Here is a 144,179-nt window from a genome sequence, read left to right as displayed (position 1 = left end):
ATTTTGTCCATAGCGTACCATAAGAAATCCCACTCCACCCTGTCAAATGCTTTTGCGGCATCAAGAGACAGGATGGAGTGGTTCTTGTCATGGTCTTACCTTCTTGCTGTTCTCCTTCGTTTGACATGTGCTGGCGGCCATCTTGGTTTCTGGGTTTCTTGTAGCCTCCCACCCTGCGGCTTCTCCTTCCCACTGGGAGGAGCTGGATGCCTAGCTCATATATATAGGAGGTCTGTGGCTTCAGTTCCTTGCTTGGTCCTCCTGTGTTCACATGCTTCTAAGACTGCTGCTGCTTCTGGTTCCTGATCCTGGCTTCGTCTGACTACCCTGCTGGTTCCTGATCCAGGCTTCGTCTGACTACCCTGCTGGTTCCTGATCCAGGCTTCGTCTGACTACCCTTCTGGTTCCTGACCTCTGGCTTCGCAAGACCCTGCTTCGGTTTAGCCATCCATTTGGACTTTTGCCTTACAGCTTGATTTTCAATAAAGCCTTCTTATTTCCACTTATCTCTTGTTGTACGTCTGGTTCATGGTTCCATGACAGAAAATAAGGTTTCTATCTCACAGATATAAAAAAAATCATAAATGGATGAAATATTGTATTCAGGTTTATTAGCGAGGTGAAATGGTGTCAAGATACTGGGGTTGTACTGAATTTGAAAGTAATTTACAAATATGTAAAAAAATCTTCCCTCTCTTATGATCACAGGCTGATTCAATTTAAAATATTACACCGATTGTATTATACCCCCGCTACCCTAGCTAAGATATATAAAAACCTAAAATATAGTTGCTGGAAGTGTATGACAGAACGGGCAGATTTCATACATATGATCTGAACATATCCACAGATCATGAGTTTCTGGAGTAGAGTGTATGAGGAACTCTCTAGTAGATCGGCCACTAGACCTACTTTCGATGTTCCCTTTGCTATCCTGGGCACTAAAATCACAGAAATACAGTGGCAAATATGGGGGAACTGCTCAAACCCCAAACACTGTAGCGTGTTTCTCATTGAGGAGCACTCCCACCGCATGTGGACCGCAGCAAACGACCATCCCCAGCAAAAAATGCGTACAATGGAGGATGCCGGCGCGGTCCACATGCACCACAAAAGCATGATGGACTCCGATGTGTTCCTGACAGGAATATATTGGCAAAAGTCTCAGCTTTTAATATCTGCTTGTATGACTAGCTAGTATAGTCAGTGGCATATCCGATTGGTGCATTTTTTTCTGTGATTTATATAATTATATTTTCATCCGCACAATGCTCCGTTTTGTGTAGGATGCTTTTGTGGTGCATGTGGACCGTGCCGGCATCCTCCATTGTACGCATTTTTTTGCTGGGGATGGCTGTTTGCTTCGGTCCACATGCGGTGGGACTGCTCCCCCAATGAGAAACACGCTACAGTGTTTGGGGTTTGACCAGTTCCCCCATATTTGCCACTATATTTCTGTGATTTTGTTTTATATGTATTGAATGTGCCTTTACCTGGCATTTAAACATTCTTCTGCACCTGGTAACCTCCATCACACTGTCTGATATGGGTGTGACTTGCAGTCTTGCTTTATTCACATTGCATTAGTTGTCCTGCTCTGCGGTTGTGTGGAAGCTTGGCTGTGAGCTGGATTTCATCACCTTCAGACATAGTTAGCGTAGTGGTGCCATGCTGAGAGACCGTGACGTGGTGCATGATGGGCTCCCATGTGTTCCTGACAGGAATATATTGGCAAAAGTCTCAGCTTTTAATATCTGCTTGTATGACTAGCTAGTATAGTCAGTGGCACATCCATTTGGTGCATTTTTTTCTGTGATTTATATCCTGGGCACTACCCCACAGTTGAAAGAGATAACTGGCAAAGTTAATAAATTCTGGCTTAAGACTCTCCTCTTGGCCAGAGTAGTCATAGTGCGGAAATGGGGATCAGAGTCCCAACCGGACTTTGAGGAATGGAAAAACCTGGTTATGAGAGTAAAAAGATTTGAAAAAATTACAGGACAGAGCTCGTGGAAAATAAAGGAATGGGAACAAATTTGGTCATTTTGGCCATAGTCAGGATAGGGTCCCAGGAAAAACATTCGGGAGCTAGGACTTATCGTTGCTGGTACATGTTAAGTTGATATATATCAGGACAAACAAGAGGCTGGTGCCCCCGGCTCTCCTGGGCAGCTACCGAGATACAGGGACATCAAGGGTGGATGGGGGGTGCGGTGCATTCCAGGGCGGGTAGGGATGAAATATTGGAGGCAAGCCCTGGGGGTTCTCCGATGTTATAGCTAAAAATGCATATAATACACTGAGCAATTTGATATTGTGTAAGAATTTCCAATTTTGCAAATATACCATATTGCAAGTATCCCCCCTGGAATGTAAATACCTTGTTGATGTATTTATTGAATAAAAATGTATTTAAATATAAAAAATACAAAACAAGTTGGGAGCTCAGAAGTATGCTGCTGGTGAGTCATTTGTCTTCTGCTCCTCCAAGCTATCAGATTACAAAGGGAGGAAACTGATTCTCTCCCTGAAGTTCTGTATACCAGCCACTGCACATATGTGCTGCAGTAAATGTGTGTGAGCTGGGTGTGGAGAAGACCGGCCCAGCATCAGTCCACGGAGGGGAGGTGGGGGGATTGTTTGGTCACTAAACACTGCCATATTTACTTTATTATGCTACCTCCCAGGTTCTCTTCCTGCTTCACAAACTCTGCCCCCGAGCTGTGTAGGTTAATATTTATGTATTTATTTTATGCAGTTATATAGCACTACTATATTCCGCAGTGTTTTACAGACATTAGCATCACACTGTCCCCCATGGGGATATCAGTATGTCCTTGGAGTGTGGATGGAAACCAGAATACTCGGAAGAAACCCACGTAAACTTGGGGAAAACATGCAAACTCCATGCAGATGTTGTCGTTGGTTGGATTGAAACCTAGGAACCCAGCGCTGCAAGGCACTAATGCTAACCACTGAGCCAATGTGCTGCCCATAAGTAAATGCTTTTGTCACATACTCACCTGTCCAGGCTTCTATGGAAAACCTGGTCACTCTGCCAGTGTGTCACCAGCTTCGCTCTGTCGCTGCGGTAATCAGACCTGCTGACAGTGGTGCTGGTATTTAACCCCTTAAAGACCAGGCCAATTTTCATTTTTTTATGTTTCCTCTCCACCTTCCAATAGCCATAACTTTTTTATTTTTCTGTTCACATAGCCATATAAGGGGTAATGTTTTGCGGGACAAGATGCATTTTTTAATGCCACCCTTTATTTTATCATGTCTTGTATTGGAAAATGGGAAAAAACTTGTATTATCAGTAGCTGATTGTATGTCAGTGTCTTTTGATCTATTAAGGACTTATGCAAATTGTGCCTCTAGATGCCAACCAGTCTGCAAAGAGGCGAAACACTCCACATTCTCAGAGGAAACTCCATTTAGCACTGGTTTGCTACGTACAAGCCATATGGGCATACTAATGAAGACCTGGAAGAGAACACTAAAAATGCAGGACAACTCCAGACTGTCAGCTGCTAACCCAGCAGGTGGTCTAAGCCATTTAGCAGGTGGATGAAATCATATCATAAGCCATGACTCCAACCTCATAACAGCCACATCCTCAGAACCCCAGTAATTCTGGAAGTCATAACTCGATCATATTTGGTGTCTGTATGACCAGGACGAGGCAACTCAGATTATGGGAACTTACCTGTACCCGCAGTCGACGTCATACGGCGAGAAATCACGTGATTCATATTGCCACATCGGTCAGCCATTTGGGAAAACCTGAATAATATCAGACGGCCCAGAAGGCTGGACCGAAAAGGAGGGAGGTTCCATCACAGCCTACCCCTCCGTTTAGGGGGGATAAAAATGGGTGGTTGGGAACAGTTAAAGGGGTTGTCTCACTTCAGCATGTGGCATTTATCATGTAGAGAAAGTTCATACAAGCCACTTACTAATGTACTGTGATTGTCCTTATTGCTTCCTTTGCTGGCTGGATTCATTTTTCCATCACATTATACACAGCTTGTTTTCATGATTATGACCACCCTGCAATCTATCAGCAGTGGTCGTGTTTGGACACTGAAGTGTCGGCCTCTCTGGTGGCCGGGACCGTAGAAGCAAACATAGACTAGTGCTTTTTCCTACAGTGTGCAAGCACGACCACCACTGCTGGATTGCAGGAAGGTCGTAACCATGGAAATGAGCAATGTGTAATGTGATGGAAAAATGTATCCAGACAGCAAAGGAAGCAATATGTACAATCACAATACATTAGTATGGGGCTTGTATTAACTTTCTCTACATGATAAATGCTATTTGGTGAAGTGAGACAATCCCCTTAATGGTCAGCCATTTGGGGATCCACATTGTTTGGAGTGACTGCCCGTATCTTCAGCTGTCCCCACAGCCAGAATATAACTGTTTACTGCATTGTTATTATATGTATATTTTTGTTTGTATCTTTTATAATAAATAATAAAATACCCAAAAATGTCTTCTCTATTTGTTGCTACTATTGATACTCTGGTATGGATGTATCAGTATATTAGTTATTTACGCAAACTCAATTAGTAACAAATATTTATAGCCTTCAGCTATCTTCTAAGTGTACTGAGATTCAGTCGTTATCTATTTCTTATATCATTTATTATTATTAGGATAGTTTTTTTACATCCTCTTATTCACTTAGTTTCAATTTGCTTTCTCAGTGAAACAGCGTGTTACTCTGATAGGATGGTTTGTTACACCAAATTATTACCTTAGTTTCAAGCTCCTAACCCCTGAAGACGCCACATATGTGGTGAAACATGTCTGGGGAGCTTGGCTGTTTTTTTTAATTCAAAAAGTTGTTGTTAGATCAGGAGAACGATCTGCAGGCGTCTCTCTACTATTTGATTTAGGCCTCTTGCACACAGCCGTGTGTCCCCCATGGCTGTACTGCGGCCCGCATACGGCGGGTCCGCAATACACGAGATACTGGCCGCGAGCATTGCGCATCACGGATACGGACCCATTCACTTGAATGGGTCCGCAAATCCGGAGATGCAAAATGGAAGCACAGAACGGAACCCTACAGAAGCACTATGGAGTGAATGGGGTCGTGATCCGCATGCGGCACGGGCACAGGCAGCACACAGGATTGCAATAATAATTTGAGGATACTCAGGGAATGGATTAGTTCTTTTAGAACAAGTTGAATTAGAAGTAGTAAGCTTCTATATGGAGATAGCAAATTGATACTAAGTGAATAGTATGGTGCGACAAACCATCCTATCAGAGTAACACGCTGTTACACTGAGAAAGCAAATTGAAACTACTTGAATAAGAGGATGTAAAAAACAACTATCCTAATAATAATAAATGATATTGGAAAAAGATAATTACTGAATCTCAGTACACTTAGAAGATAGCAGCAGGCTATAAATATTTGCTACTAATTAAGTTTGACAGCAAACTAAGCTGTAGAAACCAGTGTCAGGCAGCTTCTGCCAAGGCCAATAAGATAATGGGTTGCATCAGAAGGGGCATAGATGCCCGTGATGAGAACATAGTCCTACTACTTTATAAATCACTAGTCAGACCACACATGGAGTACTGTGTACAGTTCTGAGCTCCTGTGAACAAGGCAGACATAGCAGAGCTGGAGAAGGTCCAGAGGAGGGCAACTAAAGTAATAACTGGAATGGGGGGACTACAGTACCCTGAAAGATTATCAACATTAGGGTTATTCATTTTTTTTAAAAAGGCGACTGAGAGGAGATCTAATTACTATGTATAAATATATCAGCGGTCAGTACAGAGATCTATCCCATCATCTATTCATTCCCAGGACGGTGACTGTGACGAGGGGACATCCTCTGCGTCTGGAGGAAAGAAGGTTTGTACACAAACATAGAAGAGGATTCTTTACGGTAAGAGCAGTGAGACTATGGAACTCTCTGCCCGAGGAGGTGGTGATGGGGAGTACAATAAAGGAATTCAAGAGGGGCCTGGATGTATTTCTGAAGTGTAATAATATTACAGGCTATAGCTACTAGAGAGGGGTCGTTGATCCAGGGAGTTATTTTGATTGCCGGATGGGAGTTGGAAAGGAATTTTTTTTTCTCCCTAAAATGAAGAAAATTGGCTTCTACCTCACAGGTTTTTGTTTTGCCTTCCTCTTGATCAACTTGCAGGATAACAGTCCAAACTGTATGGACAAATGTCTTTTTCAGCTTTACAACTTTACAAACCATATTACTATGTTGTTATGTTAAAACTACAACTCCCAGCATGTACAGACTGCTACTGTAGGTTCACTTTTTCTTCTCCTCCATACAAAGCTCTACCCCTCATCACAGATCATACACCATATCTTCCCTTTCGTCCTAACCAGCAGCACAAGTGGGGTATTCGCCCCTGTGAAGCTGGTCAGGACAGGCGGAATTTTTGCTGAATAAAATTCTGCATCTCTAGTAATTAATTAATTAATTAACTCCCCCCTCCTTATATAGGACGCCCTCACACAGGGCTAGTTGCTTTTATTTTGTCCTGTGTGTTGGTCTGACAGGCTAGACTCTATTCTGAGTCTCTCCCTCAGTAGTTGGGGGAGAAATTTGCTGAATTTCTGCTTTTATTTTGTCTTAATGTTACAATTTTCTTTTACAGGTCTCCTGCCTGGCTGGGAGCGTAAGTATGGAGACGGTCTGGCTGCAGGTAGCCGGTAAGTTCAGACAGGGTGTACTCAGTAAGCGGAGCTGTGAGCTCCCTCCCCCCTGTCTCCTCTCCGCTCCGCTCCTGCGCTCCCCTCCTACCTCCTCTGTAATCTGCGGCCGGCCCTGAGATCGGTTCTCAGCTCCGGTGTATCGGACGCGAGACCGGAAGTGCGTCATTGTCACTTCCGGTCCGCAAAAAAAAAAAAAAATCGCCGCCGCGATAAAAATTTGCGCGAATTAGCGCAAATTAGCGCGAATTAGCGCGAATTAGCTGATGGTGCTTGTGGAGGAGGGGGGAGGAGCGAATTCGATTAAGTTGTTAATAAAACTTCGTTTTTTATTAATGGGTCCCTCAGTGGGGAGCCTGGAGATTTTTGGGGCAGGAGCTGTTGCTCCTCCTCCCCCTGGCCCTCCCCTTCCTGCTATATAAGGCCAGGCTGCTGGCAGGGTCAGTGTTGCACTCAGTTCCTGTGTGCAGCTGACCTTGACGTTTGCTGATCCAGTGCTAAGGCCGTGAGAGTACCTACTCTGATCAGAAGGTTCTAGGTTGTTCAGAATTCTTAGAGTCATGACGTCACCATCTCAAGGTAAGATTGACGTCTGCGCTTGACCCCCTGGGCGCGTTGAAACCAGCTTTAATAGTGCCTACTTCTTTTCTAGGAAAAGTCACCCACAAGCAGAAGCACCTGGCTTGTTCCAGTTGTGGCACCCCGTTACCCGACAGCTACGAGTTTCATCGTTGTCCAGGCTGCCGCCCTAGGCCAGCCAATCCTGAGCCGACGGTTGTTGAAATGTTTTCCTGGATGAAGGAGTTCTTGGACACCTCCGTCGCGGAGATCAAGGGGGCGGTCTCCAACAAGAGACCCAGGCAGGCCTCGCCTGGGCCTGTTCCTATGTCAGAAGACGTGATCTCGCTTGGCGAGAATTCTTCCTCTGAGGAAGAGGAGTCGGTCTTTTCTTTTCCGGCGGAGAAGACACAAAGATTACTGCGCTCCATCAGGTCAAGGGACCAGGATGTTGAGCATGGGGAAGCTCCACACTCCACCGCTAGGGGGCCAAGGGCCTTCAAAGTGGACGAGTCGCTTAAAAAACTAATGGCGACCGAATGGAAACATCCAGAAAAGGGACCGGTCTTAACCAAGAGGTTTAAGCTGATGTTCCCCCTACAGGACGGGGACTCCCTGGATTGGGTCCCTCCGCCTAAGGTGGATATGGCGATAGCCAAGCTTTCTAAAAGAACTTTGGTACCTTCCGATGACGGGAGTAACCTGAAGGATCCCCTGGATAGACGCGCAGAATGTTCGCTTAGGCGCAACTATGCTGCGGCGTCCGCCTCTGCCTCTGTGGCCATAGCCGGTACCGAGGTGTCTGAGTTCATTCGCGCCCGTACGCTGAAGATCCAGGCAGACATAGACTCGGGAATCGCCAGAGATGACATCCTGGATCAATTCAAGACCCTTCTATTAGGCATTGATTTTTTAGCGGATGCGTCTCAGCAGCAGCTAAGGCTTGCTGCCAAGTCAATGGCTTTGTCTGCTGCCAGCAGACGGCCCTTATGGCTGAAGCCCTGGGTAGCGGACAACATGTCAAAATTTAATTTGTGCTCCCTCCCTTACGAGCCTGGCAGGTTGTTCGGCTCCGAGCTAGACCGCCTCATGGAGAGTCTAGCAGACAAGAAGGGAAAGTCACTCCCTCAGCAATCCTTTCGAGGACGTGGGAGAGGCAGAGGGGGGAGATTCCAAGGAAGAGAGAGGAACCAGAGACGTTCCGAAATTAACAGGAGAGGTAGAGGTCGCGGTCGCGGGAACCGCAGGGCTGAGCAATGACTCTCGGCAGCCCGTCACCTCCCCGTCCCCACCCCCCTCACTCCCACACGAATCTCCCTGCCTGAATCCTCCAGTAGGAGGTCGTTTATTTTTGTTCAGAAATTTTTGGGAGAAAATAATTCCAGATCCTTGGGTGCTGCAGGTCATCAGCACCGGTTACAGGATCGATTTCAGTTCCCAACCTCAAGAGAGGTTCGTCCTCACAGGACGTCTAACACCCAGCAGACAACTGATCCTGGAAGACTCTGTACTCCAGTACATTGTCAAAGGGGCCTTAGAGGAGGTTCCTCCTCAAGAGCTCGGTCAGGGAGTGTATTCTCCCATCTTTCTCGTTCCAAAGCCGCCAGGAGACTGGCGCATGATTATCGATCTGCGTTACCTAAATCGTTTTATCAGAAAGAAGCGTTTCCGGATGGAAACCATTCGCTCAGTCCTCAACATCCTGAACCCGGCAGACGTGATGGTGACGATAGATCTGAAGGATGCTTACCTTCATGTTCCTATCTGTCCGGCCCACAGGAAATTTCTCAGAGTTGCTGTCTGCATAAAGGAGGTAGTGAAGCACTACCAGTTTGCTGTGTTGCCCTTTGGCATCTCCTCTGCTCCACACACCTTCACAAAGGTTGTGGCTCCTGTGGTCGCCCACTTAAGGCTCCTCGGCTTAGAGGTCGTCCCTTATTTAGACGACTGGCTTTTAAAAGCCGCGTCCGCAGGCATCTTACAAGCCCAGCTTCAACAAGCTCTCCACACTCTGCAGAACCTAGGGTGGCTCGTGAATTGGGACAAATCAGAGCTGGTCCCCTCTACTACAAGGCGGTTTCTGGGGTTTGTGATAGATTCACAACTAATGACCCTATATCTATCTCCTCAGAGGAGAGACAAAGTAATAAGGGCTGCAGAGTTTCTCCTACCCCCCAGGCGGGTGTCTATTCGGGTTCTAATGAGGATGATAGGCCACATGTCAGCGTCTGCAGAGGCAGTACCTTGGGCCTTGTGGCATCTTCGGCCACTACAAGAGGAAGTCTTAGCGGTTTGGAATCGCAAACCCAGAGACCTAGATCGGAACCACTCCCTGTCTGCAGAAGTCCGTTCCTCCCTCAGGTGGTGGAAGAACCTAGTGGATGGAATGCCTCTAACCCAACCTACTTGGGTGATCCTGACCACGGACGCCTCCCTTCTGGGCTGGGGAGCCCATCTGGGACGCAATACAGTTCAGAATACCTGGAAGCCTCAGGAGAGACTCCTGTCGTCCAATCTGAGGGAGCTAAGGGCGGTGAGGTTAGCCCTCAATCACTTCTCACCTCTCATTCAGGGTCAAGCCGTGAGAGTACGGACCGACAACACGACTGTGGTGGCTTATTTAAACAGACAGGGAGGTACGAGATCCCGGACCCTCCTGAGGGAGGTGGGATTGATTTTATCTTGGGCAGAGAGCAATCTATCTCATCTAGTGGCAGCTCACATCAGAGAGGATCTCAATATAGTAGCAGATCGCCTAAGTCGGGGCCTTCCGGTACCAGGAGAATGGTCCCTGAACGACAACATCTTCTCCAGGATAGTCCAACGCTGGGGGACTCCAGAGATCGATTTGATGGCAACCCGTCTGAACGCCAAAGTAAGCAAATTCTGCTCCTTGTACAAGGAGGACAATCCGGTAGCGATAGATGCTCTGTCCATAACATGGAGGTTCAGGCTGGCCTATGTATTCCCTCCAATTTCCATGATACCAAGGGTATTGATGAAGATCAAGCAAGACCAGACCTCAGTGATAGCCATCATCCCATTCTGGCCGAAGAGGTCTTGGTTCACCCAGCTCATGCAGATGAGTCAGGGCAATTATTGGAGACTTCCCCTAATACAGGACCTTGTGTATCAGGACACAGGTCCCTGTCTAGATCTGAGGAGGCTCAGTCTGACAGCCTGGAGACTGACCGGTCCCTTCTAGAAGCTAGAGGGCTTTCGGTGGAGGTCCTGAGAACAATCTCTCACTCCAGAGCGGATTCTACGAATCAGAAATATTCCCGCATATTCAAGATATTTATGCGATGGTGCACGGATAGAGAGGTAGTTTCCTCAGATCCTCCTCTCTCTGAGATTCTTCAATTCCTGCAAGATGGTCTAGACAAGGGTCTAAGCCCATCTACATTGAGAGCTCACGTCGCTGCCTTGTCAGCATGCCTTGGTAAGCCAATTTCTCAGGACCCCCTAATTAAGAGGTTCCTTAAGGGTGCTCAGAGGCTTAGGCCCAGCATCCAGAGACCAATCCCTGAGTGGGAGCTGCCAGTGGTCCTAAGGGGGTTGTGCTCCCCCCCCCTTAGAGCCTTTGGAACAGGTAGACTTAAAGTACCTTTCCCTCAAGGTTACCTTTCTCTTGGCCATAACATCAGCCAAGAGGGTTGGGGAGCTCCAGGCTCTGGGGGCAGCGGAACCATACTTAAGTTTTCTGCAGGACAAGGTCCTGTTAAGATTTCTGCCTACCTTTTTACCAAAGGTTCCTTCGTTTGCGAACACCAACCAGACGATAACACTGCCGGTGTTGTCTCCTACCTCTAACTCTCCTGAGGAGGAGAGATTACTTTCCTTGGACATCCCAAGAGTCCTTAGAATTTATTTGAATAGAACGGAAGAGTTCAGGAGATCAGAAAATCTGCTGATCTCTTATTCGGGGGAACAATAAAGGGCTCAAGGTTTCCAAGCCCACCTTGAGCAGATGGATTAAGGACGCTATTAAGCTGGCTTTTACGTCCCAAGACTTACCACCGCCATCTTTCTTATCTGCCCATTCTACAAGGGCAGTTTCTACATCATATGCGGAAAGGAAGCTAATCCCCTTAGAGCAAATTTGTGCGGCTGCCTCGTGGAGCACGCAAAACACCTTTATTGCCCATTACCGCCTAGAGAATAGGCGTTCTGAGGGAACAGCCTTTGGACGGTCCGTGGGATTATTAGCTACTTAGTGCTAGTCCTTTGCCCTCCCAAGATTTGTGTGAGGTTCCTTGCTACTTCCCCACTTGTGCTGCTGGTTAGGACGAAAGGGAAGCGTCAATTTTGACGTAAATTTGTTTTCCCTTAGTCCTAACAGCAGCACACAAATATCCCTCCCTCTACGCTGTTATGTTTACTTGTTAAAAAAGCAACTAGCCCTGTGTGAGGGCGTCCTATATAAGGAGGGGGGAGTTAATTAATTAATTAATTACTAGAGATGCAGAATTCAGCAAAAATTCCGCCTGTCCTGACCAGCTTCACAGGGGCGAATACCCCACTTGTGCTGCTGTTAGGACTAAGGGAAAACAAATTTACGTCAAAATTGACGCTTCTCCTCGCCACCGGCACAGCTCACATGTTGCTGATGTCATCACAGTCCTTCAGCTCTTTCAGTGCAGCAGATACAGGGGAGGTCTCGGTGGGTAGTCACTGTTCTTGTTCCTTCAGTCAGTCTGCGGCTGCGCGTGTGATCGGATAGTGTAATGCTGCGGTCTGAGCGCATCTAGTTACAGAAAAGGAGGACTGATGTCAGACATCCAGCCTAAAACCAGATCACCCTAATTGAAAGTGGTCATTAAGTGCTGTCTGTGTAAACTGATGGTTTAACATGTAAATTGAATCAGGTTGGTCTGTGATTGTGTTCAGTGTTTCTGTTTTTTCCATCAGGATTGCATCCATTTTTCATACCCATGAATTAAAACTAAAGTATAATACATATAAAGTATCAACCATCAACCATCAACCATCAGTGAAAAACGAGCTGCATCCAGGTGCCGCCCGTGTGTTGTCAAATTTTCTTCAGTGACCTATTGATTTGAATGGACACCAGTTGCTATGTGAAAAATGATAGATAGAACCTGCTGGGATTTTTCCTTAACAGACAGATGGTCAGCCAAAAACAATGTGCTAGGTGCATATAATCCATTGAAATCAATGGATCAGGGTTCAGTCCAGATGCTGTCTGCCGAAAAAACGGACTGCATGGAAAACTGTGCAAGTAGCCTTAGGTGACATCACTTTCCAGAAATTAGGCTTTTCAACAGTTCTCTGCACATACTTAGCAAGGCAGAACTGTCACAATTCTCTGAGAGTAGAGGAGTTGCACAGTTAGGGTGGGTTCACACTAGCATTAGGGATTCCGTTATGGGTTTCCATTATAATACCGGAATACCCAGACAGAATGCAAAATGGAAGCCTTTTAAAGGCTTCCGTTTTGTATTCCGTCATATTACAAGTCTATAGGCAGAAGAACGGATCCGTCCTTCCGTCTTATGGATTCCGTTATTTTCCATTATAATCATGTTATAGCAGAAAGCCATAACGGAATCCCTAACGCTAGTGTGAACTCACCCTTATCAGTATATTCTAACTGATAAGAAGCTCTGCTTGTAAGAGGGAGTTTAGGCTCATGTCTGCTCTGTAGATTACACAGCCTATGCCTCTGGCCCTAGCTGATCCTCATCAACAATGAATGAGATTTCCAAATCCAGTTCTGCAAGCTTTGCTGTCTTTGCTCCAAATGCTGTCATGTAATGGAAAAAGCACAGTGTTTGGTTTAAAAAAATCCAACAGAGTAGCTTGTCTGCATAGTGTGTATAACAGCTGTTACCTATGGCACCGAGCTGCAGTGCACTGGGGGCAATATTCTATCAATCTATCTAATTTATCCATCCATCAGCCTATCTTCTAACTACCTACAGCGGTGCTTAAAAGTTTGCAGACCATTTAAAATTTTCTATATTTCTGCATAAATTTTACCTAAAACGACATCAAATAGCACGCAAGTCCTAAAAGTAGATAAAGATAACCAAATCAAACAAATGAGTAGAAACATTAGGATTGCTCATTTATTTATTGAGGGAAATGATCCAATATCACTCAGCCTGTGAGTGAGTATGGGAACCTTTGCTTCAGTGTCTGCTCTGAGCCCTTGTGCAGCAATAATTGCATCAACACATTTCCAGTAACTGTTGATTAGTCCTGCACATTGGCTTTGAGGAATTTTAGCCCATTACTTCATACAAAACTGCTTCAACTCTGCTATGTTGGTGGGTTTCCTCCCATGAACTACTTGCTTTATGTACTTCCACAACATTTCTATTGGATTGGTGTCAGGACTTTGACTTGGCCAATTTAAAATGACTACTCCTGCATTAGTATTGCCCGATTTCCAAACACCACACAACAATAAATGACATAAGATAAACTTCATCTTTATTAATCATAACATCATAAAACATGTACAAATAATTTAAAATGGACATAAACCCACACATAAACAAGGTGCAACAGTGACTAAAGAAATAAGTTAGTTACCAATACAGCCAAAAACTATATACAATACCCATCCGATCATTATCCACCCCCAAAGTAGTATAATCTCAGGCAGCATTGTGAAAATGTAAAAAATACACATGAGTAAAGGCAAATACCAACCACTAATGGCACCCTTCTCCCCAAAGCTGTTTCGCAGTCACTTCTTCAGAGGGATTGACCTCATATCTATTACACCTACAATATATATGCATACAGACCAATCCCAAACTTCTACTCCTCGGATACTGTTTACACGAATTATAACCTTGAGGGAACCACCTTTTCTATAGGAAAGTGTGGCATGGAGATACCATCGGAGTGTTAGGCCTACAATGGCGCCACAGTGTCTAGGGCGGAGACATGCATCCCACAGATCAGAAAGAATCCCGAAACAAGAGCAAATGTGCAGTATTGAAAGGAACAACCACGTATGACTTCAAAATATAACATAGGCTAAAACAATTCCTACAATACAATCTATAAAATAGAGTTATATTACCAGATCCATAGTAGAATATTAAAGGGGTTATCCAACTCTTAAAGTGTCTCCCTACAATGCCTGGGCCCCTATTATAGATCATACTTACCCCGCTCCCCGGGACATCTGGTGATGGGGGGGAGCAGCCAATAGCAGGCCGCAGCAGTGACCAGACCTCTTTACAGGACTAGGCTTGTTCCAGGTAGTACTCCAGGTAGGGAAGGGGGGGTGGGGGTTGTTCATTCCCTTTGCTCTGTTTTGCTAGGAATTGTGGACTTTTATGCAGTTTGCAATGCTGAAAAAGATGTATGTCTTTTTTCAGACTTGCAAACTATAACTATGATTTTTTTTTCTTAGGCTACTTTCACACTAGCGTTCATAGGTCCATTCGTGAGCTCCGTTTGAAGGAGCTCACGAGCGGACCCGAACGCCTCCGTCCAGCCCTGATGCAGTCTGAATGGAGCGGATCCGCTCAGACTGCATCAGTCTGGCGGCGTTCAGCCTCCGCTCCGCTCGCCTCCGCACGGACAGGCGGACAGCTGAACGCTGCTTGCAGCTTTCAGCTGTCCGCCTGGCCGTGCGGAGGCGTGCGGATCCGTTCAGACTTACAATGTAAGTCAATGGGAACGGATCCGCTTGAAGATGTCACCATATGGCTCAATCTTCAAGCGGATCCGTCCCCCATTGACTTTACATTGAAAGTCTGAACGGATCCGCTCAGGCTACTTGCGCACTTGCGAAATTTTTCTAAGTTATTAATGCAGACGGATCCGTACTGAACGGAGCCTCCGTCTGCATTAATATGATCGGATCCGTTCAGAACGGATCCGATCAAGCGCAAGTGTGAAAGTAGCCTTACAAAGTAATGATTATTTGTGGCACTTTCCATCTTTCTGGCAGGAGAAGAATACTTAAAATCTTTGCTGGAGAGGTTGTTCCAGGAGTATGCTCCTGACAATGCGGCTTATGCAGGTAACACATCCTTATATTGGGATATGGCAAAAGAGGTCATTGGGGGTCAGCTAATCTCCTACCTACATGGCCCATGGCAGGGTCCTCTACCCCTCTGTACAAGTCTGTTAATAGTTTCTTGTATTTTTATCTTTGTGTAACCCCCATCTGGCTGTACAGCGCCATGGAATTAACTTACAGCTGATACTCTGCTGCTATGCCCGAAATCAGTGCTGGCACCAATCTTGGCCGTTTAACCTCATAGAAGCCGTGGTCAGTAGCCGCCCACAGCATCCATGGGGTTGAGAGGGAGGGAGCCTCCTCTCTCTTCCATCAGGCCGATGGTTGTCATGGCAATCGGGCGCCTTACAAAGGTGTCCAGGCTGCCATGTACCGAACGGAGCTGAGGCGAAACGCGGGTCGAGGTTCCTATCCTGACCTGTGCTGCTGTCTTCACCCCCCATCATGTCTTGCGGTATACATTGATTTGACTATGACTTTTTGCTGGGCACATTTTACCCTTTACTATATGGTCTACTCTCTGAGGGACTAACTCTCCCTCTTGTCTCTAGAATCAGCCTCTGCTGTATTCCTGTCTCTGACTAGGGTTTCTATCCTCTCTGCTACCCATATGGAGATTTTATTCTAGAGCTGTGTCCCTTCTGACAGTTATGTATTTAGGTGATGATTTCATGTCCTGTACTGAGCTATAGAAGCATTATTATTATTGCTTCTAAGTGACTGGATTATCCTTATACATATTATCTGTATACCTGACATGTTTTACATCTCTCGGTGGGTGACAGCGGTATAGGCCAGTGGATTGTGGCATGTGCCTTTCTGCTGGTTCTCTTCCCTGTTATCTTTATTATTTTTTATGTATATCATGATATGTTATATATTTATTACAATAAAATGAATTATATTTTTTGATTATATTTGGGCATTTTTTGTTGTTTGCGTGTCGACTAACAACATTGTAGGTTTATATTGGTTTCCAATTCTTTGCCCAGACTTATAGCTTTGTATATTGAGGCCTTTTTTTCTTGGTTCTATATTGCCATGTAATGAAGGCTGATCAGACCCTGAGAGTCTGTAAGTGTAGCACTGGCTATACAGTACATTGCAATAGATGACTATTGCAATGCACTGTTTATCCATCAGGCCCACTAGATCTTCAAGATCCAAATAGGTCTTGATAACAAAAAAGAAAAAAAGGTTAAAAACTGTAAAAATAAAATGAAAATTGTCTTTTTTCAAATCCGTTCATTTATATTTAAAAATAAAAAATACACATAATTGGTATCGCCGCATCTGTAATGACCTGATCTATAAAGGTTTCATGTTACTTATCCTGCGCGGTGAACGCCATAGAAAAATTTATGTAAAAAAACAATGACGGAATTGCTGTTTTTGTCACCTCACCTCCACAAAAAAAATAACAAGTGATCAAAAAGACATATGTAACCCAAAATTATAATGATAATAATGGTAATAAAAACTACAGCCCATCCTGCAAAAAACAAGCCCCTACACAGCTACATTGGTGAAAAAATAAAAATGTTATGGACTTTAGTATAGGGCAATGCAAAATATAATTTATTTTTAACACAAAAGGGATTTTATACTGAAAAAGTAGTAAAACATAATAAAACTATATACATTTTGTATCGCCATAACCATATCAACCCACAGAATAAAATAATCATATAACATTTACCACAAGAGGAACACCATACAAAATAAAATTTAAAAAACACTGACGCAATTGCTATTTTTACCCACTTCACCTCCACAAAAAATGTTATAAAAAGTGATCAAAAAGACATATATATAATAAAAACTACAGCCCATCCTGCAAAAAACAAGCCCCCACAACAGCTACATTGGTGAAAAAATAAAAATGTTATGGATAGTATATGGCGATGCAAAATATCATTTATTTTTAACACAAAAGGGATTTTATGCTGAAAAAGTACTAAAACTATATTAAAAAATATATATAAATTTTGTATCGCCATAACAGTATCAACCCACAGAATAAAATTATCATATATTTACAGCAGGAGAAACCCTATAAAAAATAAAAAACATTGACACAATTGCCATTTTACCCAATCCACCGCCACAATTTTTTTTAATAAAAAGTGATCATAAAGACTTGTGTAGCCCAAAATGATACCAATAAAAACTGCAGCCCATCCTGCCAGGTGTTACTGGCGAAACGACGTCGGGAGGAGGCGGCTGAGGGTTCCACATGCATTCTTGGGTAGTTATTTACTCATCCTTTTCACGCATAGATCTGTTTATGCCTTATTTAGGATTTTTATGTCTGATGGCTTCTATTATCTTACTGGCCTGCTTGTGTGTGGCTTCTCTCTGCAATCTATATACCCTTGTGTGTTGACCCCTCAGCCTCCTCTAGGGTTGTTTTTTCCTCACTGAAGGTTTCCCCCTTCCTTGCTGCTGTTTTTACTAAGTATATTTTTATATATGTTAAATTAATGTATGTTAAATAGAGACCCTTTCATGTTTATATATACATGTGTTCGGTGCTAATTTTTGGTGTGTTTAACTATTTTATGAAGTATGTCTTAAAAGCAGAGAAATTCTAATTTTTCCAAGTGTTATGCAAATTTAAGATTTTATGCATAAATGTTAAACGTATCAACTCAAACTCAAATTTACCACTAACATGAAGTATGATGTGTCACAAGAAAACATTCTCAGAATGGCTGGATAAGTAAAAGCTTCCAAAGTTATTACCAGATAAACTGACACATGTCAGATTTGAAAAATGGGGCTCCGGCATTTGGTCCAAACTGGCTGTCGCTTGAATGGGTTAACAGTGCTTTAAAATAAATAATAATACCTTGTTCATAGCTAATACCTCCTTATAGATGTCTCCAACTACACAAACATCAAGATTATGAAATCTGGTACAAACTATGGGAATCTTTTCACAGATCGCAGCTGGAGGCTGGTTCAGTAACAAGTTAGACAGGCTATTATCTCTTTTGGTGAAAGACTCTTCTCACATCTCTAAACTCACAGACGCCATAGGCATTATTCAATCGGCGTAACCGGTTTGGCTTTGGGCTAAACATTAAGGGCAATATTCGCCCTTTAACCCCTACACAGGGGTATGGTAATCGCTGCAGGGAAGCAACCAGACCACTACCTTCTGGGATAGTACAGGTGTAGTTGGTAGCTAACCCACAAAAGGTCAGGGACTCTGGTGCAAGTACAAGAAGCTCAGGTATTCCAGTGAAAGAAGGTAGATATCCAGCACTGAGATAAAATCTTTATTTAAATTAATATAAAGATACATCTCCTCAGTATATGCAGTAATGCCACCAATGCATTTCAATCATGACTAAGATCTTTCATATCGAAATGCGTTGGAGGCGTTACCGCATATCCTGTGGAGATGTATCTTTTATAATAATTAAAATAAAGATTGAAGATTTTATTTCAGTGCTGGACATCTACCTTCTTTCACTGGATTGCTTGCGGACTGGACCGGGTCCTTGCACGAGAAGTTGTCCTATCAGTGCTGGCGTGATCTTGCTACTCTCAGCACACAGTTAATGCAGACACAGCAAAGACTTGGGTGCCGAGTGGTGATGAAACACACACAAGGTAGGCTATGGACTAGACTTGGGCATACACAGGTTAGACAGACTTGGTTAACTTAAACATGAACCAAACTAGACTAGATCGAACAACTTTGTTGGTCATTAGGGAACCTAAGCTCAGGAACTCTTTAACTGGAGAGGGAACCTCAAATACTCAGGCACCCCCAGCCATTGGATTAGGAATTACATACACTAGCCCTTTAAGAGGCTGAAGGTGAGCATGTGTGCACGTACAGCAACTAGATCAATAAATAGGGATATCTCTAGATCCATGCAGGGTTGCCAACGATCCAGAAATTTCTGGATAATCCAGAAAAATAGGGGACTTTTTTCTTATGTCCATGAAAAGATAGATGTGTCAACAAATAGATAAGAGTTAGAGTTACTTCAGCAAGTTATTTTGGTGGTAATTACTATTATTTTACAGTTCACAGTTAATACGAGTGATAGGTTTTTATTACTATAATAAATAAATAATATGCTATTACTTATAATCCTTATCATTTATTATGGTTTTCCAATTTGTCCATAAAAATGGTGGATGTCCATGATTTTTGGATAGGTTGTACAGAGAAAAGAAAGATTAAGGTTAGCCCTGTAACCTGAGGTACAGGGCTGGTTCTAGCTTTGCTTAAAAGAGTAGAAGAAACTCCAGCACAAAAAGAACTTGTGCAGTACAATTGGTGTTTATGGATAGGCGGCTGTGTAAATCGGCACGTTTCAGCCTTTGTCAAACTGGTGCCGCTTGGAGATGCAGATGGAAGGTAAGAAGATGCAAGGTGCACTCTGGTCAGTAAGTGTGCATTAGCACTAGAGAAAATGTTTTCTGGCCATATTTCATTCCATTTCATACCACATCACCAGCCCCTCACGTCTCATCCATCACATTCTACTCTACTCTAATCCCCTGACATTTATTAGCCATGTCTCCTGACCACAGATGCTCCGTTCATCTGCATATACAGCCCCTTCCTCTATTCATTCAGGCAGCCAGCTTTATTCCTGCCCTCCCTCCTCCACATAACAGGGCCTGACATGCCGACTCCTCTGCCCTAGCTCTCCTGACCAGGGTTGCCAACCAGAATTTTTTTTTCGGAATAACTTGTCCCAAAATCATGGACAGCCAACATTCTTTTATGGACAAATTGGAAAACCATTATAAATGATAAAGATTATAAGTTATACCTGTCTATAGCAATAACAATAAGACGTCATTAACCAGCATTTACTGGGAGCTAAAAAAAAATGATAATTGACACCAAAATAGCATAGTCAAGAACCACCAGTCTAAAAAAAAAATCACTGAAACCTAATTTTTTTTTTCACAGACACAGAAAAAAGTTGCCTATTTTCACAGACACTTCTGGACGGTTGGCAACCCCGCTCCTGACCCTTCCTGCACTGTGACAGCACCCGACGCAGGCCACAGCAGACACGCCCATTCCTCTGCCTCGACTCTCCCTGTGACAGCACCTGAGCGTGCCATAGTAAACATGCCTACTCCCCTGCCCTGGGTTCTCCCGCACTTACCCTGCATGGAGACAGAGCTCAGTGCGGACGTCTAACATATGTGCAAGAGCACTCATACCATTCCACAGTGAGTCATGGCACTCAAATTACCACGGCGCATGCGCAGTCCCTTAGGCTGGCTGGCTTTAAATAGGATGCCACACAGGGGTGCACCTAGCCTTTCTGATGCCCAAGGTGAAAACTAAAACCATCCCTCCCCGTGCCAATTTCTTAACCTAACCCATTTGCCACAATGAAAGTGCTCATTGCCCTTGGCCTTTCCGCTGTACCCCTCTGCCCCTACCTGGTGCTGCCTGAGACAGCCTCACCTGGCCTCATTGGTGGTGCACCTCTGATGCCACACCATGCTTCCATGGTGCATTCTCTCTAGTGCTGATGCACACTTACTGACCAGATGTGCATTTGCATCTACAAGCAGCAGCAGTTTGACAATGGCCTCGTAGGCCGAAATGTCCCAATATACACATCCGCTGATCAATAAACACCAATAGTACTACACAAGTTCTTTTTGTGCTGGAGTTTCTTCTACTTTACACTAACGGGGTGGGAACCCTATTCCAAGCACACCAAGCGAAGTGCCACAAGGTCATAAAGCATTTGTTTGAAAGAGATTGTCATGTACTATATTATGCCAATTTCGGTGTTGGACTGGCCCTCCAGAGTACCAGAGGATACCCTGGTGGGCACAGACTGATACCATAGTGGGCCTCAAAGGTACAGGAGAGAGAAAAAGATTTGGAGTCAATAACTTACCACTAGGGTCTATTTAATTGAATAAAAACCTATTAGACTTTAGTGATGATATAGGGATTTGGTCCGGAGAATTTCCTCTGGTGATTTACATTTTTTTAATTAATCATAGGACAAACCTATTAGGGTACCTGCACAAGGTGCAGATTTGTATTCAAAAAATCCACTTGAAAATTGGTTGAAAAACATAAAAAAAAAACACTATCCACACTATTTATCTCAGTTTTTGTGTAGGTTTTGGTGCCCATTTTCTATGTATGTTAACAACCTCATTGAAGTCTATGGAGAAAACCACAATACACCAACCGAACAAACAACTGACATGTGGATTTTATTTCAACACATATAAAAAAAATCATGCATCCACATTGTGTGTAGGTACCACAAATATTATGGCCTGCCATATTTTTAAAAGGTTAAAATGTTTAAACAAGTTTCTGCGTTCATTCCTGATAAAGAATGGGCAGGTGGGGGTTGGGGAGCAGGGAAAGGTCTGTTTAAACCCATAAAGAGGACTTGGAACCTCACCTGATGGCATGTTTTACTTGTATCTCCCATGTTAGGCTACTTTCACGCAGGGATCCGCAAAAACGCTTCAGTTCCTGATAATACAACCATCTGCAACCGTTATGAACGGATCCGGTTGTATTGTCTTTAAAATAGCAATGACGTATCCAGCATGAACACCATTGAAAGTCAATGGGGGACAGATCTGTTTTCTATTGTGTTCGAGAAAACGGATCCGTTACTATTGACTTGCATTGTGTGTCATGCAGTTTTGCTCCGCATCCCATGCATCCCGGTCTGGGAACGCAACCAAATAGAATGAAATGCATTTTGGAGCATTCCGTTCTGTTCAGTTCAGTTTTGTCCCCATTGCCAATTAATTGGGACAAAATGGAAGTGTTTTTCTCCGATATTGATATCCGGCAGAGTAATTATTAAGTAATTTTTATTTTATCCCTGTCTTCTCTATGGGGAGCCCTGCTGTCTCCCGAAGCTGCACGATTAGCATGCATCTGCTATCTCTGCAAGGACGTTTAGAAATGTCCGTGCAGAGATATGTGTAGACAGCCCAGATGTATATAGTCAATGGGCGAGCAGTAAACGGTTAATGTCACAGCTAGTTTTGGCCATAATTACACAGCCCAATTTTTAAGCCTGACTTGAGCCAGTTCATGCGGTAATATCTTTAGAATGCCTTTACCTGTTCATACGATTCTGCGATTTTTCATGATACATATGTTATGTTAATGACAAGTTTAGAAATGACACGTACCCCGTACATGGTCATGAACAGCTCTTTGGGCACACAACAGGGCTCAAAAGGGAAAAAGTGCCTTAACTGTTAAAAATTTTGTCAATGGAGCTATGTGAGAATTTGTTTTTTTGCTTCATAGGCTATAGTTTTTATTGGTACTATTTTGAGATGCATATAACAATTTCATTGCTTTTTGTCTAACTGCTTTTGATTGCTTTTTTGTGACTTGAAGGAAAACAGCTATTCTGTCAGTAATAGTTTATTTTTTTATTTTTTATGCATTCACTGCAAGGTTGCAACTTTCCAGGAATGTCTGAATACTCCACAAAAGTAGGGGACTTTAGAGGAGTCTGTGATTTTTATTAGGCTGGTGTTACTTGAGCAAGTTACTTTGGTGTAATTACTATTATTTTACAGTTCCGAGTTAATACTGGTAATGGGTTTTTATTAGTATGTTCAGCTATATCAATAATTGTGGTTTTCCAGTTTGTGTTTGTGCATTCTGTGTTGCACTGTAGTATTTGGTTCTGCCTGGACAGTATGTTGTGCCACAGTATGGTATTGCTGTCTAATTGTGTTGCCCTGCCTTCTGTCAGTTTGGGCATGCCTACAACATAGGGCCACTTTTGAACTATTTATCTATTCCTTCGCAATATTTGAAGCTAACATATTAGATATAAATATTTACTATAGATACTTTTTTTTTCCGATTTTCCTAAATGGTTGATGCAAATGAAAATCTGTATAATTTTCAAGTCAGAGTATAAATCAAATATTATTGAACAAACCTCCCAATGATAACAGTATTTTTTCTCACAAATCAAAAAAGTCAAAATTCACGTTTCAAATTATTATGCACAACAGAGTTTCCAAACATTTTAGAGGTTGTAAAGAACTAAAAATGGTCATTTGTTAAATTTTCAGCATTAAAGGGGTTGTCCCACGAAACTAATTCAACAGTTTTAAAACCAGCTTCTGGATATGAATTCTTTTGCAATTGCATTTAATAAAAAAATTTGCATAACCACTGAGTTATTCAATAAAATGTATCTGTATAGCGCCTCCTGCTATTTTTTTTTCCTCTTATTTCTTTGTCCTGCTCATTGACATGGCCGCACATGCTCAGTTTCATCCTTTAACTGCCTCCTGAGTTGTGATAGGTGGAGCATGGACACACCCCCTGAGCTGCAGCAGAAAAGACACTCCCCTTGGAGATGTCAGCTTGTTATAAATCTAGCAGAGCAATGATTGTGGAGATCTCTGGACCCATGTGAGGTACAGGGCTGGTTCTAGCTTTGTTAGAGAGAAATTATCATGTACTATATGATGTCTGATTTTCATTTTTTACATTAGTCATGGGATAAGCCCTTTAAAAGGTCACTCTTACTATAATCAAAAGCTATTTAAATCAAATCACCTTTACAGTTTTTGTAGAGTCTCTAGTTGAATTTCTTTGCAGGATGTCAGAATAGCCTCCCAGAGCTGCTCTTTTGATGTGAACTGCCTCCCACCCTCATAGATCTTTTGCTTGAGGATGCTCCAAAGGTTTTCATACCTTCTCCAAGGCATTGCACTATATGACGCTTTTCAGCAGCAGAGAGATTCTTTTTGGACCATCCTTCTTAAAGGGTTTCTACCACTTCAGTTTGACCAAATTAGCTTTCAGACACTAGCGATCTGCTAGGGTCTGATCTCCATAACCATGCAATTCTTAGACCTTTGTGTGGAGCCGTTTCATTAAAAAACTAACTTTTATTCCTATGCAAATGAGCCTCTAGGTGCTATGGGGGCGTCTTTTCAGCACCTAGAGGCTCGGTCTACTCACACTGTATGCCCGCCCATCTCGTCTTGAATGCCTGCCTCCATCACAGCCGTCGGACGAATTCTCGCGCCTGCGCCGTTCACTTCTGTCATCGGCGCAGGTGCAGTGAGTAAATGATACGCTCCTGGTGCCGGATTCCTCACTGCGCCTGCGCCGACTACGTCACAGTGAGGAAGCCGGCATCAGGAGAGCGGCCTTCACTCACTGCGCCTGTGCCGAAGACAGAAGTGAACGGTGCAGGCGCGTGAATTCGTCTGACGGCTGTGATGGAGGCAGGCATTCAAGACGAGATGGGCGGGCATACAGTGTGAGTAGACCGAGCCTCTAGGTGCTGAAAAGACGCCCCCATAGCACCTAGAGGCTCATTTGCATAGGAATAAAAGTTAGTTTTTTAATGAAACGGCTCCACACAAAGGTCTAAGAATTGCATGGTTATGGAGATCAGACACTAGCAGATCGCTAGTGTCTGAAAGCTAATTTGGTCAAACTGAAGTGGTAGAAACCCTTTAAGTAGTTTTCCTTTAATTGGCCTCACCTGGCAAACTAATTATCACAGGTGTTTGAGACTTATTTCAGTTATCCAAAGAGCCCGGAGACACAATACCATCCATGAGTTTAATTGAAAAACAAAAAAATTACATCTTTATGACAATTAAATCTAATTGGCACAATAATTTGGAACATGGTATATTTTCTTTTCATACATGCACAGATTTTCTAAATAAAGTAAGATATACTGTAGGTCAAATTAACATCTTACTATTGCTAAAAATATTAATAATATTTGTGCAATTCTAAAAAAAAGTTTACATGATGTGGATTTAGTAATTTCCCTGTCTGACAGTTATATTTGCTTTATAGGTTCTGAATATTATGAATTCTATGATGATTACCCTTCACTGTTTATGAAGCCTGCAAGAGCACATATACATAGCCACAGTATATAACATCTTATCTTTGAACATATCGAAAGAATGTAGTTTGTAACCACAGAAGTGGAAACAGTGCTATAACCATGACGACCATGGTTACAGAATAGTATGTAGGAGGGGAGAGAACAACAAAGAGTAATAGGGAATAAGGAAAGAAGGCTGCATTTACTATAGCCCTGTGATTTAGAGATGGGAGCTTATAATGTTTATGTATTGCCATTTTAACAATTTTCAGTTGACCATTGACATGCAATGTTTATGGTGATCCTTACAGTTCTGAAAGCACTACAGTCCCAAGCTGAATGCACATTTGCTAGGGTACCTAGGTAATACCCACTCAAGCTAAAACTCGGAATAAAGCCTCATGCACATAGCAATGCTGTGTCTGTATACAGAGGCGCACCGCCAATGAGGCGAGGTGAGGCGATTGCCGCAGGAGGCACCACCTATTGACAAGTGGGGGAGGGGGGTGGCAGAAGGGCCATGGGCAATGAGCGCTTCTGTTGTGGAAGCGTTTATCTCTCACTATTCCACTGTATCGCCACCCTCAAAACTGCGATACAATTAAATGCTGTGGCAGGGCACGGAAGACATATTTACCTGTCCCTCCGTTCTCTCAGGCCTAGTGCCTGTAGCTTTTTATAGGCAAATGCAGTTACTGTGATGACATCATCATCATCACTCCTTTTGAGATGGGCAGCATACAGCTCAGGGCATAGTACAGAAGAGGCCTGTGTCCTGCACCACATACTGACAGCCGCATGGTGGTAAGTATTTGGGTTTGTTATTTTTCTTTGGCAGCATGGTGTTGGGCCATTATGGGGGGCATTATTATAACTAGGGGGAGCACTATGAAGACATTGGTTCTACATGGCACACTAAAAAGGGACAGTTTTGTACACATAAGGAGGCATTTTTTGTACTAGCACACATTATAAGGGGGCATTTTTGTACTGGCAAACGGAAGGTTGCTTTTTTATACTGGTACACATTATAAGAGGCATTACAGGGGCATTGGTTCCACTGGGGGTATTTTCTGTACTGACACATGTTAGAAGTGTACATTTTTGTTCTGGCACACATTTGGCACTGTTAACACTAAGTGCACTGTGTGCTAATAATTATTGAAAAGGGCAGGATGGTGGAAAATTAGGAAACTAAGATATCTGTGTGCAGAGACAAAAGATGGCTGAAAGAAATCATCATGGCGGTCTGGTCCGAATGGAGAAGATGAGGAAAGAGAATGTCTTCATCAGAGGAGACATCACTGGATGTAAGAAGTATGTAGTACTGTATTACCCTATATGTTTTGTAGTGCTGTATGTAAAGTTTTCCAAGTATGTCTTTAACAGTAGGACTGGGGGAAGGGGTTAGTTTTAGAACTTAGCATGTGGGGGGCCATTTCATCTCAGGCAGCAGAAAGACTAGGTGTACCCCTGTGTGTATAGTTGTAGGCGGGGAGTAACTACCATCTTAGCAGATGTAGCAGTTGCTACAGCAAGGGCAGCAGGATTGTTTACTACAAGGCCCACCACAGTAGGCCCTGTACTAACAGTTGCCCACTGGCAAGAGGTTGCTTGTCGATATAATGTACATCAGCAGCACAGCATTTGCAGTAAGTGGCAAGATGATCTTGATATGACTTTTATCTCGTCACTTACCCCCCGACCCCAGGCCCCCACACCAGGTATCACTGTGGCAGCACCGTCAGGCTGCTCTGTAGGCCCTGCCTCCTGACCTGTGCACTCCCTATGTGTGCATGCACATTGATGCTGCACAGATAAAGGGAGCATCCCCGCTGCACCATATTCTGGATCTGTGCAGAGCCAGGTGCTGGGATTTCAGTATGGGCAAACAGAAGCAAAACTTCAACATTATCTGTACTCAGAGAGTTATCACTGTGGTGTTACTTAGGACTGGACTGCAGGTAACAGGAAGAGTTGGACTGGCCCACCACAGTACCATAAGTTCCTTTGGTGGGCCCAGTCTCTGATACCATAGTGCAGGGATCTCAAGTCTCCCGGACGTTCAGGGAGTCTCCCGCTATTAGATAGCGGCTCCCTGACGCCCGCATGTGAAACAATATATCCCGGATAGTGTTGTCCGGTTCATGAACAAATCATTCTTTTGAATCGATTCAGTTCACTGAACCGGAGGAGTTGATTCCTCTGACTGAGCTGATCCGTTTGAACAGCTCAGTCAGATAGCAGAGCAGGGATGCTGGCAGCAGGGAGGGAGGAGTGTAATCTGATCCTAGAGAGTCTGGATTCTGGTTGAAGGTATTTTGGACCATTCCTCTTTACAAAACATCTTTAGTTCATTCAGGTTTGGTGGCTTCCGAGCATGGACAGCTCTCTTTAAGTCACACCACAGATTTTCAATTATATTCAGGTCTGGGGACTTGTTCCTCTGCATAAATGTCTTAGTAGATTTTGAGCAGTGTTTAGGGTCGTTGTCTTGTTGAACGATCCAGCCCCGGCGCAGCTTCAGCTTTGTCACTGATTCCTGGACATTGGTCTCCAGAATCTGCTGATACTGAGTGGAATCCATGCGTCCCTCAACTTTGACAAGATTCCCAGTCCCTGCACTGGCCACACAGCCCCACAGCATGATGGAACCACCACCATATTTTACTGTAGGTAGTAGGTGTTTTTCTTGGAATGCTGTGTTCTTTTTCCTCCATGCATAACGCCCCTTGTTATGGCCAAATAACTCAATTTTAGTTTCATCAGTCCACAGCACCTTATTCCAAAATGAAGCTGTCTTGTCCAAATGTGCTTTAGCCCACCTCAAGCGGCACTTTTTGTGCTGTGGGCGGAGAAAAGGCTTCCTCTGCATCACTATCACATACAGCATCTCCTTGTGTAAAGTGCGCCGAATGGTTGAACGATACACAGTGACTCCATCTGCAGCAAGATGATGTTGTAGGTCTTTGGTGCTGGTCTGTGGGTTGACTCTGTTCTCATCATTGGGCGCTTCTGTCGATCCGAGATTTTTCTTGGTCTGCCACTTCGAGTCTTAACTTGAACTGAGCTTGTGGTCTTCCATTTCCTCAATATGTTCCTAACTGTGGAAACAGACAGCTAAAATCTCTGAGACAGCTTTCTGTATCCTTCCCCTAAACCATGATGGTGAACAATCTTTGTCTTCAGGTCATTTCAGAGTTGTTTTGAGACCCCCATGTTGCTACTCTTCAGAGAAAATTAAAAGAGGACACAATTGACCCCCTTAAATACTCTTTCTCATAATTGGATTCACCTGTGTATGTAGGTTAGAGGTCACTGAGCTTACCAAGCCAATTTGAGTTCCAATAATTAGTTCTAAAGGTTTTGGAATCAATAAAATGACAACAGTGCCCACATTTATGCACCTGCCTAATTTTGTTTAAACAATTATAGCACACTTTCTGTATATCCAATAAACTTCACTTCTCAAATATCACTGTGTGTGTCTCCTATATGATATATTTACCTGACATTTTTTATCGTAACAACCAACGATTTATACAGGAAAATCATGACGATTAACAAGGTTGCCCAAACTTTAGCATCCCACTGTACAAACGCACACAGAACAGAACTAGGAGCACAGCTCGGGAGTGAAAACCTATCGCTGGCAATGGTACCTGGCCAGGAAGGGGTTTAAATAGAGCACTGAGTCCCATGATCAGAACCCGATAGGTCATGACTTGGTGCTCTATTAGTCAGACACAGCACACAGGAACAGAAATTAAAGAGATATTCTGAATGAAAATCTAATCCAAAGTGCTCTGGACCTCAGATAGGGCTGAAGGTTCATCTTCCAACAAGACCATGACCCTAAGCACACAGCCAAGACAACACAGGAGTGGCTTAGGGACAACTCCTGTGAATGTCATTGAATTGCCCAGCCAGAGCCCTGAACTGAACTCAATCAAATATCTCTGGGGAGACCTAAAAATGATTGTCCACCAACAGTCCCCATCAAACCTGACAAAGCTTGAGAGGATCTGCAAAGAAGGGTGTGCATCATAGTCAAGAAGACTGGAGGCTATAATTGGTAAAGGGTCTGAATACCTCCATGCAAAATTCAACTTTTTTTTATTTTTAATACTGATTTCTAAAAATTTCTAAAATTCTGTTTTCACGTTGTCATTATAGGATAGTGAGTGCAGAATGATAGGGAAAATTTTTATTTTAAGTCTGTAAGTCTTTTGGGGTATGTCTCTACCAACTTTGCACGTCTAAGGGCTGAAGTGTTTACTCATTCTTGGTTGCAAAATACCTGAAGCTCAGATTGGATGGAGAGGGTCCATGAACAGCAATTTTCAAGTCTTGCCACAGATTCTCAATAGGATTTGAGAATCTGTGACTGGCCCATTCTAACACATGAATATACTTTGATCTAAATCATTCCATTGTAGCTCTGGCTGTATGTTTATTGTGGTTTTCCTGCTGGAAGGTAAACCCCACTCTCAAGTCTTTTGCGGCCTCTACCACGTTTTCCTCCAGGATTGACCTGTATTTAGCTCCATCCATCTTCCCATCAATTTTTATGAGCTTCCCTGTCCCTGCTGAAGATAAGCATCCCCATAGCATGATCCTGCAACCACCATGTTTCATGGTGGTGATGGTGTGTTCAGGGTGATGTGCAGTGTTAGTTTTCCGCCACACATAGCGTTTTGCATTTAGGACAGAAAATTCAACTTTAGTTTCATCTGATCCGAGCAACTTCTTTCACGTTTGCTGTGTCCCCTACATGGCTTGTGTTAAACTGCAAACAGGGCTTCTTATGGGTTGCTTTCACAAATGGCTTATTGCCACTCTTCAATAAAGGCCAGATTTGTGGAGAATATGGGCAATGCACGGGCACCGACAGTGGGGCAGCCACATGTAGATCGCGGACCCATTCACTTGAAAGGGGTTCGCAATCCGCAACCAACGATCAATGCCTCCATTCCGCATCTCCCAGATTGTGGACCCATTCAAGTGAATGGGTCTGCGATCGGTGAGGTGGGATGCACACGGCCGATGCCCGTGTATTGCGGAACTACCGTATGCGGGCTGCAATACGGCTACGGCCGGGCAACAGCTATGTGCATGAGCCCTAAGACTAAGAGTTGTCCTGTGGACAGATTCTCCCACCTGAGCTGTGGCTCTCTGCAGCTCCTCCAGAGTGATCATGGGCCTCTTGGCTGCTTCTCTAATTAGTGCTCTCCTTGCCTGGGCTGTTAGTTTAGGTGGACGGCCATGTCTTGGTAGGGAAGAAAAGGAAAAATACATTGCGGAATGGATGCGGACCTTCTCATGCAGACGTGTGAATGGACCCTTAACTGTAGAAACCAGTGTCTGGAGTATTGTGTACAATTCTGGGCTCCTGTGAACAAGGCAGACATAGCAGAGCTGGATAGGGTTCAGAGAAGGGCAACTAAAGTAATAACTGGAATGGGTGGACTACAGTACCCTGAAAGATTATCAAAATTAAGGTTATTCAGTTTAGAACAAAGACAACTGAGAGGAGATCTAATTACTATGTATAAATATATCAGGGGTCAGTACAAAGATTTCTCCCATCATCTATTTATCCCCAGGACTGTGACTGTGACGAGGGGACATCCTCTGCGTCTGGAGGAAAGAAGGTTTGTACACAAACATAGCAGAGGAGTCTTTACGGTAAGAGCAGTGAGACTATGGAACTCTCTGCCTGAGGAGGTGGTGATGGTGAGTACAATAAAGGAATTCAAGAGGGGCCTGGATGTATTTCTGGAGCGTGATAATATTACAGGTTATAGTTACTAAGATTACTGGAGAGGTAATTAATCCATGGAGTTATTTTGATTGCTCGATTGAAGTCGTAAAGCATTTTTCACCTAAAATGAGGAAAAGTAGCTTCCACCTCATGTTGTTTTTTTGCCTTCCTCTGGATCAGCTTGCAGGAGAACAGGCTTAAATACATGGACGGACGTCTGTTTTCAGCCTTATAAACTATGTGACTATGTTTGCAGTTGTGCAATTCTCCTTCCATTTTTCTTAAAACCTAATCCTGCTTCACACTTCTCCATAACTTTATCCTTGACCTTTCTGGTGTGTTCATTGGTTTTGATGATGCTTCCTGATCTCTAAAAAACCTCTGAGGCCTTCACAGAACAGCTGTAGTTATACTGAGACTAAATTACACATAGGTGGACTATATTTACAAATTAGGTGAAAAATGGTCAAACTATTTTATTTAAAGGTATCAGAGTACAAGAAGCTGAATACAAATGAAGGCCACACTTTTATTTATCATTTTCTTTTCACTTCACACATACATAATAAAAAAAATATTGGATATGATGAATTTCAATAATTTGACTCACTGTAAAAATTATTAGATATTTTGATTAACCGCTTTAGTACTAGACAGTTTGGATTTCTGCATTACTGTGTGTAATTGATGGAATTGTGTTTTTTGCATTGCTGCATTCAGCGAGCCATAACCCGTTTAGCTTTTATGCTTTTAACTTCTATGATTGTGCTTTTGACAACATGCAAGGATAGCGTACAGGGAGTTCATTCCTTTGCTCTAGCGCTTGACTACTGGTATCCTATGTAGCAACATCCAAGAAAGTCATACAGACTGAATAGTTAGATGGCCATGTTGAATAGGAGATGTCAATGACTATGCTCAAGGGGTTGTCTGAGATAAAAAGCGTACATTTTTTTAACAGGAGCACTGTTTTTGTCCAGTGTTGTGTCTAGTATAGTAGCTCATCCTTATTTACTTTTAGGCATGTTTAGGTAATAGATTGGAGAGAAAGTTCCCCTCTATTACTCAACAACCCTTCTCACATTTATGTGATGGTTTAGAAATACAGTACAGTTGGTTTTCAGCTTTTGGGCAGGGTTTCATATAAGCTACCTGTTACATAACTGGTATTTTTCACTGGAGCAAAATCACCACATAGTAGCTCTGTGATGAGCAATGTGTGGTGGTCTTCTCTTCTTGGCGTGCCTTCCGTGCCTCACAAGCTTTCCATATTTAGATATCCATGTAATTGTATATAGGAAAACATAGCAATTCTGACTGGTGCATATAGCACAATGACCTGTGGTTTCCCTGAATCTCATGCTGCATGGTACATTCATGTAGTCATTACAGAGATCAGCTGACGTCTATACTCACACTATTTAGATGATATGTTATAGTGTTTAATATCACTTGTGGACTCCAGATCCTACTTTTACCTATGACCGTCTAGTCATTGCCTTTTTGCTATTGTGTTTTCCTTATTTATCAAGTTATTTGAATTTAGACTTGAATAGTACAACTGAGTAGTTTTTTCATCAATTAATTTTCTCATATGAAACCTCTCAGGCATCAGATCTTTGCCAAACGTATCTTGTAAACAAAACATTGGGCTTGTGACCCTGTGAACAAATAGATCCCAAGCTGCAAAGACACTTCAGGTCCAAACAATGTGCTCTGTCATCTCCGTTTTACAGGGTATTCAAGCTTAGTTTATGGACCTACAGGCTGGTTACAACATTTCATGCATTTTAAATAGTATTCTATAAAATGGCCATGCATCAGCCTTTAAGATATTACATCATATATAGTACTGGTATTGTAGAAGATACAGTTAGCATTATATATTTCTATAGTAGTGTTTATTAAATGGGTTTTTCAGGCTCCTGATATTGATGACCTATACTGGGGAGAAGGGCTCATGTACACGAATCCCGCCGATCAGCTGTTTGAGAAGGCATCAGCGCTCCAGTGAGCACCGCAGCCTTATCCGTATTCACTGAGCACATCGCTGTACATTGTATAGTGGCTATGCTTGGTAGCTCACTCGCGCCTAGGTCATGTGACTGATGAACATGTTGTGACTGGCCTAGGGAAAGCTGTGAGAAGGCTGCAGTGCTACTGCGAGTGCCGCTGCCGTGCGGCTCTATGTTGTGCCATTTCTTTATTATTTCTACTAGAAGTTATGAATGAATTGCTAGCAGTCTGCAGTAAGGGTACAGAGGGGTGGTAACCAGTTGGGGGGGTGTACCTGCACAGTCAAAAAATGTCAGCACTGATTGGATAGAGTGAGTCTGTGCAGGTAAACCCTCCCCCAAATTGTTACCACCCCTGTGTACCCTTACTGCAGACTGCTAGCAATTCATTCATAACTTCTATTAGAAATAATAAAGGAAGGGAACAACATAGAGCCATAAGAATAGATGCTCCAGAATTGTTAGTACATGGGGGATACATGAAGCTATTAAAACAGGAATGGTAAAAGGTCCTCTTTAATGCTGATAGAGAATTTACTGTAGTGAGAGGGACATTGCAGGGACACCTTTCACACTTGGACACGGTCTTGGCCACTGTATGTTAATCCTGTAACCCTCTGCTGGGAATTACAGCCACCATTGCAAGAATAATATTGCTGGCTTTTGATTCTGCAGAGAGATTTGGGAGAGATAAAGGGAAGGAGTCATATAATCCCCATCCTGGCCTGTATCCATACATTGCTATCTGGAAAGATTTGTTCTGCGAATTGTTTGGAACTGTGTTTGATACCATTGGATCTACTACGACTCCCATTCTGCACTTTCTACAACTGGTCTCATTAATGACTCCAGCCCCATAACCTAGCCACATTACATCTCCTGTCTTGCACCCATACAACACTCAATACACTAATCCATTTATTTTACTCATTTATATAGCGCTGACATATTCTGTAGTGCTTTACATAATCATTGCTTGCTGTCTCTAATGGAGCTCATCTAGAATCTTCAGTAGAAGACCTGGGGGTCTACAGCAAGTTCCAATTTAGGCATAACCCCCTATGTTCTTCAAGCTCCTTATGATGTCCTTTTTCATAGCAGGATATTTCTGCATTCATTAATTGACATTCTACACATTTAGGGTGCATTCACATGAATGAGTGATGGCCGTGCGGTCCACAAAATGAGCCAGTCCGTCCCATGGTTATGTGAATGTAGCCTTATTGGTGAATGTCTATTGAGTTCAAAGTCTTGTTCTGACTTTTGGCTGTGTCATTATTTATTAATTTCCCTTTGAACATGTTGCTTAAATCTAAATATTCTTAATATCTTCCAATCTTGTTCCTGGATGCTGGAGTTGATTCTGGCCCTGCCAAAGGCCACAACCAATAACCTCATACATTATAGTCGTTAATGGAGCTGTCCCACACCAGCTGATTCTGCAGGCAGTTGTCGGGAAGGAAGCATTCCTTCCATGGAATTGCCTACTTGCTAGTGGGGGAGACCGCTGCTATTACATGCAATGATCTCCTCCACATCCTGGGGAGGAGCCATCGTTATGCCATTACTTGTCCCCATGCTGTCTAGTTATTTGCCGGCAGGAGATCGTGCTCTTTCAGCATGCCGAAATATCACAATTGCCGATTACCAAGCACTTGCTCATTCATCAGGGATTCAGCGACAGCATTAAGCCCAGTAATACACTGGTATGATCTATATCAGTCTAGTACTGTACTGCGGGGGCAGCAGGAAGCGCAAGGCGTCATAGCAACCAATGACGCCGTGCGCTTTTGCACTCAGAAGAAATCCAGGCCGGTATCACACGGTCCGTGTTCCATGGACATGTCCATGAGGCTTTACACTGAAAGATGATCGCTAATGAGTGTTACTATGAATGCTCGTTAGCGATCATGTAGCAGAAAATCTGCCAGTGTAATACAGGTTATAGGTGAACATCAGAGAATAAAGGGACGACAGAGCAGCAGATTATCGTGAAGGAAGCGTTCCTTCTCTGACAATCTGCTGCTTGCTGGTGGATGCCAGTGGTGGATTACAATAGGGACATTCGGGTCAGCAGCCCCGGGCCCAGCACCGCTGGGGGGCCTAAAGCCGACCTGAATGCCCACATACTGCAGCGGGACACGGGAGCGAATAGTTCCCTGCCCCGCCGCCGTCCACTGATCACCGTCATAGGATTCAGGCCTAGTGCCAGAACGCAGCACTGTGAAGTGTGCGTGCCTGCCTTATCATGCCTTCCTCTCCTCCACCTGGCCCTGGACATAGGTGAGTATTAAGCTTTCAATTTTTTTTCATTTATAATTTTTTTTTATTTCATGTGCCTACTTTGGGGGACATGTGGGGTGGGGACATACAGGAGGACATATTAAGCGACATTGAGTACATGTGGGGGAAATTACTGTGTGGGGGCAGTGTGGGGGAAATTACTGTGTGGGGGCAGTGTGGGGGGAATTACTGTGTGGGGCAGTGTAGGGGAAATTACTGTGTGGGGGCAGTGTGGGGGAAATTACTGTGTGGGGCAGTGTAGGGGAAATTACTGTGTGGGGGCAGTGTGGGGGAAATTACTGTGTGGGGGCAGTGTGGGGGAAATTACTGTGTGGGGCAGTGTAGGGGAAATTACTGTGTGGGGGCAGTGTAGGGGAAATTACTGTGTGGGGGCAGTGTGGGGGGAAATTACTGTGTGGGGGCAGTGTGGGGGGAAATTACTGTGTGGGGGCAGTGTGGGGGGAATTACTGTGTGGGGCAGTGTGGGGGAAATTACTGTGTGGGGATTGGGCAGTGTAGGGGAAATTACTGTGTGGGGGCAGTGTGGGGGGAAATTACTGTGTGGGGGCAGTGTGGGGGGAAATTACTGTGTGGGGGCAGTGTGGGGGGAATTACTGTGTGGGCAGTGTGGGGGAAATTACTGTGTGGGGGCAGTGTAGGGGGAAATTACTGTGTGGGGGCAGTGTAGGGGAAATTACTGTGTGGGGGCAGTGTGGGGGAAATTACTGTGTGGGGCAGTTGTAGGGGAAATTACTGTGTGGGGGCAGTGTGGGGGAATTACTGTGTGGGGGCAGTGTGGGGGAAATTACTGTGTGGGGCAGTGTAGGGGAAATTACTGTGTGGGGGCAGTGGGGGGAAATTACTGTGTGGGGGCAGTGTGGGGGAAATTACTGTGTGGGGCAGTGTAGGGGAAATTACTGTGTGGGGGCAGTGTGGGGGGAAATTACTGTGTGGGGCAGTGTGGGGGGGAAATTACTGTGTGGGGGCCAAGTGTGGGGGAGGAATTACTGTGTGGGGGCAGTGTGGGGGAAATTACTGTGTGGGGGCAGTGTGGGGGAAATTACTGTGTGGGGCAGTGTGGGGGAAATTACTGTGTGGGGGCAGTTGTGGGGGAAATTACTGTGTGGGGGCAGTGTGGGGGAAATTACTGTGTGGGGGCAGTGTGGGGGAAATTACTGTGTGGGGGCAGTGTGGGGAAATTACTGTGTGGGGGCAGTGTGGGGGAAATTACTGTGTGGGGGCAGTGTTGGGGAAATTACTGTGTGGGGGCAGTGTGGGGGAAATTACTGTGTGGGGACAGTGTGGGGGAAATTACTGTGTGGGGGAAATTACTGTGGGGGGACAGTGTGGGGGAAATCACTGTGGGGGGGCAGTGTGGGGGAAATCACTGTGGGGGGGCAGTGTGGGGGAAATTACTGTGTGGGGGCAACTACTGTGTGGGGGCAGTGTGGGGGAAACTACTGTGTGGGGGCAGTATGGGGGAAACTACTGTGTGGGGGCAGTGTGGGGGAAATCACTGTGGGGGGCAGTGTGGGGGAAATCACTGTGGGGGGGCAGTGTGGGGGAAATCACTGTGGGGGGGCAGTGTGGGGGAAATTACTGTGGGGGGGAAATTACTGTGTGGGGGAAATTACTGTGTGGGGACAGTGTGGGGGAAATTACTGTGTGGAAGCAGTGTGGGGGAAATTACTATGTGGGGGCAGTGTGGGGGAAATTACTATATGGGGCAGTTTGGGGGAAATTACTATATGGGGCAGTGTGGGGGAAATTACTATGTGGGGGCAGTTTGGGGGAAATTACTATGTGGGGGCAGTTTGGGGGAAATTACTATGTGGGGGCAGTTTGGGGGAAATTACTATGTGGGGGCAGTTTGGGGGAAATTACTATGTGGGGGCAGTTTGGGGGAAATTACTATGTGGGGGCAGTTTGGGGGAAATTACTATGTGGGGGCAGTTTGGGGGAAATTACTATGTGGGGGCAGTTTGGGGGGAAACTAGTGTGGGGAAAATTGCTATGTTGGAGAAATTACTATATAGGGGCGGTGTAGGGGAAATTACTATATTGGGCAGTGTGGGGGAAATTACTATATGGAGGCAGTGTGGGGGAAATTACTATATGGAGGCAGTGTGGGGAAAATTACCATGTGGGGGCAGTTTGGGGGAAATTGCTATATGGGGGCATTGCTATTGAGAAAACACTGTAGGGGCAATTTTATTATTTTTGGGGACACTATACAGGGATTATTACCTGGAGTACAATATAGGCTGTTATTACTGGGGGCACTCTAGGGGACATTATAGCTGCTGTGGACACTTGGGGTAATTTATCAAACTGGTGTAAAGTAGAACTGGCTTAGTTGCCCATAGCAGCCAATCATGGTTCCACCATTCATTTTTGACAGCTCTTTGAAAATCCAGTTCTACTTTACACCAGTGGAGGTCACTGTTGAAGCGGCAGGCACTGTTAAAGGGGTGGGCACTGTGGTCATCACTGTTAAGGGGACGAACACTGTGCAGGTCACTGTTAAAGGGGCATAAACTATGGAGGTCACTGTTAAAGGGGTGGGCACTGTGGAGGTCAATGTTAAAGGGGCAGGCACTGTGGAGGTCAATGTTAAAGGGACGGGCACTGTAGATGTCACTGTTAAAGGGGCAGCCACTGTTTAAGGGGCAGCCACTGTTTAGATCACTGTTAAAGAAGCGGGCACAATGGAGATCACTGTCAAAGGAGCGGATACTGTGGAGGTCACTGTTAAAGGGACAAGCACTGTGGAGGTCACTGTTAATGGGGCAGGCACTGGCGTTCACTGTTAAAGAGGCGGCACTGTAGAGGTCACTGTTATGGGGGATACTGTTGATCTCTTTTTACGACACACGATAACATGAAACGAAATAGATGAAATATACCCGTGCGAAGCCGAGTCCTTCTGCTAGTATCATATATATTCCAATGGTCTGTATAAGGATATAGCTATATTCCCCACATATTCACTAGAAATGCAATAACACACAACAATGATGCCAAAAAATATAAAATATTTAAAATATATACAGTACAGACCAAATGTTTGGACACACCCTCTCATTCAAAGAGTTTTCTTTATTTTCATGACTATGAAAATTGTAGATTCACACTGAAGGCATCAAAACTATGAATTAACACATGTGGAATTATATACATAACAAAAAAGTGTGAAACAACTGAAAATATGTCATATTCTAGTTTCTTCAAAGTAGCCACCTTTTGCTTTGATTACTGCTTTTCACGCTATTGGCATTCTCTTGATGAGCTTCAAGAGGTAGTAACCTGAAATGATCTTTCAACAGTCTTGAAGAAGTTCCCAGAGATGCTTAGCACAAACCATCTCGATTGGGTTCAGGTCCGGTGACTGTGGAGGCCAGGTCATCTGCGCAGCACGCCATCACTCTCCTTCATGGTCAAATAGCCCTTACACAGCCTGGAGGTGTGTTTGGGGTCATTGTCCTGTTGAAAAATAAATAATGGTCTAACTAAACACAAACCGGATGGAATAGCATGCCGCTGCAAGATGCTGTGGTAGCCATGCTGGTTCAGTATGCCTTTCAATTTTGAATAAATCCCCATAACAGTGTCACCAGCAAAGCACCCCACACCATCACACCTCCTCCTCCATGCTTCACGGTGGGAACCAGGCATGTAGAGTCCATCTGTTCACCTTTTCTGCATCGCACAAAGACACGGTGGTTGGAACCAAAGATCTCAAATTTGGACTCATCAGACCAAAGCACAGATTTTCACTGGTCTAATGTCCATTCCTTGTGTTCTTTAGCCCAAACAAGTCTCTTCTGCTTGTTGCCTGTCCTTAGCAGTGGTTTCCTAGCAGATATTCTACCATGAAGGCCTGATTCACACAGTCTCCTCTTAACAGTTGTTCTAGAGATGTGTCTGCTGCTAGAACTCTGTGGGGCATTGACCTGGTCTCTAATCTGAGCTGCTGTTAACCTGCGATTTCTGAGGCTGGTGACTCGGATGTACTCGGATGTACAGCAGAGGTGACTCTTGGTCTTCCTTTCCTGGGGCGGTCCGCATGTGAGCCAGGTTCTTTGTAGTTTCTTTGTAGCACTTGATGGTTTTTGTGACTGCACTTGGGGACACTTTTAAACTTTTCCCAATTTTTCGGACTGACTGACCTTCATTTATTTTTCTTAGCTGCTTTTTTCTTGCCATAATACAAATTCTAACAGTCTATTCAGTAGGACTATCAGCTGTGTATCCACCTGACTTCTCCACAACGCAACTGATGGTCCCAACCCCATTTATAAGCAAGAAATCCCACTTATTAAACCTGACAGGGCACACCTGTGAAGGGAAAACCATTTCAGGTGACTACCTCTTAAAGCTCATCAAGAGAATGCCAAGAGTGTGCAAAGCAGTAATCAAAGCAAAAGGTGGCTACTTTGAAGAACCTAGAATATGACATATTTTCAGTTGTTTCACACTGTTTTGTTATGTATATAATTCCACATGTGTTAATTCATAGTTTTGATGCCTTCAGTGTGAATCTACAATTTTCATAGTCATGAAAATAAAGAAAACTCTTTGAATGAGAAGGTGTGTCCAAACTTTTGGTCTGTACTGTATACACAGGTCTTGGTCCCACTTCATCTAGACCAATCTATAGAAGAAGTGGGACCAAGACCTATCTATATATATTTTTAATATTTTATATTTTTTGGCATCATTGTTGTGTGTTACTGCATTTCTAGTGAATATGTGGGGAATAGCTATATTTTTATACAGACCATTGGAATATATATGAGATGTTGAATTGTGTACAGTATGTCTAGCTAATAAATGTATAATTTTATGTGAGCCAGTCATATCTTATTTAATGCTGTAGACTTTGTCAGACGCTCTGGTGGTAGGGAGCAGATTGTGCTCCATTTTAGACGATCCAGTGAGCTAAACCAATAGTGTAATTCATTTTTCAGCAGTATAGTACCTAGAACATTGGGGGCAGAACAGCCACAGTATTGGGAGTGGCAGCAGGATGACATTGTCGGGACACCAGGAATGATGGAAAAATTTAGAAATCTAACGTGTCTGTATTACAAACTCTGTGTAACAATGGCACAGGCGGCAACAGCTTCAGTTGCACCTTGTAGGAGCCTCACGCGTCCTGTTTTTTTAAGGGTTCATGCACGCCTCTGCTTCCGCCTTCTCTCCAATCCCGGCCAGGCACCACCTTTATAAGGGTGCTTCCCCCCTTCCTGTGATGCCTGAGCAATATTGTAGTTTTCTACAGCTAAGGTTCCAGCTCATAGCTCCTGTGTTGTTATCCTGCTTCCGACCTTAGCCTGTGTCCTGACCTTGTCTCTGCAACACGCCAGACCTGCAGGGTATGACGAAGTGAGGTCACGGTTATGGGCAATCGAGGGTACTCACTATATTTGAAGAACCCTGGGCAGGCGTGTGGCAGTGAAGGAGAGGTAGACACAGTTCCTCTGGGGCACGCTCTGTAGATAGGGACCAGGCCTTATGGTAGTTGAGGTGCCCTGGATGTTACAGGTATTTTGTGTGCCTGGGGCAAGGTCCCTGTGGTATTCGTGACGCCAGTGCCTTTGGACGGTGGCACGCCGGTTGGTGGTTGGAATGATGAAGGTACACAAGCATGCAGTGAACCAAACGTAAACTTTACTGGACAATCCAACTTTGTACAGCAGGTGTAGTACAGTCTTGATATTACAGTTCCACAAAGGGGCTTATTCACAATATGGCAGGCAATAGTCATGCAAGATACGCTGAGGGTAAATTCCACAAGCACTCAGCAGCAGGTTGTACCTTTCTCAGAATCAATGTACACTGTCCTTTATAAAACTCCTGCTCTGGCTTTATATCTCCCAAGGCCCGGATGCCTAAAAGGGTGGCTTAAATCCTTGGTTACTGACTTCCTCAGGTATTATACTTCTTGCTGCACTGTCTAAAGGTCCTCTGCCCATCAAGGTCACTTTGCTTACCCTGGGTCGCCTCCTCTTGTAAGATGAGTAACTGTGGGTTTTCTCCCAGGAGGTTGGATCCTGCAACTGGGGTATCTCTACTGAGCTGATCCTAGCTTCAGGAGCTTCAGGTGGACGAGGTGACTCCTCTAGTCCCCTGGAATGAACTAACACTTCCCTGTCTGGGCCTTCCTATATGTAACTAGGGCTCTCCAGCTCCCTCTAACGTCTGGGAGGCCAAACCACACCCCGACAGGCCTGACACCCAGATAATACAGGGAAAAACATGCACATGACATTTAATGCAATGCAACACATTAACCTGTGCAGTGCCCACCTTTACCTAGTGGGACACTACATCTCTGCCTGATCCTCCTGTTCCTCGCTGCTCTAAAGTGTATGATTCGGATTGTCGACCACGCCTCTTTCTGCTGTTCAGCTTGTTACACCTTCTGCACCTGAGCTATTTAGCTCTGCTGTTCTAACAGCACCAACTCTGCTTAATCACTAACTAAGCTCTGCTTCATCTGACTCTGCTACTGCGTTTCCTCCATCCAGCGACAGCTTGCTCCACCTGCCTGTATCCCCAGTGCTTGCACACCTGTTGGAGCGTTACAGTTTGCTCAGGCCATGGACCTCCACTGGCAACCCCAAGCCTGTGGTGCAAAATGTATACCAAGAGCTACAACGCCAGAGCCTGTCCTGCTGCAGTGTCTGAACACGATATCCGCCTGTCTGGACAAGTCCCAGCAACTCCTGCAAATCCTGTTGCATCATATTCACACCATGGCATAACTGCTGTCCAGCTGCATTTGCGTCCATGCTACAGTGGCGAACCGAAAGCCTGCAGAGGGTCTGAGCTACATGGAGACAAGTTCCAGTCTGACCGGGCGAAAGTAGCTTTCATAGTCTGGAGAAGCCCTAGCCTGGGCTAATCCTATATGGGAGCGAAGCGGACCTGAGATCTCCAGACCTTCCTAATTATTTTCCGTACGTGTTTGAGAAACCAGGTCCTACCTCGTCTGCAGCCTTTGCACCCCTTTGTCTGCGTCAAGACGCAATGACAGTGGGACAATACGCAATTCAATCCTGGAATGATGAAGCCCAACAAGCCGTATTCTGGGAGGGTCTTAGTGACCGTATTAAAGATTAACTTGCTGGAAGGGATATTCCTGTCTCTCTGGACGCTTTGGTCACATTGGCCACACATATAGACGTGCGATTTTCGAGAATGTTTCTCTCAAGCCGCAAGGGCATCTAGACTCGCACCTGTCTTCCAGAGGACTGTTCAGGCTCTTGCTGCGGTTCCGCCTGAAGAGCCTATGCAGGTGGAAGGCCTGAAGCTCTCTGACCAGGAGCGCCAGCGGCGACAAGCAGAAGACTTGTGCCTCTACTGTGGCGGAAAGGGTCACATTGTTCGTACCTGTCCCCAGAAGGAGGAGAACTTCTACAATCTTGGCTCTATGGGAGAAGTGACCCTAGGTGAAAGACAATTCTCCCAAATTTCTTGTTCCTGTTGTCTTGTCCTCTGGGAAAAACCAGTATATCTGTACCTGCCTTCCTGGATTCCGGTGCAGCCGGAAATTGTGTTAATCAAGCCCTGGTGACCCAGTGCCAGTTATCCACTACTCATCTGGCGAAGACTCTGGTGGCAACTATTGTAAATGGACAACCCCTGCCCAAACATATTCAGTTCATCACTGCTCCTGTTAAACTCCAAGTCGGAGTGCTACATTCTGAAGAAATATCTTTCTATGTCCTGCCGGATTCTATGGACCCAGTTCTTCTGGGATTACCCTGGCTACAGCAGCATTCTCCCGTCTTAGACTGCCGTATGGGGGATATTCTCCGCTGGGGTCCTCAGTGCCATTCTTCCTGTCTGTCGGTGGTTCGCCCAACGTCTCCTCGTCTGGTCCCTATGAAACTGTCTGCCTCCGCAATATGTGGCATAGGAGGAAGTTTTCTGTAAGAAAAGGGCTGAGACTTTACCACCTCATCGGTCATATCACTGCCCGATCGATCTTCTACCTGGGACTTTTCCACCTCGGCGAAGGGTTTATCCATTATCTCTGTCCGAAACTCAGGCTATAGTATGTTAAGGAAAACCTCAAGAGGGGATTTTTTCGAAAGTCTACCTCTCCGACGGGAGACGGTTTCTTCTTCATGGCTAAGAAAGACGGGTCACTCTGTCCGTGCATAGATTATCGTTGGATGAACAAGATCATGGTCAAGAACAAGTACCCTCTGCCTCTGATTTCTGAACTGTTCGACTGTGTCCGAGGCGCCCAGATATTTTCTAAGTTGGATCTGCATGGGGTGTATCACCTGATCCGAATCCGTGAAGGCGACGAGTGGAAGACGGTGTTCAATACCTGTGATGGCTACTATGAGTACCTGGTCATGCCGTTCTCAAGAATTTGTGAACGATATCTTCTGGGACCTGTTATACAACTGTGTAGTGGTGTATCTCGATGATAGTCTCATCTATTCCCCCGACCTGACCACTCACCGGAAGCAAGTGCACCTGGTTTTGCAGCGATTAAGGGAAAATAGTCTGTATGCTAAGCTCAAAAAATGTGTCTTTGAGCAGTTTGCCTTACCCTTCCTGGGATATATTGTTTCCTGGTCTGGTCTGCAAATGGACCCCGACAAGGTTTCAGCTGTCCTGAACTGGCCTCGTCCTCAAGGTCTCCATGCCATTCAAAGGTTCCTGGGGTTTGCCAACTTCTATAGACAGTTCATCCCAAACTTCTCTTCTCTCACAGCTCCTATTTCTGCTCTGACGAAGAAAGGGGTGGATGCAAAGAAGTGTACCCCTCAAGCTGAGTCTGCTTTCCTGCATCTCAAAGACTGCTTTGCCACTTCTCCTGTTCTCTGTCATCCGGATACCTCCAAACAGTTCTTCTTTGAAGTGGATGCTTACTCTATTGGAGCAGGTGCCGTCCTGCTACAGAAGAACTCCAAAGAGAGATTTGTCTCATGTGGTTTCTTCTCCAAGCTCTTCTCATCTGCGGAAAGAAACTATTCCATCAGCGATAGAGAACTGCTGGCTATCAAGATGGCCTTGGAAGAATGGAGATACCTTCTGCATCCTGTAGTGATATACACTGACCACAAGAATCTGACATATCTACAGTCTGCACAGCGTCTAAATCCACGTCAGGCTCGATGGGCATATTTCTTTGCCAGATTCAATTTTCTTCTGCATTTCCGACCGGCTGATGAAAATGTAAATGCTGATGCACTTTCCCGTTCTTTCGACCCAGCGGATCAGATTGAAGAACCTCAACATATCATAGAACCGTCTTGTCTGGTTTTTGTGGCGCCAGTCCGTGAGAGAGATATTCCTCCGGGGAAGATCTTCGTTCCGCAGGCCAAGAGGAGGAAAATTATTTCTTGGTGACATTGCTCCAAGTATGCTGGTCACCCTGGGGTGTGTAAGACCCTTGATTTGCTGTCCCGTCACTATTAGTGGCCGACCATACCCAATGATGTCTGAGTTTGTGTCTGCCTGTACTTCCTGTACTTCGCAACAAGGCTTTCCGAACCAGGCCCACGGGCTTGCTACTACTATTACCCATTCCTGAAGTCTCCTGGCAGCACAACGCTATGGACTTTATCATAGATCTCCCATCCTCTGCTGGCTGTTCCATAATCTGGATAGTGGTAGACAGATTTTCCAAGATGGCACATTTTATTCCGCTTCCTGGATAGCCTTCTGCTGATCGATGGGCCTGTCTGTTTATAGAACACATCTTCCCCCTTCATGGTCTACCTCTGCACATTGTGTCTCGCGGGCTACAAATCACTTCCAAATTCTGGCAAGTGCTCTGTGGGCTACTTGAGGTCAAGTTGGATTTCTCTTCTGTTACCATCCTCAGTCTAATGGGCAAGTTGAATGAATTAACTAGATCTTGGAGAACTACCTACGTCACTTTGTCTCTGCTCAGCATGATGACTGGGTTCAGCTCCTGCCTTGGGCTGCTAATTCTTTCTTCAGAGACTTTCTCAGCATCTGGAGACAGACTAAAGACTCTCTCAGGCAGTTACCCGTATGAAGAAGAATGCAGATACCAGATGTAGACCACCTCGTCAGTTCTCTCCTGGCGACAAAGTCTGGCTTTCCTCCCGGAACATCCGCATGAAGGTACCCTGTTACAAATTTGCTCCCCAGTTTCCTGGCCCGTTTGAGATCCTAGAGCGCATCAACCCTGTTTCCTACAAACTCCGGTTGCTTCCTACCCTCCGGATTCCAAACTCCTTCCATGTATCTCTCCTAAAACCATTGGTCCTCAACTACTTTTCCAGACCTCCCTCCACCACTACTTCCGTTACTACTGGCGAAGAATCTGAATTTAAAGTAAAGAACATCCTAGATTTCAAGGTAGTTGGTGGCAAGAGGTACTAGACTGGAAGAATTATGGTCCTGAGGAACGTTCCTGGGAGCCGGAGGAAAATGTACATGCACCGAATCTTCTCAAAAGATTTTTTCAGCACATCAGGACCAAAAAGAGGGGCGAGAGAGGGGGGGGGAACTGTAACAATGGCAGTTGGCAGCCTCCAGCGTGCAGCGCATCCTGCTATGTACCTCAGTCGAACTGCACACAAGGCTCCTCCGCTGCAGGCTCCGGATCCGCTTTCCTGCACTGTCGCAGGCGGCGACAGCTTCAGTTGCACCTTGTAGGAGCCGCACGTGTCCTGTTTCTTTAAGGGTTCGTGCACGCCCCTGATTCCACCTTCTCTCAAATCCCAGCCAGGCACCACCTTTATAAGGGTGCTTCCCCCCTTCCTGTGATGCCTGAGCAATATTGTAGTTTTCTACAGTGAAGGTTCCAGCTCATAGTTTAAGTGTTCTTATCCTGCTTCCGACCTTAACCTGTATCCTGACCTCGTCTCTGACTGATCCTCCTGTACCTCGCTGCTCTAAAGTGTATGATTCGGATTGTCAACCACTCCTCTATCTGCTGTTCAGCTTGTTATACCTGCTGCATCTGAGCTACTCAGCTCTGCTGTACTAACAGCTCCAGCTCTAATAATTACTAACTCAGTTCTGCTTCATCTGACTCTGCTGCTGCGCATCTTCCATACAGCGACAGCTCGCGCCACCTGCTTGTATCCCCAGTGCTTGCACCAGGGTGTTCTGGCCTGCTCGGCCAGCTGCCAATTAACCGGGACCACTCTTGTGGTAGCGACCTGGTGTCTCCCCTGCAGCTAAGACCAGCTTCCGCATCTTGGAGCGGGATAAAGGGTGAAGACCAGGGTAACACTTTGCCAATTTGCCATGGCGGTCTAACGGAGGAGAAGAGGAAAGAGAAGGTCTACATGACAGGAGATGTCCCTGGATGTAAGAGGTATGTGGTGCTGTATTCTCCTCCATGTCTTTTTTATTATTATTACATGCATTTTAAATTTGGCGGCAACATTTTTCAGTTTAGGACCCAATTTGGGGTATTTTTTTTTTAGTCTGAAGATGTCATATGGCCTTGGAAGAGACTGTGGCACCTGACGAAGCACCGCAGCCTCTTCATACAAAAAAAACTAAACTAAAATGGAGGGAGGGGCCCAAGTTGGGTAGACAGCCCCGGGCCTATCATGCACTTAATCCGCCCCCTGGTTGATGCAGTGATCTCCTCCATTCCTAATGCCATCGCTCTTCCCCATACAGACTAGTTGTTTGCCAACAGCAGATTCTGTTTACACAGCACGATCTGCTGTCAGCAAATGACAATATTTTTGGATTCACAAATGATCGGATTACCTGATGAACAAGCTTTTCGCTCATTCGTTGGATAATCGGCGGTTCATTTACACCACCAGATAATTGATAACGAGCATTCTTATGAACACTCTTTAGCGATTATCTTTAAGATTCTCAGCCCATGTAAAGGGCCCTTAAAGGGGTACTATGGTTACCATAAATATAACTTATGTTTTAGACTAATTCATCACTAATAACATAGTAACATAGTATATAAGGCCAAAAAAGACATTTGTCCATCCAGTTCAGCCTGTCATCCTGCAAGTTAATCCAGAGGAAGTAAAAAAAAAAAAAAAAAACTGTGGTAGAAGCCAATTTTCCCCACTTTAGGGGAAAAAAATTCCTTCCCGACTCCATTCAGGCAATCAGAATAACTCCCTGGATCAACGACCCATCTCTAGTAGCTACAGCCTGTAATATTATTACACCCCAGAAGAGCAGTCTCACTGCTCTTACCGTAAAGAATCCTCTTCTATGTTTGTGTACAAACCTTCTTTCCTCCAGACACAGAGGATGTCCCCTCGTCACAGTCACCGTCCTGGGAATGAATAGATGATGGGATAGATCTCTGTACTGACCCCTGATATATTTATACATAGTAATTAGATCTCCTCTCAGTTGTCTTTTTTCTAAAGTGAATAACCCTAATGTTGATAATCTTTCAGGGTACTGTAGTTCCCTCATTCCAGTTATTACTTTAGTTGCCCTCCTCTGAACCCTCTCGAGTCTCCTATGTCTGCCTGTACACAGTACTCCATGTGTGGTCTGACCAGTGATTTGTAAAGTGGTAGGAATATGTTCTTATCACGGGCATCTATGCCCCTTTTGATGCAACCTATTATCTTATTGGCCTTGGCAGCAGCTGCCTGACACTGGTTTTTACAGCTTAGTTTGCTGTTTGCTAAAATTCCTAGGTCCTTTTCCATGTCAGTGTTTTACCATTTAGCATTATTCCTACCCATGTGCATAACCTTACATTTGTCAGTGTGCTGGTGATTACTAGTAGACGGGCATGACCGGACTGTATATCAGGCAGCCAATCAATAAGCATCAACCCTCACAGCAGGAAAGCTAGGGATTGTAGTCTTTGGGTACTTTCACACTAGTGGCACGGACCTCCGGCCGGCTGTTCCGGCGAGTGAATAGCCTGTCGGATCCGTCCTGCTGCTAGTGCACGCGTGCCCCCAGACTACCGCTCGGGCACCAGTCAATGGGGTCGGAGCGGTAGTACCGGGGCACGCGTGCACTAGCGGCAGGACGGATCCGACAGGCTGTTCACCCACTGGAACAGCCGGCCGGAGTCCCTTGCCGCTAGTGTGAAACTAGCCTTTGAAGTTTTGTGAGGGAAGATCAGGCACCATGACACTGCGGGGTAAATTGAAACTCTGATTATATGTATAGGTATGGGTTCTGGTTGGATCACAGCTTGCCTTAATGCAGTTTCTCAAAAAAATTTACTTTACCAGAATACCCCTTTAAGTTAATTACAATCACCCAAGCACTTTATGTAATTGCATTGCTTTTTCTTACCTATTTAGGATGGACTCAGTGGAAAAGGGAATGTAAACAGTTTGTGTGTCGAAACTGTATTTTGTTACTTTGTGCCTGTACCTTTAACCAAATATGCTTTGTAATGCTGATATGTGCGGGATCCAAGTTCTTCATTAAGTACACGTGACTGAAGTGGAGTTGCTGACTTGCCTGATAAAAAGGGATGTTTTCCGCCATTGGGTGGTTAGTTTTTAATGTACCTGCTGTCAACTAAAGAGCGACAGACCATTTGGATTGACCACATTGAGTCTAGAGAAAGATTCCGCCTAAGAAGAAACACACAAGATGTGAGCCTGCCGGCCAAGACTAGATAGCGTGGCTGACCGATAAGAAAGGATCGAGGTACACCTCCAGAAGCCAGAAAGGCTGAAGGTGATCCGACTGCTACTTCCAATGGTGATTGAGGTCAGTTCCGTTTGTAGTCAACAGTCGACATCCGGCATTATTAGTTTTATCTGCCTGGTGTAAGGGATCGTCTCTTTTCAGGGGGCCACACTCACAGATATCTTCGCGGACATGATTGTAATTTCCAAACTCTTGCTTTATTTCAGACACTCTAGCAAAACACAGGTTAAGAAGTCGCAGCTTCAACTTATCACGTGTGACATCCACACAATATAACAAACACTTGCCCGGCTAGGCTCTAACTAAACACATAAGCGTATCCCTGACTCACCAAGAGAGCCCTGTTCACACATGGAACACAAATGCGTCTTTCCTCAGCCATTCAGTCCAGCAACCTCCAGGCTGTGACACTTCAATACCTTTTGGGGGATTGTGGCCCAGTAGTCCTCCCAACTCTGGCTTTGTGATCCATGTTTCACAGGCGTCACCGTGCCCCCCAAATTTAGGCTATTGCCTATCCTCGTGGCCCCTCAGCCCACACGGCTGAGACCACTCACACAGAGCCTCACAATAGACTCCAGAGTGAGACACATCCAAGATCCAGTAGCAGGATTAAATAGGATCCCTGGACATGAGCATGCCTCAAGTCCCGGACTGGAACCTGGGGAAACAACACCTCAATGTTCACATTGCCACACTGGGTAACACTATTTTATAGAATAAAGTGACTTGCTGTTTCACAAATGGACTAGTTGTAAATGCCACTCCCATGTTATATCTAAGTGACCCTATGTTCAGTCTATATCCAAAACTGAAATATTAATACTAAACATAGCAGATATTTGTTTATAGTGGATAAATGTCTAATAAGAACTTATGGAACAAGAGTGGCAGTATAAAACATTACAAGAGATTGTGTTGTTTTAATTTTCTTGGATGCCAGGGTATGGTCTGACATAGCAGAGTATGATGTGCTAGGCAACAAGGCATAGCATGTACTGAATTTATGACAGAAGTGAACAAGAATGAGTAGAGACTTTCACTAGTCATTGTGATCCAAGTAAGCGAATATCAGCATCACAGGTAGAACAACCTTTAAAAAAACACAAATGTATGGATTAAAACACCAGGATTTGACCTGCAGAGTGGAATGTGTGTGAAGTGAACAATTCCACTAAAGGTGGTTCTTCAGCTGAAATTTATCAATGAACGATCCCTTTAGCTGAGACTATCATTGTCTGAAGAGAAGTCGGTAGGGTTTTAAATTTTTATCCGATAGTTGACAGAGAGATCTATTGTTCAAAGAAAGATTATTCATGGCCAAAACACCTTTCTTTGAAAGCACATTCCCAGAAAGATCTTCTCACAGTGGGGAGTGGGGGAAACTCCCGACCGTATACTGGGAACTGTTACTAGGCCAGACTACAGTGAAGAGAGCAGGCCACAAACTATAGCCGCCCTAATCCTGACCCTGATCTCCTGACCACATGAGCGAACCCTGAAGGTGGAAGGCCTCATGCCCTGGAACCTGGATCCTGCTGACCCTGATGGTCTCTGGCATAGGGGTCAGAAATAGGAGACAACCGGTTCCTCAGGTACACAGATGAACCAGAGTCTCCTGCTGGCTAGTAACAGGTGAAAAGGAAAAGACCATATGCAGCAACTGGATCAGCAGGTAAGAACACCAGAAAACTCACTTACCTGCAGCTTCCACCACGACTGGAATCCGTGCATACGAACCAGAGCCCACACACCAAACAGGTCACAACACAAACAACGCATACAGGAAACCAGCATACCAGTTACTGCCTGGACCCCCATGCAGCAAGGTGCACGGCATCCTCAGGCAGCGCTGCATACAGGCTTATAGTTCACCCCTCTGGGAAGCAAGCCCCCTCACGGAAGTACAACATACAACAGGGGAATATCAAGCAGACATGCTGGAAACAACATGAACAGACCAGACAGTCACAACACACTAGACATAAATACACCCTGGACAAAACTCACACCAATCAACAAAGGGTAGGATGGGAAGGAGACACTGGGAAGACCTTGATGACCACAAGGGTAGCCCTCACTAGACAGATGGTAAAGCCAGGAGCAGTGAACTACCAGCACACACCAAGTCTGGAGGAACACTGAGCTACAGGCATCCAGCAGAAGCTAAATAGCCCAAGGCGACCACACCCACACCAAGAACGCACATTAACTCCAAGTAAACCAAACACAAGGAAGAAGCAACTAAGGGGAATAGCACACACAAGCAAACTGCAACAGGTTGCCGCAGGCAACAGTGTCACGGCGCACACAGCAAAACCTGTGACACCGCCACAACATGCCAAAACAGCGTCACAGCATACACTATAGGCCGTGACAGATCTTTCATTCATCGTCTGACTTCATTAGACATGTATGGCCAGTTTGAAAACTGTAACGACCAATATGGACTAAAATGTGTATGGTTCTGTCTGTGAAAAGATTGTTCCCCAGATCATTGTTTGTTCAATAGATGTTCAACCATCAACCAACCTCTATTGTGTAGGGCTATTGTGTAAGCAATTTTATATATATATATATATATATATATATGTAATGTGTAGGGGCAGTGATAATGAACATTTGTTGTAATATACTTGCATTACTGAAATCATACATTTCCATTACAAAAATAGCCCTAAAGTGGCCCATTTTCTGCCTTAGGGCTCTTTCACACTTGCGTTGTCCGGATCCGGCGTGTACTCCACTTGCCGGAATTACACGCCGGATCCGGAAAAACGCAAGTGAACTGAAAGCATTTGAAGACGGATCCGTCTTCAAAATGCTTTCAGTGTTACTATGGCAGCCAGGACGCTATTAAAGTCCTGGTTGCCATAGTAGTAGTGGGGAGCGGGGGAGCGGTATACTTACAGTCCTGTGGGGCTCCCGGGGCGCTCCAGAATGACGTCAGAGCGCCCCATGCGCATGGATGATCCATGCGCGTGGGGTGCCCTGACGTCACTCTGGAGCGCCCCGGGAGCCGCACGGACGGTAAGTATACTGCTCCCCCGCGCCCCACTACACTCTACCATGGCTGCCAGGACTTTAGCGTCCCGGCAGCCATGGTAACCACTCTAAAAAAAGCCAAAAAGCTAAACGTCGGATATGGCAATGCGCCGAAACGACGTTTAGCTTAAGGCCGGATCCGGATTAATGCCTTTCAATGGGCATTAATTCCGGATCCGGCCTTGCGGCAAGTGTTCAGGATTTTGGGCCGGAGCAAAAAGCGCAGCATGCTGCGGTATTTTCTCCGGCCAAAAAACGTTCCGGTCCGGAACTGAAGACATCCTGATGCATCCTGAACGGATTTCTCTCCATTCAGAATGCATTGGGATAATCCTGATCAGGATTCTTCCGGCATAGAGCCCCGACGACGGAACTCTATGCCAGAAGAAAAGAACGCAGGTGTGAAAGAGCCCTTAGCATAGCTCCCTGTCTTCTGTTTACTTAAATGTGGAGACGCGCTCCACACTGACTGCTGGTGCCCTCACTGCCTCTCTCCAAAATATATATATAATATATATCACTGCCTCTACACCAGGGTTGCCCAACCTGCGGCCCTCCAGCTGTTGAAAAACTACAGCTATTAGGGCATGCTGGGAGTTGTAATTTTGCAACAGTTGGAGGGCCGCAGGTTGAGCATGTCTGCTCTACACATTACAAAAAAAAGTGACAGACACATTCTGTCATTTGGGATAAGGGATTAAAGATTATGGAAAAGCTCATTGGATATACTGTTACAGGGTAATAACATAATTATTGTAAATGAGGGAATGTTCACATACATATCTTAAATTCTATCATCTTGTGCAAATGGACTGTTAAGTGGACATTTTAGAATGTATAGACATTGCTGAAACCTGAAATGCAAGGATAATGATGCAGTTAAAAAGCTTCACCCTTGTTGTCTTTCATAGTCACTTCTGCACGTCCAAAAAGAAACATTAAAGAGGTTGTCCGGGCTTTTTCTATTGATGACCTATCCTCAGATCGGTGGGGGTCCGACACCCAGCACCCCTGCTGATCAGCTGTTTGAGGAGCTCCCGTCTCCCTTCTCTCTTCCTGTCTGCTGCTGTTCCATAGACATGTATAGGTGTCAGACCCCCGCTGATCTGATATTGATGACCTATCCTGAGGATAGGTCATCAATAGAAAAAGCCCGAACAACCTCTTTAATGTGGACCTTGTATTTCTGGTGCAAACCATCTTTTAATGTTGGGCTAGTTTAAGGCGTATGAGCCCTTTAAATAGCATTTGTCTAATCAAGTTGTGTAGCAACTCAATAAAATATGTTAAATAGTTTTTTAAGCACTTTATGTTCTTATGTGTAGTGACGGCCAATTAATACAAGCAGAGCAAGCAGAGCCTTCTGGAATCTATCCAGCACTCAGCTATTCACTCCATGCCTGTACTAAAATATATAGAGGCAGCTGAGCCTCCTGGAACTGGCTGCCAGAACCCAGCCAATCATTCCGGTGGATCACAGGACCAAGAAAGAGGAGAAGGGTGTACTTTTCATAGTGCTGTATATTAATCTTACATCAATTGCTATGTTTAAGTGAAAATTCAATCACATCATAAAGGAGCAGGACAAACAAGCCACAAGAAGACACCTGATCACGCCACAACTTCTTTATATATAGAATCCCCTTCTTCTCAATCATATCAGACCTTGTCTCAAAGTGACCACACACTTCTACTCATGATTTTATGGTAGCAGAACAATGCATATGTTTACTGCACATTACAGGAAGAATACACCCAGTGATGTCACAGTATAAATAACAATGGGCTTTACAATTAATATGTAGATTTTGATTGTGAGCCCTACTGGGGACAATGAGTGATGACGTCTGTAAAAGCTCTGCGGAATATGTTGGCGCTATATTTATATACAGTATATGTGCCTTAATAGATCTCAACAAAACTTGGTACATATACTTTTTGTGATCCAACTTAAAATACTGACAGCCGACAGGGTTATGGAAGGTTCTAGTAAAGTAATTTGTTTTTGATGCAGCGTACAGTTTATACACTAAATTGCCTCTAACTGCTGAGGTACTGCTTCTCACTCTGCCTCTCATCTCCCATAAATTTCAGGCTGCCTCTCATCTCTCTGCATTTGCTGTCTAAAAGACAGACTGTTTGCTGCCCATAACAACCAATCACAGCACAGCTTTCATTTTTGCCCATAGCAAAGCTTTCATTTTACTACAGTTCTTCTCAGTCTGCCTCTCATCTCTCTTCATGTTGTCAGATTTTACAAAGAAAGTAAAATTACTATGAGTGACTGAGACAACCAAACAATGTGACCGAATATTTAAAAAAGCACTTCCATAAAAGCATTATTCTCTGGCCCCTTAGAAAGGTACATGATATAGATAGCTATTAAGTACATTTTCTTACTGGGGACTCTATCTGTTTGTTATCCACTGCTATTTCATGTGACCAGTACTTTGACTCTCCAACTGACACAGTGTGTTCTGTGTGGCCAGTAAGTCAGTTTCTCTATTCATTCCTTTGTCAGTCTCTTTGGAATGAACAGTGAAACTTCCTGTCCATACATAAGACCCTGTGTCAGTTGTCAGAGTGTTGGTCACGTGACACAGCTGAGAACCTAGAGCGAGTGGATAATTCACAAATACTTAAGAAAATTTACTTCACTGTTGTTGGCATCGTGTGCCTTTGTAATGGACCAGAGAATATTTGTTTTGTGGTAGTGCCTCTTTAAGAATGAGCAATAATGCCCTGTATCTCCCCTCCCCCATCTCCGATGTCCCCCATCTTGGAAAACTCCATGTTCCCTTCCGGTATGGAGCAGGGTCCTTTCAATAGATGGGTTGAGGCTAACAAGTTTAAAGCACATCATTTCCCATCTTGTGGTAAATGGCTTTCATCTCAGTCCCAAATTGACATTTCGGAACCTTCAACCCTTTCGGTTTAGCAAGTTCCACAATTCTGACACTTCCCCATACTTCAGATTACACTATAAGACAAAACGTCCTTTGAATTTATAATTGTTGTATTACGCCATGCTCTCCTGCAATTATATCGCCTACTTAATTTCCCTACCAACCAACTCTCCCCTTCATATATACTAAACTGGGACTAATATCTGGGCCTTACTTTTGCATCAGAACAAAAAGACCGACTTTTTACACTGACACACAAATTTTCTATTGCTAGTAGAACCCAGGAAGCTGAGTTTAAAGGGATTCTGTCATCAGATTTTACCCCTATAACCTAAAGATATCCTCATGTCCGGACTAAGAAGAAGAATCCTAAGCTGGCCTTATTAAAAGTCACTAAGGCTCTATTTGTCAAAAAAACAGGTTTTTATAACCTGCCAATCACTTACTTAAGGTGCCCAAGGGGATGTCCGTTAATACAGTGTGCCCGTCCGCACCCCTCGCCTTCCGGTGCCCAGCGCCGCCTTCCGTCTTCATCACCGCCTTCTACAGCTCAGCGCCGCCCCTGCAATCCTCCCGTCCCTTTGCCAGATCCCGCGCCTGCGCACTAGGCTCGGCCAATCTGCAGGTCATATTAGGGTTGAGCGAAGTGCGCATCACGCCGGCGCATGCGCACTTCGCTCAATGAAGCCGCTGCCAGGAGTCCGCACGGGCGCATCAGGCCGAGCCTAGTGCGCAGGCGCGGGATCTGGCAAAGGGACGGGAGGATTGCAGGGGCAGCGCTGAGCTGTAGAAGGCGGCGATGAAGACGGAAGGCGGCGCTGGGCACCGGACGGCGAGGGGTGCGGACGGGCACCCTATATTAACGGACCTCCCCTTGGGCACCTTAAGTAAGTGATTGGCAGGTTATAAAAACCTGTTTTTTGGACAAATAGAGCCTCAGTGACTTTTAATAAGGCCAGCTTAGGATTCTTCTTCTTAGTCCGGACATGAGGATATCTTTAGGTTATAGGGGTAAAATCTGATGACAGAATCCCTTTAAGGTCCACTCTAGATGGTACAGGGTGCCTTCTTAATTGCATTCTCTTATATCAAGTATCTCTACCCTCTATGTTAGAGATGCTAAAGAGACCGGGGTACTATTCTTGACATCTTTTGGGAGCGTCCTGTGTTAGCCAGCATTTGGTCAGAGGTTTGGCATATACCTTCTAAGTTCATAAATAACATAATTCGTAAAACCCCTGCCTTTTTTTTTTTTTTTTTGCTTCAACATAGTGAGATCCCTTTACTACATACAGGAGGTCCATAGTGCATCATTTGGCAAACGCCGCCAGGGCATGTCTTCCATCCTTGTAGACACAGACGTCCCTACCTTCTGTAGCTCTTTGGTTTGGCAAGATACAGGAGATGAGAATGGACCTTACTTCATCGACTAGCGGTACACATGTCAAGTTTCACAAATCTTGGCATCATTGGATTATTTTCCATGGTTCTCCTGAGTACAGGTCTCTGCTGCCCTCATAGAGGCCATGTATCTCAATTCCCCTCAGCCTCCACTATCCCTTTCCCCTTTTCTTTGTTTTTTTCTTCTTCCTTTTATTTCCTTTCTCTTTCTCACTTCAACTTTGGGACTCCTTTATGAAGTTCTGTAGAGGAGTTTGCCTCTACATAACTTTGGTGCATCCACCGCCATTCTAAATCTACACCAGTTTCCTTGCTGGCATAAATTTTGAACATTTTCTATGCCTAAAACAAGGGTAGAAAATGATAGATGAGAGAGGCCTGGCGGCATGCCCATGCCACACCCCTTTGATAGACATGGCGTGAGTGGGGAAAAGTCGAAGATTGTGGTGCAAATAACCTTTGCACTGCAATCTGTAACAGATATGCCAGAAAAGTAGCGTATATCTAATAGTAAATGATCCCCAATGTCTTTCTCTCTCAATCTCCTGGTCCCACCGGGTTCGGTTTTTTCATTTACTTATCTATATATATATACTTTATATATACAGTCAGGTCCATAAATATTGGGACATTGACACAATTCTAACATTTTTGGCTCTATACACCACCACAATCGATTTGAAATGAAACAAACAAGATGTGCTTTAACTGCAGACTGGCAGCTTTAATTTGAGTGCATTTGCATCCAAATCAGGTGAACGGTGTAGAAATTACAACAGTTTGCATATGTGTCTCCCACTTGTTAAGGAACCAAAAGTAATGGGACAGAATAGTAATCATAAATCAAACTTTCACTTTTTAATACTTGGTTGCAAATCCTTTGCAGTCAATTACAGCCTGAAGTCTGGAACGCATAGACATTACCAGGCGCTGGGTTTCATCCCTGGTGATGCTCTGCCAGGCCTCTACTGCAACGGTCTTCAGTTCCTGCTTGTTCTTGGGGCATTTTCCCTTCAGTTTTGTCTTCAGCAAGTAAAATGAATGCTCAATCGGATTCAGGTCAGGTGATTGACTTGGCCATTGCATAACATTCCACTTCTTTCCCTTAAAAAACTCTATGGTTGCTTTTGCAGTATGCTTTGGGTCATTGTCCATCTGCACTGTGAAGCACCGTCCAATGAGTTCTGAAGCATTTGGCTGAATATGAGCAGATAATATTGCCCGAAACACTTCAGAATTCATCCTGATGCTTTTGTCAGCAGTCACATCATCAATAAATACAAGAGAACGAGTTCCATTGGCAGCTATACATGCCCACGCCATGACACTACCACCACCATGCTTTACTAATCAGGTGGTATGCTTAGGATCATGAGCAGTTCCTTTCCTTCTCCATATTCTTCTCTTCCCATCACTCTGGTACAAGTTGATCTTGGTCTCATCTGTCCATAGGATGTTGTTCCAGAACTGTGGAGGCTTTTTTAGATGTCGTTTGGCAAACTCTAATTTGGCCTTCCTGTTTTTGAGGCTCACCAATGGTTTACGTCTTGTGGTGAACCCTCTGTATTGACTCTGGTGAAGTCTTCTCTTGATTGTTGACTTTGACACACATACACCTACCTCCTCCTGGAGAGTGTTTTTGATCTGGCCAACGGTGAAGGGTGTTTTCTTCACCAGGGAAATAATTCTTCGGTCATCCACCACAGTTGTTTACTGTGGTCTTCCGGGTCTTTTGGTGTTGCTGAGCTCACCGGTGCATTCCTTCTTTTTATGAATGTTCCAAACAGTTGTTTTGGCCACGCCTAATGTTTTTGCTATCTCTCTGATGTTTTTTTTTGTTTTGTTTTTTTCAGCCTAATGATGGCTTGCTTCACTGATAGTGACAGCTCTTTGGATCTCATCTTGAAAGCTGACAGCAACAGATTCCAAATGCAAATAGCAAACCTAAAATGAACTCTGGACCTGCTCACTGTAATTGGGATAATGAGGGAATAACACACACCTGGCCATGGAACAGCTGAGAAGCCAATTGTCCCATTACTTTTGGTTCCTTAACAAAATACCCTCAAATTAAAGCTGACAGTCTGCAGTTAAAGCACATCTTGTTTGTTTCATTTGAAATCCATTGTGGTGGTATATAGAGCCAAAAATGTTAGAATTGTGTCGATGTCCCAATATTTATGGACGCGACTGTATAGATATACTTTTTATATACAATAAGAAAATGGGCATTCTTGCATAGGTAGCATGATAAACCAATCTGGATTCCCAAACTTTGTATCCCTGATTGTTTGACTGAGCTTTTGCTAAGTCACTGATGTAAATTTTGTTCTTTCTCCAATTTAACATCTTTATTACTATAAAAAGCTAATACAAAAAGTACAATTCAAGCTTATTATAAATTTTTCAACATTTTTTCCGCTTAATCCCATCCAAATAGGTACATTCCTAAGGACATAGAGGAGTTGGGGTAGAATTACCATTTTAACCAGTGAAACTCGGTCAGCTCTGGATAAAGGAAGTCTCAGCTAAATCTCTATTTTTGCCCTAGTTTTTGTTATCAATGGGGTCAGATTAAGATGTACAAAATTTTCAACCTTGGGGGATATCGTCATACCCAAGTATTGAAAAGTATCAACAACATCTAACTGGGTTATGAAGGACTCCTCTTGAGACACCGGGTCTATTGGCATCAGAATAGTCTTTGACCAGTTTATATCCAGGCCTGATACCTCACCAAATAGTTTAACCATACGGATAATTCTTGGGACAGTTATCTCTGTATTATCTGCAAAAAAAAGGACATCATCCGCGTATAGAGAAATACGATCTTCCTCTCCCAATGTTCCAAATCCTTTCATTTGGACATCCTGCCTAATAGCCAAGGCCAGGGGCTCAATATAAATATCGAATAGGAGTGGGGATAATAGGCAACCCTGGCGAGTACCTCTATTTAGATCAATACTGGCAGTAAGGCTCCCGTTGATACTCAACTTGGCCGTAGGGGATCTATAGAGTGTTTTGATCATGTTTATAAATCTCTCCCCAAAGCCCATCCTCGCTAAAACTCTCCATCGGAACCGCCACTCCACCCTGTCAAAGGCCTTAGAGGCATCTAAGTACAGGATGGAGCGAGCAGACCCCCCAGGAGCCTGTATATTGGCAAAAAGCCGGTAAAGATTATGTTGTGTACCTTTGTTTTGAATGAAACCGTTCTGGTCTGGGTGGACAATGGAGGAGATAATCCCAGAAAGTCTTGTGGCCAAGATCCTCGCCAGGAGCTTTATATTCGCATTCAACAGCGAGATCGGTCTATAGAATCCCATATCTATGGGGTCCTTACCCTTTTTTGGAATTAATATTATTACAGCCTTCATCATTGAGCCCAGCAGTTTCCCCTCCTCCACTGATTCAGCAAGGACCTCCAACAATCTAGGAAAAACATCCTCTTTATATTTACCATAGAATTCATATGGGAGTCCGTCTGAACCGGGGGTGGAGTTACCCAAACATAGCTTAATTGCACCTTCCAGCTCCTGAATAGAGAGATCGGCCTCAAGTACCTTCCTTTGAGCCGGAGTGATAGTAGGAAAGACTATACCATCAAGATAGGAGTCAATCAATTCATCCGTGATCCTACAATCGGCTCTATAAAGGTCTGAAAAGTAATCAAGGAAGACCTTCTCTATGGAGTCTTGTCCCCTAACCATCCTCCTATTGGCCAATCGTATATTATCTATATTCTTTTTGGACTCCTGACTCGACATCACCCTAGATAGAAGTTTCCCCGGTCCCCCCGATTCAGTAAAATAAACTCTGTTGTGCCTTCTCCAACAAGAAGTCAGAGTATGCTTGTGCAGTCTTCTGCATATTTTCCCTATTTTCCTCTGTCCTATTTATATAAAAAGATTGTGTGGCTGAGGAAGCTTATTCTTTAAAAATGTTCTCATTTTTCCCATACTCCTTTCTCAGATTTGCAATATGACTGACCATTATACCCCTCATATAGGCCTTAAAGGTATCCCATACCATTTGGATTTTAGTTGACCCATAATTAGTTACCCAAAATTGGTTTATTTCCTTTTGTATTATTTCATGATTCTTTATTAGTGATTAAATCTAAAAGGAGACCTCCCTATTTGTTTATCCTGGGCCGGTCAGAACTCAAGGAGTATCGGTAGATGATCCGAAAGTGACCTAGTCTCATACTTCATTCGTGTTACATATTGTACATATTTTTTTATTAATCAATGCATGGTCTATTCTGGACATAGATCTACCTGATTTACTAATACATGAGAAGACTCTTCTCCCCTGACCCAGACCTCCCCAAACATCCTCAAACCCGGCCTCGGAGCAAAAATGTGCCGGGGGGGCCCCTGGACAGGGGCGTCTCCCTCCACACCCATAGCAACTCTATCTACTGTTGAATTAATAACACAATTGAAATCCCCAATAATCAATGTAGGGCATTCCGGTCATTTGTCAATAAATGTTAACAAAGTGTTAAGCACTGAGAAAGAGAATGGAGGTGGAATATAAATAAATGCCAAAATGCACATCTTCCCGGCCAACTTACAGTATAAGAAAACGACACCTCGCAAAAAAATTAAATCGTTCTATGAATGAAAACTGTCACTCCCCTAGAATGACTAGAGAAGGTCGAGTGATATGTATGTGCAACACGCCAGACCTGCAGGGTATAGCGAGGTGAGGTCACGGTTATGGGCAATCGAGGGTTGCTCACTGTATTGGAGAACCCTGGGCAGGCGCGTGGCAGTGAAGGAGAGGTAGACACGGTTCCTCTGGGGCACACTCTGTATATAGGGACCAGGCCTGATGGTGGATGAGGTGCCCTGGATGTTACAGGTATTTTGAGTGCCTGGGGTAAGGTCCCTTTTGGATTCGTGACGCCAGTGCCTTTGACGGTGGCACACCGGTTGGTAGTTGGAATGATGGAGGTACACAGGTAGAATAGTGAACCAAACGTTACTTTACTGAACAGTTCAACTTTGTACAGCAGGTGGTAACACAGTCTTTCAATCACAGTTCCACAAGTAGGCTTATTTCCAAAATGGCAGGTATTACTTATGCAAGATACGCAGAGGGTAAATTCACAATGCACGCAAAAGCAGGTTGTACCTTTCCTCAGAAACAATGTACACTGTCCTTTCTAGAACTCCTGTTCTGACTTTATATCCCAAGGCCCGGATGCCTAAAGAGTGGCTTAAATCCTTGGTAACTATCTTCCTCTGGTATTAATTAAATCCTTGCTTTCCTTTCTATTTGCATCTGCCCATCAGGGTTACTTATCTTTCCCTGGATCTTTCTCACGTGGCTGTTGATTGACTGTGGGTTTCTCCCAGGAGGTTCTGTCCTGCAACTGGGGTGTCTCTACTGAGCTAATCCTAGCCTCAGGAGCTTCAGGTGGACGAAGTAACTCCTCTAGTCCCCTGGAATGAACTAACCCTTCCCTGTCTGGGCCTTCCTATATATAACTAGGGCTCTCCAGCTCCCTCTAACGTCCGGGAGGCTAAACTACACCCTGACAGGCCTGACACCCAGCTAATACAGGGAAAAACATGCACATGACATTCAATGCAATGAAACACATTAACCTGTGCAGTGCCCACCTTTACCTAGTGGGACACTACATACCCCCACGCTATAACGTTGCCCGTCCTCGGCGCAACATGGAGGGTCCGCCCATCTGGAAGCGGCAACCTGAAAGACAGATGAGAACATGCATATACAGTATTCACCACATTAACAATATAACAGTTGATAAATACACTGAAAGGAGTGGTGACAAGGGGCGTTGTTCTCTTCTCTCAGGATAACATAAGGGAACAGGGGCGCTGACCCGGCACAGCGTATCAATAAACCAGGATAGTCCGTATAAAAATAAATAAACATAAGTCCTTGGAGGCTCAAAGAACAACATGAGTCCGTACCCAGGTTCTTTTCTTTTTTTCATCCACCAACCAAGTAAGGATATCCCAGACGATAAAGCAAGGAATAGAATCACAGAGGCTCGCACCTGGTGGAGTCCATCTCTGGGCACATTTCTTTAAAATAGTAGCAAAATCTCAGAGGCTCATGTGCGTTTGAGTCTATCCCTGGGCACAATCCTTGGAATTTAAGTTGCATAATAAAATAGCAGCACATAAAATAGTCCACATTATTTAAATGGCATATATAAAACAAGTGCTGTGATACCCTTAATCAACCTGAAAAGGGGGTGAAAGGGTTAAAGGTGCAACTTATGAAAACAGGCACAACTGGGTTTTCACTCTGAGAACGCAGGCAGGAGGTCCTGTAAACAAGATGGCCTTGCTGCACGTGGTATTTCAGTGGTTTGCCGCCTCCACTGAGCCGTGGGTAACTGGCAGCAGCAACAGAGGGCCAAAACAACGAAGGACTCCTGTCCTGAAAGGGTTAAATCTTCTTTAGGATCCCTTGGCAAAATAAATCCAACATCAAGGGCCTAGCAGGCCAATTCACAGGGGCAAGTCATATCCACTTTGCATTTCAGTGGTGCTCCCTGGCTCCATTTGTATATTGGGCCTGTATTGAGATTCAACAGATGGATGTGCCCACAACACAGTATTGGGGGGCAACTGTAGCATAAATGGACCCCTAATAGGTATAGGCCCCATAGGCCTAGGGGTGATCAAAGTCGCTGACCGCACCGGAGCAGGCATGACAATAGTGGGCTGCTGCACTGGCCTGGGTACCGCTGCTGCAAGCGGTCCGGTGGGTTCTGGGACGACTGGCTCTGTGCGCCGGTGCACAGCGTAAGAAGATCCCACCGCAGGTGCCGATACTAAGGAGGGACAACTGGAAGGGACAGGTACTCTCACCTTAGACCCGGAGACGTCCGAGTCCTTACGTCCACTTTCTTTTAGGTCAGGTGGAGTCCGGATCCTGGCAGAGGCAATCTGGCGTAGCTCCCGTAGTTTCAACTCCAGCCGCACAATCTGGTCGTCCAGGCTTTCGGAGTCGGGATCGCTGGTCTCCGCTGTCGCCGTCGGCACTTGGAAGGTGGGTGGTTCGTCCTGCGCAGCCGCTGCAGGCTCAGGTGAGGTGTCCGCTTTCCTCCCTCTTCGGATATTCTCCAGGGTAGCTCGGAATCTTTCTGCATCTTGAAGTTCACGTACAGTCTTTTCCCTGCGAGGCAGCTCAGGTGAGGGCCATGGGCTAACCCTCTTCTCCACCACTGTTGGTTGCCAAAATACATTCGGGCCAATGAAAGAGCCCCGTTCCTGAAAGGCATGATGGGCCTGTTCTGGAGAGCACACAGGTTCGCGCTCGCAGCCAGGGTGGTCCTCATCAAGGTCCCAGTCCTCCGATTTCTTTTTAGGACGGGACACGGCAGTGGCGTAGGGGCCTCGCAGGCCCTCAGCAGGGGTGAACTCAACCTCCTCTCCCTCGCGGAGGTTATGCAAATGTTCTGGGAGGTAGCTCCGCTTGACGGACCTCCGATTGACATATAAGTCTCTTCCAGTAAGATAGTCCTTTATGAAACCGAAGCCTCGGTCCTTGTCAAAGGCCACAACCAACCCCATTCTCCTTTCCAGGCGGGGTTGGGTGTCAGTGTGGCACTCATGAACGGTCTTTGCCAGTTCTTCGTAGTAAATTTTGGTTTTAGTAGTCTTCTTTATTGCGGCCTCCCGAATCTCTGCCATCAACGCTGACCACTTGAACGAGGGCTGGAAGAAGTCTCTCCAGGAGCCATAGTAGGTCTCCGGTTGCGTCCTCGGTGGCGGGCAGGCGGGTCTCTCCGGTTCCGGAGAGTAGGCCGGTGGAGCGTCCTCTTGCTCTACACCAGTCACATTCATCGTTAGCAAATCAGGCGCAGATATCTCAGCAGAGCAGTCCTCACTCCTCAACATGCTCGATCCTTCTCTGGGGAGCGACAGGGTGGCGCCAACAATTGCAGACAGCTCCTCCCATTGCACTGGGAGGCCGCCCCCCAGGTACTCCAGTATGGGGGAGGTGGAGTCCATTTCAGCAGACATGCAAATGTCCAGACAGGGCGGTGGCGCCAGCGTACAGCCTTCCCACACTTTTCAGCAGAAGGCGCCAATTTTTACCGCCAATTTAGTATGAAGATGACGCAGCAAACAAATCCACTCAAGCTAAGCGGCCATCTTTGTGCAAAATCGCTGTCTATTCACTGACAGCAAGCGGTGGCTTAAATAAGCAGAAAACAGTCCATACAATGCAATTTTCACACCGCAATTATTACAGTTCACTTTGGCCCAGCAATTTTCAATAAAACAATTGGGGCTTGTCACTTTAAGACAATTTACAGCACACAGTTTTTAAATCCGCAATGGCGCAGGAATATTCGGATCCTGTTCGTGACGCCAATTTATGCAACACGCCAGACCTGCAGGGTATAGCGAGGTGAGGTCACAGTTATGGGCAATCGAGGGTTGCTCACTGTATTGGAGAACCCTGGGCAGGCGCGTGGCAGTGAAGGAGAGGTAGACACGGTTCCTCTGGGGTACACTCTGTATATAGGGACCAGGCCTGATGGTGGATGAGGTGCCCTGGATGTTACAGGTATTTTGAGTGCCTGGGGCAAGGTCCCTTTTGGATTCGTGACGCCAGTGCCTTTGACGGTGGCACACCGTTTGGTAGTTGGAATGATGGAGGTACACAGGTAGAATAGTGAACCAAACGTTACTTTACTGAACAGTTCAACTTTGTACAGCAGGTGGTAACACAGTCTTTCAATCACAGTTCCACAAGTAGGCTTATTTCCAAAATGGCAGGAATTACATATGCAAGATACGCAGAGGGTAAATTCACAATGCAAGCAGAAGCAGGTTGTACCTTTCCTCAGAAACAATGTACACTGTCCTTTCTAGAACTCCTGTTCTGGCTTTATATCCCAAGGCCCGGATGCCTAAAGAGTGGCTTAAATCCTTGGTAACTATCTTCCTCTGGTATTAATTAAATCCTTGCTTTCCTTTCTATTTGCATCTGCCCATCAGGGTTACTTATCTTTCCCTGGATCTTTCTCACGTGGCTGTTGATTGACTGTGGGTTTCTCCCAGGAGGTTCTGTCCTGCAACTGGGGTGTCTCTACTGAGCTAATCCTAGCCTCAGGAGCTTCAGGTGGACGAAGTAACTCCTCTAGTCCCCTGGAATGAACTAACCCTTCCCTGTCTGGGCCTTCCTATATATAACTAGGGCTCTCCAGCTCCCTCTAACGTCCGGGAGGCTAAACTACACCCTGACAGGCCTGACACCCAGCTAATACAGGGAAAAACATGCACATGACATTCAATGCAATGAAACACATTAACCTGTGCAGTGCCCACCTTTACCTAGTGGGACACTACATATGCACAGCCCATCCCCTCAGTCTCCCCAGTAAGATGTGTTTCTATCAGGCATACAATTGCTGGGAGATTAATACGCATCATATCAAAAACCGCTTGTCTCTTTCTTCTGTCCCCCAAACCCCTAACATTCCAGGTAAGAATTCTGATAGACATTATAAGCAATAATTAGAAGGAGAAAAAAAAACATGCATCGCAGCCCAAACCCAACCCCCCCATACAAATAACCCACCACAGATCTCTAACCTATGACCATCCCTCCCATACACCCCCCCCTCCCCCCGCTCGGCACCTCCCCTGAAGGAAAACAAAGTGGAAAATATAAACACCCTCTAACCATTGTTATTCACAACCAACCCTACAACAATTAGATCATATGCCAATCAGCGGCTTTATCCGGAGTATCAAAAAACAAAGTTGTATCTTTGAAAATAATCTGAAGTTTTGCTGGGAAAATAAGTGAGTATATAATATCCCTTTCTCTTAGCCTCTTTTTAACAGTCATAAATGAGCATCTCTTTTCCTGGATATCCTTTGAGAAGTCAGGAAAGAAGGCCAATCTGTTCCCATCATATAAAACGGGGGAACATTCCCTCAATCTTCTTAGTACCATATCTCTGTCCCTTGAATCCAGCATCTTAACAAGGAGTGTTCGTGGTTCTTTCCCAGGGATTGGTTTCCCACCTGGGACCTGATGGGCTCTTTCTACCATAAACATAGGTGAAAAAAGATCCCTCCCAAAATTCTCCAGGATTATCGTCTGTATAAATTGGGTAGGATTCTTATCTTCCACACCCAAATTCTCACATTATATCTTCGTGATCTTTCTTCGAGGTCCACCACCTTTCTTTTAAGAGAATTAAGATCTATCTTCAGGGTGGACACCTCAGTATTTATTTTTTGGGATTCATTTTGCATTATAGCCATAGAACTCTCCACATTGTTAACTCTATCTTGGATCTTTGACAAATCATCTCTAATCAGTCCCACATCAGCTTGAATTGACCCGAGTTGGGTTGTAATGCCTTGTATTAAATCCCCATTCCCTTTTACTGCCAATAGTATTTCTTTTGGCGAGGTAGAGTCGACGTTAAACATATCTTCTCCCTCTGTTCCACATTCCCCTGGAGGGTACCCAGAAACTTTTTGTGCCTCCACTTCCGTCACCTTAGTATTATCAATTCTTTTAGAACTAATGTCCTTTTGACCACCTCTGGTATTAACCCTTGGAGACCTTAAGAATTGGTCTATTTTTGTTGCTTCGTAGCCAGGTTTCTGAGCAGAGAGATCTGCTGAGCGCCTACTAGCTTTTGGGGCCATTCTGCGTTCCTCTTTTTTTTTTTTCTTCTTCTTCTTTCCCCCTTTCCCTCCTTTTTTCTTTTTTAAATTTTTTTTTTTTCTTTTCTTTTTTAGATATGTCTTTTCCTCTTTCTTTCTCTCCTCTCTCCTTTTCCTTTTTTCCTCCCCTTTTTTTTTCTTCTTCCCTTTCTCTTTCTTTTGCTTTTGCTCTCCTGTCCCCCCTTTTTCCTGTTTCATTATCTATTTCTCCTTGTCCTCCCTCAGAAATGATTCATGTGAGATATAGGTTAAATGTACATTAGTATCCTTCAATTAGCTTTGGTTGGTTTGTTACTTTGTTAGTCAATTAGTAGGAGAAGAGATGAGCCAAAGAGAAAAACGAAAAAATGAAACCGTCTCACCAATTTCCACATGAAGACCGGACAATCATGGAAACATTAGGCATTGGAAGAACAGCCGGATGACAGGAGGGGAGACAGGAGGGGAGCCAGGAGGCACAGCGACACAGCCGAAGAGGATCGCCAGAAGGAACAGCCGACCAAGCTCTGAGAACACCACCATAGGCAGCCCGGAAAGGAGCAGGAGACACAGGACACAGCCGTAAAAGACCTTCAGGAGGAGCAGCCGACGGCCACCGCAAGCAGCCCAGGACACAGGCACGAAGAAGATCCACCAGGAGGAGAGGAACACCGCAACCAGCGGGCACAGGGAAACCGGGAGTCGCCAGAGGAACCGCGGACCGAGCCGCGCCGAGCACCGCCGGCCAAGGAGCAGGAAGGAATGGGCTGTAGCAGAGACAGACGTACAAAGCGAAGCGGAGCCCACAATCCTGGTGAGGTAAGATGAATAGACAATTGGGTAAGGAGGGAGAGAGAGGAGGACATACGCTCAGAGGCAGAGGCAGGGACACAACTAAAAGAGGGACCGGGAGTACATCACGAGTCCCCGGGTCTAGGGAGAGGGGGAGAGGCCGCAGAGACGCTGAAAGAGAGCGAGGAAGCCGAGCCACGGGAGGAGGGGAGAGCGCAACGTCCTACGCCATCACGTCAAGCCGCATTTTGTTCTTTCTAACATTTGAAAATCTTAAATAAAGAATTTGTTTGTTTTAAAAAAGAAGGAATGAAAAAGATCCAGGACATCAAGGCCCAACAAAAAGTATAATGGGAAAGAGCCCAAGCTCTGCATCAAGAGCTGCAGGCCACAGAGCAGCATCAGGCCCAAATTCAATAAGAGAGGAAAAGAGTTAGTGCATCAAGATCTGCAAAGATCTCGGAACAGCATTATGTGCAAATTCAAAAAGAGATGTAAAAAGTCAGTGCATCAGGGGTGGCAAAGACCCTAGAATAGCATCTTTCCTGAAATCAAAAATAGAGGGAAGAGTTTGTGCATCAAGAGCCACAGAGACCCCGAAAAGAATCTGGTCCAAACTGAAAAAGATAAACAGTTCCCAGTACAGCTGGCATTCAGTATCACCATCAACAGGGCACGTGCTAGGCTGTGCTGATGTATTAACTTACAGTCACTGTGTTTTTCCTACAAGCAAGTTATATGTAGCGTGTTCAAGAGTAGGCTCCCCAAATCATTGCTTTATATGCCAGGTGGAGAAACCCAAAATCTTTTACAATTAACCCCCTGCCAATAGAGCAGAATAGGCCAGAAAAACAAGTACATTGCATGTTCCAGAGGTTTGCAAGAAGAATGAAAGTTATTACATACATTTAAAGCAAAGCTTGAAAAATTTGACTGTTAAGGGTTAAAGGGAACAGAATGATTGAAAAAATGTTGGCTGTTTTCTTTGCCTCTCTAATTGGGCCAAATACAACAATAAGTATTTCTAGTAATGAAAATATAATTATGAAAATATTTATATAGATAGAGATACACCCATGCAATGCTAGGTATATACGCTAGTAAATAAATAAAGTGGCAAAGAGCTCAATTACTATGCACATAGTGATATCACAATAAAGGTCATACTGCACATAGTGACAACACAGCATAGAAATAATGCAAAAATATGTTTCAACTCTTTGCAGTGCAATTTATGAGACATAGGTCTGGAAAAAAACAGATTTGGATCTTTGTGAACTCACCCTCATGTGATCATGTAATTTTTAACAAGTAGAAATTATGTATAGCAAAAATAACATGGTACCTAGTTAGCTATCACCATGTGATATTAAATACTTTTGCTATTACAGCAGTGATAGGGGGAGTTCACATCAGCATTTCACTTTCCATTTTAGCAATCAGTTCAAATGTGATTAAAACAGAAAATAACAGAATTACTCAAATGAAAAGCAAAACTGAACACTTTAAATGCATTCCGTTTTGATCCGTCCTCATAGAGTTCAATAGAAAATGAAAACGGAAAGCAGCATTTCATCAGGTTTCTGTTATTTTGGACGGAAAAAAGGTCCTGTCTGCATGAGGACAGATCAAAATGGAATATCTTTAACCCCTTCTACCCCGTACCAGTTTTCACCTTCCTGCCCAGGCCATTATTTGCAAATCTGACATGTGTTACTTTATGGGGTGAACTTGAAAACCCTTTTACTTATCCAGGCCATTCTGAGATAGTTTTCTCGTCACATATCGTATTTCATGTGTCACTACCAGAGCTTTGAGACGTTCTCATAGCTCTGTTTCCACACCCCTGTGATGATGTCACTACTAGAGCTAGGAGGAGTTCTCTTCCCTGTTTCTCCGCCTCTGTGATGAGGTCTTTACTTTTGGTTTCCTTCCTCCCAGCTGTTCCTCCTGTGTTTGATTTCGCTGCCTTTAAATCACCCCTCCTCCTTTGTAGAGGTGCGGATTATACTCTTCATTTTGAGCTGTATCTCTCGCTTGAGTGTCTTCACCTGTGTTACTTCTCTTCACTGGATCTGTGTCCTGCTGATGCGAGTACTTCAGATATCGTCTGCTGACTTCGGATCTGTTTGCACTGCGGCTGCAGCACCTCAGTTAAGTGTACAGACATTGTGTTTATCTGTTCTTTGCTGACTGGATCCGAGGCGGCCCCGGTTCCGTCCATATACCGAGCAGGGCACCGGTGGCCGCGCCCCTTCCACTATTGTAGGGGTTTCAGTGGTCTTCAGCCTTAGGTACGCGGGCATGTCTCGATCTACCATTCGGATCCGGACATGCGCATAGCAGCTTAGGGAGAGCTTTTAGGGTCTGGCAGGGGTCACCCTTATTCCTCCCTAGAGTGGGTCCGTCAGTTGTTATTCTCTGTGTACACGCTTGTTGCTCATTTACAGCCGTGACATCATGACAGTGGTAAAAATGAGTACCTGATTATTAATCCCTCACTAATCTCTCCCACATTTAGTCTGTACAAAATGCAGCAGCAAGGTAATCTATCTTTCCTCTGGCTAAACTGATGCCTCTAGCCTATGCCAGTCACTTGACTGGTTGCCCATCCACCACAGAATACAGTTCAAACTTCCCATTTTCACCAATAAAACACTCCACAGTGCTACACCTCCGTACATATTCTCCGACATTTCTGTCTACCACCCTACTCGCGCTAGCAATGATCCAAGATTAACACTCTCCTTAATTCGAACCTTTCACTCCCGTTTTGAAGACTTTTCTTGAGCTGCACCAGCTGTCTGGATTGCACTGCTCTGAAAAAATAAGGTTAACTGCCAACTTCCTTCTTATCAGGCAGGTTTATCATGTTCCCTAAACTGACTCTTCCATGTTTACTCCCCCCACCCCTAATTCTTCAGAACCTAACTCCATCTTCTCAGAGTAATCCGCACAGTCATTTCATTTAGTACAAAGATGGCTGGACCACTTCATAATTTTTTTTTTATCTTTTGTGTCACCCCTATTTTCTTATAGATTGTAAGCAGGGGCAGGCTGGGACGGGGGGCAGGGAGGCAATTGCCCCCCAGGCCGCCCTAAAGCATGTTAAAAACGTCCGCTGGGCAGTCTTTAACAAATAATATTATTATTTTTTTATTCCTCAGGGCCGCACCGCCAATCACCACAGGCGGCGTGGCCCTAGATCTAGTTGCCGGCGGCGGGGGGGGGGGGACATTGGGGGTTGAACACTTCCATTGTGGAAGCGTTCATCTCCATATTCATCTGTATTGCCGTCTTCAGGACAGTGATATAGATGCCTTTGCTGCGGCAGGGCAGGGGAGGCGGCTCTTTTCCCTGTTCTGATAGGCTGCAGGCACTAATGCCTGCGGCCTATCAGAGGCCGGCTCAGGCGTCGCAATGACATAATTATCATCACGCCACCTGAGCCGGGCAGCACACAGCAGGGACACAGGCCGGAAGAGGCCTGCATCACATCACTTCTGATGGAGGTAAGTATTAGTGGGTTTTTTTGTTTTGTTTTTTTGTTTTGTTTTTTTGCGGGGGGAGCTGGCACTATGTGGGCATTTATTTCTTGCCCATTTTGGTGGGGAACTATGGGGGCATTGCTTACTGGCACATTGTGGGGGGCACCATGGGGGAGAGGAGCACTATGGGGGCATCTGGGGCCTCTAAAGGGGCTTATTTTTATTGGCACACTATGGGGGGCACTTTAGGGGAGCACGGCACTGTGGGGCATCTGTTGGCACTATAGGGGCATTATTTGGGGGCACTATGGGGAAGTGGGGGCTCTAAAGAGGCTTTTTTTATTGGGCACATTATGGGGGGCACTATGGTATCTGGTGGCATTAAGGGGGCATTTTTTATGGCACATTATGGGAGGCACTATAGGGGAGAGCGGCACTATGGGGCATTATTTGGGGGCACTAAGAAGGGGCATTTTTTACTGGCACATTATAGGGGAGAGGAGCACTATAGGAGCATCTGCTGGGGGCACTAAGAAGGGGCATTTTTACTGGCACATTATGGGGGAGAGGAGCACTATAGGAGCATCTGCTAGGGGCACTAAGAAGGGGCATTTTTTTACTGGCATATTATGGGGAACACTATGGGGAAGGGGGAGAGGAGCACTATGAGGGCATTTACTGGGGTACTATATAGGGGTATTTTATACTGCATACATTATGGAGACATTAGCTCAACTGCGGGTACTAAGCAGGGGTATGTCATGTACTGTCATATTATAGGGAGAATTATTACTACTAGGGGGTATTATGGGCTTTACTACTACTGGGGGGGGGCTATGAGGAACATGATTACTAGTATGGGCACTTTAGGGGCATTATTACTACTAAGTGTGCTCTGGCAGAGAATTATTTCTATTGGTGGGATTTTGGGGAGCACTGTTACTTTGGGGGGCACCCTGGCATAGTATCAGCTTAGCACAATTATTTTTGAGGGACATTATCTTTATACTATTAGTTATTTCTTATAGCACTGTGTGCCAATAATTGTTGAAGGGGGCACTATCTGTGTGGTAGTAGTATTTCCAGGGGGACTGTTTCTGCAGTATAGTATTGGGGGCACAGCGGGCACAGTATTGGGGGCACTATCTGTGTGATAGCAGTATTTCCAGGGGGACTGTTTCTGCAGTATAGTATTGGGGGTGGCAGAAATGGGTGTGCAGAAAATGATGGAAATGTGGGAAACTAATGTCTGTTTGTTAATCTCTGCAGGGACGGGAGATGGCTAAAAAATCATTATGGCGGTCTGGTCTGAATGGAGAAGATGAGGAAAGAAAACGTCTACAACAAAGGTGACATCACTGGATGTAAGAGGTATGTGGAGATGCTCCGGCTCTTCCCCTGCCATTTGCAGAAGGAGGATTCAGAGTTGGGTGAGGACGGCCAAAGGGGGCAACAGGCCACGGGCGGGTGGCAGATGGTGGGGGGAACCACAGGCCTTGAGCAGGATCTGGGGAGGGAGGAGAGCGGAGGAGCTTCCTGGCTGTAGCCGGTTGTTTATTGTATGATATGAAGCAGGCAGTGCAGCCAGGACAGGTCCTTCCCTCTCCGTATGATGTGTAGAGACCGGCCGCAACTATAGAATGTCAGCTGTACAGTGTTTGTTGAGAGTAGCCTATTATATGTAGGAGGGGCTTTTAATAATGGGCAGAGCTAAACATTTTGCGTAGCACACTATGCGCCACATTTTTCCATTCCTACAGGGCTTTTAGAAATGGCCAGGCAAAAGAATTGGCACAGCACGCTATGCGTGACACATTTTTAAATAGGAAGGGGGCTTTGAAAAATAGGAGGGCAAAAGAATTGGCGCAGCGCGCTACATGTGCCACCTTGGGGGGCAGTAAATGCAATGTGTTCCTGTATAAAAGAAAATAAAAGTCTGCAAAATAAAAATGGGCCACTTGACTGGATTTGCCCCCCAGGACTAAGGCTGCCAGCCCTCTACTGATTGTAAGCTCTTGAGAGCAGGGCCCACACTCCTAGTGTTTCAATTGTATATTAGCCTGTAATCCTATGATGTCTATTTTGAGTTGTACATGTACGTGTAGTATAATTATTATTATTACTATTATTTATACTTTAAATTATGTTCCTTCATATCTTCATGAGTCCAGAATAAGTCAGCAGCAGGCAGTACGCTTCAGAACGGAGATAGAGTTGAACACTGTTTTCACCTGATGTGATTTCAAAGATCATTTAAAGATCCTTTTCAAGAGTTTGATATTGATGACGTATCCTCAGGATAGGTCATCAATATCTGATTGATGGAGTCCGACACCTGGAACCTTTGCTAATCAGCTGCTTGAAGACGCTGTAACACTCCAGTGAATGCTGCAGCCTCCTCACAGCTTACCAAGCACAGCATCATAAATTGCATAGCAGTAGTGCTTAGTATTGCAGCCCAGGCCCATTGTCTTGAATGAGATTGAGCTGCAAATAGGCATGTGGGACCAATGAATGTGACATCATTGGCCTTGGAACATCAGTCTGGAGAGAGTCAGTTCTGACTTCATACCCGGTAGCGTCTGAAGCTGTGTCCAGTTGAGGGTTGTGAGAAACCATCTCAGTAGGAACAAGTAAGCAGTTGTAGCAGAGACCTGGATAGCCATAGGCCTGAGTTGTGGCCTGGTCTGTACAGCCCTAAGGTGCTGCAGAGTTAATAAAATTGTTAAAGAAGTGGTGTGGTAATGCTCAAGAGAGCAAGGCATGGGGTAGTGCAGACCATATGGCATGAGTACTGTGCAAAAGTGTTAGGCATGTGTGGAACAAAATACGCAATGTAAGAATACTGTAAAAAAATGTGTTAATAGAGATATATTCAGTTAGAAAAATCCAAAGTGAATAAAAGAGAAATCTAAATCAAATCAATATTTGATGCGACCACACTTTACCTTCAAAAAGCATCAATTCTTCTAGATACACTTGCACGCGGTTTTTGAAGGAACTCTGCATCGAGGTTGTTCCAAACATATTGGAGAGCTAACCACAGATCTTCTGTGAATGTAGGCTTGCTCAAATCCTTCTGTCTCTTTGTGTAGTCTCAGACACAATCAAGACAATCAAGACAGACTTGATATTAAGAGTTTTAATATTTAGATCATCAGCCATATCATCACTTCCAGGACTCCTTGTTCTTCTTTACACTGAAGATAGTTCTTAATGATATTGGCTGTATGTTTGGGGTAGTTGTCCTGCTGCAGAATAAATTTGGAGCCAATCATACTCCTTCCTGATGGTATTGCATGATGGATAAGTATCTGCCTATTTCTTAGCATTAAGGACCCCATTTATGCTGGCCAAATCCCCAACTCCATTTGCTGAAATGCACCCCCAAATTTGCAAGGTACCTCCACCATGCTTCACTGTTGCCTGCAGACACTCATTCTCCAGCCCTTCGGCAAATAAACTGGCTGCTGTTATAGTCAAATATATATCAAATTTTTACTTATCAGTCCAGAGCACTTGCTGACATTTCTATAATCGGTTTGCTTGTTTCCACGTTTAAGGGGTGGCAATTCTTATCTAAAGACAACTTGTAGCTAGACTTCGTCAATCAGAAGACGGGTGTACAAGGGTCTCACTGGTTTCTGCCAATTGTCTGTTGATGGCACTTCTGGGCAGCTTCCGATTTCAATGGGAAATAAACGTCTTTCATCTGCTGACCACTATGGCTGACCACTATGTCTACGATCCTAAATGTTGCCCGAGTTTTTTGTGCTTTTTCAAAACAGCTTGACAGGCAGATGGTTATCCATCATGCAATGCAATCTGTGGTTAGTTCTCCAAAATGTTTGCACCAACCTTCCTGCTGAGTTCCCCTCTAAAACTAAGTGCAAGTGTATGTAGAAGAATTGGTGTAATGAAATAGTCTCAGAGTGGGGCTCTGGTGGACTTAACAGTGACTCAAGTTATAGAGTGACGTGTGTAGTTATATTCTGTTTAGTTTGTGTTCAAGAACATTAAAAGAAATGTGTCACCAAAAATGGTATCTGCCACTTAAACCCAGATAGTGACACACATCATTTTTATCTAATCTGATTTTTTTTTCTGACTGCAGATTTTTTTTATTCTTTTCCCTGAACATGACTATGGGGGCTGCCATCTTGTCTGAGCTGCTCTTAAAGGGATTCTGTCCCCAGATTTAACCCTATTAAGCTAGCTGACATTAGCGATGTGCTAATGTCAGCTAAACCTAACTAGCCTATTCCTACTTTTATCTATGCCCCCAGTACGCCAGAAATCTAACTTTTATAATATGCTAATTCGCCTCTAGGAATAGGGGGGGCGTTGTTCCTGCTCCTAGAGGCTCCGTTCTCCCACCTTTGTCGCCTCCCTCCAAGTCCTGATTGACTCGCATCTGTCTGCCAGCCCTGTGCTCTGGTGAAATCTCGCGCCGTTCAGTATTCGACGCAGGCGCGGTGAGGGAAAGACGCTCGCACGCTGCCAGGTGATATTTCCTTATCATTACAGGCAGGTTTAGAATAATATAACTGCAGTAAAGTGATTTGTACAGACCAAGAAGTGGAGACTATTATTAGGCTTAGTGGCCAGTGCAAAAACTGTAGGAGTTTATGGTTTTTGTTTAAATATATATAGTGACATGGGAAAGTAAAAATAACAAAAATTCTTAAAAAATATGTTAAACATGAAAACATGATTTAAACAATAGGTCAGTTTCAGACACATTCACTTTAAAGGGGTTATCCCATCTTAGACAATGGGGGCATATCGCAAGGATATGCCCCCATTGTCTGATGGTGCGGGTCCCACCTCTGGGACCTGCACCTACAACGAGAACGGAGCCGGGGAGAGTTGTGGCTGGAGGACCCCGGGTTTCCCAGGGTCCGACCACCACCAGGCCCAGCTCCCCGCCTCTCCCATTGAAGTGAATGGGAGCCCACCGCACATGCACAGCCAACGCTCCCATTCATTTCTATGGGGCCGTCGGAAATAGCCGAGCCAGCGCTCAGCTATTTTCGGCGGCTCCATAGAAATGAATGGAGGGCGGCTGCGCATGCGCAGTGCGCCCTCCTCCACTTTCTCTGCTCCGTTCTCCTTATAGGTGCGGGTCCCACCGCTATCAGACAATGGGGGCATATCCTAAGATGGGATAACCCCTTTAAGCGTCAGCAGCACCTTTACATTTTGATTGCCTATCCTCTGGGGAGCCGGTTAGCTGTACGAAGAGGCCATGCATGGTTCACCATCACTGCTTAGGCCTCCCTGGGCCATGAGACATCACATTCATCAGTCAAATGGCCTAGGAGCATCTCAGCGCGATGCAGTGTCCCAGGGGGTCAGTAGTGTATGCCGGGCTTTGTAGTGCAGATTGACCACTAACCTGGGATCCACTGTCGTCTTCAATTGGGGCAAATACTGGAACAGGCAGGTATTTAACAGTTCGTGACGCCAGTGTCAATTAAACGGTGACACGCCGTGTATGGTATTGTAGAAGAATGAAGCAAGCATAGGATAGCCAACAAAAACTGGAACTTTTACTGAATATCAGTGAATACAGCTGGTTCTTGGGAGTACAGAATGGCCGGTCTTAGCAAGGCATTATACAGAGTGTTGATTACAGGAGATGCAGTACAGGCGGCTTGCACACTATTCCTGACTGGTCCTGCTACATGTGACTTTCTCTCCAAGGTCTAATGCCCTTTATCTGGCGTACCCTTGAAGCTGTCCTTATCTAGTACCTCCTCTGTTATCTTGAGTACCTCTTGCTTTATCTGATCGGCCTCTGTGGTATTCTGTGTCTTCAGGCTGATTAGCTATGCCCTTCTGACTTCTATGCATAGGACTCAGGAGGGAACCCTCTCTGCACTGAGTCTGGAAACTTCTAACTTCCTGAGCTAGGCCCTAGCCTATTTATACTGAACTGGGGGCTCCCTCTGCTGGCTGTGATAAGGATTGCCGGTAACCGGCCTGACTGGCTTAAAGGGAACTACGCACTCAAATCTTAGCAGTGTCGGGTAGCCTACCCGTATGCTGCACACCCCCAGACTTTAACGTGAGTAAGGCCTCGTACTCACACACATGCCTGAACCAACATAAGCTAATGCGTAATTTAAACATGACATTATAAATATGATAAACAACTATTTCACACAAAAAATATAACATTTGCAACAAATGACGCAAGAAAAAGGGGCGTCTTCTTTCTTCTTAGGCACGGCCGCTGACCTGGCACAGCGGACTTAAGGTGAACCAGGTTAGTCTATTTTTCTTGACTGAAGTATAATAGGGAACTACACAGGGTTTCCCCGTGGGTGTAGAACAGGCAAGGGCTCACGTGGAGGAGTCCATTCTTGCGCACAAACATCAAGCAGGCTATTTCCGATAGTAACTGTTTGGGAGGAGACACCACCAGCATAGTCAAAGTCTCTTAAATGGACTGGCGGACGTCCCCTGGTCATCCGGGTGGACCTTCTCAACACAGGGGTTTCCTCTTCCCTTAGCACCGAGGTAGAAGAGAGAGGAGCAACAGGAGGATCTCCATCCGTGAGACCTTGGTCAGGAACAACGGGAACAACAGGAACAACAGGATCCCCTAGAGGGGGAACTGGATCCGGGGCATCTTGAACCGGCTCTTCTGGAAGTAAAGGTACAGTAGGTGCCGGAGCGGGCACCAACAAGTTCAACCATGGTGTCAGAAGCCAATGCATGGGATCAGCGTCATACCTTAGATTTCGGACAGCCTGCATAGGATCCTCGGGCTGTATCGATGACTCTGACACAGGGGTTTCAGATATAGAACTCTCGGCACTGGGTCCTGGTGTCAGGCAGAGCTTTAACCGGTTTCGGTGTACAATTTGGGATCCCCTGCCCTCCCGGGTGATCTCATAAGTGTGAGTTCCAACATTTGGGATTGCAGTGACAACATAAGGACTTTGCTCCCATTTACTGTCCAGTTTACTGGTACGGCGGTTATTTTTTAACCATACCACAGCCCCTATTGTCAAGGGTTCTGCATGGGCTGCTTGGTCATAGTCTCTCTGCTGCCGGTCTCTAGCATAGTCCATACGTTCCTGAACAATAGCTTGGGCCGTATTCAATCGCCTTTGGTGTTCAGCAACCCAGTCGGTATTAGGGAATGGGTTGATGCAATCAGGTACGAGTACATCCAAGGAGTGGTCAGCAGGCAATAACCCTTGGCGCCCAAACATCAAATAAAAGGGGGTATACCCGGTGGAACAGTGTATGGTATGATTGTATGTGAACATGAGCTGTGGCAACAGATTAGGCCAATCTCCCCTGGTTTCAGGAGGCACGGTCCTCAGCATCTCTATCAAGGTCTGATTCATTTTTTCACATAATCCATTACCTTGCGGATGGTAGGCCGTCGTCCGGATCTTCTTACAGTTGTGCAGGCGGCACAGTTCATGGAACAGGTGGGACTCAAAAGCAGGACCTTGATCGGTGAGGATCTTTTCTGGACAACCGTAGGGCAGGAGTAAGTGTTTCCAGAACAGTTCGGCTGTAGTCTTGGCCGTCTGGTCTCTCACAGGCACCGCTACAACAAACTTAGTGAAATGGTCAATAATAGTCATAGCGTACACATACCCTGAGCGACTAGGCTCCAGTTTCACATGGTCGATGGCGACAAGTTCAAGAGGACGAGTACTTACAATGGGTCTCAGTGGTGCCCTCTGATCATGGTGTTCACCTCGTTTCAAGGCACAGGCTACACACTCCCGACACCACTTCTCCATGTCTTCTCTCATGCCCACCCAGTAAAACCGCTGGCGGATATTTGCCTCAGTCTTTTGGACCCCAAAGTGACCGGATTGATTGTGGTACATCTCCAACACCATACCTGCATCTCGTCGGGGTATGAGAATTTGATGCACTCTTTCGTTGGACACTGGGTCTAGGCTTCTCCGTAGCAACAGGCCCTTTTGTATGAAGAGTTGATGGCGCTGTCTCCACAGTTTGATGAGCTCAGGATCTGTACTCTTACGCCGAATCCTCTCAGGGGTTCTGCCACTGGTAATGAAGTCCAACAATTCACCCAGCACTCTACTTTCAGACTGTAGTTTCACCCACCTTTCTTCTTTGAGTTCAGGCCTACTGGAGGGTGAAGGAACTGCAGCTCTGTTACTGGTAGCCCGAGCCTGATCCTGTTGAGCAAATTTATGGTAGAAGGCCGGCATTTCTACATCTTCCCAAGCATCTCGCACATCATCAGGAGCTGTCTCTGTGGGAAGTCTGGATAAAGCATCAGCATTGTCGTTAGTACGTCCAGCGCGATATTTTACAGAGAAATCATAGTTGGCGAGACGAGAGGCCCATCTTTGCTCCAAAGCCCCCAATTTAGCTGTATTTAGATGTGCCAGAGGGTTATTATCAGTGAATGCAATGAATGGGGTAGCGGCTAGATAATCTTTGAATTTTTCCGTCACTGCCCACACTAATGCCAGGAACTCTAGTTTGAAGGAACTATAATTCTGGTCATTTTTCTCAGCTCCTTTCAGGGAGCGGCTTGCATAAGCTATCACTCTTTCTTTTCCCTCTTGAATCTGGGCTAACACAGCCCCCAGGCCTCGCTTGCTAGCATCAGTATACAGATGGAAGGGCTTGCTGTAGTCGGGATAACCTAACACGGGAGGCTCGGTCAGTTTCTTTTTTAACAACTGGAACGCTATCTCTCTCTCTTCATTCCACTCAATGAGCACTGGAGTTCTAGGACTTTTCTTGGGCTGCCCCCTCAAGAGTTCCTGGATAGGATCGGCTATTTGAGCAAAATGGGGGATGAAACGTCTATAGTAGCCGGCAAAACCCAGGAAACCCCTCACCTCTTTGACGGTAGTGGGTACCGGCCAGTTACGGACAGCCGCTAACTTATCAGGGTCAGGCTGTACGCCCTCTCCGCTTACCACATGCCCCAGGTATTTTACCGCAGGTTTGAGCAAGTGGCATTTAGATGGCTTTACCTTCAGGCCATATTTGACAAGGATTTCAAAGACCTCTGCTAAGTGTTTCAGGTGGTCTTCATATGTTTTTGAGTACACAATGACGTCATCTAGATACAGCAGCACTGTTTCGAAGTTTTTGTGACCCAAACACCGCTCCATTAGTCTCTGGAAAGTTCCTGGGGCATTACATAACCCGAACGGCATACAATTAAATTCAAACAGGCCCATGGGAGTGGTGAAAGCAGTCTTTTCCCTATCTGCCGGGGCCATGGGTACTTGCCAGTAGCCACTGGTCAAGTCCAATGTGGAGAAATAGGCAGCGGAGCCCAGAGCAGTTAGTGACTCTTCAATGCGGGGCAGTGGGTACGCGTCTTTGTGGGTTATTTGGTTAATTTTTCTATAGTCCACGCAGAAACGGATACCACCATCCTTCTTCTTTACAAGGACCAGGGGTGCCGCCCACGGGCTACGACTGTCCCGGATTACATTAGAGTCTTTCATCTCTTGGATCATTTCTTTTACAGTCTGATATGAAGTAGGCGGTAAGGGTCGGTATCTCTCCTTGATAGGAGGATGAGAGCCAGTAGGTATGGTGTGTTGTATGGCACTAACCTCTCCATAATCAGCAGCATGTTTACTGAAGGCCTGGTGGTGCTCTTTGACAAGCCGTAGTATCCCTTCTTGTTGATGTTGGGGGGTAGTCTCGTCCCCGACATGTAGCTCTTCCCACCAGGGTACCTGTGACTGGGGCACCGGCGGACATCCGCTGCCTGCAGCTGGCGGCTTTTCTGTCACTGGAAGACGGATGATGTCTTGGAAGAACACCTGAGAAAGCTGGGCAACAGGGTAATGCTTAGTAAGCGCAACAGGATGATCACTCAGGTTAATCAGACGGACAGGTACTTTACCTTGGGAGACGTTCACCAGGCACTTGGCAGCTCTCACATAAGGGTAGTTCTCCATCTGGATTGGCTCCACCAGGGCTGGATAATCTTGGCCTTGGACTCCCAGGACAGCACGACACCATAAGAGAGTTTGGGAATTAGGAGGCAAAGTCACAGGCTTATTATCACGAATCTTGGCAGTACAAATTTCTCCTTTCCCGTTAGCAAACCTCTGCTGGGCACTTAACACAGTGATAGTCTTTTGAATCACCCTCTTGGACGCAGAGGAAGCGGTGGGCAGAGTCTGGTGTAATACGGCAAGTATTTCAGCATAACAGTTTTTGAAGACATTGGTGCCTAGAATGACAGGATGTCCTCCTCTGTCGCCGGCCTGTACTACTATCACCCCCTGTTGAGGCAAGGTTACTTCTCCCACCTGCAGGGTGGGTTCCCAGTATCCATGGATCTTTACCGGTTTGCCATTGCTGGCGATAATCTCTACCCAGGATTCAGGCGGCTGGGTCAATTGATTGGTGTCCCAGAATCTTTCAAAGGCGGGCAGCTGAATAGTAGTGACCTGAGACCCAGTATCTAATAGGGCTTCAAAGGGGACCCCGTTAATCTCCACATTGATTTTAGGATGGGATCCTACATACCGTGGCATCCAATTTGGATCTTTTGGACCTAGTGTTCTACCTCCCGAGGGGTGGTCCTCAGCCTCAGGGGTTGCCCGTTTAACTGCCAGCAAGTGGATTCTGTGTGTCCCATCTTTTTGCAGTATGTACACACGGGCCGCTGGCGACCCCTATTGCGCCTCCCAGGATCCCTGGGGTGAGTCTCTTGGTATGGAGGTGGGAACGGCTTAGAGGGTGACAGGAACTCTTCTTCTGACATCATAGGTTTTTCCCATTCCTCCATTTTTCTGCACACTCTCTCTAGGCTTTTAGTGAGGTGATTTACTTGCTCTGTCAGCATGGCGATAGTATCGGTAGCTGTAGCTTGAACAGCTTGACCGGCCTCAGCTCGGTTAATAATAAACGGTTTTGACCTGCAGGCTGATAACTCAGGTGGGGTGCTCAACTCTGTAGATACTGCTGACCCCAGAATTTTTATAGCCAGTTCTTTAAAGTCCAGAAAGGTACTGTTAGGGTGTTGGGCGGACAGCATCTTTAATTGGGTCCTTATTTGCTCACTAGACACTCCGGTAATAAATTGTTCCCTCAGGGTCTGATCCTGGTTATCAGCTTCCTTGGGATCTATCTGGATTACAGCCCCCAAAGCCTCCTGAAGTGATAGGGCATAGTCACGGAGGGACTCACCGGACTTCTGTTTCTTGCCAAAGAAGTGCATCTTTATCTCTGAGGCAGTCCTCGTTTCAAAAGTGGCCCTGAGGCGGGTGAATATCTGCTCCAGAGTACTCCTTTCAGCAGCAGGCCAGGATAATACCTCTCTGCGGGCAGCCCCCTCCAGTTGCGCTAGCAAGATTTCCATTTGCTGATCGGCATTTATGGGGTACAGTTTGAATAAGGCCAGCAACTTTTCTTTAAAGTCTCTTAGGGTATGGACCTCTCCGTTATAGCGGGGAAACCATGGGGCCCCAAAGTAGTAAGGCATGGTAAAGGGCATCATGCTGGGGGCTATAGGATGATTAGGAGCCGCAAGCTCTCCCGGGTCCGGCCGCTCGGCAACTCCCGGATCTGACATGTTAACTTATTACAAGGTGGCCGCTGGTGACTAAAGGGGCCGGAACAATCCCCTTCCCTCCGGATACAAGTTCTTACCGGTTTCGCCGGGTGTGCGCAGGCCAAATCTCGTGAGACTCCGGACGTCCTGTGTACGCGGTGACGTTGCTGACGCAGGAAAAGCAGGGCCGCGGCGGTGTGATGATGAAGAGGGGCGGGATTCTCTGTGTCTTTGAAGGGATCCGCCCACGGAGGTCCTCAGCAGCGCGGGAAACTTTACTCCAGGCGGCCGGTGGCCATCTTGATCACGATTCCCTGACAGCAAGCAGGGTGTTGCAAAGTCCAATAAATCACAGTCCACAAATACGATTTTCTCTCTGGGGGTAGCGCAACACAGTACAGCGTCTCTGATTCCTCCCAGGCACAATTTCAATCCACCGGCTTGGAAATAAAGGGTACAGTCCTCGCAATACGGTGGTGGAATAGTTAAAGCACACAGTTCACACTTCTCTGCACTGTAGAAGTATGCGGATCCTGTTCGTGACGCCAAAAAGAGCGATGCAGTGTCCCAGGGGGTCAGTAGTGTATGCTGGGCTTTGTAGTGCAGATTGACCACTAACCTGGGATCCACTGTCGTCTTCAATTGGGGCAAATACTGGAACAGGCAGGTATTTAACAGTTCGTGACGCCAGTGTCAATTAAACGGTGACACGCCGTGTATGGTATTGTAGAAGAATGAAGCAAGCATAGGATAGCCAACAAAAACTGGAACTTTTACTGAATATCAGTGAATACAGCTGGTTCTTGGGAGTACAGAATGGCCGGTCTTAGCAAGGCATTATACAGAGTGTTGATTACAGGAGATGCAGTACAGGCGGCTTGCACACTATTCCTGACTGGTCCTGCTACATGTGACTTTCTCTCCAAGGTCTAATGCCCTTTATCTGGCGTACCCTTGAAGCTGTCCTTATCTAGTACCTCCTCTGTTATCTTGAGTACCTCTTGCTTTATCTGATCGGCCTCTGTGGTATTCTGTGTCTTCAGGCTGATTAGCTATGCCCTTCTGACTTCTATGCATAGGACTCAGGAGGGAACCCTCTCTGCACTGAGTCTGGAAACTTCTAACTTCCTGAGCTAGGCCCTAGCCTATTTATACTGAACTGGGGGCTCCCTCTGCTGGCTGTGATAAGGATTGCCGGTAACCGGCCTGACTGGCTTAAAGGGAACTACGCACTCAAATCTTAGCAGTGTCGGGTAGCCTACCCGTATGCTGCATCCATTCAAGGGAATCCAAGACAGAGCTCAGCCACTATAAAATGTATGCTGCTGTGGTGGTAAGCCTCAAACAGCTGATCGGCAGGGGTGCTCAGGACAGGTCAGCAATATGTAAATCCTAGAGAACCCCTTTAAAATGCTGCACTTCTTGTGAATATGAAAACCATGAAGTTTGCTGTGTCACTATATGTGAATTAAAGGAAAGTAACATTAAACTACTGAACTTGGTCTGTGATGGTCTCCTTTTAAAGGGTAGGCTCTCAACTACCCCATGTTTCAGGCTTCAAACAGTTCAGTTCCTCCCAGACTGGACATCAATTAAGACAAGGAGTAGGTATTGACTGGTACATGATGGGTATTTAATGGCTGGTGCTTTGTTTAGAGGCAGTTTCTGGTTCAAGCACTATATATACAGTATATTGAGGCACTCTGAGGTAATGAGAATTTGAGCTTGAGCTCTGGTTTAGGGGCACTCTCTTGCAGGCTGCTTTATATGAGGCAGAGAAAATGTCTAAAGGTGCTCATTTTATGACGCCAGGGGCGGATTGGCCATAGACCCTACAGGAAAATCTCCCTGTGGGCCAAGGCCCAGAGGGCCACTCAAGGTACATAATGATCTGATGCTCAACGGCCACAGGTGCCCTCCTGAACGGAACTGTATTGCCATCCTTACGACGGTGATACAGTTGAATACTGTGGTTGGGGAGGCAGTATTGTGTGCTGTCCTGTGGTATTTGGTTCTGCTGGGGCAGTATTCTGTTATTGCAGGCCCTTCCTACTTCTGTTATCCCCGGCTACTTGTTTTGCCCCTTCTTCTGTCAATTTGGAACTACCTACAATATGGGGCCACTTTAAGTTTTTTTCCAGGGCCACTTTAAGCTCCCAATCTGCCCCTTTATGACACTATATCTATATATATATATATATATATATATATATATATATGGATCAAGTGGCGTGGCACTCTTGTCCAAATTTTGGGTGCTTTAGTTGTGGGTTCCCAACCCTGAAATACATTAAATAAAATAAAACACCTTCAGATGTAGTATCATCAGTGCACCAAGTAACATGAATGAACTACACTACATCTGAAGGTGTGCTGAAGTTTTACTCTATGTATGAAAATACTTTCTAGCAGGTCCTGTTTAAAAGGGCATGGCTGTTCAGATTGTCTCTCTGTGTATGGGCGCATGCATGCATGTTATTTTTATGTGTCCCTATGTTTAAGCAGTTATTTGTGTTTTATGTCCTATATCTGTATTTCATGCATTTATGGTAGGGTTGGGGGAGGAGATGGAGAATATGGCCCACCCTGACGCATCCTGGCCCCAGACTTCAGGTCACACTGTGCATGTTCTGAATTCTGGGGCCTCACACCCATCTACTACATTATCTGTACACAGAGAGTTATCACTGAGTTATCTGAGGTGTTACATAGGACTGCAGGGAACATCTGTTACATTATCTGTACTCAGAGAGTTATTACTGTTATCTGTGGTGTTACATAGGACTGCAGGGAACATCTATTACATCACCTGTACTCAGAGTTATCACTGTGTTATCTGTATTTTTACATAGGACTGCTAGTGATCTACTACAGTATTTGTTAAAAGGGGCGTGCCCAGAGTAGTGGAGGGGGGCGCAATTTTTGGCTTGCCCCGTGTGCTGGCAACCCAAGCTACGCCACTGGATGCTCATTCAAAGTTCCTTTCACACAGGTCTATGGAAAGTGAATGAAGAACAAACAATATTTAGTTCACGCCATTCAGTTTGCACATTGTTGGGAGCACATCCTCTGTTTTCACACGGCGATATGCCACCAACAAATTACCATTTTAGGTGCGGCATGGAAGATGTAACCACTTGGCAAAAGAATGTTTTGCTCTTTTGTTGTGATTAGCGGCACCTTAACATGGACAAAACAATGGGAGTGAATATTTGTCCCTGATAACTGACCAGATCAATGGCCAGTGTAAAAGGGCCCTTATTCTTAAAAATGCAGGTTTCAGAGTCAGAAAGAGATAAATGTGCATGTTATCATTCCTTGCGAGGACACTGGCAGGTAATTGGGCAGGAGTGGAGCCTAGGGGACTGCTTGGGAAGTGAATCCTCAGGATGGAATTCTGACGCTTTGTGGAATGTGCCTCACACATTCCGACCTGGAGTGCTGAACGCGGAGGGGGAGGGGGGCTCGCAGTAAGGGTATAGGTGTTTGCTGCATACTGGATGAGTGGGGTGTTGTTTTGTAGTGTTTGGAGTATAATACTGAAATAGGAAGGGGTTGCCAAGAGCCAGTAATTATACCCATATGTGAGTCATTCCATTTCCTGTATGGGTTACATTTGACTGTTAGCACAGGATTTGTTGGCGTAGAATACTAAAATAAACAAATTTAATCTAAGACTGATAGGAAAGTGTTCCTGCGCTTTTATGTACGTATACTATGTGAAAAAGAAAAAGGAGCTACGCACCAGAGACAGGTTATGTTAGTCAGGGCTTGCTATATGGCAAGCCCTGTGCAAAGGTCACATTACTGGGCCGCCACCCATTGTTAAAAATGCCAGTGTCAGCATATCATATAACAATATCCAGGGTGCACAGCACAGAACTGTGCGCACAGTCGAAAAAATAGAAGGAGCCCACACCTACCTGACATGTAATGAGATGGCTCTCGAGGATCCATTTTATTTTCTGGATGTAGCTAGGCTTAAAGGATAACTGTCGTATATATATATATATTTTTGGAGTATTGGATTGTGGTGATTAATATCACCTTGGTGGCCCTATTTCAACTTTTCACTGTGTATTCAATTAACCCTTAATTCCACAGTTGTGTTCCCTGTACTGCCTACTTTTACCTGTGCTTAACCACCTCAGCTCCCCTAGCTTAAACACCCTTAATGACCAGACCACTTTTTACAATTCTGCACTACGCTACTTTCACCGTTTATTGCTCGGTCATGCAACTTACCACCCAAATTAATTTTACCTTCTTTTCTTCTCACTAATAAAGCTCTCATTTAGTGGTATTTCATTGCTGCTGACATTTTTACTTTTTTTGTTATTAATCGAAATTTACCTACATTTTTGCAAAAAATGAAATTTTTCACTTTCAGTTGTAACATTTTTTTTAAAAAACTACATTTCTATATACATTTTTCTCTAAATTTATTGTTCTACATGTCTTTGATAAAAAAAATGTTTGGGTAAAAAAAAATGGTTTGGGTAAAAGTTATAGCGTTTACAAACTATGGTACAAAAATGTGAATTTCCGCTTTTTGAAGCAGCTCTGACTTTCTAAGCACCTGTCATGTTTCCTGAGGTTCTACAATGCCCAGACAGTAGAAAACCCCCACAAATGACTGCATTTCGGAAAGTAGACACCCTAAGGTATTCGCTGATGGGCATAGTGAGTTCATAGAACTTTTTATTTTTTGTCACAAGTTAGTGGAATATGATGATTTTTTTTATTTATTTTTTTCCTTACAAAGTCTCATATTCCACTAACTTGTGACAAAAAATAAAAACTTCCATGAACTCACTATGCTCATCACGAAATACCTTGGGGTGTCTTCTTTCCAAAATGGGGTCACTTATGGGGTAGTTATACTGCCCTGGCATTTTAGGAGCCCTAATGCATGAGAAGAAGTTTGAAATCAAAATGTGTAAAAAATGCCCTGTGAAATCCTAAAGGCGCTCTTTGGAATGTGGGCCCCTTTGCCCACCTAGGCTGCAAAAAAGTGTCACACATGTGGTATCGCCGTACTCAGGAGAAGTTGGGGAATGTGTTTTGGGGTGTCATTTTACATATACCCATGTTGGGTGAGAAATATCTCGGTCAAATGCCAACTTTGTATAAAAAAATAAAATGGGAAAAGTTGTCTTTTGCCGAGATATTTCTCTCACCCAGCATGGGTATATGTAAAATGACACCCCAAAACACATTGCCCAACTTCTCCTGAGTACGGCGATACCACATGTGTGACACTTTTTTGCAGCCTAGGTGGGCAAAGGGGCCCACATTCCAAAGAGCGCCTTTAGGATTTCACAGGGCATTTTTTACACATTTTGATTTCAAACTTCTTCTCATGCATTAGGGCTCCTAAAATGCCAGGGCAGTATAACTACCCCATAAGTGACCCCATTTTGGAAAGAAGACACCCCAAGGTATTTCGTGATGGGCATAGTGAGTTCATGGAAGTTTTTATTTTTTGTCACATATAGACTCCCTGATCACCCCCCTGTAAGGCTCCATTCAGAGGTCCGTATGTGTTTTGCGGATCCATGGATCGGATCCGCGAAACACATACGGACGTCTGAATGGAGCCTTACAGGGGGGTGATCAATGACAGGGGGGTGATCAGGGAGTCTATATGGGGTGATCACCCCCCCTGTAAGGCTCCATTCAGAGGTCTGTATGTGTTTTGCGGATCCGATCCGTGGATCCGTAAAACACATACGGACGTCTGAATGGAGCCTTACAGGGGGGTGATCAATGACAGGGGGTGATAAATGATAGGGGGGTGATCAGGGAGTCTAAATGGGGTGATCAGGGGTTAATAAGGGGTTAATAAGTGACAGGGGGTGTAGTGTAGTGTGGTGCATGTTGCTACTTATTACAGAGCTGCCTGTGTCCTCTGGTGGTCGATCCAAGCAAAAGGGACCACCGGAGGACCCGGTAGCAGGTATATTAGACGCTGTTATCAAAACAGCGTCTAATATACCTGTTAGGGGTTAAAAAAATCGCATCTACAGCCTGCCAGCGAACGATCGCCGCTGGCAGGCTGTAGATCCACTCGCTTACCTGCAGTTCCTGTGAACGCGCGCGCCTGTGTGCACGTGTTCACAGGAAATCTTGCGTCTTGCGAGATGCCGCGCCGATGCGTGACTGGCCTGAGTGAGCCGCCTCCGGAACGCGATCCTGCGTTAGGCGGTCCGGAGGCGGTTAAAATAGGGTTGCTAGGCATGGTCCATCTATCTGTTGAAGGACGGAGGACACAGAAGCACGCAGCGTGCAAGGTCAGATTACTGACAGCCAGGGACTGTAAGTAAATGATTAAAGCCAGCAGCTGATGACAGTGCCTGGGCTGTGTGCACTTCTCCCTGTCCCTGCGCTTGGCAGACGCTCCCTCACTCAGCAGACTGGGACAATGCAGAGCTGAAGCAGCGCAGAGCAGGGAAGGGAGATCTGCCGTCTGCTCAGTGTATAAATGAAAGCAACATGTGGTAAGAGGGCCCCTTTGTGCTGCAGGAGATTAACCCTTTAGGGGGGAGGGCTCTGGTTACTGACACTTTTGAGGGGCTATTGTTGCTGGCTAGTGAGGGCAGGCAGGATTAGCCTCAGGGTGAGGGCAGTGGCGGCCATCTTAACTGAATAGTGAGATTGCAGTTTTATGCAGACTGGTTGCTAAGGGCTGAATCTTATTAAATATGGGGTAAGTCAGTCTAATAGTAACTGATTCTGGAATATCATGTTATTAGTAACTACATATATGAAACTCCACCGAAAACTTTTTTTTTTAAAGATACCTAATACAATTTCAATTACTACACTGACTGTAAGATGCTAGCTAAAAGTTTTTTTTTACAAACTGCAGGGAAACTGCTGTAATAATTAAAAAAAAACTATATTTACCAGCTTCTATCCCTGTGTTCTTCCAATTCTGATCCTCTCCTTCCTGTCATTACAGCCATAACATAATGTCATCCATCACTGGCCACAGCGTTAAACAGCACAAGAGCACTGAGTCCACTGATTGGCTGCAGTGGTTATGGGTGCAGTATACAGGCACATCACTGCTGCTGTCTCGTAGGGCCCTATAGCAAAACTTGGTATGGGCTCCCAGGCCCACCCAGTTTCCCAGTATATGTGTGCACTCCCAGACAATACAGAATGCAAACTGCAACTCTTGAGATTTCTGATGAATTGAATTTAAGATTTTTGTAATAAATTGAAGAAATTTTGAATTACAAAATTGTAATAAACCGAAAAAGTCATCCTCTACATCACCTACTTTATCTGACTTCTATGTCTATGTCAGATAAGTGGCATAAATGCTTGTCAGACAACCCCTTTACGGCTGGATCCACACAGCCATGTTTTTTGGCATGCGTCTTTGGTGTGGTTGCTGTAGGTCTATGGGAAGTATGAAATGCATTACACACATGCATTTTTTTATAGGTGTATTTGCTTCAATTGAATGCATTATGTTTTTGTCCATGGTGTTTTTTTTTTTTGTTTGTTTGTTTGTTTTTTCTTTTTAATCACAGCATGTTGTAGCTATGGAGTTTTTTTCCTATTTTTCCATCCCCTTCTCTACAGGAAAAAAGAACGGATTTCACACGTAAACAATAAAGCACTACAAAAAAAAAGCTATGATATAAATGCATGTGACAAGAAGAAAAAACATATGCAGTTTTATGGCCTTTTTTATGACAAAACTGCATATAAGCCCGGAGGAGGACCTGCCACACCCTCAAAGAAGTGCAACTGGATGCATACCTTTGCAACCACAAATCCTGCACTTTATTTTCGGCAACTGATAACATGCTGAGCCAGTCGCAAAATAATCTGACTTGGATGGATTTTTAGTGACTGTTGTGTTAGAGCATGACACATTGCAACACCGTTTATTGCACGAGAGGTCGCCGTGTAGTCGTACCGCAAACTGTTGATCACCACAAAAAAAGGCTTAGATTTATTGGCAAAATGGTCATCAAAATACATAAAATACTTCTCAGAATATTTTTTTCAGTCTGACCATCATATGGGGAGCGGGAAGACTTTTCGTTCTCATACCTTATGGGTTTAAGGTTATAACTGTGGGGCTCTCAGGAAGTCCAAACTCTTCTCTCTTTAAATGTGTGATTTTCAGATGTTAGTAATCAAAGTGGATGTTTCCATCATTTGACTGGAAAGTGTTGCTCAGGCACAGTAACAGGTCAATTGTTTTGGCAGAATTCTGTCTGCATGTGTTTTAGCAGACATTTTCAATGTTTTGTGTTTTTTGCAGCTGTGTCCTTTCTTCTTTTTATGTACAACTAACGCCTCACTAATGTCCATGTCTGTGATGAAATTCGTGATAAGATGTTCAATGATTCATCCGTGAAGATTTCTGTGAATAATCCGTGTTTGTTCCATGTTCCACGGACAAAATTCATTTTCAGAACATCTCCTCTTAATGGTCCCTGAAACACAGATGAAACATGGATGGCATCTGTGTTGTGTCCATGTTTTTCACAGACCCATAGACTATAATAGGCGTGCTCAGGGGCGTAACTACCATAGTGGCAGACCATGCAAGGGGGACCCAGTTGGGATTAACTCCTCTTCTACTGGAGGTGAAAACTTGGTCAGGACTCTACCCTGTAAAGGAACAACTTTTAGCAACGTTTAGGCGGAAACCCTTCGGTCCTGTGGGGGGGGGGGGGGGGGGCTGGTTTGATACTTGCTATGGGGCACTTACTTCTCTATGTACGCCACTGGCAGTGATAGATCCATAAACACAGACATGATAGAGCATTCTTTCGTGCTATAACCATGGACCCACAGCTAAAGACTGTGAGTAGAAGACTGGAAAACTGAAACCTGTATATTATTATTATTAAAGCGCCATTCATTCCATAGCACTGTACATATGAAAAGGGGTATACATACATAATACAGACAATTGTACTAAGCATGAATAAGACGAGTTACAAACTGGAACAGAAGGAGAGAGGGCCCTGCCCGTGAGGGCTTACAATCTACATGGTATGGGAGAAGGACACAGTGGGTGAGGGTGAAGTTGGTCATGGCGGTATAGAGGCAGCAGGGTCACTAGTTGTAGACTTGTCTGAAGAGGTGGGTTTTCAGGTTTCTTTTGAAGGATTCCACTGTAGGGGAGAGTCTGATATGTTAGGGTAGCAAGTTCCAGAGTATGGGGGATGCACGGGAGAAATCTCGAAGGCGACTGTGGGAAGAGGTGATAAGAGGAAAGAAGGAGGTCTTGTAAGGATCAGAGATTGCGTGTGGGGATGTATCGGGAAAATAGCTCAGAGATGTAGAGAGGGGACAGGTTGTGGACAGCCTTGTATGTATTTGTTAGTATTTTGAACTGAATTCGCTGGGCAGAGGGGAGAGACAGAGGAGTAACAGGGTGAGAGGTAGATCAGTCGTGCAGAGGAGTTGAGGATAGATTGGAGAGTGTGAGAGTGCTAGATGGAAGGCCACAGAGGAGGATGTTGCAGTAGTCTAGGCGAGAGATGATGAGGGCATGTACAGTTTCGCAGACTCAAAGTTGAGGAAAGCGCTGATGCGGAAGAAGATTTTGAGTTGGAGGTGGCAGGTGGTGGAAAGGGCTTGGATATGTAGTCGGAAGGAGAGGACAGAATCCAAGGTCACTCCAAGGCATTGGACTTGGTTAACCGGGGAGAGTGTGCAGCCATTGATTGTGATAGATAGGTCTGTTGGGGGGGGGGGGGGTTGAGCAGGATGGGGGAAAGATGGTGAATTATATCTCATAAAGGAAACAGGTACTTGGCAATACCCAAAGACAATTACCTTTCCCAACTGGTTTAGGACCCAACTAGAGGGACAGCCACACTGGACTTCGTATTAACCAATAGATCTGACAGAATAACAGATGTGCAGGTTGGGGGCACCTGGGAAATAGTGACCATAAAGTAATAACCTTCTAATTGTCATTCAAAACAGTGTTTCTTCAGGGAGTAACAAAAATACCAAACTTCAAAAAAGCTAAATTTAGCCAACTAAGAGAGGCCATAGGCCTAACTAACTGGGACAAAGTCCTCCAAAAAAAAAAAAAAACAGCCAAAAAATTGGATATTTTTAAAAGCATCCTAAAATATAATTGTGAGAGGTACATACCTTATGGGAATAAAAGGTTAAAGGGAACCTGTCATGTGGATATTTGATTATAATCTAACTAATTATATACAATCATTAACTACTAAAAAGTGCCTTAGATGTATTCACTTACTGGTGTGACCGATGGTTACCCCATTATATACACACAAAGATGCCGCATGCTAATGAGCTGATTCGAGTCCAGCGTGAGGTCATCGAGTCCAGCGTATATTTAATTCAGAGCTATAGCCACTCCCCTGCCCACCTGCTGCTGATTTATATTGAAAATAACGGTCAGCAGGAGAGTCAGGAGCTGTCACGGAAGGTGTACATAAAACTAGAAGACACAAAATGAAGATCCGACTGACTGGATCCAAAACTAAGGAACAAAAGGGAGAGCCCTGCATCAGACCTGGCTCTCTCCCTAACTGCACAGCCTATGCGAAAATCCCAATGGTAGATGATCGCATATCCTCGTACCTCGACTGTATAACACCTGAACACCCTATAATAGTGAGGGGACACGACCACCGGCTCCCTACACTTGATACGGAGGGAGTCAGGTTCACCAGGGATCCAGCAAACAGGAAAACACAAATGAATGAACAAAACTTATCTGTAGAAGACTCAGTAGTAGCAGTAGCATGCACACACTCCAGGAAGTAATATAAACCGCAAAGTGATGCAGTATGGGAAGGGATTTAAAGGGATGCAATCAGTGCAACTACATGACAGCTGAGAGAGGCTAACGAGATGAGAAAATGAAAGCAAAACAAAAGGAACCTCAAGGAGGAGGTTCTGAAGGACGTCTGTCAGAGCTTCTCAGATGTCTGGTGGTGACAGGAGCTCATGAATATTCATGACTCATCATTATCAGCTGGAGCTTTTCAATACAAGATGTTGGCAGATTGACTGGGTCAATTAAAGAAAGTGACCCAGCATTTTGCTAAATGAATCAGTTATTTATGTTGCCCTTAGTTAGGACACCATAAAACTGGTGACAGGTTCCCTTTAAAGAACAAGAAAAAAACTATGTTGATAAATAGAACTCTAAAGAAAGCAATAAATGACAAAGAGAAAGCATTTAAATCACTAAAGCAGGAGGGTAGCGAGGAAGCACTGAAAAACTATAAGGAAAAAAAAATAGAATATGTAAAAAACAAATAATAGCAGCGAAAGAGACCAAAAGATTATTTGCCAAAAAGAGCAAAACTAACCCTATACATGTTTTATATATGTATTTATATGATATTGATAGTGTATATGTCATTGTATATTTCATGTGTATATGTCATTGTATATTTCATGTGATTTTATATGTTTGTTTATATTGCACATTTTGTATATGTCTGACATCCGACATGTACTGTTTGATTGACATGACATTGGACAACAGAAGTCCGTTTTGGTTCCGGGGTAGAAGTGATCTTTTACTCGTGGCCTGCAGCGGCGTCTGCATCGCAGCCCCTGAAGAAGCTAATAGCGAAACCCGGGTCGGGCAATTCTATGTGCATGCTTGTAACTTAAAAATTGTGAGTACAATAAACCCCTTACCTTAAAAGATATGGAGGGTATTGCACCATCTGTTCTGTTCCTTCTCAAAGATATTCGGGTCCGGTGTCTGGAATCAGTGGTTGGTGACTCACGACGAGAGCTGCGGACCAGTAGGAGGTGGATTACAACTTTTTTCGCATGAACAATACGTCTCTGCGATTATCACCTCTGATAGCTGGATGAGATTTCAGTTCTCCTAACCCTAAAATGTTTTTCATTTATATAAATGGTATAAATCTGAAGGTGTCGGCCCTTTACAGAGTAAGGACGGGGGAGTTGCAGAGAGCGATGAGGAGAAAGCAAAGCTATGAAATATTTTTTTTCTCCACTGTATTCACTGAGGAAAAGAAACTGTCAGATGAAATGCAGAATATAAAAGTAAATTCCCCATTAAAAGTGCCCTGTCTGACCCAGGAGGAAGTACAGCCGCATCTTAAAAAGATTAAAATAGACAAATCGCCAGGACCGGATGGCATACACCCCCGTATCCTAAGAGAATTAAGTTATGTCATAGCCAGACCCTGATTTCTGATATTTGCGGACTCTATACTGACAGGGAATGTCCCACAGGATTGGCGCATAGCAAATGTGGTGCCAATATTAAAAAAGGGTGCAAAAACAGAGCCCGGAAACTATAGGCCGGTAAGTTTAACATCTGTCGTGGGTAAACTGTTTGAAGGTTTTCTAAGAGATGCTATTTTGGAGTACCTCAATGAAAATAAGCAAATAACGCCATATCAGCATGGCTTCATGACGGATCTGTCATGTCAAACTAATTTTATCAGTTTCTATTAGTGGGTAAGTTCTAGACTTGACAGCGGCGAATCAATGGATGTCGTATATCTGGACTTCTCCAAAGCATTTGACACTGTATCACATAAAAGGTTAGTATATAAAATGAGAATGCTCGGACTGGGAGAAAACGTCTGTATGTGGGTAAGTAACTGGCTCAATGATAGAAAACAGAGGGTGGTTATTAACAGTACACACTCAGATTGGGTCACTGTCACTAGCGGAGTACCTCAGGGCTCAGTATTGGGCCCTATTCTCTTTAATTTATTTATTAATGATCTTGTAGAAGGCTTGCACAGTAAAATATACATTTTTGTTGATGACACTAAACTGTGTAAAGTAATACACACAGAAGAGGACAGTATACTACTACAGAGGGATCTGGATAGATTAGAGGCTTGGGTAGAGAAGTGAAAGATGAGGTTTAACACTGAAAAATGTAAGGTTCTGCACATGGGAAGGAATAATGCAAGTCACCTGTACATACTAAATGGTAAAACACTGGGTAACACTGACATGGAAGAGGACCTAGGAATTTTAATGAACAGCAAACCAGTGTCAGGGAAGCTGCTGCCAAGGCCAATAAGATAATGAGTTGCATCAGAAGGGGCATAGATGCCCGTGATGAGAACATAGTCCTACCACTTTACAAATCACTAGTCAGACCACACATGGAGTACTGTGTACAGTTCTGGGCTCCTGTGAACAAGGAAGACATAGCAGAGCTGGAGAGGGTTCAGAGGAGGGCAATTAAAGTAATAACTGGAATACAGTACCCTGAAAGATTATCAAAATTAAGGTTATTCACTTTAGAAAAAAGACGACTGAGGGGAGATCTAATTGCTATGTATAAATATATCAGGGGTCAGTACAGAGATCTATCCCATCATCTATTTATCCCCAGGACTGTGACTGTGACGAGGGGACATCCTCTGCGTCTGGAGGAAAGAAGGTTTGTACACAAACATAGAAGAGGATTCTTTACGGTAAGAGCAGTGAGACTATGGAACTCTCTGCCTGAGGAGGGGGTGATGGGGAGTTCACTAAAAGAGTTCAAGAGGGGCCTGGATGAATTTCTGGAGTGTAATAATATTATAGGCTATAGCTACTAGAGAGGGGTCATTGATCCAGAGAGTTATTCTGATTGCCTGATTGGAGTCGGGAGGCTTCTACCTCACAGGTTTTTTTTTGTTTTTTTTTTTAGCCTTCCTCTGGATTAACTTGCAGGATAACAGGCTGAGCTGGATGGACAGATGTCTTTTTTTGGTCTTATAAACTATGTTACTATGTAATTGCTTGTGTCTGTGTGTGCAGTAACCTCTCAAAGACAAAGATATTTGTATTTAAGTGTCTCGCAATTGTCTAAAGTCTTGCTTAATACAATGGAAGTCTCTCCTGGCATTGAATCAAATATTTAAAGAGGAAAGTAAACACCTGCCTAGAAGTTGCAATTCATTAACAAAGGCAGTCTCAGTTTAAATTGAAGGGAGACAATATTGTACTTAACATACAGTTACGTTGTGGTGCTGGAAGGGGTTAAAGTGAGGGCTAACCTCCTGCACCTAAATTTACAGTTACATCATGGCACATATAGCTCTAATCCTGGCCATTTAACCCCTTAGATCCCATGGTCAATAGCATCTGATTATGGGATGCAGATGACTGGTTTGACACTTTGAGGTCCACAGTGGTCTCCGGGTCTGCCAAGTACAGAAGCTTATTAGGCTTTGGTTTTAGTATAGGGGAAAAAAATTACTTCTTGTCATCTACCAGAGTTTTTATTATGTGGAAATAAATACAAGAAAAACTATACAAAATTAGTATTGCCTCTACCATAAAAACCTGTTCTATAAAATTATCATGTTATTCAACCCTAGTCAATATCTTTAAATAAAACTATTTAAAATACAATGTCAATGTTGATCTTATTTGTCTATTCTGCTTCCCATAAAAACTGAATAAAAAGCAATAAAAAAAATCCTATGTACCCTACAATAGTACCAATGAATACTACAGGTTGTCCTCCAAAAACACTAGCCCAAGCACAGCTCCATAAACAGAAAATTAGAGTTATGATGACACAAAAGCAGATGACTATATACATTTTGTTTAATTGTCAATAGGGATGAGCGAATCGACTTCAGGTGAAACATCCGAAGTCAATTTGCATAATACTTTGCTTGAATACTGTACGGAGCAAGCGCTCTGTACAGTATTAGAATGTATTTCTACTGTAAAAAAAACAACCAGTAATCCGTGCTGTCTAAAATGCATATAAAGGCAGACTAACATGAAGTCAGCCATGTGTGCCAGAGTACCAACAGGCAAGACTGCAAGACCCTGTAAAACATTATATGCGAGGGCCTGCAGGTGAGCTGACCCTGTAAAACATTAGGGGCGAGGACCTGCTGGTGAGCTGACCCTGTAAAACATTATATGCGAGGGCCTGCTGCTTAGCTGACCCTCTAAAACATTAGGGGCGAGGACCTGCTGACGCTCTAAAAGATTATATGCGAGTGCCTGCTGGTGAAAATTTTGGAGCAAACTTTCAACAATCTTTCAACAATACCTTCTGGTATTGCACCGTTTTACTCCTCCCCTCCACCACAGGAATGAGAGATGAGAAGTTCTCTTTGTAGCGGGGGTCGAGAAGGGTGAACACCCAGCAATCCGTGTTATCTAAAACGCGTATAACGCAAGGGTCGCTGGAAAGGCAGCCTAACATGAAGTCAGCCATGTGTGCCAGAGTACCAACAGGCAAGATGTCGATGTCAACATCAGGATGACTCTCTATCTCCTCCTCCTCCTCTTCTTCTGCCCATCCACGCTGAACAGATGGAATTAAAGTTCCATGGGTACTACCCACTGTAGCAGAGGCAACTGTCTCCAGCTCCTTCTCCTCCTCCTTTTCATGGTCCAATTCGCGCTGAGAAGACGAACTGTGGGTGGTCTGGCTATCACCCTGTGTAATGTCCTCCCCCATTGCTTCGTCTGCCATATTCAGAGCATCGTCCTTAATTGTGAGTGCAGCCAGCCAGAACCGTAGCGGCAACACGTGAGGTGCACGGTGGGCCGATGAGGGGCCAAATAATAACACAGTTCATCGGTTTACTCACGGTTAGCAGAAAGCCTCCCTGAGCTGGCAGCACAGTGTTGAGGAAGACAGCATGAAATCCTCAGGGGCATGCTCTGTGGTAGGGAAGCACCAGCCTACATGGAGGTTGAGGTGCCTTGGTGGCAGTGGTGTTTAGGGTGCTTGTGGCGGCTGGGTCCTTTGGTGTTATTTGTCGTGATGCCAGTACTGTTAATGGTGGTACAACCAGTTGTAAGAATGAAGTAGACAGTGGTAGGATACAACTCACAACTTTTACTGATGTCGGTTCCAGTTGCGGCATACACATCCAGACAGAATACAGTCTTTTGCAATTTAGAGGAATTCTGTTGATCCACTGTTAATAGGTTTGGCTGGGTTTAGCTTAGCTTGAAGGTTCTGTATAAGTATTTCTGGTAGGTGACTTTGCTTCAGGTCCCTAGTTAACCAGAGTAATTTGGTGAGGTTGCCTGTAATGCTTATTTGGTATTCTTAGTCCTTTTGTTTCTGTATCTTCCAAGCCCTTGAACAGATAGCTAGTCTGTATTCTTCAGTGTACTGTATGGTGAGGCTGCCTGTAGCTAGATTGTCCTCCACCACGTGCAAAGGTGCCCATTAAGCCTTTAAGTAACGGCTGTTATCACCAATCTCTCTCTTTAGCTTGGTTATCTTCTTCCAGGGACGCAAACACTATCCTCTGGTTGTAGGATCTAGGATCTAAGAGGGTCACAGGAGGAAAACGCTCTCTTGCGCCTCATACCTTGGCTCCACCTCATTTCTACATCTGGCTTCACCCACTAATCTGTGGTGTGTAGCCTCAGTTTAACAACTGGCTCTGCTCCTCTCTCTCTTCTCTACCTCCTTCCTCTTACTACTACAACCAACCAACTACTAGGCCTGACCTAAGTATTTATATTACCTAAGTGCTATCCCCATCTAGTGGTGGGATGTATAAATGACACCTAACCAGCCTATGAACAGGGATACAACAGGTGTTGTAATACAAAATGACATGCAATATGATAATTCCGTTTCACAGTAATTTTGCAGTTCACACGTGTCCTGAGTGGGACGCTGCATGAGCATTGAGCGTTTGAGTAGACACAGCAGTGGGATGGTTACGCTGATAATAGCGTTATTGCCATATAGGTATGACATCAATGCTAACTCCTTGCTTGTGAATAGTGGCAGTTGACTCGAAAGGCGACGACCATGTTGCAGCTGGTATTCCACAACTGCCCTCTGCTGCACACAAAGCCTGGCCAACATGTGGAACGTAGAGATCCAGCGCGTGCTCACGTCGCACAACAGTCGGTGATCTGGAAGCCACAAGCGCTGCTGCAGCATTGACAGACCGGCTGAAGCTGTGGACAACTTGCGGAAATGGGCACACACGCCACTCGCCTTCACGCTGGGTTCACACCTGAGCGTTCTGAAAGGAGCGCTCTGTATGCGCGATTGTACAGGCGTTTGCAATCGCGCATACAGAGACAAGCGAACGCCCATTGTCGCGCGTTCCCGAAAGTCTATGTACGGGAACGTGCGACAAGACCCCCTAAAGAAGCTCATGTACTTCTTGGGGCGTCGGGCGTTTTACAGCGCGATCATACGCGCTGTAAAACGCCCAGGTGAGAACCATTCCCATAGGGAATCATTGGTTTCTCCTTGTTGAGCGTTTTACAGCGCGTAGGAACGCGCTGTAAAACGCTCAGGTGTGAACCCAGCCTCACTAGTAGCTCTGGCAAATTGGGGTAGGTTTTGATAAACCGCTAAACCACAAAGTTTAAGACGTGGGCTAGGCATGGGATGTGTGTCAGGTTGCCGAGCTCCAAAGCCGCCACCAAGTTACGGCCATTGTCAGACACAACCATGCCTGGTTGTAGGTTGAGTGGCGAGAGCCACAGCTCGGTTTGGTCCCTTATACCCTGCTCTGTGGCGGTGTGCTGTTTGTCCCCTAAACAGATGAACTTCAGCACGGCCTGTAGATGCTTACCTACAGCAGTGCTACACTGCTTTTAGCTACCGGCTGATGTCTGCTGCTAGAGGTGGAAGTGGAGGAGGAGGCGACAGAGGAGGAGAAGTGGGGGTTGGAGACATTAACATAGCTGTGGCAGAGACCCTGATGGACGTAGGGCCCGCAATCCTGGGCGTGGGTAGCACCTGTGCCATTCCAGGGTACGACTCACTTCCTGCCTCCACAACATTCACCTAGTGTGCCGTCAGGGAAATGTAGCATCCCTGGCCACCAGCACTTGTCCATGTGTCCATGGTTAAGTGGACCTTCCCAGTAACTGCGTTGGTCAGGGCACGGGTGATGTTCTGGGACACATGCTGGTGTAAGGCAGGCACGGCACACCTTGAAAAATAGTGGCGGCTGGGGACTGCATACCGAGGGACGGCCGCTGACATCAGACTGCGGAAGGCCTTAATGTCCACAAGCCTAAATTGCAACATTTCAATGGCTGGTAATTTTGAAAGTTGTGCATTTAGTGCTATTGCCTGTTGGTCGGTGGGTAGGTGGGTATTTGCTCTTGCATTCAAATGACTGTGTTATGGACATTTGGACACTGCGCTGGGACAGGGAAGTGGATGTTGTTGCTGATGGTTCATGCGAAGGTCCAGGTGCAGGGCGAGGGGCATCTGGGCCTGCGCCTTCGACAGGGGATTGGCCAGCAGTGCGTAACACAGGGTAAGAGGAGGCAGTGGTGTGACCTGCAGACCCAGATTGTGGAACCCGGTCGTTCAGCCCACTTATTAGGGTGCTTTGATGCCATGTGGCGGATCATGCTGGTGGTGGTGAGGTTGCTAGTGTTTACGCCCCGGCTCATTTTGGTATGGCACAGGTTGCAAACTACCACTTCATCTGCACTTTCCTCAAAAAAGCACCATACTGCGGAACACCTCCCCCTTTGCAAGGTAGATTTACGCATGGGGGTGCTCGGTGTAACGCTTGCGGGCCTGTTTGGTATAGGCCGACTTCTCCCTTTTGCAACCCTACTGCCTCTTCCAGCCTGTTGCGGTGCTGAGGAGCCCTCCACCTCTGTACTGCTATCCTCACTCGGCTTTTCACCTTCCCATGTTGGGTCAGTGACCTCATCGTCAACCAACCCCTCTTCCACTTCCTCACTCTGCTCATCCTCCTGACTTGACCTAACCACAACCTCAGTGATTGACAACTGTGTCTCATCATCATCCACTTCCTGAACGAATGATTGCCGTTCACCACCGTCATCTTCTTGAGACTGTAAAGGCTCAAGAGGTTGGGAATAAGAGCACAATATCTCAGGTCCCTCTTCAAGCGCACTGGGCGCGAGGGCCAAATGTAATAGTGGCGCTGGAAAGAGCTCCTCGGAATATCCGAGTGTGGGATCACTCATTTGGCAAGCCTCTCCATGGTGGGAGGAAGGATGATCAGAGTGAGGATTCAGCTGACTAGACTCTTGGCTACAGAGACTGGACTTGGTGGAAGAGAGGTTGGTGCTTAACCGACTGGAAGTATTATCTTCAGCAATCCAACCGACCAACTGTTCGCACTGGTCTGACTTGGACAGTGTTATCCTGCGCCGCCCAGCTAAGATGTACATGAAGCTGGGTATGGTGGATGTTTTTTTTTTTCTGGTGCACTGGCAGCAGGCACAGTTTCATTGCGCCCAGTGCCACGGCCTCTGCGTGCACCATCAGCATCACACCCATTTCCCCGTCCCTTAGTGCTCTCCTTCATATTAATGGTTTTGTCACTAGATGTGGCGCACATTGTTTTATAGTCCGCTAAAGACACAGTTTTCGGATGCAGGACAGTATATGCCACATAAACACACACAGAATATGGACACTATATTAGGCCCAGATTAGTTGAATTTGCCCTAAAGAAACAGTTTTTCAGATGGCGTACTGTATATGCCACAGAAAGCCACACACTATGGACTGTAGATTAGGCCCAGATTATTGGAATTCACACTAAAGGAACAGTTTTAATATGGAGTACTGTATATATCACGGATGTGTATTACACGCACACACTACAGAGACAGTAGATGAAGACTGGCTCCTGATTATTTAAATTTACAGTCAAGAAACAGTCTTCGGATGGCGTACTGTATATGTCCCAGAAAGCCACACACTATGGACACTAGATTAGGCCCAGATTATTGGAATTTGCCCTAAAGAAACAGTTTTCGGATGGAGTACTGTATATGTCACAGATGTGTATTACACGCACACACTACAGAGACAGTACATGAGGACTGGCCCCTGATTATTTAAATTTACGCTCAAGAAACAGTTTTCGGATGGCGTACTGTATATGTAACAGATGTGTATTAAACGCACACTATAGACAATAAATGTGGCACTGATTATTTGAATTTACGCAAAAAGACACAGTCTGCGGATGATGTACAGTATATGTCCCTAATAGGTATTAAAGAAAAATATCTTGCTGCTGTCAAACACACACACAGTAGTCCTTAAAAGGACTTTGGAGTCTTTGAAAAGCTTTTGGTAGTAAAAACAGCAAATTTCTCTCCCTGCACTATCTGTCCGTTCCTCAGCACGGTTGTCCCTGAGACGGATCTATTTAGCAGCGCAGGTAAAAATATATTGCTGCCCTAAAACACACACACAGTAGTCCTTAAAATGACTTTTGGGTCTTTGAAAAGCTTTCTGGGAATAATAACTGTGAATTTCACTTCCTACACTGCCTTTCCCTTCCTACCCTCTGCTCTCCCTGACTATGACTGATCCGAGCATGTGTCATCAGGTGCTATATAGCACCAGATGACGCATTCTGGCCAGCCAATCACTGTAATGCCAGCAGCCAACATGGCTACTGGCATTACAGTGATGGCAGTACTTACCTGCACGTGTTTTGGCAGCTTAGCAGCCGCGAAATGTGTGGGGTGGAGACTCGAGCATGGAGGTCGAGCACATGCGGTACTCGGCCGAGTACCGCCATGTGCCGAGCATAGCGATGCTCGAGCCGAATGGGTATTCGGCCAAGCATGCTTGCTCATCACTTAATATCATCTCTTCCATGATCTACCTCTCAATGGGGAGAGTTTTGTGTACTATAACAGTACACCAATTGATACCTTCTGGCGCAAAGACACAACCTCAGTAGATAGGTAAAGGATCTTTTATTGATGAGTCACAACGCGTTTCGGAGTCAATATACTCCTTTTTCAAGTCTGTGGGGTCCGTGCTGTCAATCTCCAACTCCGCCCCCTTCCCTCCTGCTCTTCTAGGCGCGCTTTTTCACAGGCGAGCAAGGCCACGCTACAAGCCTCAGCACGGACCCCACCGACTTGAAAAAAAGTATATTGACTCCAAAACGCGTTGTCATTTATCAATAAAAGAACCTTTACCTATCTACTGAGGTTGTGTCTTTGCGCCAGAAGGTATCAATTGGTGTACTGTTATAGTACACAAAACTCTCCCCATTGTGTTCCATTTCATTCCTCTGGAGAATTGGCTACTCCACCTACGAGGACTGAGAGATACCGGCTGCACCGACCCCCTGTCCCCACGAGTGTTGTGCCTACGTAGGCACAACACCATAAGATGAGCACAACCATTGATGTCTAACTTCTACACACTTTTTATCAAACTTACTACCCTATGAGCGCCTTCCTATCTTTTTTCGCCATAATTGCTGATGATCTACCTCTGTCAGACCAATGCAGGTCACTGTTAGCTCACCAACCACTCTTTAGACCGCATTTGGCAAGGCAAACATAGCTTTCTCTGCTCAGAGGCTTGCTCACTCTTGGCATGCGACCCCTCTCTCCAGCTATGGTCCATAATCTCCCCAGCTACAACCTCCAGTATCTACTGCCTTACTGCAGAGGGAGAAGCCTACACCCCCTGGTAATAAGGTCCCAGCTTAACTTATACCCTTTCCTTGTTCGGTCCTAAACATAGAATACATCAAATATATTTATTCCCCTTAGGAACTTCAGCATTCAATCGTTCAATCTCTTAAACCATAGACTACAGTAGTATGCCACCCAGTCTATGGAGGCTCTGATGGCTTCTTATCAGCAGGGATCAATAGGCATTTTACAATGGCAGGTCTGGGATCCTTCACAAGGCCTCAGATTTCCATAGCAGCTGAATGGCACCCTGCAATTTCACTGCTGTTATGCTGATCACAGGTCACGGGAGCTTCTGCCTTTGACTGACTATACGACTATTGATTACTACATCTAAGGGATTAAATTACTGTGATTGGAGTTATCTCTGATGGCAATCATTGCAACTGGGTGTCAGCTGTATGACACCAGCCGATGTAATGACAGTCAAAGAAAGACTACTAGGACAGTAGAATATAATAGGTTAGGCTACTTTCACACCAGCGTTGTTTGAATCCGGCGTTCAATTCCGACACCGGAACTGCCCGCCGAACCCGAAAAAAACGTGTGAAAACTGATTGCATTTGAATCCTGATCAGGATTTTGATCACAATGAAAAAATGCATTGGAAAAAACGGATCCGCCGTTTATGGACTTTAACTTTTTTTTCATATTTTTCGGGTTTAACATGCAAAAACCGGATCCGGTGTTAATGCACGTCAATGGGAAAAAGGCCGGATCCGGCGTTCAGTCAAAGTGTTCAGGATTTTTGGCCGGAGGTAAAAATACTGCATGCTACGGTTTTCTGAAAAGCCTGAACAGAAGACATCCTGATGCATCCTGAGGGACGGACTCTCCATTCAGAATGCATTAGTAAAAAAATTGATCAGTTCTTTTCCGGATTTGAGCCCCTAGGACGGAACTCAGCGCCAGAAAAGAAAAACGCTAGTGTGAAAGTAGCCTTAAATGAATGAAATTAAGCTGCAGTTACAGATGAATGGTTTTCCACAACAAAATGGTAGTGTGAAGAAGTGTAAAGAATTCTCTCATTGTGCAGGAAAATCATGTTATTGTATATGGCAGAAATCAGCAACCTTCGGCACTCCAGCTGTTGTGAAACTACAATTCCCAGCATGCTCCATTTATTTCTATGACAGTTCTTAGAAGAGCAGAGCAAGTATGCATGCTGTGAGCTGTAGTTTTACAACAACTGGAGTGCCGGCAGTGGCGGATCCAGGGGGGGGGCAACGGGGCAATTGCCCCCCCTGAGCTGGCGGCGGGCGGCGGCGGCGGGGCACAGGGAGATGAGCGCTTCCATTGTGGAAGCGCTCATCTCCAGTCATCTGTATCGCCGTCCTCAGGACAGCGATACAGATGCCTGCCTGTGCTGCGGCAGGGAAGGGAGAGGCGTGTCCCTTTCCCTTCCTCTGATAGGCTGCCGGCCTAGTGCCTGCAGCCTATCAGAGGCCGGCGCAGGCGGCGCGATGACGTCATCACGCCGCCTGAGCCATACAGCGTGGGACACAGGCCTGAAGAGGCTGCATCGCATCGCTGACATGGAGGTAAGTATGTGTGTTTTTTTTTTTTCTTCATTATATACAATATCTTTACTGGCACCTGGGGGCAGCTATGACTGGCAAAGGGGGGGGCTATTACTGGCAAAGGGGGGCTATTACTGGCAAAGGGGGGGCTATTACTGGCAAAGGGGGGGTCTCTTATTTCTGGCAAAGGGGGGTCTCTTATTACTGGCAAAGGGGGGTCTCTTATTACTGGCAAAGGGGGGGCTGTTATTACTGGCAAAGGGGGGCTGTTATTACTGGCAAAGGGGGGCTGTTATTACTGGCAAAGGGGGCTCTTATTACTGGGGCTGTTATTACTGGAGGCTCTTATTACTGGCTCAGAGGGGCTGTTATTACTGGCACAGAGGGGCTCTTATTACTGGGGGCTGTTATTAATGGCACAGAGGGGCTCTTATTACTGGGGGCTGTTATTACTGGCACAGAGGGGCTCTTATTACTGGGGGCTGTTATTACTGGCACAGAGGGGCTATTACTGGCACCGGGGGGGGGCTGCTATTACTGGCACAGGGGGTCTGTTATTACTGGGGGCTGCTATTACTGGCACAGGGGGGCTATTATTACTGGCACATGATTGGGGGCACTATAGGGGCATCTACTGAGGCCACAAAGAAGGGGTATTTTATATAGGCTCTCTGTACAGTACAATTTTATACTGGGACACATTATGGTGGGTACTATGGGGAAGGGGGGAGAGGAGTACTATGGGGTCATCTACGGGGGGCACTAAGAAGGGGTATTTTATACTTGCAAATTATGGGGGACACTGAGGGCATCTACTGGAGCATTTTATACTGGTACATTATGGGGGGCACTAGGAGGAAGGAGGGTGTGGAGGACTATGGGGTCATTTACTAGGGGCACTATATAGGGGTATTTTATACTGGCACATTATGGGGGCACTATGGGGACATTAGCTCAACTGGGGGCATTACAAGGGGGTATTTTTTGCACTGTCACATTATAAGGAGAATTATTACTACTGGGGGGGGCATTATGGTGGGCTTTATTACTCCCCCATGGTATGATGCCCTAGTAGCAGCACCAGCCTCTTTCTGCTCTGATATTCCTCTGCCCCTTCTCCAAATACTTATTATGAAATCTTTCTCATTAGGATAAAACACAACATCAGCTCCGCCGAGCCCCCGGCCAAAGTGTGGAAGTGGCGTCCGAGATCCCGAAGGGCCAAGCCAAGTAACTGTAAGTGTTCATGTGAAATATGATTGTTATACACATATAGCATACACTGTGGAGTCTGTTCTATAGGCACCATTGTTTTGTGGCGGCGGACAGAAAATAATCTGAAAGTGCCCCTCCCGAGACCAGGCTCTGGATCCGCCACTGAGTGCCGGAGGTTGCCTATTCCTAGTACTTAATTTGAATACTTTGTTTGAATACTGTACGGAGCGAGCGCTCCATACAGTATTAGAATGTATTGGCTCAGATGAACCGAAGTTATTACTTCATATATTGATTTCTACTAGAAACAAACATTTCCCGAACTTGGGTTCAGTTCCAAGATACCACTTCGGAGGCGGTCTTACTGCTGGGACCCTCATAATCACAAGAACGAGGGCCCCATATTCCGGCAGGTTTCTTGAAATTAACAAAACATCTGGTAGCACATGCGTGTGGCCGCTCCATTCATTTCTATGGGAGTCCAAGAGATAGACGAGTGCTGTACTCAGTTATCTCTGGAATTCCTATAGAGATGAATGGAGTGGCCATATGCATGCCGAGCCAGCCGTTCCAGTCGCTGCAGGGGGTACAGGGCCCTTGTTCTCGTGATCAGTGGGGGTCCGAGTGGTAGGACCCCCACTGATCTTCTAACAACCAGAATACCCCTTTAAGGCTGACTGGCTGGACTGGCACTTCACTATTGCATCAGATTGATTGTATTATGCAGGATACATAGGTATTTTCAATGCAACATCTTTCAAGTGCAACTCTTTAAGTGCACATAGTGAATTATACCAGAATGTAATATTATGGATATGGAATCCACTTTGTCACCACTGCCTACTGACCATCACCCAATTTTCTCCTTTTCAGGTATGTCTGCATTGAACCTAACTGCTGCACACAACTTTTCCAGAGTCTGATATTGTCCGCACCCCTCATCTTTCCTTTTCATCCCCTGGTATGTCTGCATTGAACTTTTAATGTCTCTTTCCCTGCTGGATTTATTAATTATTTGTTTACATTGACTATTTCACCCCTGTCTCTGGTCCTCCCTTGATTAGGCCAAATGTAGCCCTCTCCCCTCTTGTTCACACCTGATTGAACACTGAGTGGTATAACTCTAAGTCTTTAGGTCTTCCAGACCTTGGTCTTTTCAATGCAACATCTTTCAAGAGCAATTCTTTAAGTGCACATACCGAATTATACCAGAATTGAACCAGAAGAGGACCAAACGTAATTACAGAAATAGTTAATGCAAACAATGTTTTAATCTTTCATCTTACTCTTCCCACTTTTCCAAAACCTCCTGAAATACCCCACACTCTTTCACCCAGCAAGGAACTATTCACCTCTCCCTCCATCTTACCATCTCATCTGACATCTTGCACAAACCTGTTTGGCAACATAAAACACTTCCTTCCCAAACACACACAGATACCTCATGCCCTCTCTTATTCTCACCTACTAAGGGCTCTTTCACACGAGTAGATGCCGTACGTGGACGGGCAATCCCTATTCCGGACAGCAGAGACACGGACTATTAACATAATTAATAATGCTCTGTGCCTCTCTGTGACCTTTTTGCTACAAAATCACGGTGACAACTTTATCTCACTGTGTTTTTTTTTTTTAGTAAACAGATCACAGAGAGGCACAGAGCATTATCAATCATGTTAATAGTCTGTGTCTCTGCTGTCCGGAATGGGGTTGGCTGTCTTTCACACAGCGGAGTCCACACACGGCATCAGCTCGTGTAAAAGAGCCCTAACACTTTCATTGCTTCTTCTTATTACTGGTGATAGCTTTCCAAAAAAGCCCCCCCTCAGCAAATCCCACTATCACCTCTACCTCCTACTACAAATCTCCTTCTACAAATTTTTGCAACCCCTTAAACCTAATTATCATTCCTCTGTCCCCTGCTCCTTTGGTTCCTCTTGCAGGAGCAGTTATGGAATGCACGCTCTGTCTGTAGCAAACTGCCATACATTCATGACATCTACATCTCTCGGAAACTTTCCTTTCTGGGTCTCACAGAAACATGGCTGACACCCTCTGAGTTGACACCTCCTCCCCTGCTGCACTCTCTTATAGCGGATTTCATTTCACTAACACACCCTGCCCCAGTTGCAAACATTGTGGAGGAGTTGGTCTTCTCTAGAGTTGAGCACCTGGATGTTCGGGTTTGACGGGTTTGGCCGAACTTCACAAAAAAGTTCAGGTTCGGGTTGACCCCGAACCCTAACCCCATTTAAGTCAATGGGGACCTGAACTTTGGAGCACTAAAATGGCTGTAAAAAAGTCATGGAAAGGGATAGAGGGCTGTAAATGGCAGCAAACTCTGGTTAAGAGCATGGCAAGTGCTCTGCAAACAAATGTGGATAAGGAAATGACTTAAAATAACATAAAATATGTAAAAAAAATAAAAATAAATCTTGATCTCGGAGGAGGAGGTCCATATGGAGTAGGAGGTTGAGGAGGCGGTGGATGTGGCGGTGTAGGTGGAAGCGGCGGTGGAGGAGGAGGAGGTAGCCATCACAGTTTTTTTGTTTTGTTTTATATTTTATTTTATTGTTTCAAATTTGGGTAGACCCCAAAACATTGGGAATATAACCTGTGATAACCCCCTCCAGCCGTGCTAAACAAACGTTCAGACAATACACTGGCTGCAGGGCAGGTCAGCACCTCCAAGGCATAAAGGGCAAGCTCAGGCTATGTGCCCAATTTGGAGACCAAGTAGTTGAAGGGAGCAGACCCATCAGTCAGTACGTGTAGGCATGTGCACACATACTGCTCCACCATGTCGCACGTCCCCGTGACGTCCACAATACAATTAGATATCTTCTCTATCAATTTTCTATGTTCTTTTCTGCACCTACCATGGTGATCACAGGTAGCGGGGAATCAGGGTTCCAGGCCGGAGAGGTAGCCTAAGAAAGGGATAACACATCCAAGGGAGGTCAATGGGTGAAATTAAATGTGATCGAGCGGAAATGTGGGACAAATTATTGAAGCAGAAGCTTCCAAGTAAAGGAGGGGGCATGCAGCAATTACCCACTCCCGACTCGGGGAGGTAGTGACGATAAGTAACAATACAGGACTCTTAAGATGCCCTGTTATGTGAATGATTAATAAAAAATTACAGGGAATGTCACTATTTTGGATTTGAAAACGTTAGACAGGAGAGGCCCTGCTGCCGCTTTGTTGACGCTAGATAACTTCTGCCTGATCGCAAGTCCCCGTTACGTCCACGATCCAATTGGGTATCTTCTCTATCAACTTTCGATGTTCTTTTCTGTGCCTACCATTGTTGATCACGGTTAGCGGCGAATCAGGGTTCCACGCCGGAGAGGGAGCTTGAGAAAGGGATACCACATCCAAGGGAGGTCAATGGCGGCAATGTGATCGAGCTGAAATGTGGACAAGTTATTAAAGCGGAAGGATCAAATGAAAGGAGGGGCGCGCGTCAATCAAAGACAAATTTTAGAAATTTAAGTCCCTGCCACTAATGCAGAGCAGGGGTTTTTCATCAGCAAAAATGGGTTAATGTCACCCACCAATGGAACAGACGATTTTTGAAAATTACGGACCCTGTCAACTATGCAGAGCAGGGGTTTATTCACGGCAAAACTGTGTTCATCTCACACACCAATTGAACAGACAATTTAAAAAAAATTAGGTCCCTGTCACCTATGCAGAGCAGGGGTTTGTATACGGCAAAATTAGTAAAATGTCACCTGACAATGTAACAGACGATTTTTTTAAATTTATTTTATCTGTCACCTATGCAGAGCAGGGGTTTATTCACGGCAAAATGGTAAAATGTCACCCAAGAATGTAACAGACACTTTTACACCCTGCTCCCTCTTTTGCTGTTCTGGTGCCTCTGTGCGACCACCACCTCTTCCTCGGAACTAGACAGGTCACTCGCATGACCTTGATTCCATGCGGGGTCTAGTATCTCATCATCCTCCACATCATCTTCCACCCACTCTTTACCCCTGCCCTCCTTGTCGGTCTGCAGACTGCAGAAAGACGCAGCAGTTGGCACCTGTGTTTTGTCATCTTCAGGGACATGCTGCGGTGGTCTTCAAATGTCCTCATCCTGAAACATAAGTGGTTGGACATCAGTGCACTCAATCTCTTCCACTTCTGGTGCAGGGCTATGTGGATGGCCCATGGAACCTCTGCCAGCAGAGTCATCAAAAAGCATAACAGACTGCTGCATGACTTGGGGCTCAGACTGCTTGCCTGATTTGCAAGGGGGTGAGTTGAAAGACAGATGGCCATAGGTTGTAGATGCCAACTCTGATCTTTCAGCAGTGGACTGGGTGGGAGACAATGCGAAGGAACTGTAGGCACTGTTTTCCCCCAATGTACTATAGTCTGTACTTGTTCTGGCCTCACCATTCGTACTGTCCTAAATGTAGTGTAGGCCGCAAATGTACTTTCTAGTGCAAAAGATGAGCATTTGTCACCCAACAATGTAACAGAAGAATTAATGAAATGTATTTCCTTGTCTACTAGGTAGAGCAGGGGTATATCACAGGCAAAATTTGTGAATTTCACCCGACAATGTAACAGACAAATTAGTGAAATGTATTTCCCTGTCTACTAGGTAGAGCAGAGGTATATCACAGCCAAAAATTTGGGAATGTCACCTAACAATCTAACAGACAAATTTTTTAAAGGTATTTCCCTGTCCACAATATAGAGCAGGGGTATATCACAGCCAAAAATTTGGGATATGTCACTCACCCAACAATGTATCAGACAAATTAGTGAAATGACTTAAAATAAAATACGTACAAATTTTAAATAATAATTTTGATCTATGAGGTGGAGGTCCATATGGAGTAGGAGGTTGAGGAGGCGGTGGACGTAGCGGTGTAGGTAAAACCGGCGGTGTGGATTCCATGGCTGGTTCATTAATGAGCGTGAGCTTGTCCACATTGGCTGTGGACAGGCGGCTGCGCTGGTCTGTGATAACGCCCCCTGCCGTGGTAAATACACGTTCAGACAATACACTGGCTGCAGGGCAGGCCAGCATCTCCAAGGCATAAAGGGCAAGCTCAGGCCATGCGCCCAATTTGGAGACCCAGAAGTTGAAGGGGGCAGACCCATCATTCAGTACATATAGGCGTGTGCACACATACTGCTCCACTATGTTGCTGAAATGCTGCCTCCTGCTAAGACATTGGTGCTGGTGGTGCTGGTTGTTGTGGCGTGGTGACAAAGCTTTTCCACATATCGGCCATGCTAACCCTGCCTTCTGAGGTGCTGGTGGTGCCCCAGCTGCGTTGGCAACCTCTTCCTCCTCCGCTGCCTTTGCCTTGTGCTTCCACTGTGCACCCGCTGTCAGGTGGTAATGCCACCAGCAGCGCGTCTACCAGCGTGCGCTTGTACTCGCGCATATTACGATCATGCTCCAGTGACGGAATTAAGGACGGTACGTTGTCCTTGTAATGGGGATCCAGTAGGCGGTTGTTGCGGAGACACTGCAACATGTAATCCCTCATGTGTGCCAAGCTGCCCAGAGGCAACAAAAAGCTGTCCTCTGTGGGGGGTGTATCGTCTGTGTCCTCTGTATCTCCCCAGCCACGCACGAGTGATAGCCATGAGCTGCTTTGGGTGCCACCGTGCTGTGAACACGTTTTGTCCTCCTCTATCTCCTCCCCCTCATCCTCCACCCCGTCATCCTCCAGAACTGTGCCCTTGCTGGACAATTGCATACCTGGTGTTTGTGGGTGCAGGAACCCACCCTCGGAGCCACTTGTGAATGACTGGCCTGAAACCCTATGAACTGATCCCTCTTCCTCCTCCTCCTCCTCCTCCTGTGCCACATCCTCTTCCATCATCACCCGAAGCGTTTTTTCAAGAAGGCATAGAAGTGGGATAGTAATGCTGAGAACGATGTCATCGGCACTGGCCATGTTGGTGGAGTACTTGATACAGCGCAACAAGGCACACAGGTCTCGCATGGAGGCCCAGTCATTGGTGGTGAAGTGGTGCTGTTCCGCAGAGCGACTCACCCGTGTGTGCTGCAGCTGAAACTCCACTATCGCCTGCTGCTGCTCGCACAGTCTGGTTAGCATGTGCAAGGTGGAGTTCCACCTTGTGGGTACGTCGCATATGAGGCAGTGAGCGGGAAGGCCGAAGTTATGCTTCAGCGCTGACAGGCGAGCAGCTGCAGTGTGAGAACACCGAAAGCTCGCACAGACGGCCCACACTTTATGCAGCAGCTCTGACATATCGGGATAATTTTTAAGGAACCTCTGAACCACCAAATTCAGCACATGCGCCAGGCAAGGGATGTGCGTCAAACCGGCTAGTCCCAGAGCTGCTACAAGATTTCGCCCATTATCGCACACCACTAGGCCGGGCTTGAGGCTCACTGGCACCAACCTGTCATCGGTCTGTTGTTCCATGCCCGTCCACAGCTCCTGCGCGGTGTGGGGTTTGTCCCACAAACATATATAAGTTTTAAAACTGCCTGCTGCCGTTTACCCCTGGCTGTGCTGAAGTTGGTGGTGAAGGTGTTACGCTGACCAGATGAGGAGGCGGTAGAGGATGAGGAAGCAGAGTAGGAGGAGGAAGTAACAGAAGGCAAAGAGAAGCGCCCTGCAATCCTCGGTGGTAGAAGGACATGCACAAAACTGCTATCCGCCTCAGGCCCAGCCGCCACTGCATTTACCCAGTGTGCTGTTATGGAGATATAACGTCCCTGACCGTGCTTACTGGTCCACATATCCGTAGTAAGGTGGACCTTGCCACAGATGGCGTTGCACAGTGCACAATTGATTTTGTCCCGCACTTGGTTGTGCAGGGAAGGGATGGCTCGCCTGGAAAAGTAGTGGCGGCTGGGCACGACTTACTGTGGGACAGCCTTCGCCATAAGGCTTTTAAAACTCTCCATCTCCACCAGATGGAATGACAGCATTTCAGGACCCGGGATCGCGGGTGGGTAGGGGGTTACTTCCTCTTTCGCTCCAGTGTTTGGGAGATAGAGAGTTGAACACTTCCATGGGACATTGTGGAGATGCTTGGTGACCCAGGTGGTGGCGTTGCTGGCAGATCCTCTGTTTGTGGGGTGGCAGGTGCCACTGTCACTCCAGAGGTGGATGAAGAGGCCGAGACTGCAGCAGAAGAGGAAGCAGTAGGATCCAAAGGCCTTTTTTTGTTTTTGAGATGTCTACTCCACTGCAGCTCGTGCTTTGCACTTAGATGCCTGGTTGTTCTCAGGTTAAGAACGTTTATGCCTAGCTTCAGGCTCTGATTGCACAGCATGCACTCGCTTCTTGTTGTCAGCACATTATCTGAAGAACTGCCACACCAGGGAACTCCTTAGAGCTGGCTTTGGTGTGCTCGGTCCCTTGCTGCGGTGGGCAGTAGCAGGCGTACTGTCTAGGGGACGGCCGCTCCGCTTTTGCACCCTGCTCACTCTTCTGCTGTGCTGGCGGCTCTGTGCGGCCACCGCCCTCTTCCTCCGAACTACACAGGTCACTCGCATGACCTTGATTCCATGTGGGGTTGAGGACCTCATCGTTCTCCACATCATCTTCCACCCAGTCTTCACCCCTGCCCTCCTTGTCGGTCTGCACACTGCAGAAAGCCACAGCAGTTGGCACCTGTGTTTCGTCATCATCCGAGACGTGCTGTGATGGTCCTCCCATGTATTCATCCTGAAACATAAGTGGTTGGGCATCGCTGCACTCAATCTCTTCCACTTCTGGGGCAGGGCTATGTGGATGGCCCTGGGAAACCCTGCTAGCAGAGTCATCGAAAAGCAGAAGAGACTGTTCCATGACTTGGGGCTCAGACTGCTTGGCTGATTTGCAAGGGGGTGAGGTGAAGGACTGATGGACATCGGCTGCAGGTGCCAACTCTGATCTTTCAGCAGGAGACTGGGTGGTAAACAATGTGAAGGAACTGGAGGCACTGTCAGCCACCCAATCTACTATCGCCTGTACTTGTTCAGGCCTCACCATTCATAGAGCCGCATTCGGCCCTACCAAATAACACTGAAGGTTTTGTCACCTACTAGCACCTGAGGAAGGTGTTTCACTTGTGCATGTAGCTGGCACAGATCAACCATGTCCTCTCCCTGCAACATGAGCTCCACCAGCAGCACCACGACCGGGGCCTTGTCCCTTATTTGACGCTCTCCTAACAGATGGTTTATGTCAGGTGACAATGTAACCGCCAATAGTTAACAATTAAGTTCACTGAGAGTAAGGCAGAGGAAAAATTTCTTGAGGTCACACAACAGTGTGACAGGCGAATTTTATACAATTACTTCACGGTCACAAAATGTTTTAATTTGTCAACCAACAATGTAACTGCAGTATTGACTGGTTGTATTTGACTGAGACAAATGCAGCAAAGGCCCCAGATATAGGGTATTGCAAAAAAATGTGTTTTTTTTAAACCCAGAATATAATTGCAGTATTTCACTGTGACAAATGCAGCAAAGGCACCAGATGTAGGGTCTTGCAAAACATGGGTGTTTTTTTAAAACCAGAATATAATTTCAGTATTTCAAGCTTGTATTTCATTGTGACAAATGCAGAATAGGCACCAGATGAAGGGTATTGCAAAAAATGGGTGTTTTTTTTTCAACCCAAACTATAATTGCAGTATTTCAAGCTTGTATTTCACTGTCACACATGCAAATATGCTGTGCTGGTGCACTGAACTTGCATAAAATGGCCGCCGACGCCCACCTAACTAACAGACAGATAAAATTTATTTTTCTGTGTCACTGGGCTCAGAGCAGGGTAAAAAAATTGTGCACTACACCCACAAAACAAAATCGCTGTAGCTCGCTGAGTTAACAAGCACTTCAGATAACTGATTCTTTCCTATTCTCTCCCTCACAGCATCAGCATCCTATCCCTACCCTACATTAATAAGAGCAGAGTGACGTGCAGGCATGGCTGTGATAGCTTCTAAGGGCACACGAGTTAAACGCTTGTTGATTGGCTGCTCTGCAGCCTTTCAAAAAGCGCCATTAACTCGCCGAACACCGAACTCGAACCTGAACTTTTACTAAAATGTTCGGGTTCAGGGTCAAAAAAATCCTAAAGTTCGGTAGGAAGCCGAACTTTACAGTTCGCGTTTGCTTAACCCAAGTCTTCTCCTATCGGACACCTGCTCCTACAACCCAACTCCACTGCCACCCTCCATTACACTCACTTCATTTGAAGTACACTCTGTTCGCATCTACTCTCCTTCCAACCTGTCTAGCAGCTGTCATTTATCGCCCACCAGGCCCAGCCATTATATTTCTTGACCACTTTAACACCTGGCTCCTACACTTTCTTTCTGCCGACATCCCCACTATCATCATGGGTGACTTCAACATCCCTATTGACACCTGCCACTCAGCTGCCTCTAAACTCCTATCACTTTTTTCCCTCCTTTGTCCTCTCAGAGTGGTCTTCCGCTCCCACCCACAGAGATGCTCACACTCTGGATCTTATCTTTAGCCGCCTCTGCTCCTATCTAACCTTTCTAATTCGCCTCTCCCCCTATCCAACCACAACCTACTCACCTTTTCTTCACGCGTCTCTTCTGCTGCTCTCCAGGTCCACACATTAACACACCCCCGCTTGCTTTCTGACTCTCTTCTGCCACTCTCTACCATTTGTTCCCTCTAAGACCCATATACTGCCACCACCCTATATAACACCACAATAAGTACAGCTCTGGACATTGTTGCCCCCCTCACACACAACAAAACACCACAAAAATCAACAGACAACCTTGGCACACCTGTGAGATTGACAAACAGCTCCCATTGTTTGAACACTATTTGTGTGTGGATTATATTAAATGTTCTGGACTGACGTTCTGCCTTTTGGCCACAAGATGCTGCTGTTTCCTAGACACAGCTGACTGACTGCATATATATTTCCATATTCATATGAGGTGTGGTTTTTCAGAGCATGGAGAAGAAGGAGCAGCCATCTTAGGAGAGAGCTGAGAGCTGAGGAACTGTGTGTGAGCAGAGAAGCTAATGGATCCAGGAGTGAGAGGACCTCCTTTGTGACCACAGCTGCAGCTGAGTGAAGCTGATCGTTGTCCAAGACCCAGATCCTGTCCAGGGAAAGAAGGATTGTTTCCAGGAAGGCTGACAAGAGCATACCCTGTGGGAACTCATTTTTGCTGGAGAGACTGGTTGTTCGTTTCAGAGACATCAGTGGATAAAGAGCAGACCTGGGTCGGTAAGATCGTGCACCCATCACACTGCAGTGTTGGCTCCTGTAGTTAGATAGTTAGTAAAAGTTGCTACTGGTGCTACAAGGACTCCATTACTAAAAGGAACATTGCACATTTGGGAGCTGATAAACACCCCCACAAACTCCATCCAGTTCAGCATTTTGTTCAGGAGTAATAATCAGGCATGTGCTACCAGAAAAGTTATGGGAGGGGGAATAATATAGAGCATGGTAAGAATTTGAACAGTTGTGTTTCACCGCAGTCCAACCAATTGTTTGTGTTTGTTTAAGGGTAATAATAGGTATGGCGAGGCAGTTTTAGGTGTGCCAGCCAGTAGGTCAATTACTGCGAAACTTCTGCTGGCATCCATCAGGGGTGCCGTGCTGTGCAACACAGGGGTCTCAGCCTTCGGGCTGGGTGTATGTAAATCTATTTTTTGTTCTCAGCTTTTGTGGTTGTGTTTATTATCGCGTGTTAGTAAAATTCAGTTTTTGCAAAAGCTGGTGTCAGAGTTGCTTTCCTCGTTCGTGGCTTCGCTGTATCCTGGGGAGCCCACCCCGGTACACGTCTTACACACCAACCTGACCAAAAAACTCAGACAAGCTTCCAGGGCTGCTGAGCAGCGATGGAAGAAATCTCATTCTAAGGATCCCTTTACCGCATACAAGCAATCCCTCCTCATTTTCAAATCCTCACTCACTGATGCAAAATAGGCCTACTTCTCATCTCTCATATCTTCCCTGTCCTACGGACTTAAACAACTTTTTTTTAACACTTTTAACTCCCTTTTCCGTCCCCCAGCGACCCCCACCCTCTCCTCTCATCTCAGCTGAGGACTTTGCCACATACTTCAAACAAAAGATAGTCAACATCAGAGAAAGCTTCAGTGCACAGTCCCCACAGACCCTCTACACAACTGCTCAGTCCTCTTCTCCCAAAACCTGCTTCTCTACCATTACAGAAGAAAAACTCTCCACTCTACTCTCCAGATCACATCTCACCACCTGTGCACTTGACCCAATCCCATCCTACCTCATCCCTAACCTCACCACAGTGTTTATCCCAGCCCTAACACATCTCTAACCTCTGGTGCCTTCCTCTCTGGTTTTAAACATGCTACCATTACACCTATCTTCAAAAAGCCTTCACTACACCCATCTTTTTTGTCTAGTTATCGCCCCATATCACTTCTTCCATATGCCTCAAAGCTACTTGAGCAACATGTCCATTCTGAACTGTCCTCTCACCTCTCCTCCTGTGATAGGTAATAATCCCTGTATAGTGTCCCCAGAAATGATAGAATTGCCCCTACAGTGCCTCCCCAATAGCAACGCCCCCCTCGCTGCCCCATATAGTAATTACCCCCACACTGCCCCCCATAGTAATGCCCCCATAGTAATTTCCCCCACACTGCTCCATATAGTAATTTCCCCCACACTGCTCCATATAGTAATTTCCCCCACACTGCTCCAGAATTTCACAACCACATAGGCCTACTAGGTCTGAAGCCTATGGCGGCGATCGGCGGTGGGGCAGGGAACTATGTGCTCCCGTGCCCCACCGCAATATGTGGGCGTCAGCGCTCCAGCAATGAGCTCTTCCATCTGTATTTATGGAAGCACTCATTGCTTCTGGCACCCCCCCTGAGAGCGGCACCCGGGGCGGACCGCAACCCCCGCCTTCCCCCCTAGGCACGCCACTGCTGTCCTCTGCCTTTAACACTATTGACCACTCCCTTCTATTGCAAACTCTCTCATCTCTTGGCATCACTGACCTGGCCCTCTCCTGGATCACATCATACCTCACAGAGCGGAAATTTAGCGTCTCCTACTCTCACACCACCACCTCCTCGTCCCATTCCCTCTCTGTTGGAGTCTTGCAAGGCTCTGTCCTAGGACCCCTGCGTTTCTACATTTTCAGCCTGGGACAGCTCATAGAGTCCCATGGCTTTCAGTAATACTTTTATACTGATGACACACAAATCTACCTCTTTGGTCCAGACATCACCACCTTACTATCCAGAATCCTACAATGCCTATCTTCCATATCCTCCTTCTCCTCTCGCTTTCTAAAACTTAACACTTAACAAGGATAAAACTGAATTTATCATTTTTCCCCACCTTGCTCAACCCCCCCAACAGACCTATCTATCACAATCAATGGCTGCACACTCTCGCCGGTCAACCAAGTCCACTGCCTTGGAGTGACGTTGGATTCTGCCCTATCCTTCTGACCACACATCCAAGCCCTTTCCACCACCTGTCTCCTCCAACTCAAAAACATCTCCCGCATCAGCGCTTTCCTCAACTTTGAGTCTGTGAAAATGCTTGTACATTCCCTCATCATCTTCCGCCTAGACTACTGCAACACTCTCCTCTGTGACCTTCCATCTAGCACTCTCGCACCCCTCCAATCTATCCTCAACTCTGCTGCCTGACTGATCTACCTCTCACCCTGTTACTCCTCTGCCTCCCCCCTCTGCCAATCCCTTCACTGGCTCCCCATTGCTCAGCGAATTCAGTTCAAAATACATACAAGGCTGTCCACAACCTGTCTCCTCCATACATCTCTGAGCTACTTTCCCGATACATCCCCACATGCAATCTCCGATGCTCACAAGACCTCCTTCTCTACTCTCCTCTTCCCACAATCGCCTCCAAGATTTCTCCCGTGTATCCCCCATACTCTGGAACTCGCTACCCCAACATATCAGACTCTCCCCTAGAGTGGAATCCTTTAAAAGGAACCTAAAAACCCACCTCTTCAGACAAGCCTACAACCAGTGACCCTGCTGCCTCTATACCGCCATGACCAACTTCACCCTCACCCACTGTGTCCTTCTCCCATACCATGTAGATTGTAAGCCATCACGGGCAGGGCCCTCTCTCCTTCTGTACCAGTCTGTAACTCGTCTTGTTTATGCTTAGTGCAATTGTCTGTATTATGTAGGTATACCTCTTTTCATATGTACAGCGCTATGGAATAAATGGTGCTTTAATAATAAATAATAATAACAGATGCAGCGAGCAGTATGTGAGTGTGTGGGCATAGTCAGTGCAATTTTTACTTTAATATTTAATAGTGAATAAGAATAACATGTAAGGAGAGCTGAAAACAACAGAGGATCTGTGTCCTGCACACTATGAAATGCTTGTATTCATGTGTAGCATTAAAAAAGGGAATGCTTTGTAGCTACGTTAGAGATAATGATACCCATGAGTATGAGTCACTCATCTTCCTGCATGTGGTTTGGCTGGAACTAGCAGATCTTTTGACCAGCAATCACGAGAAGGTAGGGTGGGGCCGGATCAAATTAAAGGATCCGCACAATGTATACAAATGTTTTTTCAGACTATAAGGCACATAGTAAATAGGCCAGTGGTGCACAATACTACACCTGGCCGGTTGATAGCAGGACAACTACAATAGTCTGAAGCATTATAAAATCTCTATATGACATAACTGTTACAGGAAGCTGATTAGGATAGAAGCCATGAACCGTATTTCATTTACTATGAAGTGCCATGTTCTGCCAATAACTGTAGGAACCTGGAGAGCCATACAATAGGACTTTAAGGTACTGGTAATCAGTGATGGCCAGTTCGCATGCGAACATATGCAGGCTGCCATCTTTTTTCACAAGTCCGGCGAGGAACAGGTAAGCCCCCACCTGTGCCTGTGCTGCAAGCCGGTCGGAAAACAAATGCGGTCACGGGGAGCAGGCAGTTCCGAGAACAGCCCGACGAAGGCCCCCGGTGGCTGTTCTCGGAGCTGCCTGCTCCTGCTGACCGCACTTGTTTTTAGACCGGCTCGCGCACAGGCACAGGTAAGGGCTTACATGTGCCTCGCCGGACTTGTGAAAAAAGATGGCAGACCGCATATGTTCACGGGCGAACAATGCGAACTGGCCATCACTGCTGGTAATGAGGATATAGCTGTGAAAAAATCTAACAGACTGTAGCAGGGAAGAAGGAAGTACTCCGCATAACAGAAAGCTCAAATCTGCCTGATTACTACAGCATGGTCACTTTTCACTAAAGGAGTGATTATCAGTGAATGTTCGAATTACGCGATTAGGACTATTGGGAATATAAATTGTCAATGAAAATGCCATGTGTATAGTAAAGTTACAGCAGCAAGGTACTGTCCAAAACAAGACTAGGAAAGATGACAATTACTTAGGGAGGAATTTCCAGGAGATCTATAGAGGCCATCGTGTAAATGTACGGGATACAGAATCAACCATTTGATCTGTCTTTGGTTTTCCTCAACATTAATGAATTTGGAAATCTACAACTGTACACTCATTGGCAAAAAATAGCGCACTCAGAAATGGCAGTTTTCTGCAAAACAGTTATGCATGCTGCTATGTCTCAGGCAGATATGTAACTGATTATAAATGTGGTCTAGTTAGACACTGGCTCTTGCCTCTCAGAGGCTACTTTAGGGTAGTATACCTTTTGGTGAAAGTTCATTGACTGCTAGACATGGCTCTATGACACACTCAAGTATGCTCAAATACATTTTGCCCAGTTGACAGACGCTAAGATTCAAGTCAGAGAAACAGGATGGTCGTTTTGACAAATTGCCCACCGTTCCGACCTAGCTGTTACACTTTATTACACTCCAGAAATACATCCAGGCCCCTCTTGAACTCTTTTAGTGAACTCCCCATCACCATCTCCTCAGGCAGAGAGCTCCATAGTCTCACTGCTCTTACCATAAAGAATCCTTTTCTATGTTTGTGTACAAACCCTCTTTTCTCCAGACGCAGAGGATGTCCCCTCGTCACAGTCACAGTCCTGGGGATAAATAGATGATGGGAGAGATCTCTGTACTGACCCCTGATATATTTATACATAGTTATTAGATCTCCCCTGAGTTGTCTTTTTTCTAAAGTGAATAACCCTAATTTTGATAATCTTTCTGTAGCCCCCCTATTCCAGCTATTAGTTTAGTAGCCCTCCTCTGAACCCTCTCCAGCTCTGCTATGTCTGCCTTGTTCACAGGAGCCCAGAACTGTACACAGTACTCCATGTGTGGTCTGACTAGTGATTTGTAAAGTGGCAGGACTATGTTCTCATCACGGGCATCTATGCCCCTTTTGATGCAACCCATTATCTTATTGGCCTTGGCAGCAGCTGCCTGACACTGGTTTCTACAGCTTAGTTTACTGTTAACTAAAATCACATCCCTTTCTCTGCCTAGACCATTTCCTAGTGCTTTGCAGAAGGAAATCTAGTGTCACGAAGCCTATTGCACGCCCTGCCACTTGACAGCCAGCCACTGTCGACTTTGCTTGCAGTGTTGTCATGAATGAGAAACCTGGACTGCTAAGGACTGGTTCTAGTATAAAACCAGTATAGAGTACAGTATGGAGGCCTGATGGTGAGCACTACAATCCTGCCTTTGCTGTGGAGCGACACATCGCTCCAACTGCCGATGTGATGTTCTGAGGAGCCATCATATACGACAGTAATTCACCTCTAGTGGTGATATGTGCAGGATAGTCGGCAGCCACATTTGTTGCCTCTCATGGCAAGGCTTCCAACTGGCATTTTTCAGCAGGATAATGCTCACACAAATAGAAAGGTTTCCTAGGAATGTCTCTGCCAGATTGCAAGACATCCTTAGCCTGCCCGGTCGCCAGATTTATTGCCAAAATCAGGCATTTATGGACCCAGCTGGGACACCAGCTTTGGCATAATACGAGTGTCCAGGCCCACTGCAACATCTGTGGGCAAATACTGCAGACTACCATATGGAACCAGTATGCTTCCATGCCCAACTGTATCCCATCTTGCATCCAAGATATAAGTACTGCTACTTACAGTGACCAGGGTGGTAACAGATTCTCATTTTTCAGAGAAAAGTTACAAGCGCCCCAGTGTTTTCTTTGAAGCAGTGTACAACATGATCCATCCGAGTGATTTCAGCTTTTCAATTCCAGCTCTGCAAGCCCATTAGATATTATGTGCCTATTTCTCTAAAAAATGTCCTCCACTTCTTAATGTATACCTCTGAAAGTTTTAATTCAGTCATTTTACTGATATATACATTATTAAAGGGGTTGTCTCATCAGAGATAACCGATCTCAAAACTTTGCAGCCAGGGCAGTCAGCTCATCATCCCAATTGCTGCTCCTGGAGGCCTCAGAAAAACAGTTGGCTAATGGGGCCTAGGGGTTGTCCACTTAACACAATGGGTTCACTTTGAAACAAGTAGGCATTCTGGGACAGCCAGGGATGAACAGTTATCTGTGAGGAAAAACTAAAGCCCAGTATGTAAAATCTATACGGTGCCTGATCTTCCTCATAGGCATTTATAGTCAGGACTTGAAGTCTTGCTGTATGCCATCTTCGGAGTGTGCTTGTCATCAAGCCTCCACTACTGAATCAACCCCAGGACGATGCTTAAAGGGAACCTGTCATCAACTTTATGATGCCCATACTAATGGCAGTATAACATAGAGACAGGTGAGTTGATTTCAGCGGTCTGTCATTTAAAAGGTTAAAGTAAGTGGTTGCTGAGAACCAACATCACAATCATTGCAGACTGGGCCTGGAAAAGAGTCAAGGCCACCTGAGAAGAGTCCTGGTTATTCACAAATTCCTGCTCTCCTGCTGATGACTGACTTCTACCTAGTTTTCTCCCTTTCTCTCTAGGAGAGAACTGCCAATCATCAGGAGATGGGCGAGAGAGCCAGAGATTATGAATAACCATGACTCTTCTCGAGTAGATTTGACTCTTTTCAAGGCCTCGGTTGCAATGATAATGAGGCTGGTTCTCGGCAACCACTTACATTTAGCTGATGAGTGACACACCGCTGAAATCAGCATTTCTGTCACTATTTTATGCTGCCCTCAGTGAGGTCAGCATAAATTTGATAACAGGTTCCCTTTAAGACGGTAATTCAGATCTCAGCCATGAAAGTCTAAAATGGGATTAACCCTTTAAGTAAGCTTTGCCTGCTTTTACATGGAATAGGAGTAACTGTTTAAAAGGTGCCCAACTTTTCATCCTAATCCTACAATAGGGTGCACACTGGGAAATATTGTGTACACACATAATATGCAGCAATTAACATCATACAGGTAAATAACACCAGCAGATATATAGCCAAATAACAGCATCAAATAAGTAATCTGATAATACGGGTACACAATTAAACTTTTTGGTAAACACAAACCATTGGGTACCAGGGTACGTGCCCTCTGCACTGGATATCATGCTGGATATACTGAATCCTATGGGCCTAGGAATAAACAGATATATTGGTATCTTGTAGACCAGGGGTCGGCAACCTTCGGCACTTCAGCTGCTGTGAAACTACAATTCCCAGTATGCCTTATTCATTTCTATGAGAGTCCTGAGAACAGCAGAGGACTTAAGCATGCTGGTAGTTTCTCAACAGCTGGAGGGCCAGAGGTTGCCTACCCCTGTTGTAAACTATGCCAGCCTTGTTAAAAAAGTTCCTGAAAACAAACACAAACCAAGTATGTCTGCTTTAAAAAGAAATCATGTAAAAACCCATGTCCTCAATTAGTTCTATGTTAACCAACAGGGTAGATTTTATTAAAACTGCTGTCTCTCACTTTACTAAAATGTACAAATATATTTCTTTTATAATAGAATTTAAATTAAGAAACCTTGGTAAACCACAAGCACATACCGCCCCCAACTGGAAACAAGCTTGTACTGCAGCCCATCAATGGCATAAGCTGAAGACAAGAATTGCTTTGAAAGATTCCTTCTAGAAGTTACTTAGGGGACTACAACGGGCAGTGGTCTCTCCAACAACAGATGGTGCACCAGAAGTGTAAGGACGAATAATGTCTATCATGGGATTCCAAGCTGCATATTTATACTATAAGACCAAATGTCATCGGTAAAAACACAAACTACAAGAAATGGCCACAGCACTTTTCTTCCTGATGCAGCCACTGTCCCCTTTTTTTTTTTTTTTTTTTTACTCCCTGTTTTCCAAGAGCCAGAACTTTTTTGTGTAAGAAGGCTGTTTTTTATGGGACAAGTTGTACTTTCTAATGGCACCATAAAGCCGACTCCATCTTTGAAGACCATCTGCTGTACATGAATGGTGTAGGTTGGGAAGGGGTTGAAGGGAATCTGACAGCAGCTTTATACTGTCCTATCTGAAGGCATTATAAACTGATGATAGAGACTCTGATTAAAGTGCCAGGTAACCCCCTTTTTTTGGCCCAGTAGTCCCTAGTGGTGAACTGAGGTGAGTGTATGCCAATGTGGAGACCTGATATTCATGAGCTGTGACTACCCCGTGCAGTCCTGTGGATGATTGACAGTGTTCTTCTTTTACGTTGTATAAGAAGAAAGCTGCTGCGCTTTGGCATGGGTTAGGGTTAAAGTTGGGGGCAAGAATGCTGGGACTCCCAAGCTTGTGCAGTGTATTGAGTGGACTCTAGCACTCTCCTCATGCTGATGCTGCTCAATAATAATTTTAGGCAAATTTCTCAAAAACTGTTTTCCCATCTGGGTGCTGTCCAAGTTTATAGGCAGCACCCGTTCTTATGAAGGGCACATTAAAGTCAATTGACCAGTTCATGTAATTATTTTTGCTGTCTGTCCACAGTGGGATACTAAGGGTGCGGTCCGACCCGGGTGACAGCTGTCAGGGGAGTACCAGTGGCTATGAGCAATTCCATCAATACAGATGGAAGCACTCATTGCTAGAACGCTGGAGATCGGTCGGTCCTTTCACTCACTGACTGCTCAGCCCCCCACACTCCTTCTCTCCTTCAGGCGCTGCACAGCGGTGACATCATGATGTGTGCGTCATTGCTGCACCAGGCCACCAGCTCACCAGGACCACCAGCTCACCAGAGCTCCAGCAAAGAAATGTATGTGAGGGGCCACTGGGGGTCATTATACTGTATAGGGGAAAGGCACCACTGGGGTCTCTATACTGTGTGTGGGGAGCTACAGGGGTACATTATACTGTGTGTGGCCACAGGGGGACATCATATTAGGTGGGGGCCACAGGGGAACATAATACTATATGTAGGGGCACAATGGGACATTATAGTATGTGTGGGGTGTGACACAGTGAGAGGTTTGGTCCGGACCGGATTTTAAATGCCAGTCCGGGCTTTAGCAGCACCTGGCTGTCCTTAAATAGGCAGCTGGGCTCAGAAGCCAGGTCTCTGTGTTGGGATCTGGGAGCCTTGTGTCTGGATGAAGCCTTGCTACCTGTTTGGTGTGAAAATAGGCTGGTGTTGCTAACAGCAAGGACTCTTTGAGGCAGAATTGCCTCATGGTGTGAATTACCACCAACACCGCTAGGTGACTTTTTGTTTGAATATGACTGTTTTGTCACTTGCCTAAAGTGTGAATAAAACTAAACTGTTTGATCCAAAGAACTTGTTGTTGCCTCTATACTGCATCCGCTAATCCTGTCTACCAGGGCGAGTGAGGCTGGCGTGAAGGCCGAAATATTTTAGTTTTTCTGGGCACGGTTGTATGTCTTACATCAAACCAGCGAGATTACAACCCGTGTTTCTTGACAATACAGAACGTGTTTCAGGGAAACAACTCCCCTTCTTCAGGTGAAAAAAGGTTTCCTAAAATAATACATCATAAGGGCATATATATATATATATATATATACACATACATTTCAAATTAAAAAAAAGCTTAAAACAAGGGTCAAAGGGGAAGGAAGAGGGGGTGGTCTCTGGGTTCAGGGGAGATCATAGAGAAATCCCTATAAGGATACATAAAAAAAAACTTCCTCAGTAAAAAGACTTGAGCTTATTTAAACAGAGGCTTCTCTTGTATAAGATAGTGGGCACAGAAGTTATACTGAATGCCCACCATGGTGTCATTGAGCATTAGGGTAAGGGTTAATTTAATTCATGTTTATCCCATTTTCCCGCCTTTTGTATTTTAATGAATGTTCCTTTTACATTTTCTGAGGTGATTCTAATGGATGAATCTGATTGGTACCTGGTTGCCTACCTGTTGCTGAGGTACCTGTTTTCTGATTGTTCCTGATTGGAGATTGAGAATTCTTGGGCGGGAAAATTGAATATTTAAGGAAGGTCGCATCAGGTCCGGAGCTTGTCCGCCGCTGAGCCTGGAAGAAGAGGACGTCGTCTGAAGCCCCGGTGTATTGCCGGTGTAGCTGCAAAAGAGCTATTGTGCTTCGCCGGCATTTCCAGGCAGAAGTTGAACAGCGGCGGAGAAGAAGCGGCGTGTGAGTGAAGTGTCAGCGCTGCGGTGAAGGAAGAGAGCAGCGCTGAGTCTGGAGCTTCAAGTGGCCGAAGATTGAGGGAGAAGATCCGCTGCGAAAGGGCTGAAATTAGAAGTCAGAAGTCGGAACTCACCTTTCGGATTGAAGAGCTCCTGAAGAAGTTGATCCACCGCGCCGAGTCAAGAGAAGGAGAGGCGTGGCTTCAGCGATGTCTGGCTGACGGCTTGTCGGCTGAAAAAGAAGCGAGATCACGTGACGTCGCGCTGCGGAGTGACGTCACGGAGCAAGCAACGGCGTCAGCGTCAGTGAGGTCATCAGGAGGCGCTTCCCATAGCGCTGAATCTTGCGTTTCCAAAAGAACCAAGAGGCCGAGGAGGGCTTATTCGCCGCCATCGGAAGCAAGTTCAAAGAAAGGTGGCAGTGTGCGCTCCTCCCCTAGATGTGCGGCATCGCAGCCTGGGATTTTTAAGTCGAGCGCCACTGTCGGCCTCCAGTGTTCCCAGCATGGACCATGGACCGGGGAGGAGATATGTGGGCAGAGCTTGTCTTTGCCTACCGACATAGGGAACAATGATAATACATTGTTACTTAGTTTAGCTAAATTATTTTCTGAATGGGCTGCAGCTAGTGCGCCTGTTTCAGGAGATCAGCCTGCATCAGTGTGGAAGGATATTCCAGCTGATGCTGGTGCTAATAGTGTAAATTGTAGTAAATTAGTTAATACTTTATCTTTAGATAATGGAGCTGGTATAAGTGAAACTTGTTTAAAGGAAGCGTTAACATGTGACGGCTCTCCTTTGGGGTTTCACTTGGCTCAGTCTGTGAATGAGAAAATTTGGAGAAGGGAGTATATTGATATTTTATCGTTACTTCCTTCTGCAAAAGAATCGTTTAAGATTGAGAAGAAAGCCTTTGAGAAAGAGGAAAATAGGAAAAGGGTCGCACCAAGATCTTTTAATAATTGGCTGCAGGCCTTTTTTATCTATGCTTCAGTATTTTGTGCTAAATATCCTCAAAGTAGTGTTGGTTTTTTTCAGCATATGGATTCCATTTTAGAGGCTTACCGTAATTTTGGGGGCTTCGCATGGTTCACATATGATGAAATTTTTCGCCAGAAGTTAGCGGTACACAGTAACATGAATTGGGGTTCTAAAGATGTGGGTCTTTGGCTTAGCTTACATGTTGCCACAAAAAAGTGGTTTTCAAGCTAGGCCAATTAATTCAATGGTGTCTGGTGCTGTTATGAAAAAAGGTGTTTGTTTCGCATACAATGAGTCAGCGTGCAGATGGCTGAGCAAATGTATATACCGGCATGAGTGTTCATTTTGTTCAGGTGCGCACCCTATGTTTCAGTGTTTTAAAAAATCAAACCAAACCGTTTTACAAAATCAATCCAATAGAGATTTTTTCAAAAAGCTCAGACATCAGTGAAATGGGAAAAAATGCTTCCATAGTTAGATTTGTTTCCAGGCCGTCTGAAGGCGGAATTAATTCTTAGAGGTTTTGTTAATGGTTTTTATGTACCGAAATTCACAGGTAAAGGTTGTTTAGTACATGATAATTTGCCCTCAGTTAGAAAGCATTTGGATATTGTTGAAGAAAAGATTGTTAAAGAGTTGAGAGAAGGTAGGATAGCTGGTCCTTTTATTTCTCCACCTTTTTCAGATTTTAGGCTCTCTCCTTTGGGAATTGTTCCAAAGAAGAATCCTAATGAATTTAGATTAATTCATCATCTATCATATCCAGCTAAAGAGTCTTTGAATGATTCTTTGGATAAAGAAATAGCGTCGGTAGCTTATACATCTTTTGATGATGCTGTTTCTTTAATACATTCAGTAGGGGAAGGGTGTTTTATGGCAAAGGCAGACATTAAGGCTGCTTTTCGTCTGTTACCAGTAGATCCGGTAGGCTTTAATTCTCTAGGTTTTCAGTTTAACAGTCAATTTTTCTTTGATGTTTGCCAATGGGGTTTTCATGGTCTTGTTTTTATTTTGAATCATTTTCTTCTTTTTTGAACTGGGTTGTTATGAAAGAGTTGGGTTCTGCGAATATTCTGCATTATTTCGACGATTTTTTATTTGTTGGTGAGTTTAATGATTGTTCTCGTTTATTTGAAGGTTTGCCCATGGAGAAAGTTGAGACGGCAATATTGTTAATTAAGAGAATTGTTTCTGTAAAGAAAGCTCAGTAGAGAGAAGTACAGAGCTTATTAGGTGTGTTGGCTTTTGCGTCAAGGGTCATTCCGGTTGGTCATGATTTTTCTAGGAGGTTATTTATGGTGACGAAAGGGTTGAAATCTCCTTATGCGCATGTTAGAATCAGAAAGGTTCTCAAGAATGATTTAGCGGTGTGGGAGGAATTTTTAACTCATTTTAATGGTCGCTGCGCTTGGCAAGAGGAGTTCCAGGAGGCAGGCTCCATAGGTTTATTTACGGATGCCTCAGGGTCATGGGGTTACGGTGCTTTTTTGAATGGCCAGTGGTCTGCTGAACCATGGCCGGAGTGGTGGGTTAAGCTAGGTTTGAATAAGAATTTAGTGTTAGAGTTGTTTCCTATAGTGGTTTCTTTGGTTATTTGGGGTAAAGTTTTTAAGAATAAGAGAGTATTATTTTTTACTGATAACAAGGGAAAGTTATTCGCAATTAATTGCTTATCTTCGCATTCAGAAGTAGTTGTTAGATTATTACGCTATTTAGTTTATTGTTGTTTAGAGCTGAACGTTTGGTTAAAAGCTAAATATATTCCTAGTAAAGAAAATAAGATAGCTGATTCACTTTCCCGTGCACAGTGGGAAAGATTCTTTTATCTAGTGCCGCAGGCAGAGAAAATTGGAATTCCGTGCCCGGAGCGAGTTTGGAATCTTATCCGGATATAATCAGCAATTTCATTAAGAAGTCGGTAGCACCTCCTACATGGGAAGGATACTCATTAGCTTGGAGGAGATGGTATCAATTTTGCATAGTTGGTTATTCAGTTCTGCATTCATCAGTTGCAGGAGTGTCTTTCTTTTATAAAGTTGCTGGTTGTCAGTCATTTTCAAACCAATTCATAGTGAGACAATTTTTAAAAGGGGTCAGGAGGTCAATGAAGAAAGTAGACGTTAGACGACCAATCACGTTTGAGTTGCTTGGTTCTCTGGTGTCAGTATTAGAAAGGTGTACATACTCAAAATTCGAGGCAATTTTATTTAAAGTAGCTTTTGTGGTGATATTTTTTGGGGCACTGCGGATAGGAGAGTTAGTCACAGCCAGTAGAAGCACTTTATCACCACTGGAAGTCAGTCATGTTAAGTTATTTGGTAATTCAGTTGGAACTTTTATTAAAAAAATCAAAAACAGATCAGTTGGCAAAAGGTGCATGAATTAAGTTAGCTAGGCTAAATGAATCACCACTGTGCCCAGTTAAGACAGTGGGTGAATTTTTTGTAGTTAGACCTCAGAGAGAAGGTTCATTTTTAATTCATGAAGATGATTCAGTATTGACAACTTATCAATTTAATGCAGTTTTAAAAAAATGTTTGGGTTTATTGAATCTGGGTAAAGAAAATGATTTGTCTCATTCTTTTCGAATTGGCGTGGCAACTGGGATTAAATAAAGCAATAATTAAGAAAATTGGTCGCTGGAAATCTAACAGATTTAAGTTGTATGTTAGGCCTAATTTGGTTCTTTAATGATATTTGATCTTTTTCAGGTTCAGAGGAGATGATTATATGGATTCTGGGCCATTCTTTCGTGTTTTGGGCAGAAAGAAGGGCTGCGGAGCGTAATTATTTTAAGAATGATTGTTTTGGTTCTTGCTTTCTTTCTGTTTTTTGGTTGGGTATCAGAGGTTTAAAATGGTACCAGATCATTCCGATCCTGAAGGGTGAGTTGAGGTCATTACCATCTCCCGATGTCTTAATAATTCATGCTGGTGGTAATGACTTGGGGAAAATTAAGACCTTAGAATTACTTGATCATATGAAGTCAGATTTGGTTTGTATTAAATCAATACTACCAGATACCAATATTCTCCGAAATTATACCAAGATTAGTTTGGAAAGGTGAGCAGTTTGGTTTCATGGAAAAAATTAGGAAGAGGATTAATAGAAGCCTAGAGAAATTTCTTCCTAAATTGAATGGTTGGTCCATAAGACATACGGAACTAGAAGGATTTATTGCGGGTCTTTATCGGAAGGATTTGGTACATTTGTCAGATATAGGTCTTGATATATTTAACTCAGGTTTTCAGGACATGATCGAGAAGGCCGTGGTTTTTAGGGGAGGGGGGACATGTGGGATAATTCCCTCATGTCTGGTGGGTTAGTCACCCAGCTTTGCTGGGGGGACAACTGTGGACCCAATGAATTTGAGTATGAGTATTTATACCCAATGAGTATTTATTTGATTATTATGGTGATTTTATCAGCAATATTATATTTATGTAACCTTTAATAAATTCAGTGCAAGTAATTGCTCACATGGCACCATGTAAAAGTGTGCTTATTTATAAAGGAAATCATGCTAAATAGCATGATTACATCGAACTGCAAAGGTCACAGGACCGCAACTAGCAGGTCATGTGCCATATTTCCATGGGAGCCAGATGCCCAGATACTGAGCGCCTGCTCCCAGCAAACCACGTGTCTGCCGCAATGCTGCCTGGGCAACCAGACGTCGGAAGGGGGGGGGGAATCACATGGCCAGCAGCGTCGGTCACGTGTGCCGATCACATGTCAGAGACATGGATTGGATTGCAAGATGCTGGTGTTGCCAGGGCAACAGTGATGCCAGGGACAGTCGGCTGCCAATTGTAATTCATAATGAGAACGCTTCAGGCTAATTGGGATGGGAATGTTAGGGGAATTAAAAGTGCTAAAATATAACATTACTAAAATGGAAGGTTTTAAAAGGTGTAAACAGCAATAAATCTATAGTTATACAAAACCATTGATTGTATAATCTTACCATATATAAAAGAATATTGTGCACAGAATATGGGTTTCATTTTCGAACCCAATATTACAATACATAAGAATTTTTCCTTTTATTAGTTAGACCAATTATATAGAGGGGAATCAGAACCAGAGGTGCGGGCCTTATTATAAAATAGGCTGCTTCACGGTACCTCATTAGGGACTGTAAATATAGTCTTAGGCTAGATATTACTCTATGCCAGTTTATAAATTCAATTCAGGGATAATGTGTGGACTACGGTCTAAACTATAGGATAGATAGTGCTGGTGCTTTTTAAGGGAGCCCAAAATAGGCCCTTATCCCCATTTTCACTATGCCAGAAAGGTCTTTTGATATGGCTATAGAAAAAATGGGGATCTTATCGTTCATGGGCTTTAATTAGATCATCAGCCTATAATCAATATTTGTAATATATGGCTTTTTCAGGGCCCCAGCTTTCATTTTCATAGGTTTATTTTAAAGGCTTCATTCAGACCATTTGGATTCAAGCAGTTTAGTTTGAAAATCCAGAACTTTTTCTGTCTTTTTAAGGCTTGGCAAATATTTTGACAGTCGTTTGATATTTTTTCAATGGGTATTGCTTTAAAACCTGCAAAGCTCCCCTCGTGGTGTTCAGCCACATGACAAGAGACACTGTGCTGAAGGTATCTTTTCTTTATATTGGACCTATGTTTGTTGAGCCTATTTCTAAGTGTCTGACCAACATATTGTAATTCACAGGGGCATTCCAAAAAATAAAAGATGTTTTGGGATCCGCAGTCTACGTGGTCTTTGATCGGAAAGAAGTCCCCTGTGGAATTGCTACAAAAAGTGGGGGATAACCTTATGGTGGAGTAACACAGGCATCTAGATAGATTACACCTAAAGCTGCCCCCAATTGCAGAGGTCCCACTCACCCCAAAGCCACCCTTATTACTATTTTTCATAGTAGATTTTAATTTACTGGGTGCCAAAAGGCTTTTTAGGGTTTTAGCCCTCCCAAATCAGTTTCTATGAGGAGGTAAGTTCTAGACTTGACAGCGGCGAATCAATGGATGTCGTATATCTGGACTTCTCCAAAGCATTTGACACTGTACCACATAAAAGTTTAGTATATAAAATGAGAATGCTCGGACTGGGAGAAAACGTCTGTATGTGGGTAAGTAACTGGCTCAGTGATAGAAAACAGAGGGTGGTTATTAGTGGTACACACTCAGATTGGGTCACTGTCACTAGTGGAGTACCTCAGGGGTCAGTATTGGGCCCTATTCTCGTCAATATATTTATTAATGATCTTGTAGAAGGCTTGCATAGTAAAGTATCAATTTTCGCAGATGACACTAAACTGTGTAAAGTAATTTACACTGATGAGGACAGTATACTGCTACAGAGGGATCTGGATAGACTGGAGGCTTGGGCAGATAAGTGGCAGATGAGGTTTAACACTGATAAATGTAAGGTTATGCACATGGGAAGGAATAATGCAAGTCACCGGTACATACTAAATGGTAAAACACTCGGTAACACTGACATGGAAAAGGACCTAGGAATTAAAAAAAAAAAGCAAACTAAGCTGCAAAAACCAGTGTCAGGCAGCTGCTGCCAAGGCCAATAAGATAATGGGTTGCATCAGAAGGGGCATAGATTCCCGTGATAAGAACATAGTCCTACCACTTTACAAATCGCTAGTCAGACCACACATTGAGTACTGTGTACAGTTCTGGGCTCCTGTAAACAAGGCAGACATAGCAGAGCTGGAGAAGGTCCAGAGGAGGGCATCTAAAGTAATAACTGGAATGGGGCAACTACAGTACCCTGAAAGATTATTAAAATTAGGGCTATTCACTTTAGAAAAAAGACGACTGAGGGGAGATCTAATTACTATGTATAAATATATCAGGGGTCAGTACAGAGATCTATCCCATCAGCTATTTATCCCCAGGACTGTGACTGTGACGAGGGGACATCCTCTGCGTCTGGAGGAAAGAAGGTTTGTACACAAACATAGAAGAGGATTCTTTACGGTAAGAGCAGTGAGACTATGGAACTCTCTGCCTGAGGAGGTGGTGATGGTAAGTACAATAAAGGAATTCAAGAGGGGCCTGGATGTATTTCTGGAGTGTAATAATATTACAGGCTATAGCTACCAGAGAGGGGTCGTTGATCCAGGGAGTTATTCTGATTGCCTGATTGGAGTCGGGAAGGAATTTTTCATTCCCCTAAAGTGGGGAAAATTGGCTTCTACCTCACAGGTTATTTTTTTTTTTGCCTTCCTCTGGATCAACTTGCAGGATAACAGGCCGAACTGGATGGACAAATGTCTTTTTTCGGCCTTATGTACTATGTTACTATGTTACTATGTAAATGTGAGAGACGGTCGGATTGGTATAGTTTTTTTCAAATGGGGATCTTTTTGCAATATGTGCCAGTGTTTGTTCAGTATATTTCTGATCATATTATGATTATCACCATAGGTTGTTATAAAATTAGTGCTGAAACTTTTTTTGTTGGTATTTTGTTGGTTTTTTTTGCTCTTTTTTTTTTTAAACACTCTTCCTGGGATAGGAAGCCGGCTCTCTTACATGCAGCCTCTATAACCATCTATATCCCCTTAGAAACCTACTACGAATAATTTTGCTTTGGGATACAAAGTCCCTATCTGAAGTGCGATTACACCTAATCCTTTTAAACTGACTAAACGGAATATTTATCTTCCATTTGTTGTAGTGTGTTCTAGAATAGTCCAAGTAGCTGTTGCTGTCTACTTTTTTTTTTTAAAAAGGTCCGTGTTGTTATTTCCTGGCCCACTGAACTCAGTTCTAGATCAAGATATTCTATTGCTTGTGTATTATAAGTACTAGATAGTTTGATGCCCCAATTCATTTTATTTAGCTCTTCAATAAAGGAAGTGATGGACGTATCATCGCCCTTCCATATAAATATCAGTTCATCGATGTACTGTATCTTCGGTAAAAGATAATATTTTCTGTCCAACACTTTGATCCATAGATACATTCCTCCTTGAAACCCCCCATAAACAGATTTGCCAGGGTCAGTGCAAATTTCGTCCCCATAGCGGTGCCCGTCTTCTGTATATACAGTGTGTCCTCGAATGTGAACACATTATGTGTAAGGATAAATCTGATGCTGTTCAGCACAAAGAGCATTTGTTCATCTGGGATCTCAAGATGCACTCGATACCCCATTCATGCGGGATGTTAGAATACAAGGCCGTGACGTCCAACGTGATCCAGTGGTACGTCTCTCTCCACTCTATTTCTTTTAGGGATTGTATTAAAGATGTAGAGTCTCTCAAATAGGATGGTATGGTCGCCACATATTTTTGCAAGAGGACATCCACATATTGTGATAAATTACAGGTCAGGGAAAAGATGCCCGAGATAAATCGGTCGGCCTGGTGGATTTTTATTGTTCTGATGTATCTTTGGCATGTTGGTAAGGCTGATTAGTCAGCCTGCATTTGTAGTAGGAGGGGCAGAGGCTCTTCATATACGAGCCACAGCCTCACTCACAGGCATGTGTTTTCAGGTGCACAGCTGCCGCTGGGTGTCATTAGCAGACTAGCTTCTCTGGTGGTAGGAGTCTTTCTTTGCAGCATGGAGCTTGTTATTTTGCTCTCTGCTACCGTAGCATGCGCGCGCCATACTACGTAAGTAGGTTGGGTCGGGGCCGTCTCTCCTGGCCGGTCGGAACTGACTTTGCTAGCGAGCGGGAGGCTTTGCCTCAGATTCTGCTACCTCAGGTTTGCTCGTTGGGCCTAAATACTTCCATTTTCATTTAAATTTTGTTTGTTGGTAATAGGAGTTAGTTCCTATAAATCTTTGCTTTGTTCGTTTCGTATGAAAAGTTACTTCAGCCGGTTTGCTGTAAAGAAAGAGTTACCCAGGCTGCACGTGACGTCATGTTTGGAGATCGGACGCAGCATTTATTGTTTAGGCCTCTTGCTGTAGCTGTTCCTTGCCACGTGTCTCCCCCCTCCCCCCGCTACCACCATCTTTAGACTTCATGTATTACACTTTTGTAAGCCGTGTACCGGGGTGGGCTCCCCAGGATACAGCAAAGTCACAGACAAGGTAAGTGACACCAGCTTTATATGCAAGAATATAAACTTTACTTTGGAAACAGTATTAACTAAAGTACAAACAGTATAAGTAATACCCCAGGCCCACAGTCACCGTCCCTGTCGGAGGGACAGGCCTAACCTGCTGGCGTACACAGCAGAGCCTACAAGTCGTACTGTGCCACTATAGAGGACACACCTAACCGGTGGCAGACGCAGCAGAGCCTGCAAGTCAATTACTACGCTGCAGTCCAGTACAGTAAGGCCAACAAAGCTATAACCCTATCAAACTAGCTAATACAAGGCCGAGGCTAGTCTTTGTTACTTTAGGCGCCAAACAGTAAAGTATAATTGGTAATCAGGTGTACTGACCTGCGTCCGTTCTGGGCCCTAGGATGCCGCTTATCCGGGGTGGCCAACAAGCTCTCAGCAACCGTGTGGCCTTGCTTGATGCTAAGGTTTTCTGTCCATACACTGGAACTGGTCTTCCTGGGACAACCTCTCTTTCAAAGAGCTGGATCCAGACAGGGGACAGCAGATACTCTCCTTCCTTTGAGTGTCCATTCACTGCCGGACATCCGCAAGCCAGGATGGAATCGGATTCAGACCCTCACAGCACAATCCTTCCACCATGTCAGATCAACACTTACTGGTTCACCCAGAAGCATGCTGACTGTGCTGCAAAACAGCGGCCTCTAGTGCCCGGAATGCCAAATGACAGCTCCAGTACAATTTAAACATAAATATACAGGCAGAGCTTATCCACAATCTCACACTTTCATGCTCTGCTGTTATCCTGAGCGGCATTTACACTTTCGGCTTTTATTTCATGTCTTATGCTGCATCCGCACGTCCTTACTGTACTGCACTTTTCTACTCTTGGTTCATATTCACTCAGATTGGTCTCATATTTAAGCTGCGTTCATCTGTTGGCTGTTACATCTCATTCGGTTCCCAGCCAACAGCCGGATCCGTATTACATGCCTGTTATTACATGTTGTATACTCGGCTTACAGCCATAGCTGCTACTGTTACTCCGTTTTCATGCTCTGGACGCACCACCCTGGTGTTCCCACCTTGCTCCACTTACAACTAGAGCTGCATTTATACCAAATTTCATGCTCTGCTTATACCCAAAGTTGTGTTCACACTTCTACTGCTACACCAGGTCGTATACCCCACTCACCAAAGCCGCTTTCCATGTCTGCTGTCACATCAAGTTAATATTCCGTTCTCATCCAAAGCTGCGTCCGCATGTCTGCTTTTCACATCTTGTCCTATACTCCTTTCACTACTAGAGCTGCGTCCAGGTGTCTGCTTTCGCATCACGTCAATACTCTGCTCACTTTCAGGTTGCATTTATACGTTTGCTTTATACCATGCTTTTCATGTGCTACCCATACTCAGATCTGCGCCTATACCATGTTTTTAGGTACCACTCACATCCAAAGCTGCTTTCACCCATTTGTTGTTACATCATGTGTTGTACTCTGCTCCCACTCAAAGCTGCATTCTCATGTTCATTGCTACATCATGGTTTTGCTCAATCTCACCAGGGCAGTCTGCACCCACCGCTCTGGTACCTCTCTCCTGACAAACATAACTGCGTTCTTTTCAGGCTTACGTCACATTCCATAGGCCTAGTTTCTGTTTAATCCTGGTTCGTATTCACTCAGACTGGTCTCCTTTTACTTCTGGTTCGTATTCACTCAGATTGGTCTCCTGCCCCAGTTCACCAAACAGCTCCTCAGCGGAGGTCAGTGGGCCAGTAAGTTTCCTGCTATGTTTTCACAAGCTGTTCATTTGTTTATCATGATAAGAGACTTCTCTTACCGAACTTGGAATGCCCCAGGCATTTCATGTTTACGTTAATGGTTCGCGGTGGTTAGTGTTTTATGTATGCACTTGTTTTCGGATTACTAATGTCTATATTTTTAACGCCTGTTGGCAGTCATGTTTCTTAGGCCACCTTCTAGCCAATCCAATCATTCACCCATGGACCCCTGGTGTTTGCTTCGGCCCCATGGCTTCAGGGGTCTGACCAATGGTTGTCTGTCATGTTTCCCTTCGTCTTTTCAGGTCATGCAGTTGAACTCATATTGGGGTCACCTTCCACGTCGGTCAGGTCTCGTTCCTAACGATATTTCGCCTTGCATGTTATTCAGGCCACGTAGTTTATCTTAGATATCGCCTGCCACATCGGTCAGGCTCATGGTTTAATTTCACCTGCACCTTATTCAGGTCACTTTTTATAGTTATAATAAAAAAATTAAAATAAAAACTCGGCCCCATGGCTTCGGGGGCCCGATGACAGCTTCGGCCCCATGGCTTCGGGGCCCGACGACAGCTTAGGCCCCATGGCTTCGGGGGCCCCACGACAGCTTCGGCCCCATGACTTCGGGGGCCCCACGACAGCTTCGGCCCCATGGCTTTGGGGGCCCCACGACAGCTTCGGCCCCATGGCTTTGGGGGCCCCACGACAGCTTCGGCCCCATGGCTTTGGGGGCCCCACGACAGCTTCGGCCCCATGGCTTTGGGGGCCCCACGACAGCTTCGGCCCCATGGCTTTGGGGGCCCCACGACAGCTTCAGCCCCATGGCTTTGGGGGCCCCACGACAGCTTCGGCCCCATGGCTTCGGGGGCCCCACGACTAGCTTCGGCCCCATGGCTTTGGGGGCCCCACGACAGCTTCGGACCCATGGCTTTGGGGGCCCCACGTCAGCTTCGGCCCCATGGCTTCGGGGGCCCCACGACAGCTTCCAGAGGAAGAACAAGTAGGGCAATTCCCTCTAGCATTTCAGTCTCTGATCGTAGTCGATCATATCTTGTCAACCAGGTCCCCGCGCAAAGTCTTTGCCTTTTTACCACGACCAGGAATTAATTTTGGCCAGTAGCTTCATTGCATTGCATTCCCTCACTCATGGGAGGGCATAAACAGAATCTTTTATATTATGGCTTCGTAGCTTCTTGCCGCACTAAACTCTGACTCCCTACAACCGTTGAATCGGATTTTGGACAAGGTCCAGCATTTCCTTACGGTAGAAGATCCAGATAGTAGGTTGGTCTTCACGTCTCAAGTGTAAAAACAATTCTCAGGGCCGCACAGTAGAACAACGCGCGGATAGCTGTTGTCTGGGGAACTATTCAAGTATTCTCTTCCTATCTACATGGTTCTTTTTGGCCCTCATTCCTGCATAGTCTAGGCAGTTAGGTTTCGGTCCCACGATCTCCTGACGCTAGGGCATTGCCAGTACTCGCACTAGAACCAAACTTTACAAGTTTCAGTTGGTTTTTATGATCCATTTAACAACCTATTCCCGGTCCTCCATTCTGCTTTGGGGCAGTATCCACAATATTGAGCATCATGTCTCTGGCCTTGTCATCCACAAGATGGGTTGTAGGTCTCCTACTGGTCTTGCCTCATATACTCCGGATTTTCGCTCTAGATCCCGGACGCCTTGCAGTTGGCTTGGGGATTAGTTTGCACATGCCATTCAAATTCCTTTTCTACCCTACTTAGCTTGGTTTTTGCCCACTTATAGGCCTACCCACGATCATGGCTTATGGCACACAACAAGCCATTTAGTCAGGTCAGCTAAGACACGCCTAGCTGGGTTAGGTTGTTCCCGTTGTTTCTCTCCCTAGGGTTCCTCGGATATCTCTTGGCAGTAGCCATGACCACAAATGATAAAATAGAGCTATTGTCGGATGGGGTATTAGGGATAAATTATTTTTCCTTTTTGTCCAATATATGGGATGCAGATTCAATTAAGGCCCTGAACTCTGACTTGTATTGAGTCATTGAGTGGGTTTTTGATGTATTTTACGGAACTTATCCATCACTACATTATAAAAGGTATCGATAAAATTCTCTTTATGCTGGACAGGGTAATAATTGGAGGGTGGTTTTAAGTCTGTATGTTTATATGGGGGATGGAAATTTTCAATAGTGCCAGCTGGATCCAACTTTCTGTCTTTTATTTTCGATTTTTCCAATAGACCGAAATGCCTTCTCAGGGTTAAAACCTCCAATGTCTCTGGAGGGGCAGAAGGATAGGCCCTTAGAAAGGAGAGAGAGTTCCTCAGGGGTGAGTTTGTAGGATGATTGAATATTGCTTGGTTGGTCTATTTTTTTCTTATTGTTTTTGCTTTGACCCCCCCCCCCCCCCTTCCCTGCATCCTCTTCTACATAATTTTTTTTTGTCTGCCTTTAACCTAGAGGGTGGAAATAGTTGGTCATTGTCACTGTGTTCGGACTCTTTAATATTGGATATACCATGGTGTATAGTTACAATTGGCGGAAGGGATAAAAAAAAGAAATCGGACCAGTAGTGGACAAAAGGGTATTGTTCAATGTGTTCGCCTGCGATCTAGTGGGAGGATCCTGGAGATCTATGTTATTTTTTTTAAACGAATGCTGATGGTTGAGTAGGTGAAATAGCATGAATGGTGATAAGTGAATCTACGTCTAAGTCGATTGATGTCGATGGAGACGATGTGCCCGGCTAGGCAAATGGTTAAGGGTGCACTGGTGAGGTTGGAGGAGATTTAGATGTTGAAGGAAAAAAAACATGGTGGGCGGAAGGTCCAAACGGCCACATTTTGATAATGTCTTGATGTCAAAGAGATCAGAGAGAATGGATGATTTTTGTTCGGCCTTTCCAAATTGGAAAGAAGGGGTGGCCAGGGGGAGTCGTCTACTGTACTGTGAAGTAGCAGGTGGGGCAAAAAACTGCATATTGGGGGTACTGGGCAAAGAGGTTTTTTTTTATGTATGAGCCATCTGTATTGGTTTGTTTTGTGTGAGATAATTACCAGTGATCCTATGTACTGAGTGTGGTTCTCGAGGACGAGTGGACTTCTGTTGTTGTTTATTATAATTTGTATTTTGTTTATGGCTGTTGTAAAAGGTAGAGCCCCTAGTGTGGGTGTGGTGTGGAAATCTTTTTTTGTACCCCTTGTTTCTGTGGGAGTGGTGCTTGTTGGGGGCACCCTATGGTCTGAGGTCATGTGTGTTAATATTGGTTTATTCGTTTGGGGATGAGCTTCCCTGAGCCAAAACTTTGTTAGCTTTTTTATTCAACATCTTTTTTTATAACAAGTGACACGAGACATGACCATACGGTTAAATCTTGTGTAAGCATCATGTTCCCTATGGTTGATTAAATTTTCATAACACTCATTAATCCTAACCCCAAGTTCTAAACAGATACTTTTTAGTTTTTTAAGTAATCTGCTCATTAGTCCTCTTGAGCTGTCCAATAAATAATTGTCCCAATTCTTACAGAATTCAAAATCATTATTAAATGAATTATTAAAACGTAAACAGAGGCCCCTAGGGACCAGGCCTTCTTGAAAGTACCTTTCTAAAAAACATCCTGACAAGATGGAAGCTGTTGTGAAAGCTCTCGTGGAGGCTAATTTGCAACAGCGGGAGGCTAATAAGCAGCAGCAGGAAACCAACCAGCTGCTATTGCAACATGTGATGGCTTTACAAGTGGCAGTGGGAGACCTATCTGGCGGTGTTTAAAAAGGTGGCCATGAGGGAGAAACTACCCCGAGATCAGTGGGCTGAGGTCGTCGCTCCATTCCTGGCATCCGGACCCCAGCAGGTGTTTTTTGACTTACCAGATAATCAAGCGGCAAATTACACAACAGTAAAGGGGGAGATTCTGGCAAGACTGGGGATGAATGTGTTGGTCCGGGCCCAGCGGGTGCATCAGTGGGAGTTTAACCCGGCTGAACCCGAGAGATCTCAGTATTATGATCTGTTACACCAGTTGCAAAAATGGCTGCAGCCTGACGTGCTGAGTTCCACTGCTATGCTGGACCGTCTGTTGGCTGATGTATTCTGAAGGCCTTTGCCGTACCTCTCCAGCACTGGATCGGTCAGGTGTCTCCTGGTAATGCCCTTGAGATGGTTGACCTGGTGGAGCACTATGAGGCTATCGGGCCTTTTACCGGGGGGGGGGTTATTTTGGGGCTGGCAGTGTCAGGAGCCTGGCCACATAAGGGCCGACAGCCCCAACGGGGGGAACCCCTGGATACTAACTATGGCAACCGCCACTCCTTGTATGCCAGGAAGCTGTGTGCAACACGTACCCCAGATACTATAGACAATAGCCACCTCTGACAGGTGCCGCTGTCCAACCAGCGCTCCCTTTTCCCGTCCACTCCAGACCTCCTTCCCTTCGAAGTCAGCACGCGCTGCGAGTGCACATCAAATCAGACGCCCAACGTGTTGAACGCGAGTGTTTAACCTTAGGTTGCAGCTTCCTAGACTTGATAAAGGGGTCCGTTGAACTCCGAAACGCATTGTCTTCAAATAAACCTTATTATACTTGCCATCTGGTTGCGAGTTTGCACCCTGTGTCCACACACTCACTAGACTTTCATGGTTCAGTGGAGATCCAGGACCAGTGTTTACCCGATTGGCGGTCTGGCCCCCGCCTAAGGCTTTTTCGGACAGATACGGCAGCACCCACCAGTTACCTGTAATTTCTCCAGTTGGCCTTCATAGTGGTTGCACCCAATTTGGTGCAACCCCAATAGGTGAGCATAATTAACTCCCCTGCGTTTAGAGGATGTACTCACCCTATCTCTCCTTTTGTGGCCACTATTTGCTGTTTTACCTCTGCCAGGTGGAATTGATATACACTTTGGCGGTAGCTCTGCTGGACTCAAGGAGTCCGGTGTCCCTGGTAAGAGCTTACCTGGTGCATACCGCCGAGTATACTGGCAGAAAAGTCGGGGTCGTGTGCATCCATTGAGACTTAAAGGACTATCCCACTGCCCTGGTGTCTCTGTCCACGGTGGCTGGCAGGTGGACCCACGAGGTTTACATTATGAAATAATAATAGGGAGAGACTTCCTGGGTTTCCCGGCACTGTGACCTGCTATGAGAGTGACTGATACCCATGAGACAGGGGTAACCCTAGCAGTGTGGCACGGCTCAGGGGGGAGCACTTCCAAAAAAGCAGAAGAGTTTTGTAAGTCTTGACCGACCTGCCAGATAACTAGCCCCCAGCCACATTTCCATAGTCCCCTAGTACCTCTCCTGATTATCGAAGTACAGTTTGACCGAATAGCTATGGACCTCATAGGCCCAGTAGCGAAGTCCACCAGAGGGCATCAACACATCTTAGTAATTCTAGACTACGCCACTCGGTACCCGGAGGCGGTGCCACTGCGACATACGTCGGCCAAACTCATAGCTAAGGAGTTAATAGAGATGTTTTCCCGAGTATGACTACCTAAATAGGGTTCTGACCGACCAAAGGACCTCTTTTATGTCCAAGATGATGAGAGACCTCTGCAAGTTGATGCACATAAAACAACTACAGACGTCCGTTTACCGTTCGCAAACGGACAGACTGGTAGAACGGTTTAACCAAACATTAAAAAATATGTTGAAAAAGGTAGTGTCTAAAGATGGGAAAGTCACCTACCCAATGTGCAGGCTGTAGTGGACTCCCTTTGGAAAGCTGGCCTAAACGCTAACAAAATGTGCGATAGGGCTAGAAGAGACTAAGTACCTGGGGTATGTCATTGGGCGCGGAGTCATCAAACTCCAAGTGAATAAAATAGAGGAATACGGATACGGAATTGGCCACGACCTGTCACCACTAGGCAAATAAAGTCATTCCTGGGAATAGTGGGCTATTACATGAGGTTTGTTTCCCACTTTGCTACTCTAGCTGCGCCCTTGACAGGACTCCTAAAAGGAACACAAGTCAATGATGGTTCGCTGGGATGATTGGGCGGAAGAGGCTTTCTCCGCTTTGAAGTCGGCAATGTGCGGGTCCCCAGTTTTGGTGACGCCCGACTTCAAGAAGGAGTTTATAGTACAGACCGATGCC

At 45.1% G+C, this 144,179-nt stretch overlaps 1 long non-coding RNA gene across 2 annotated transcripts; it reads left to right on the top strand.

The window, feature by feature from the left end:
* Nucleotides 1-48,664: 48,664 nt before the first annotated feature.
* On the top strand, nucleotides 48,665-126,245 carry LOC122920741. 2 transcript variants are annotated; one of them, XR_006386934.1, is made up of 4 exons: nucleotides 48,665-48,904; nucleotides 107,729-107,816; nucleotides 116,800-117,077; nucleotides 124,709-126,245. It is a non-coding gene; the product is annotated as an uncharacterized LOC122920741 (long non-coding RNA). The 2 variants fall into 2 exon arrangements; XR_006386933.1 differs by lacking the exon at nucleotides 124,709-126,245 and having other exon boundaries at nucleotides 116,800-117,575.
* The last annotated feature ends 17,934 nt before the right edge of the window (nucleotides 126,246-144,179 follow it).

This window comes from Bufo gargarizans, chromosome 10 (assembly GCF_014858855.1).
Source record: "Bufo gargarizans isolate SCDJY-AF-19 chromosome 10, ASM1485885v1, whole genome shotgun sequence".
NCBI lineage: Eukaryota > Metazoa > Chordata > Amphibia > Anura > Bufonidae > Bufo > Bufo gargarizans.
Note: the sequence above shows the minus strand (reverse complement) of the source record. Positions and strands in the feature narration are given on the sequence as shown.